The sequence below is a fragment of the Falco biarmicus genome, chromosome Z (assembly GCF_023638135.1).
Source record: "Falco biarmicus isolate bFalBia1 chromosome Z, bFalBia1.pri, whole genome shotgun sequence".
Taxonomy (NCBI): Eukaryota; Metazoa; Chordata; class Aves; order Falconiformes; family Falconidae; genus Falco; species Falco biarmicus.
Window position 1 is genome coordinate 40,609,511 of NC_079311.1, and position 144,179 is coordinate 40,753,689.

Consider the following 144,179-nt stretch of genomic DNA (forward strand, 5'->3'; position numbering starts at 1 on the left):
CTGCTGCAAAAAGGGTATACAGGACTTTGGAACAGTAACTCAGGCCTTCACATAGATGTACCAAGATGCCTGCTATGCTCTGAAGTTACAGAAAAGCACACTTTAAGCACTAAGAATGTATGTACTTAATATCGAACAAAGCCACAACACCCTCTGGAAGCAGTTACTGCTTACAGACCATTATCTCCCCTTTGCAGAAAAGGGTCAACCTTTCTGTTCAGCGTTTTCCTCAGATTTAATACATATATCCCGGAAAAAAAGGTAGGACCAGGGAATGAAGTATGGAATATAACAAGCCCTTGCAGCGAGTACAGAAGCAGACAGCAGAAAAAGCCAAGCAAGATGTGCTGTCTCTCGGGGATTTCAAAGGCATGTTGGGTTTTTTTTGGTTTTGTTTGGGTTCTTGTTTTGTTTTGCTTTGTTTTGTTTCATAATGCAGTTAATGGCTTTCAGTGAGCATGATGGGATTCATGAGAAGAATTGTCAGTGTTTAGGAGCTTTTTAATTACGGATAAATGTTATACATAAAATGCTGTATTCTCTTTTCTGCATTTCTCTCTCTTACTCACACCTCTTGCACATTTTCCTCAGGGCTGAGGCATTTATTGCCAGGATATTCTACCCTTATTTGAGCAGAAGAAACGTATCTTACATCCATTGCCCAGGGAAAGGGAAAACCATGGAAGTGAAAAAAAGTGTTTCCAAAGACCTACAAAGCTTCACTACTTAAATGCCTTGCAAAATAAAAAAGAACTACCTGGCAAGAGGACTGAAGAGCAGACAGTATTGCTTAAAACCCCTAGGTTACTGCTTCAGCTCGTGTATAAATTACCCCTCTAGAGGCCAGCAGAGTATCAAAAAAGTTACCATGAACTAGACCATAATACCACTGTAGACCCAACTCTTAACTAAATTATTAACATTTAAAACTTCTTCCATCTATACAAAGTCTGCTTTTTGCATTGAGACTGAACTGTCCTGCAATTATAGTAGGAACATAAAGAGCATGTTGTAGTACTACCTTTATCCTGGATCTAAATTCTTTACGTGGGGTAACAGATGTTAGCAGTAGAGACTGCTCACCAAAGCAGATATATTGCCTTCATTTATATGGGGAAGGTCTGCTCATTTAAGCAGTGTGTTTGAGATTAGTGTATACTTAGGAGAAACTGTGTGTATTGTGGTCAGAGTCAGGAATGGGACTCTACCATAGTTCAGCACTGATTTGCTGTCTCTGAACTTTGTGTCTTGGTTTTACAATCTGTAAAATAGATACTGTAATACTTACAATGCACAGCTGACCTGGGAGAAACACCTTCTGCCTCACAGGATTGATGGGAACATTAATTACTGTAATCAGTTACATGGAAAAGCCTCAATAAAAAGTCCAATGGGAATGCAAAGCAATAAGAGATTTGGCAACTGAAACAGCTATATGCATGCCTTAGTATTTTTTTCTAATGAGTGTGCTGATCTAACTCTTTCCCTTTGAGTGGGTCTTACTCTACGGCTTGTTCCTGCAGCCCTCACACAGCCACATTCCCACACAGTTTGTTTGAGGAAGGCCTTGAGATTCAGCTTTGTGTATTTTGTCTTGGTGCCAGGAAATACTATCCTTTTAATTAGTAGGTCCATTTCTTTGATAAGTGTTTAAGTGGCTTCACTGCAATTTCATCTCTTCAGTTGTCATCCAGCACCTGGGAGGTAAGGAAAAAGGAAGCAAGCACTGAATTTCTCCCTCATTTCTACAGAGGGATATTTCTGAGACACTGTACTTGTGTGGGTGGGCGGATGGATGGATAGGCAGATGGAAAAGGGAGTTTCCTTTATGGGATTCCAATAATTGGTATGTGGTTTACATTCCATTCATCTGAAGGACTCTTATTTTAATCAGAAACAGGCTTGGGCTACTAAACTACCTCTAGTGTGCAAAACATGTGCCTGCTTTCAGCTGGTGACTTTTCTCACATGCGTCTTGTCTTTGACACCCACAGGCCCCAAAGAGTAATGTGGTCACTTACCACCAAGAACACAGGGTCAGGTCCTGTAACAGGAGTTGGTTCAGAGCCCTTGTCCAGGCAGACGTTCTCTGATTGCTAGCTTCACAAGCAGAAGCACTTTACAGTGTGGTATTTGAAACTGGCATTGATTTCTCAAAGAGGGTTTTGGCTTTGGTGTTTTTTTTTCCTAGGCTCATCCAGCTCTGGGAAAGCCTTGTCTGGACAGTGTCGTGGAGGTCTGGCAGCACAACTTCGTCTCAGTAGCCAGACGTTAATGCAGACAACTGCTGAGAAAAGCCCCATATTCAGCAGCTGGCCTTGCTGCTGTGCATTAAGCACAAACGAATGAGGGGCTAACACCTTGTCCAGAAATAGTCAGGCTAAATAAACAATAACACAAGACAAATTTCAGCTTTGGAGCTGCTGAAAATGTGGACATCAACTGCTGTTACCCAAGGGCAAGGGAAACATATAATGACTTCCGTAGTGCATGGGTATGCTGCTGCTCAGAACTCTCCCTGGACCATTTGTGACAGGACTGTAGTTAATCAAAAAAATTTCTTCACATCTCACACTTCCCCATCAGCTCAGTTGTTTCACTGTCCAGATTTGCTTACTCTTAACTTTTAATTTGCATGGTTCAACACATTTATCTTTTCTGGGCCTATGTTCACTAACCTGTCTAGATTGTAACTGCACATGCTTTGGAGAATTCCATACCATCCATCCCTGACTGCACAACGTGCTTCATGTCACACCCCCATCCAGTGCTCACCGTTTGGGCAGATCTGTCAACCAGCCCAGCAGAAGATCTGCTGCAGGGTGATACACCACCTAAGAAAGGAAGCACAGTTTCTCAGATTAGGTCCACAGCAACCTGGGTCCACCACAGACATTTACCTCCCTTGTGTCTCAGTTTCCCCATGGGGAAAAAGTAACTAGGGACAGATGCAGATCCAACGTCAAAGGGAAGGCTGAGCCTGCCTCCTCCTTCCCATGTGGAAGATGTGATGAGGGAGGTCTTGTGGCACTGGGCTGTGAACACAGACAAGAACTGCACAGTGTCACCTGTTGCTTCCAGCTCCGCGCACCCTGCAAAGACAACATACAACACGACTTTGGCAATTCATCAGTCTTTGGCCTGCACTAAGCAAGTAAGAATTGCTAACATCATGAAGGAAGCAAAAACGTCAAATGCCTCCTCCCTCTTGCTTGTGATTCAACAGCTTCTCGGCAACGTTCATTTCTCCACTCTTTACTCAGAATGTGAGACCCTTGGGACTTAATTAAACACTGGCACTGGCAAGTGAGAAGCATTCAAAGCTGCATTCTGGGTTGCAAAGGTCTCAGCAAAATCCTCCATGTAGAGCCTGATGATTTCCTCTCTCATGCCACAATGAAGCCTGAACCTCTCTCCTTGGGAAAAGGCCTTTAGCTCTGCACTTTGCTAGACCTCTGAGAGGTGTAGGTCCACACTGTGCTACCCAGGGCAAGGAGATCATTGCTTTGTACCTGTCACAGGATGCCTCAACCAAATTACATTACTGTGCTTTACCCTGCCTAGGCTTTCACAGATCCCGATCTCTCAGGCTCCAAGATTTCTGTCTGAGATTCACTTTAAAAGAGTTTCTTACATCTTGATTTATCTCAGAGCAGTAACAAAGTTAATCCTGTAAATACATGGGTCAGACAGTTGGGGTCTTGGCTCCACTGCTAATTTGGAGTAAATCTATCAAGATCAGTGATATTCTGATCACTGAATACTGGACTGAAAATAGAATTTTGAGTACTCAGCCCTATTCTGGCTGAGTAATTTCCAATTAGATGTATAGTAACATTTTGTAAGGCTCCCTGGTGCTGTCCTGTCATTTGAGTTTCACCCATAGTTGCTGGTTTGGTTCATTAGCATCCTGACTGCATTCTGGGAATTTTTTTCCTAGTTTTGGCTTTTTGTTTGTTGTTTGTTTTCCTGCCATAAACTAAACTAATTTATTTCAGATGCTGAGATTTAGCACAGAGTTAGCATTTGCTACAATAATGCTTTGCTGCTGGACATCCACAGGTCGAACCATTTACTTATGTTGGACACCAAAATAGCTTGACACAAGGAGTCTTTGGATTAATCTTTTTGGGGGTGACTATAATGATTTAGCACCACATTTGATTAAAGGAAGGTGAAATGCTGAATAAACTACGACCAACACATCACAGGGGACTCCTAGCAGCACAATCAGTTCATTTAATCATTCCCCAGTGCTCTCCCTGGACTGATCAGACAGCACCTTTACAGACCAAGAGCTATAATTCACAGACAAGAACATTAATGTTAATTAAGGTGTGACTGCTTAAACTTCTGTGGCTTTTTTCCCTGCTCTTCCCTTGGTTGGCCACAACTGTTCAAGTGTTGCTGAAGGTTATTCTGTTTAAGTATTAAAAAATGCTTAGCTAAATAGGTTAGCTTATTTGCTTTTGCTGATAGTAGCAGTCCACCCACAGAGCCCTTTCAAATCTTTTCAGTGTTTTGGAAACTGGATAAGGGACTTATTCAGTGACGTGCAAGTTTTGCCTGAGCCAGGAATGAAACGTGCATTTCATGAAATGAGAAATAACCTCAGACCACACACAGAGTGTAATTTCTGAACTCTGGCTCAGGCTCTCTTCCCCTCGTCCCTGTGCACACATACACACACTCCTGCTAAAAAACAAGATGATGACTGACATCCCTAAATCCTTTAAGCATTCTTCTGCAGCTAAGAGCAGAGGGAGGTTTTCAGAGCTTAGGTGGCTCATTATTAGCAACAACCTGATGAAAAAATGGATTACTACAGTATGTGCATACCACACCAAAGAGAAATAGCAAAAAGTCTATGCCATCTAAACACAGCTTTCAAGAGGAGAAACTGCTGATGCAAACATATTACAGCTATTTTTACTGCATAGAGAGATGACAAAAAGTCCTTCCCACAATTTTCCTAAAGAATATTGTTGGTTCTGTCACTCCTTGTTTAGTTAAGCCAAAATCATTGAGTGTTTAAAATATGATTTTCCATTATAATCCAGAGAAGTAAACCAGACAAGTTTACTGCATACAAAAAACTCACATCCTTTCCTCCCCCAAGCACAGGAACTATGTTGCATGGCTGGTGAGAATGAACTACAGAAAGAACAGGCAAAGGGCAAACTTTTCCGCAGTTGCTACTCCATTGCTTCAGTATCACCTCCAGAGCTTAATTCTCCACAGCCTTACAGCAAGCGAGTGCACTTAAATACTGAGACACTGGCCAAACCCCTGCTCAGCTCTCTTTAAATATTTCCTTTGATCTGGTCTAAAAGAAGCAGCTTCATTGCCTTCAGCAGGTAAGGAGTTCTCCTGTGTTACAGTTGCAGCACCTCTGCTGAACTGCCCCTGCAGAGCTTAAAATTCAAAACCAAATGTGCTTACAGACTGGCTTCTGTACTTCATTCATTGCTTTGTGCCCGATCAGTAATGCTATCATACAAGTAAGCCATTGATACTTACTCTATCATCCTGGGTACTCTGTATCTGCTTATGCATACAAATACATATACATCTGTACATGTATACAAATGCAAGTACGTCTGTACTTGTATTATACACACTGCTCTTACTTCCAGCAATAGCTGAGCTTGCTTAACACTTTCCATTATAGGGCCCTGCTTTCAGTTGTTTATAACTTAGCCAAACTCTAAATGCTCAAGCTGAAATTTTCCATGCTGAGTGTCTGCGTCAGGCTGAATTTTTTCTGGTAAGTTTCAGCTAAAATAGTACAGCTGTTCTGAATGTTGGGTTAAAGGGGTGCAATCTGCCTTCCTCCTTGTTCTTACAGCCATTTCACTGAGAACCTATTTTGTCTGCATGCTTTGGGAGAGATCCTGAGGATGGGAAAAGAAGTTACCTTACTGCAAAGGATCAGACTGTCAGAGTCATGCCCAGTACTAGCCTTCAGAAAACCTTGGCCAAGTTACAAAGTTTTACAAACTGTGTTTTATCCATGCTCCATATACATCTCCTAGAAAGTACCATCATGATTTTCTGAGCACTTCACTGAAACAGAAGATGACCTTGACCTCACACACTTTCTCCATGTCCACCACCAGACTGTGTGTGCATCCTTCCCACAAATGAACTGAGCATCCCAATTACAAAAGGAGCTGTAGGGCAGTTCGGGACTTCTCATGCAATTTCTGGTCCTGACCCCCAGGAGCTGCTGTGGCACCAGAACTGAGAGCTGAGAATTCTGCCCCTTGTACCATCAATAGTCGTTCATGGTGCCCATGCACTACACTTGAGGAAGCTCGTTAGCTTGGAAACAAGCCAAAGAGCTTGGGGTAACAAGAAGAAATGAAAAAGCAGAGCAGACTCCAAGAGACAGACGCAACATAGCCACGGCATAATGATCCATTGTGTTAATTATACTAACACTGTCCCCAGAATGTAGAATAGAACCAAGAATTCACAAATGCCAGCACTCTTGTTTTCAATCAGATTCTGTGACACCTACTAGCAAGTACATCCTTTCTTCCCCTAACTGCCTGGCCCACAGAAGTGATTGTACTGCTTCCTGCTATTAGCCACCCCAATCAGTCAAGTAATAGAAATTGTGGTTCTAAAAGTCCATGATGATCCATGTGGGAATCAATCACTTTGGAGTAACAGAATTCCTTTTGGATTTTGGTTTTATTTAAAAGTTTTCAAAAAGCACATTGTCAAAAGCTGCACTAGAAATATTAGTTATAAAACCACTCAAAAGTTACAAAATTACAGCATTACCAATGCTCCACTGGTGTAAATGCATTATGGTATAGTCTTCAACTGTACGCTCACCAATACCAACTTTTAACCAAGGACATCACCCTTCTTCTCTGCAGAGGACACACCATTTTTGGAAAGATCCCTTTACATCTTTCCCTTTCAGATTTGCAGTTTTTCCCTATGACTGTGCCAGCATAAAGCCGAGAATGAAGAAATTCCAGGTTGCACCCTAGATCAGCTGCAGCCTCTGCAGCTGTGAAGAGGCCACAGCTGCACAGTGGCTACCATCGCAGCTCACCCAAACCAAGCTACTGGGTAGCTGTAATCTTTTCTAGTTAATTCCCAGTTCCCTGCCTGAACAAAAACAAAAGGTAGAGCCAGACACGTATCACAGACTTCATGTCTGTTACCCTGTAATCCTGCAAGGCTAAAAATGGAAGTTCTCCGCTACTGGGAGGAACAGACTCACTGCAGTTTCCCAGTGGTTCTGGATACCCACTGTTTGCCTCTGAAGGAATGAAACAACAAAAGCTAAACTGGTGACATGATTAAACTACAGTAACTCAATTACGGAAGGTTTTATTGCTTGCTCTGAGTCTTAAACATGATGGTTTCTACTAAGGTGAGCCTTGGGATTTCTATGGTAAGGCGAGTAAAATAAAAATATCTCATTCTATTTTTTTTACACTCCCTTAAACTTTCTAAAATTATTTTCTTACCATGATTCCCCACCCCCACCCCCAACACATCACCCTCAAGACTACCAGGAAACAGCTGTCTGTTCTCATGTTAGAGGCTAAGACTTCATGTACAAGATGAAAAACTATCACCACACTGAACCTACCACCATGGTCTAAACACCTAACCATGCAGAGAAAACACTGCAGCACTGCAAAAAGGCCTAAACTTTTACCTTTCTTGAGCTAAGGGTGGCAGAATAGTTTGATGTTCTGGACATCAGGGTCTCCAGGTGCAAACAGATTCCACATCTTTGGCTTTTTCAGTCACTAGATAGAATTTTACTTTTACTGGTGTCCACAAATATTAACATGTAGAGTGCCTGAATCAAAGCATAAAGGAAAAGATTAACAACTTTAAACAGCTTTCCTCATTATTACTGAGGATTTTAACCTTTCCATTACATGAAAAATAGCAAGTCAAACTTCCCCCTTTAAGTGCCTTCCTACTGCTTCTATCTTTTTCAATGAAGTGGCATTTATGAAGAGAATCCTTTCATATGTATCCAGAAATTTTTCAAGAGAAATATTATAGTCTTGGCCAAGCACATTTTCCTACTTAACTTCTTCTTCCTTGTTTGTGTGGGCAACTCACAAAGAATCAGAGGTGAATGCCACTGAATTCAGGTTTTGCTATGGATGCAAGTTATGATTTTTCAGTGTTCTCTTAGCAGCCTAAGGTTTCTGAGTTTGAAACAAGTGCCATCACATGGTGAATTACCCAGTTATAACAATTTGATAGAACATAGAATTCTAAACCAGAAAACTATTCAACGTTCCCAAGGTTTGGTCTGAAATATGCATGTCACACAACCATTTCTCTCCATGTATGTTAGAAGCTGATTATATTGTATAATCTACAATATAACTGTAATTATACTATAGATATATCATATATAGGTAGAGTATATAACATACAGAGCATGTATATATATTTTATATATATCTATAGGCCCGTTTATCCTGGACAAAAGAAGACTTGAGAGGGGATCTTATCAATGTACACAAATATCTTATGGGCAGGTGTCAAGAGGCTGGGGCCAGTCTCTTTTCAATGATGCCCAGCAACAGGACAAGGGGCAACAGGCACAAACTGCAACACAGGCAGTTCCACCCGAATGTGAGGAAAAACTGGTTTACCTTGAGGGTGACAGAGCACTGGGACAGGCTGCCCAGAGAGGCTGTGGAGTCTCCTTCCCTGGAGACATTCAAAACCTGTCTGGATGTGATTCTGTTCAACCTGCTCTAGGTGAACCTGCTTTAGCAGGGGGTTGGAGTAGATGGTCTCCAGAGATCCCTTCTAACCCTTACCATTCTGCAATTCTTTGATTATACATAAGTACATATATCTTAGTGTATATATGTAATGTATTATCTAGCTAATGATTCAGGCATGTAGTGTTATAAAGTAACGATGTCCATTTCAAGGAACTTAGACTCTGGTTTGTCAAACACTGCATAGACTGACACTTCAGAAACAGAACAGAACCTTAACATTTAATTAAAGAGAAGATATTTCTTGATACTCCCTCCAAGTAAAAGACTCTTAAACTAGAAGTAGCATATTGTAATACAGCATTATATATAACCACAAGTACAAAACAGTGGGGGGCAGACCGGGAGGCGAGAGAAGCCTGAATTACTCTAGCTATGCTATTACAGTATCTGCATGTAGAAGGACCAAGCCAAGTTCACATCTGAATCTACTGCAGAGGTGATGAGACCAAAGCAAAAAAGAGAAGTTTTAAGAAAACAGCTTTCTCAAAGGTACTTAAATTACATTCCCAATTAGACCATAGTATGAATTTGTTTTCTTTGCCATAATTATAAACCAGAACAACTAGAAACTGTGCTGGAACTTCCATCATAGCCTGAATCACACAGAGGCCACTGCTGCCGACAGTTGTGAGCGTTTACCTCAAAAAATATAAACAGACATCTGGTATTTGTTTTTAAAGTAACTGGCATAGAATGACTTTCAGGGTGATACAGGAGATCATGTTTACATGAGCGTTCACTTGATGGAAACAATATCAAACCATAGGGGAAGAAAATCCCTTTAGTATAAACAGTTCTGTTGAAGTAAAATACAGATTCATTCTGAGTTGATCTGGGTTCGTTTAGCATTTGAAGTATCCCCACTGTTTTGCCATTGTCTTTAATAGATGCAGCATTAGGGATTGTGAAAGTTGATAACAAATGTTTAGCCGCTGGAACATGCTACAACAGACCAGTGCAAATTGTAAAGTAATTATGCTGCACACGTGCATTTTCAGAAAACAATGCTTTGGCGCAGCAGGCCTGCTCATGATCCAGACTGCGTAAGTTATGTGTGCAATCTCAATTCAGTTATACTGCGTGTAGACATGTAGACACAAGGTCAGGTCCCGACTGCTCCATTCCATCCTCTCAGCTCAAGCGAACTCAAGGAACAATTGAGATAATCTGTCCTCAGTTATCATGCATATACAACATGACTGCATTCTATTACTTCTTTAATTTTAGAGCACAATCTTCACTTGGTCTTTGAAAAAGGGAATTCAACTTTTTGGATGCCAATTAAACAAATGTTGGGATGTCACGCAAACAACTCTGAAGCCCTCCAATTATCTTGTTTAGATGTACTTTTCTCCTCTTTCAGAATCAGCTGGCAGAATCACACACAAGATACAGACTCATTTAGCAAGTAGCCTCCTATGATCCACACATGATCTACAGGAAAAGAGGCATACCTATAAATGCTCTGAACCACTGCCTATATCTCTCTTGTAGATTGCCCATCTAGACAACCATTTTCAATAGCAGGAAGTGAATTTTCCAACTTACCTTAGGCCAGTTATCTACTCTTCAGGTGCCTTAATCAGGAAGGTAGATTCTAGCACAGAGTCTACTTAAGATGGTCATTACTCTTCTTTTATAGGATGCACTGAATCAGATGTACTGCACAGTGGAATATGCAAACACAAGGAGAGAGTATTCATAAGAATATTCTTTTGTTGCATATACTGGAAAGTATGCAGTGAATAAAATATGCAGGGCACTGCAGGAACACAAAAATACATAGCAGCAAAGGCAATTAAATGCTTCCTTGGAAGAACAGAACCCTCTCCTGGTGTTAAAATTCCTACTCAAGTACTTTTAAACCATCTTTTTCATACATAGTAACTGTATTGCTGTCTTTGAAGCATCCAGTGACATTTTGATTATGCTATTACCAAGTTCCCTTCCCTCCTATTAATGCTGCTTTTACTCACTGTGCTGAAGCCATGCACTGGGATTAGTCTGCCTTTCGGTGCTTGAAGTCATAACCTGCTAAATCCGAGCACATACATCCTTTCAAACTGCCTTAATGCGCTCACAAAACATATGTGAACATCCTAACTTTCTCAAACATACACGTTATCTGAAATCATTCATTCTCCCTCCCCCAGATCAAATATGGTATCTATGTACCATATGGCTACTCCCAAATGTAGTTATAAGCACAGGTCCAGTTTGCAAAACATGCTTGAGATCCAGACTACACTGCAAATCAGACCCAGGACACACACGGTGTTTTAACTAGGTCTGGTGACAGTTTTGTAAACAGGTTGCTGACAGAGCTGCATTTGTTCGCATAGGCAGGGTCAGATTTCTTACTAGTTCACTGGCAACCTGGTCTTTCCTTCCAGTCTAAGAATTTCCATTGAAGGCAATGGTAACTATCAGTACCCCGTTAGGTCAGGGACCCAGAGCCAGACCCAAAGAAACACCATTAAGTGAAAGAACAAGGAAACTGCAACAAGGAACAGTAAAAACCTAGTGAGCCATTTCCAGCTGACAGCTATGATGAAAAAGACAACCTTTTCCTCCTGGCTGATTTATATTGAGAGCAGGTGGTGACTACCACAAGGCTACTTCCTTAGGTTAGGAGGCTGTTACAGTTTCCTTGTAGCCCATCTCCCTGTAACTGTAGGGGAACCTGCACACAGAAGCTGTATGAACTCCACTCCACCATAACCCTAAACACAGCATCCCCCCAAAGCCTCCTTCATTTTAAAAGCCAAATGAAATGATAATGGCAGATTTCAAAGATGACAAAAAAAATCTGTTTTTATTATGTGAAGGATATACCTTCAAATACAGGTCAAATAATTCCTTTTTGAGTTTATTCAGATTCTTTTTTTGTAAAGCATACAGACATCTTCTTCATGACAAAAATATTTTATGCTCAGATCCCTAGGGCACTAAATTGCAGTATTTATGGCTTCAGTGATATCCCCTAGTAAAATATATTAAATTTGCACAGGAAGCTACAGAGTGCCATAAATCTTCCTTCAGGAAATCTTCCTGTAGCTCGGTTCAATTGCAGATAACAAATGTATTTCCACAAATCTATCATCAGTACTTGGCATACATGTGAATAAAACATGCAATTCTATGGAGGTTTTGATTTATGTGCATCATCACCTTATAGATGAGAAACGTAATTTCCTGATTACTTCATAAAAATGGTGACAGCTTCATACTTGGGAATCAGCTCTGCAGTTCAGCCTTCTACTTGTACAGTTCCACTGCTCTGAGGTTCTTCCGAAAGAAGTAAAATGAGAAGTCTTACCTAACTCAACCAGATTTTGCCCTCCCTAGGATCTATTGACTCAGACCATGACTGACAAACCAGTGGCGCTCAGGTGAAGCCTCTCTCTAGTGCCCCAATATCAACTGAAACCAACAAGGTTATTTAGCCCCATCCAGCCCTCGGACTCAGAAGTTACCAGTCCCTCCTTCTGGCCTAAAAAAATACTTTATCATGTAGGTTAAATACTGAGCTCCTGGTTCCAGGTAGTTAAGTCAGATTTCCCAATCAGGTTCTTAGATGGATTCCACTTACAATAAGCACATAATGGTTAACACAGAGACAGAGGAAAGCCTACAACAGCTTCCCATGACCTAAAGCAGAAGCTGGTCCAGATCAAATTTAAGCTTATTTTCCAATGGGCAGTCATCCAGACCACAAAAACTACCACCATTCATAGACTGCTGCTGTGCAGCTTCAGTGTCCAAAGTTTTAAAATTTCATAACATTTACCCTTCACATAAAACAATTTATACAGTACATTCAATGTAAAACCCTGTACTAATACACCATTACATCTGAGATTTCAAATCTTACAAAACCCAAAGATTAGGTTAAGGCTTCCACAGCAACATGGAGCCCTGGCCTCTTTAATTTACATGTTATGACAAGGTACTCCTTTCGTGTGAGCCCAAAGCACTTAGAAATGTGACAGACTATGCAGCAAATGAGATAGGACATTGCTTATCTTACAACCACTCCTTCAATCTATGAAGCACAGTTTTCATTTGGAAATTTTATTACAGCCAGCATTTCATGAGTAAGATGGTAACTTGTCAGTATGTAGAAAATCCTTACTCCGTACATATTATACTGCTTATTTACAACAACCTCCTTTCTGAAATACTGGTAGTTTATTAAGTACTGGGATGAAAATGAGATCCAGCAGCTTTTTTGTTTTTTCTCCCTCAGTACACCTTGGAAAGTATTTATTATGTTCTACAGAGATGTATAGATTTATCTAGGTTTTCCATCCAAAATGCGAAATAGAACCCCAAGATCCCGTTTCTCACCATCCTAGGAGGAGGAATTAGTATGTTCTGTTAGAGAACTAGTTGAATGGGGTGCAGCCTGTGTATATTCACAGCGGGGTAAAAAACATTATTATCTATCATTCTATTTGATAATATGTGCATTTGATACTTGCATCACAGAGAGGAGATATGGTTGAATCTGATCCCAGTTTTAAACATCTTTATCCTGAAAGCTTGGGACTGCAACCCTACATAGCACTAGCGAACTGTTGGGAAAAACTAATGTTTAAAAAGCCCAACATAAAAATTATTTGCCCTGAAAGCTATGAGTGCAAAGTAATAGTACACAAATCTGATGTTGTGAGAAGTGCTATGATCATAACTAGGCCCATTCCAGCTCTGGTGTTGAGGATAAAGTCAAATATGGAAAGCACATGTATACATTTGCTCTGGCTGATACACAGCAGCGAGGACAGGCACCCAGCAGCTGTTATGCCAAAGCCAAAGGAACACACAATACCCAGTACTGCAGACAGAAATCTGCCTATGTAGCAGAGGTGGCATAAAGCAGGGACTGGCACCAGTGCTTTCCTCAGGAATATGCTGCTGTATAAAGAGGCTCAATGAGTAATAAATACTCTTCTCTCACGAGACCCCCACGTGGAGTACTGCAGCCAGGTCTGGGGTTCCTAGTACAACACAGACATGGACCTTTTACAGTGCGTCAAGACGAAGGCCACGAAACTGCTCAGAGGGCTGGACTGAGAGAGTGGGGGTTGTTACCTCAAGAAGGGAGGTCTCCAGGGAGACCTCATTGTGGCCTTACAAACCTTCTTTAAATATTGAAAGACAGACACAGGACAAGGGGCAGTAGTTTTACACTGGAAGAGCATAGATTTAGGTTAGATACAAGGAAGAAATTCTTTACTGTGAGAGTGGTGAGGCACTGGCACGGGTTGCCCAGAGAAGCTGTGGCTGCCCCATCCCTGGAAGTGTTCAAGGCCAGGCTGGATGGGCTTTCGGCAACCTGATCTAGTGGAAGATATCCCTACCCACATCATGGGGGTCGGAGAAGTTCTTTAAGGTCCCTTTCAACACAAACCATTCCGTGATTCTATGATCCTATGGTTCTTGAAATTCCCTTGGCAACTAACTGCTGCGTCCAGTCTAACTTGTGCATTTCAAATGCAGTAAGCAAAATCCTTGTTGAGATGTTCCCAAGACACTCATAGGTTATTCCTGCAGCAGAAACAACAGCAGAAGCAATTAAAGCATAATATTGGAGCAAACTGGTATAGTACAGCAAGAATTACAGTTATTGTTATTAAACATAATACGACTGACAAACCTTTTGACTATCAGCAGAAGCTGAATTCAAGCTGTAATACACTTAACAGTAATATTCAGTGTCAGCAGCAGACTAACAGAAGATTAATTTCCTCAAAAAGCCACTTCATTGTAACTTGAGTATGCACATCTGAATTTAAAGAAATGTGGCCACACAAATGCCCACAAAATTGCTTATACTAAATATTCTTGTTTTAAATAACTAAAAATCAATCCACAATCTGCACATGCAATTGCATATTTAAGTACACATGCAACACAATGTGTTTAAATTTTTTCAGAATACAATGCTCATAAAATGGAACTTGTTTCTCTTCTTAAGCAGAGTAAGAAATAACAGTTTTCCCAGTATAAACCATATTTGGTGGTGGTTTTTTTTTCTACCAAATACTCACATAAGTATGTATGTATAAAATACATGAAATCAATGGAGACAACAGTGAGTCTTAATTACTGAATGGCATTAGATTCTTCCTGAAATTCACTAGGAAGCAGTGTGGGTTTTTTAAAATTATTTTAAAAGTCTATTCCCTCTCTTCTTTCCTTGCACAGAAAGATGAACGCCACCAACATAATGTTCAGACCACATAATCTCAAAGACGTAACAGAAGTCTGTACAAAAAAAAAAAGGGGGGGGGGGAAGAGAGGAAATTTGACACCTAGCATGATTTAATGTGCTGTAGGTCCTGCACTGAGAAAAAATGAACAAAAATTGGTGATTCTTCACATCAATCATGCTGAGAAACTCACTGCCATAGGATAGTGAATATAATTAGAAGCTCCACAGCATCAAAGACAGACTCAGCAAAATCACAGGGTGGGAGAAGGGGAGAATCCATCAAAAGCTATTAGACACAAAGGCATCATCCCCATCTCATGAAGTCCCTGTAGCTCAGAAAATATGTGGAATATCATTGTCAAATCCCGGTAATATCACTAGATTCAGCTTTACATGACTGAGGGCTTCCAAGTGTAAGTAAAGGGGAAAAATTACTCAGTACTGCTAATGAGTCAAGGAATATAATCAGAATGCAAGAAAGCAAAGTGTACTCAGAACATTTTAAAAAAGTTTACTTTAAAATTAATATACCATAGCTCACAATATATAGTACATACGCACTACTATGCATACAGGTACTATACATTACATATGCAATTACATATGTAAGAGCATATGTAATGTATTCACATCTGTAAAATGGAAATCCGTATCATGATAAATACAAATTCATGACTTTGCCTTTAATTTCATGGAGGTATCATGTTTTGCTGCACACTGCTAAAGTTGTGGATATTTAAATGTTCAACTAAAATAATTACAGTGCAACTCACATAGAAAAACTTTCATTTTACTACATTACAAGATGTAGCAGTAGACTGTTCATCTGAATCACCTGGACTGTATTTTTTCCACAGAAAATTTTCATTTTTTTTCCAAAGAGAACTTTCACACACTTCTCTCTCTTCTGTCACTGGGGCATGAGGTGCTCTTTCACATAGCTTCTCTATGACTGCTATGTCTGTGAGCTTTTTGAGGCTCTCCTCATTCTGCTCATTCAGCATGTCCCAGAAATCTTTTGGTCTCTCCTTTGATTTTTCTACTTGCCCTGAAGGGAATCTCCTTGGTGATTCTGTAGGCCCATTTCCATCATTTCTGAAGAGGTCATTGAGAACAGAGGTATCTCCAAGTAAGTCCACAAAAGACTTTTTCTTACAAGTCTGAGCTTTTCTCTCCCCATTTTCTGACTGAGACAGGGATCTTTTTCTTGGCAGCTGTGTTCCTTCTGCGTCCTGCTGTCCTTCACAACTTTTTACAGGCAGCACCTCAATTATTTCTGATTTACTGCTTAATGAGCCAGATGCCATAAAATCCTTGAATGCCTGACTGTTTCTCCTTTCGATATGTTGAGTAGCAACAGTGGGTGATTGTTTATATTTTGCATCAACACACACATCTTGCAAGCAGGAGTCATTGTGAAGCTGCTCTACTTCTTTACAGCTCTGCTGGCTCCGAGTTTCTGTAGTTCCATTCAGAAGTAGTCCTTTAGCTGATGAAGATCTAGACTTAGATCTTCCAAAATTAACAATAGATTTTCTTTTTCTAGAATGTGTTACACTCAATTCTCTTTCCTCACAGTTATGTAAAGCTTGTGCTGGTATTTCAGCTAGGAAGAAAAGCTCTATCTCTGGATGCCTGGAAAGGTAGAATTCCTTCAACATCTTCTGCCTTGTTTCTGATGTAGCTTTTGCAATATGTTCTGCAAGTTCTTCCATTGATCCCATATTAAAGTGGGATACCATTTCTTCAAATTGTCTCCTGTAATTATCAATAAAGAAAACCACATTAAACACCTTTAACTAGAAACAAAAGCAGCTTTCAAGCAAGTAATTCAATTTACCTACTTTATATATCCTGGAAAGTAATCACTGAAAGTAACTTCCTTATTAGGAGCACTGTTTGTTTTTATTAGCAAAGAGAAGAAAGAATAATGACCTTAGAAGAACTGAAGTGACTTCTGAATGCCACACTCCAGTGTGGTTCCTCAGTTTACAATCCGAAGACTTAACTTCCAGTGTAGGTAAGATACTGTATCAGAGGACCAGATTTCAGAAGGTATTTAGCCACCAAAAAGATGCAGATGGAGAGATAGCTGGGGGGCTGGGAAAAACAATAGTAGTTGCTCAAACTCCTTTTAAAAAGCTTGCTAAACAAGAGCTGGATAAATACATTCATTCACAGGAGATTGGGACTGTCCCCTCCATCCTATCTAGTGAGCTACGTAATATTTATTTCTGCTAAGAGGCCAAGTTCTAACTGAAGGAGCAAATCCTAATTGAGTTAGCCATAGTCTGGGGTCAGGTAGCCTAACTGGAAGGCTGGAGAGGTAAGTTTATGCTCCCTTCTCAGAGAAAGGATATGAAACGTCTTGCCTGTCCAGTGTGAGGGCTCCAATAGGCAGTGAGATTTAACCCTGTTTGGCCTCAAATACCGCTTGACGGGCTAGCTCCAGCTATACCCTTTATACAGGGTGACTGCAGACAGCTTCCCACTCCACCTTGCTACTGCAACACAAACGGAGGCACCTAATCATCTTCACATTCATTTACAGCACAGCCAGATGTACTACAAAGTCTGAGCCAGGTGCTAACAGATGACTCGCCTCTCATTTAAGAGTCAACATGCTTTAAGCTTTTTGCTAGACATGGCTTTAGGATCTTGGAATAATAATCTTAGTCTCTTCATTGCCTTTGAAAAATTTACCCCAAAAAACTATTGATAACTATGATTACAATTCTGAGTATTTTTAGCATGAAGGGTTCTCCCATATCTGCCTCTCAAATATTTAGAATTTTCAGTATCTATAATAGTAAGCACGTCTGGCATTTCAACAATAACAGTTTGGATAGCTGAGGCCAGCAAGCTAATATGACAGATTCTGAACATTTACAGGTATTACCTAGATACCAACCCTCATGCAGTAACTTAACTGTTTCAAGGCCAGATTGCAAATACATACCAAATCCCAGTTCTATGGGTTTGCCTAGTTAGCTACAGCTTTCTGCTTCCTATTTCCACATACCGTCTGGCTAATGTTATTGAACTTCCATCTCTGTATGAACGGAATTTAAGTATTTATATTAATAATAGCGATAGTCTGGGGAAAAAGGAAAAATGGGAGATAGAAAAAGTATTATCTTTCAAAAAATGAGTGGGGAGACAAAAACATTAAAAAATATTAAAAAATGTTGAGCCCCATGTTAAAAAATAAACATGAAGTCCGATTTTTTTTTTTTTAATAGTCTTTCAATGAAAGTGATGAAATCAGGGCAAAACGAGTATGCAGTCAGAAGCTCACATTATAGAAACAAGAAATTGTACAAAGTTTAAACACTGGTTTGTAGTACTGCATGATGCACACAACATGAACACTTGTGGTGATGATATCTGCACAGCTATGTAATATACATAGACATTAAATCAACACATTAAAGTGATCTGTGTGTTCAATTTGTTTTATTCATCAATTATGGCACACTTTGTATAGTGTGAGTGGAAGATTCCCGTTAGTTCTGCTCTTCCCATAGAAAATAATCAGAATTCCCCAAGTATGGCTGGAACAAAGACAAAAGCAACTTCCCAGAGGGAAGTTCATTTCAACCTTAGAATTTTAACTTCATCTCACCAAAACAGTCTTACCTGCGGATTCCTTTCGGTGTCTTCCCAAGCAAGAAGATGGTTGAACCTACTCTGTGTACTTTTTTGTTTTTCTGGGTAATAGGATGCATAACATACAGGTGATGTGGATTACTGTTTGTCAGCATTTCTTGCCCTCCCTTAACAATGTTATTCTCTGCTGTGTCACCTTCTGAGTCTTCCTCTTTTTTCTAGTAAAATGAGACATAGAAATCATCAAAACAACCATGTTTCTGACTTAATGATAAGTTCTATTGTGCCCAATTCTGCCACTCTTAGCTAGCACTCAATGGTTTGAATGTTAAGACAGATTCAGAGCTGCAGTGTAGACTCCCTGCTCAGTCACAAACTTCCAGGGACACTGAAAGCAAGTCTTGGGTTCTCCAAGAGTAAGGTGGGCTATTTTTCCAAACAGGTTAATTGTGAGCTAAACAAAAAATCTCTTAATTTCTCTAATGTAAAAACAGGGGTCGTACAAATACTTAATCCTGTGCCACAGGACCCAAATATCAGTTACACACTTCAAATATTACTATAAAACAGAATATGTCCAAGTCTTATCTTAACAGATACATAAAAGCTTCCTGGATTCATTTTATCAAGATTAGTGGATTATTTGGAATCACTACTTCCTGCCTGTCAACATATGTTACACAATTTTTGCACAGTATATGTTCAGAACTCTTAGTTAATTCAGCTATTTAACACTTGAAGAAAAATATAAATAATCACATATTGAGAGATAACAAAGTTAAGGTAAAAACATTTTTGTCAGTATCACAATTTCTAACACAGTTATTCAGAATTGTAAAGTATTTTGAAAGAGGTATCACTATATTCGTGTAAAGGAACAAGAAAAAAATTACACGACAGTTTCATTATAATAATGGTAAGATTAAAACATTAACAATCCTGTGACGTTTCTTAAAGTGAGAATGTCAATTTTAAATGTAATAGCTATAAGAAGCTAATGTTTTGATCAGTTCCAGTAAGATTGTGCTACAGATCAACTCATCATGCATTGACAGTCAAAGTCTTGCACAAAAATATAATCCTATCTACACTTTAGTTATTTCTCAGAAATTCTCATAAAAATTTCCCCTTGGCCAAAAGGCAAGCCAAGGAAAATGCAAAGATTGTGTTTGAAGAGCAGGGAAAAAACAGAACACCCCCTCCCAAAATCATATTACCTTCTTTTTTCCCCCCAGATGAGATCAGCAGAAAGAATAAATGCCCAGTCAGTCCCCCTACTAATGTTACTTTAAAGATGAAAACACAAACTGTGTTCACACCTTGTCATCTGTAGTTCAGAATTTGGTTTTGGATCTACAGTGTTTCTTCCCAATGTGTTTCTATTTGATCCATGTCCACTTATTTCCATGGGCTGTTCACAATGTTCTTGAGCTTTAAGATCTCACATCTGTTCTCAATCCATTACTTAGGCAAGTAACCTCAAACTAGTATACAGAGAGAGATGTTAATATTAAGGGACCTAGAGGCATACATTTTCACTCTAAGCTAAATGCACAACTCCAAAGATTAGAATTTCACTGTACTATTAGAAGTTATATTACACAAGCTGAAGCCAAGACCACAATTAAGATAAAAACCCTATCCTCCCAATAATGTTATGATGATAGTAACCAAATAAAGACTGAATTAGCAGATGTATACAGAATTAGCAAGATAACTGAGAATTCTTATGCTGTAGATAACATTTAAGATGTTTACATGTATTTTTTTTTCTAAGATATGCATGGATAATATAGAACTTTACTTGGAAAATCTATTTTTAAAAAGCAAGCAATGCTAGTTTTAACATATATTTATTGTTAAATATGTATTTATTGGGATGGTATTTACATGAAAAATATTCATAGTATTTAGATCTTACTGTAAGACCTAGCATATTTGTCACTCTGTCAGGAAACCAGGATTGTGCAATTTAATTCAAGCCAGCATAATCTGCATAGAATACAAGCCTGACCATGTCAATGCCTGTTTTAAAAGCATTTGAAACCCCCATAAACGTGCATCCATCTACCTCTTATTAAACAAGACCAAAGTATATGAGGCAGCAATACTTTGGTCTACACATCTGTTCAAACATAGAAGACTGAAAAACTCTTTCGGAAAAAAGCCAAATGTTGTAAACACACTGAATGCAGAAAGGACTGCTAATTGCAAATAAACTCACAAATGGCATACTTAGTTCTGGAAGTACAACATTTTCAAGCACAGTGACCCACACTGCCACACCTGAAAGAACAACATCAAAATACCACCATATACACACAAAGAGCTCCTCTTCTACCTAAATTAACTGCTTGAAGTTTTTTCCTTAAGGTAGAAAAAATTACTATAAACAAGTTGCCCCAAGAGCTGCAGGAACTAATGCCAGTGAAACCTCATGGCTACTGTGAGTTAGTCTTGAAAAACTTATCTTGGCTCTCTGGAGCAAAGCCAATTGGTGAAATGGCACCCAGTTAGGCTGAAACACAACTGGCTCTGTTGAAACTGTAAACATTTTAGCAAGTTTGCCAACTTAAATCCAGCTCCCAACTCCCAAATCCAATAATTTCTTTTTAAAAAATAATAAATATTTTGTCAGCAAAATGATAACACTTCAGGTTTTTTTAAGATGTCACCATGTTCACTAAAGGTCAAATCTGCAGTTTGTTACTCTGAGCAATACATGGATGGGGGTCTAGGTAGAGGTAAGCTTTACACACACAGGTGAAAAATACTCCACGGATCTTTTTATTAGCATTACCAAAAAAAAAAAAGAAGACAATTTCAGTCAATGTTCCAGCACTGTCAACTTCCCACTGCTTTCTTCTGAATCTGACTTCATGTGTTACTCCCCTTAATTCTTCTCTTCCATGGCAGACTTCTTTCTGATTCTTTCAATGTTTGCCTTTAACTCACTGATTGAAATCTACTTCACAATGAAAAATTCCCTTTCAAGAGCTTTCTATTTTCTGTTCCTCAAGCACTTCCTCTACGAAACTATTGTGTGTGCCCCCCCATTATTTGCTCCTACATTAAATCCCATGTTGACCTTACAGCACTGGCCTTGTTCACCTGAATTATCATACACCTCATATGCATAAGGCAATCTCACAAAGCAAAACTGAAATGAATACAGTATGATTCAGCTAGGAACCTCTGACTCTTATTCTTACACTATGGGAACTAGGGCATTTAATCAATTATTGAATGTCAGATCCTTTATGAATTAATAAGTGTTATGCATGGAATAGTAAAGGAAACAAAAATCCTTCAACACAAGTATTCTGTACATTTGGAAGTTCAAATTATCTTTAAAGTACTCCATATTAATTAATGTAACTACGTAAGTACAAGGGTTGCTGAACTTGTTGAAAGAACGTTTTAATGATGTAAGATCTGACTACAGCATTTTCAAATCATTACTGGAAAACTGGAAAGACAACAGTGATCAGTCCATAAGCATATCTCAGTACTATAAGGTAACTGTGATTCAACAGAAATAAAGAAGAATTAAGAACAAGCCAATTTTTTTTTTTTTTGTCTAAAAAATCCAGCTCTTTTGCCAAATAGCAAGTCTGGCATTGCTTTATGGTTCAGCCATGTAACTACTGGAAAATGTTAATCAATTTAACATAGGGAGTAGAAAAATAGTCAAAAAGCTAAAATGACATAAATAGTGACTAAAGTTCTTTCTCATGGAATTAAGATTCCATCCAGTACCTAAATAAACAATAGCATGTTTTTCTCTCACACTAAAATGTAAATATGCTTAAAAGTTTCAGCTACATGATTATGGGCAACTTATTCTGAATGACAACACTAAAATCAAAGTACAGAAATCCAAAAGCATTCTTGAAAAACATTATACCATCAAACATATACACATACTGTATGTTAAAACATATTCTTCATGTACTGCATAGCACATCATCTGATTAGCCTTCTGAAATACATGACACAAAGCTAAAGAAATACTTAGTATAGCATACAATATCTGCTGTACGTATTTTAAAAGATTTTTTACAAAAAAAAAGGACAGCAATCATGAAAGCAGTTAGTCTTTACTAAATGTTTAGCTACATTGAAGACTGTAAGTATTTGCAGTGCATGTAATGAAATCTCCACTGTTCAAAGTAGAAAAGTCTCACCTGAACTTGACCACATACTTATTGGTAGTCTAATAAATTAAATGTGCCTATACTAAATTACCTGTACTACCATCATACATTTCTGTATTCTTTACATTTCATCCTTCCTCAAACCAGGACCTTAGCAGGGGGAGAAAAAAGGTGCAGCAGAATAATGCCTTCAACATCAAAAATGAAAGATTTTGATTGAGTTACTGGATGTAACATTTTTACTACTTTATTCAACTTTGTGCACTTCCACTTAGTCAGAAAATCTTACCAGAAATTTCAAAAGAAATAAATTATTTTCAAAGGCATCCCAATTAGACAAAGGCCACAGATGCAAGTTGTTTTGTACACAGCAACATTTTTTTGATTCAAAAATTACATAAGAAAAAGTTACACTACAGAAATAGCCAAGTAAACGGAAAGACAAAGTTAATGAAAATACAGTAGAATGAAATTGTGAAGTGCTATTGTGCAACTAGTGAAAATAATATGCAGAAGTGCAGCTATTTCTTCTTGTTTTATCCTCCTCCTCCCCCTTCATTTACTGCACCTTCTCTGAAGAGGCTTTCCACATAACGTAACAAGAAACAAGATGGGATTATTGTGCAGCTCTGCAGAAAATAGTGTTTGAAGTATTTTAAAAACCCAGGAACTCTTACCATGCATGAAAAAATACTTCAAAGAAAGCATTTATTTTCACGTTTCAGGTTCCATTTAGTCTATGGATTTTTCAACATAAACATATTGTTTCTTTTTTTAACCACAGATCTTTTCCTCCATTCCTTCTTTTGTAATCTATGTCTCTTCTTCTTAAAAGTATGTATCAAGTTTTGGATACCAATGTTTCCCATTTCTTTGAGTTACATATTATATAACGGCTGTAATCAAAAGTCCAGCAAAAATGATAGCATCTGTACATTTAGAGTCCCACAGCAGTTCACATTTAAGGGTAACACTCTTTAAGAAGAACGAAAAAGTGCAGCTGAGCATCAAGCAAAAATTTTAAGTGCCACAATGCAGCAGTCACTTCCACTTAGATATTCCATCTTGAATCTAAACCAACTCCTGGATATGTTAGCTCCGTGTGACAATCTAACTATCTCTTGCTGTGTTTAAAATGGAAGTTCTAAAAATAGTATACACCTACCAAAACCAATTTTTGTCTTTGACAGTACAAAACTTCCGTATCCATTCTTCCTAGAACAAGCATAAAGACTTGGCTCGGCACTCTGCAGAAATGAATGCTAATCCACATATAAGCATCCTCAAACATGACTGAGACAACTGGCCACCTTAGGCCTGTGACTTCCTCTCTTTAGGCCAGGGGTCCTCAAACTGTTTAACCAGGGGGCCGGCGCGCGGATGCAGTGGCAGGCAGCCATCTGCGGCTGCTTGGTTTCCCCCCCAACCCCCGGCGGGAGGGGGGCGGGGGGGGGGGGGGGGGGCAGGGGGGTCTGTAGATACTGGGGTCTGGATTGAGGAGCCTGCGGGGCTGTATCTAGCCCGCGGGCCATAGTTTGACGATCCCTGATTTAGACCCTTCAAGCAAGACAGAAGAGAACAGTATTCATCTTTTTTAAGTCCAGCAAGATCAAAATGCATGGAAGAGCAAGTGAGCAGAGGCTAGGAGTAAGATAAGTAGAGAAAAAATATTCAGGAATACTTGTTTTTTAAGCTGTCTCACCCTTGCGGCAATTCCTCAAGTCACCGGACTTGGAGGATAATGAACTTCCTTCAAAAGCCTGAATTTAAAGTTGAAAACATGTTTGCATAGTTATTCTTCAGCCATAGTTGTACTGCATCCGATTATCTTACTCTTTTACTGCCTGACTACTGAAAGTGTCACTATGGTAAGTGTATTGCTAGATACTGCCTCCCAGTCCACAATAACCCTCCCTGACTTCCCTGCTCACAGCTGAAACAGTGTTAACAGGCTTTTCTCTTCAGTTATGCATGAAACCACTGCTGCCAGATATCCAGGATACTTTCCATTGCAGTTTCATTGTTTGTTTTCGTTTCTAAAACAAACAAGAAAGTTCTTCTCAAATCTGCCTTGCAGTCACCGAAATCATACAAAAGCATGAAACACAATGAATCCAGTATGACTGTCCTCTTAAAACACAGCTTACAAGCAAGTAACAAAACTTCACACCACATTCTACTTCGTGTTTTCCCACCCCACTCAAAACCTCAGGAAACACAAAAGTTTCCAGATACACTGTGAGTTGCAGTGGGTTTTGGACAATTGTTCAGGTGATACTGCATTTCAATGAATTTATCTACCCTAATTACAATTCTAAATTATGTCAGTTGATCTTTTTTCCCCTTTATAGTTTTCCTTGGTTTGTTCCCTGGGAGCTCTTCCCATAATATGTATGAATTACTATGACTTTTCTATATGCTTTTCTTGAACGTATGCTCCTCTTAAACAGTGCTTTTATTTTATCTATGTTTTACCTACTTTCCAGGACATACAGAAATACCCTGAAATGTTTGCTACCTGAATGTTCTTTCTTGGTCTTGTTTGCTTCTCTCTTCTACACATGTCAAAAAAGACTTTCTTCCTAAATTGTTCTGCACGTCAAGGAAGACAAAGTGTAAGTGTCCGCATAAAATTCCATGTAGTTTCTCTAAAATTAGGTCCATATGGTCAAGATAATAAAATAATTTACAATAATGAGACTGTCTCCTAATTTTACCAGATTCTTAAATAAACCAGAACTGCTTTTCTATCCACAGAGGACATGCCACTGAACAAACTATGTACTTCAGAGGGCTATAGTAAGTTACACATTCCATAGTTTGAAATAAGGCTGAATCCTACCATATGTCAGAATGATTTCTGATGTGGACATTAATTTTCCCTCTGAATTCTAATAGTCATTACCTCAATTGTCTTAGAAAATGAAGTTAACCTTAAAATTTTAGAATACTCTAGGACAATCACATTCATACTCAAATTTTCTGAACTAAACAAAGCTACTCAAGATGTTGGCTATGACTACAAATGTATCTAAGATTTGATAGTATCACAGCAGACCAATAGCTGAAATATTCCTCAAGCTATGAAAACTGTTAAGACTTATTCTGGGTCTGAATTTCTCCTTCAAAATATTCTGCCAACAACAAGAGACCAGCGTTTAGCTACACCTGCTAATAAAAGTAAATACATTTTTTCAGAGTAATGTGAAGTTATTTTCCCCTCGTGGTCACATCTAGCTTTTCTGCTTGTATAAACTGCGACCAAGGACATTCCATAAACTCTAATCTTTTGCTTGGTAGTGGAGAATTGACTACTAAGTTGACTGAGGACAGACTATGTTTCTCTATTTCACATTTACTTCTGAGTCTGTTTCTTCTCCGATCAGGTAACAGAGCAAGAATTTCTTACTGGGAGCAGTCACTTTCTTGCACCAAAAATCCAATAGTAAATCAACACTGGTATTACTACTGTTGAGAATGAGACAAGATAATCAGCCTGTCTCAGAATTCAAAGCTAAGGTAATTGCTTTTCCAGCAGAAGTGTGTGGACTTGCATCTATCTTCTTCCACCCTCTCAACCCTTCATCAAACAGCAGAAAAACCAAAAAACATATACATACACCATAATGAAAATGCAACTATATGCTTCACAGAATGCCACATATGAACTCACTGCATTTACAAAAAACCACCAAAACCCACACTGAAATGGTTAATTCCATTGTAAACTTAAACAGTAAACTCAAAGCAGCATTACTGGCCAATCATTTAGGAATAACTATTTTAAAACTGAATAGCTTCCCTATTCTGGAAGAGCAAGGGTAACAGAATGTTACCTCACAAAAACCTACTCTTTGTAAACTCGTTGAATCTGAAAGCTGTGCAAACACAATGCAATCAGAGTTACTGTAACTGATAGGAAGTCTTTGTTTAAATAATCTACAAAATGTCCGTGTAATACAAATAAACAAAGAGTTCTTAATGACACAACTTTTGTATTTACAGTATTCTCAACATCACTTAAATCTTCGTTGGAGATACAAAGGACATGTTTTTTCCAAGGCTGACAGCATGCTTAGTTCTCTCTTTTACACCACATTGCAATAACATAAAGAGGGGTTTACCATTAATCCAGGTTTTACTGCAAAGCATCCCGTTATTTCTCTGTCAAACACTGGCAAGAGTGCCAAATGTCTATCATCCAATTCAGAGGATTAGGCCTTCTTTTATAGTGCAATTCTTGTATGAATTTATAAAAATACAGATATAGTTTCTTAAAGCTGGTCACAGTCTATATTTTGGCCTGAACTCATGCCGCAGAGGTCGAATATGACAGCTGGCAGGAAGCTGAGGGGAGAATACATCCTCCCCCTTTTCAGTCACCACATTTCTGTTGCCATAGTGATTAATCCTCAATTGAATGGCTGTCTTTGTACATTTCTTTTCAGTAAAATTTAAAGTAAACTTAAGTTGAAAACATGCAGTTGACTGAAAAAAAAAAAAGACTCCACATATTCAACAGGTACAGTAGATGTCCTTGTGACTAATACTTTCCACACATTAAAAAGTGCACATTTGCTCTAATGTGGGGCATTACCATTTTTTCAAATTATTTAGTATGTCCTGTTCCCATTTTTTGTCTTTTTGTGAAGCCTTCAACCCTCCTCCAAAGCCTTCCCCATGCTCCAGCTCCCCCACCAAGATTCCTGTTGAAGAAATACTACACAAATTCAGCTTTATAGGAACTAGAGAAAACCTATTCCAGATTATGTACCTATGTTAAATGTTTCACATACTGTTTTTGCCAATTAACACAGAAATTAATTAGGAAATTATTAAAGGAATGCAGTTATTTAATTCAGAATAGACTAGAAACATTAGAAGAAGATATTTAATCTTGCCTCTGTAAAGCTTCTATTTCTTACGGTACTAAGAAGAAGCTTCACAAATAACAGTGCAAGTTATCCAAAACCCAAAGTAAGCAAAAAGCTCCTGCACTGAAAATCAGCCAGGTTGCTTTGGAACATGGAACCTGGAACCCACCAGAAAAAAAGAATTAAAAAAAAACCTCTAAAAATACTTGGTAGATTATTAAGGTCTTAAGAGAAGTTGTCAGCACTTTCATTTCTTCCCAAAACATTATTAATGTCAGGATAATTTTGAAACAAAATATCACAGGAATGACTCAAGACTTTTCTCCCCCCACTGAAGAGAGTAACAGTGGACTATCATGGCCTGAATGAAGCCACGCCACCGTTGAGTGCTGCCATACCAGACATACTAGAACTTCAGTATGAACTGCAATCAAAGGCAGCCAAGGGGCAAGTACACGTGGCTGCAGAGTGCAGGCCACAGTTTGCCTTTACCTGGGGGAGCATGCAATACACCTGGAATCGACTGCCCCAGAGGGTGGAAACACAGCCCTACCATCTGCTGTGGACTGATCCAGGCTGCACTGGAAAAGGATGAAGCTCCAGAGCACCTGCAATACATTGACGACATAGTTGTATGTGGCAGTACAGCAGCAGAAGTTTCTGAGAAAGGTGAGAAGATAATCCAAACCTTTCTGAAAGCTGGTTTTGCCATAAAACAAAGGAAAGTTGAGCAACCTGCATAAGAAATCCATTTTTTGGGAATAAAATGGCGAGATGGATGTTTTGAGATGCCAAAGGATGTGATCAAAATAACAGCTACGTCTGCACCAACAGTAAGAAAGAAACTCAGGCTTTCTTAGGTGTTGTGGACTTTTGGAGAATGCACATTTCAAACTACAGTGTGACTGCAAGCCCTCTTTACCATGTGACCCAAAATAATGATTTTAAATGGGGCCCTGAACAACAACAAACCTTTGAACAAATTAAACGAGAGATAGTTCAAGCAGTAGCCCTTGGACCAGTTCAGACAGGGCAAGATGTAAAGAATGTGCTCTACACTGCAGCTGGGGAGAATGGCCCTACCTGGAGCCTCTGGCAGAAAGCACGAGGGGAAACTCGAGGATGACCTTTGGGCTTTGGGAGTCAGGGATACAGAAGCTCTGAGGCACGCTATATTCCAACTGAAAAAGAGATGCTGGCAGATTATGAAGGGGTTTGAGCTGCTTCGGAAGTGATTGGTACTGAAGAGCAGCTCCTCCTGGCGCCCCGGTTACCAGTGCTGGGCTGGGTGTTTAAAGGGAGGGTTTCCTCTACACATCACACAGCTGGTGCTACATGGAGTAAGTGGGTTGCGCTGATTACACAACAAGGTCAGAGAGGAAATCCCAGTCATCCAGGAATTCTGGAAATTATTATGGACTGGCCAGAACATAAAGATTTTGGGATGTGACCAGAGGAAGAGGTGACACATGCTGAAGAAGCCCTGTTGTACAATGAACTGCCAGAACATTAGAAGCAACATGCCTTGTTTACTGATGGGTCCTGCCACATTGTAGGAATGCACCAGAGGTGGAAGGTGGCTGTACGGAGTCCCCTGTGACAAGTCACAGAAAATGCTAAAGGAGAAAGTGGATCAAGTCAGTTTGCAGAGGTAAAAGCTATCCAGCTGGCTTTAGATGTTACTGAATGAGAAAGGTGGCCGATACTTTACCTCTATCCTGACTCATGGATGCTGCCATATGCCCTGTGGGGCTGGATGCAGGAACAGAGGCAGAGTGATTGTCAACAGAGGTAAATCCATCTGGGCTGCTGCATTATGGCAAGATACTGCTGCTCAGTTGGAGAACCTGGTTGTAAAAGCACGTCATGTAGATGCTCATGTTCCCACAAGTCTGGCCACTGAAGAACATCTAAACAACAAAGCCAAGACCGAAATGGCTCTGGTAGATTTGGACTGGCAACATAAAAGTGAATTATTTATAGCTCGGTGGACCCCTGACACTTCAGGCCATCAAGGAAGAGATTCAACATATAGATGAGCCTGGGGTCAAGGGGTGGACTTAACCACGGACACTATTGCACAGGTAATCCCTGAATGCGAGACATGCACTGTAATTAAGCAAGCCAAGTGTTTAGTCTCCATGCCTCTTTGGTATGGAGGACGATGGCTGAAATATAAATACGGTGAGGCTTAGCAGATTGACTGTATCACACTCCCACAGACCCCCCAAGGCAAGCACTATGTGCTTACAATGGTGGAAGCAACCACTGGATGGCTGGAAACATACCCTGTGCCCCATGCCACAGCCCAAAACACTATCCTGGGCCTTGAAAGACAGATCTTTTGGTGACACGGCACTCCAGCAAGAATTGAATCAGACAACGAACTCATTTCCAAAACAATCTCATATACACTTGGGCCATAGGGCATGGCACTGAGTGGATATATTAATTCCTTTAACATGCACCAACCTCCAGGAAAACTGAATGATGTAACAGACTGTTAAAGACTACACTGAAAGCAATGGGTGGTGGAACTTTCAAACAATGGGATACACATTTAGCAAAGGCCACCTGGTTAGTCAATACCAGAGGATCTGCAGGCTGAGCTGGCCCAGCCCAATCAAAGCTTTTACATACCACAGAAAGGGGATAAAGTTCCTGTAGTGAACCTTAAAAACGTGCTTAGGAAAAGAGTCTGGGTTGTTGCTGCCATGGACAAAAGCAAACCCGTTTGTGCGGTTGCTTTTGCTCAAGGACTTGGGAGCAGGTAATAAGGGAGGATGAAGAAGTTTGATATGTGCCCTCAAGGGGGTTTGATTTTGGGTAAAAATAGCCAGTGAATTTAGTTGTGTGATGTTAATTGTTACATAATATTTATATTGTCACTTCTGCATGCCTATTAGTACCAGGCATCTTGTGATGCCAATCTCTACCACTCTGGATTTGAAGATCTGAGCCTGACTCCTTTTCAACTGCCACACCAATAAAAAATTACTTTGGTGAAACCAGATCAACATGCAACAATCCAAGACCTTGTACCACCTTCCCTGCCCAGAAAGACTGTTACAACAGATAAAGTCCAACATCATGGACTACATGAAACCTAACAGACTTTAGAGGAATGGTCCATAGATGAAGGGAATGACGTTTATGTTAAAGGACAGGAGAGGTGATTATGTATTGGAAAACATATCACGATATAAGTGGTATGGAATAATGGGTGGATACTGTCCTGGGTTTGGCTAGGACAGAATTACGTTCCTTAGTAACTAGTCCAGTGCTGTGTTTTGGCATTGGTGTGAGAACAATGTTGATAACACACTTATGTTTTTAGTTGTTGCTAGGTAATGTTTATATTAAGTCAAGGGCTTTTTAGGTTTTCGTGCCCTGCCAGCAAGAAGGCTGGAGGGGCACAAGAAATTGGGAGGGGACGCAGCCAGGACAGTCGACCTGAACTAGCCAAAGAGGTATTCCATCTATGGGACATCACACTCTGTATATAAACTGGGGGGTTGGCTGGGATAGGCCAATTACTGCTCAGGGACTGGTCAGGCATCAGTCAGTGTGTGGTGAGCCATCATGTTGTGCATCACTTGTTTTCTTTCCTCCCTTGCCTTTGGATTTCATTCCTCTCCCCCTTTCCCTCTTTTTCATTATAACCCTTATTGTTATTATTACTACTGCTCTTTTGGTTTTGTTTTATTTCAATTATTAAATTGTTCTTACATCGACCCTGAAGTTTTACATTCCTTTCTGATTCTCCTCTCCATCCCTCCGGGTGAGGGGGGAGTGAGTGAGTGACTGCGTGGCACTTAATTACCAGCTGGGCTTAAACCATGACAGTCACATACAAACTATCTTCAAATAGTTATCTTTCTTTAATTCAGATGATGGACAGGATTTATTTTGACTAATAATATTCAACCAAAATATGGTTTATTCTCTTGCTTGTACAATTAGTGCATAATTTATAGTGTTACTTTCACTACATTTAGGCTTTACCTCACCTTTCATAGCTGATAAGTTGTGAGAGCACTCTCATGATGTCATATTTTTATTTCTTCACAGCAGACTTCATATTCTGGTTGCTGTTATCTAACTGTATTTTCTAATAGTCATACAGCATTTATGCAAGTACACACTAAAGCATTTAGTACTATAAACTTGAACATGCTAGCTGCACCAGTCAATATCTGCGCAATTCCTTCCAAAACAAACAAAAATGGAGAGTATGGCTGCGCTCCCTACCACCTCTGGAGAAAGAAGAGTCAAAGGCTCTGCAGCAGTCTTGAAACCAAGTACAAGGACTCCTAGGGAATCTGGAGCACAAAGCGAGAACAGAAGAAACAGTAGCAAGGTCTATTTCTCACAAAAAGACCCAAGATTTTGTTCCCTTAAGCCATTAAAAGCACAGAACAATAGCAGGTTAAAATAATATGTTCTATTACTTAGAGAGAAGGTAGATGGGGTATATGAATACTGGCATAGGTAACATTAAGGACAGACTGACTACTTATTACTGGATAAAAAACATGCTTGATTGAAACCTACAGTTTAAAAGGTTGAGAGATTTGACTGAATTACATTGGTACCAACCATCCAGATTTAACACAGACCTTCTGAAGTCAAATTAAGGAAACTATCACCAAGATGAACATCTTTTCTTATCCTAGAGTTCAAATCTTACACTTCTAACTGATTTAAATCCAAGCTTATTTATTCATTACTCAGGTTCTTAAACAAGATGTTCTACATACCTTCAAAGTTCTCTTCTGAGGAACAAAACTCCTTGCCCTCCATCCCTTCTACCTTGGCTCTCAAGGATCTTCCCATGCAACCTCTCTCACTTTGAAGGAAGAGTCTGGGTTTTGCAATCTGCTCCAGTTTTAAGCAGTTTCTACAACTCAAGTGACTACATTAGTGTCCTTGCTTCAACAATAAAAGGACTAAATAATTCATACTGCTTTCAGCTACTGCAGCTAGAAACCTAGGAAGATGGCTTTTTTAAATATTCCTTTCCATCAACTTATTTTTGCTGTTACTCATATTCACCGTATTTCCATAAATTAGCTACTGAAACTACAGAGCTTAACCTAGGATGTGGAAGTTCACATTTCAGCTTCACTAAATTCCCATGATTAGATCACTAGTCAATAGAAAAAAAAAAAGAAAAAAAGAATCAACAAAATGTCAATGTTCTTCCAAGATGTTGTATTAATTGATTAGTTTTGCTTATTATTTATTACATTTTGATTATTTATTATAACATTGTTTATTGTGCCTGTCATTCTAGATTCATATGTAAGCAGAAAGCAAAAATGTTTCACACTCTCTTCAACCAAGATTTGTGGTGTTTGCTGTATTTCCCAACTTACAACTCATCCACTTCAATGGAATACTTGGTTAGTTTTTAAGTATTCTTGCATCCTTTTCCCAGAGACAATAGTTCTTTCTTAATAAAGTTTAAATACATTTTTCAAGTCAGAAATGTATTATTATAGACAGATTGCAGAACGAAATTGCAAAGGAGGAAGACCGATTTGGCATAGGTAAAATTGAACAGCGCAAAGGATATTTTACTTTTGTCCTAAAGAGACCTATCTATGAAATGAAAGGAAGAGATCCTTTTTTGATCACTCCTCCTTAGAAATAAGACAATTTGATTAAGTGTTCTTATAAAGGGACACAAATATTATCATGGCATTATTCAAGAGCCTTCATGATGCTATCAAATAAAGCTTCAATATAAATACATTGTAAAAAAGTTTCTAATTAAGAATGTGATCATCGATACCCAGAGTGAACAGAAACAGCTACACAACAATTTCTGAGAAACAGGCCAATTAAGCTAGAAAGTGACATCAGTGAGAAATTTCAGCTGACAAAAATTTTGGTTTTCTTTCAGAAACTACCAGTTTACAATTAACATTCCAATATTTAATAGTATAATTTTATTTACCTCAAACAACGATGGAAATTTAAACCGTTGAGCTGTATTTTTACTATTACACATAATGCTACTTCAATCTGTTGATAAACTTTTTTATTAAACTCCACTTGAAATAAGCATTCTCTTAAGACAACTAGTTGCTCTGACAGTAAATGTTGCAACTTAAACTGATGGCAAACAAGTGAAAGATGACCAGCAAAGACTGATGGCCAAAGAGCAACAATGACGTAAGTGTTTCACAGAACACCTTCTAAAATAAAAATAAAACCATGAAGAAAGGAAAAAAGTAGCAGTAACATTCTAAGGAGATCGTATTTCAAAGCAGAGCACAAAAAATTCAAAGCTCTGCATTTAAGAATAGGCAGTCATCTAGGGATTATTTCTAGATTAGTGTCTCTATGTAAAAGGACAGGAAGCAAAGGAAGAGGCAGCCTCCTCCATAATTATTAATATTTTGTTCCTAACTTAGGTCTCTAAGAGAACTGATACTACTGTTGCTTCTGAGTGAAAAATCAATACCTTAAAAAAACCTGACTGACAAGTTAATCAAGAAAAGTTCATTTGTAATACTTGCAGTCACACAGACTCTAAACAATGAGATGGTCACATGAACTCCACAAACTAGTTTTGAACATAAGTGGATCAACTGACACTTACTCAAAGTACTCTTCAAAGTTTTCCTTCCTTTATCTTTACTTTTGATAATGTTGTCAGCCATTGCCATTAAATAAGTACCTTTCTACAATATTCTTGAGTATTTTTGACCAACTTCTCTGTTAATAAGGGACATTCTAATGCAAATGTAATAGAATTGAAAAGGCCTCACTTTTACTGGGTCACCCGATTTGATCTTCCCAGTGTAAAAATTCTTTGGCATTCCTGCTAATGGCTTAATTAACAACACTGGAAGAAACTCTTCTAGCCACTGTGGATGTTCAACACCCCAGAACAACACAGTCTTATGTCTACTATTTCTATAGTGATTGCTAACATGTTTGTGAGAACTAAACTGCACATCCACCAATTACTTAATAGATCTATGTGGTTCATCTTAAGAATCAGTCTAGGAAACTGCAAACATTTATTACAAGGCAAACAAAGTGTCTGGATAATCAGGGTAGATAAAAACCACTATGTAATAAGAACAAAAATCTGGAAGCTGTACCTGAATTTCTTCCAGATTTGTATGTATTCCAAATGTAATTTAACAAGATGCATGACCAACAGAAAGCATTAAAGGTATCTGTTGCTGCAAGTGAGCACTCCCAGTAAACTCTACTTTTACTTTTCAGACATTAAAGACAGATAATTGAACTCATTATAGCAATTTCATGTGTCCACCCATCCACCACCACCACCATGTGTCCGCCCCCCCCCCCCCAAAAAAAAAAAAACCAATTTGGAAAGTTATTTCTGTTTGACTTTCTATGCTGCAGAGACTCTAGCATATACCATGGCAACTGCATTTTTTTTAACTGGATCCAGGACAAACTGAAGTTTTTTCAAGTCTCAAATCAGAAAAACATGGCACAAGATTTGATTTCAAACACCCAATCTTTAATCTTACTATTTCTCTCACAGAAAAACACCACAGAGGGTGCTGTGCTGCTTAATTCCCAACTCTTTTGGAGCTGGCCAATGTAAAAACCACCCCAAAAAACAAAACACAAAAGTAATTTATTAGACCTCCACTTGAGCCGCCTCCTCCTCCCATCCTCAGTGGCTTTGATCATTCATGGTGGCCATTAACAGAAAAACAAGTTTGTTAGAGTTTAAGATGAAAAATGAGGATTAAAAAAGGGAGAGCAAAAACATTTCCCAAAAATTTCTCTTTACCTTGGCAGTACAAACTGCTACATTAGCAGGGAGCTGGGAAAACTGCTTCAACTCAAATACATCTCGCACTGCCCACCGGCTCAAGCGATTCTCAGCTTTGCTGGATCCAACCACATTCTGATTTGAATGAATATATGCCACTTCTTGAACACCATCTGATACATTAGGAGAAAGATATAACCAGTGGTGTTGGTTATTCCAAAACTCTGAAGGTACACAGTTGCAAGGAAGAAGGATATAGAAATTACAAAAAAAAAGTTTTACATTATTATTTGATTTTTATGATTTTGCTCAGCACGAAGTTTCTCAGATCTATGAAGTTAACAACAATTATTAGATTTATCCAAAATTTATTGAGACAGTTTAATACTGCTTCCATTTCAGTGTGTTTTTTTTCAGATGGACAAAGTTTCAAAGCATCTGTGATTTAATGGCTGCTGTATTAATGTTTAAAGTTAAGCCTTTAATAGAATCAAAACTTCATGGTATTTCAAACTCCCATATCATGCAATTTTTCTCACGTATGTAAGTTTTTATTTAACAGCCCTGTCAAGACTTTTGTTTCACAGTTCAAATATTTAGATTTGTGAATTCTTACTAAATGTTCAGTCTTAGCACCTTTCAGTAGACAGTAAGCATTTAGCAAAATATTACAAAGCAGCCCATCACACCAGAAGACAGGAAAGTAGAGCTAACAGGTAAAGAGAGATACAGAAAGACATTACTGAATAACCTAACTGATAAATTAAACATATGTTACTATATCAGCTGAAATAAAATAAAAAAAAATTGAAATGACAAGTTACCTAAGTATCTGTCCATTGATTCCACATTTTGGTCCTGATGTTCAAATCCAGTTTTACTTGCAGAAGTTCTACACACAGCATAACTGCTAGACTTCACTTGTGCAGAGGTATCCTGAATAGAAGAAAGCATTTTAGAGTCAAACTGAACTCTGCGTCTCTGGCTTTTATACTTTTGCTTTCTGGCATCAATTTTTTTAACTGGTAAGTTATCTTCAGAGGATGTAAATTCATCTGCATTCTGAGGAGCACTTTCCTTTTCTTTCCTATTGGGCTTCTTCGCTCGTAGCAGAGATTTGGAAATGTTACCTAGTCCATTGTTAAGGGCATGTCTTTCTTTCCATTTCAGAAAACTGGAAGTTCTTAACTTTGATTCAGAATTATGGGAAATTTCAATATCATCAGATTCATCACTTATGTCACTTGCTCCTTTCAATTTTCTTGTGCTGTTCTTGACGTCTTCCAAAGACATGCCTCTGCTGAAATTTGACTCGGTCCCATGGGATCCAAATTTCCTGCTGTCTTCCTTAAATATAAATTCATCTTTTTCTTGTGCTAACTCTTCACAGTTTTCAGATGTTGACTTGTATTTTTCAATGTTTTTAGTAAGCATTGGTTGCTGGCATGCTGGAACTTGGGTAGGAAAGATGAAATCATCAAGCTCTTCAGAACTGCTTTCAGTTTCCATGACTATGTCACTTTGCTTTGAAATGCTTTGATCCTCACTTTCTTCATCCCCTTCCTCCTCAGAGTCTGATACAACAAGCCAGTCTGTACTATGCATATCTTGCTTACCAGTTCCATCTGGTGACCAAGCAGCTTCCCCATGCTCCAAAACAGGCACATGGCTTTGACATTTGTGAAAATCACTCTGCTTGTTATTTACATTTGTTCTTAGAGTATCATCAGAACTTGGATCAGGAGAGTCATAATTATTATCCCTTTCTTTGGTAGTTTCAATTTCTCCCTGTAACAACTCAGAGAATCCACACTGCATTAAGGAAAGCTGTCCCTTCGTTACCATTAAATTACTTGCATTGCAAGGCTTCCTTCTGTCACGTTTTTTCACGGAAGTTTCCTGAATATCATCACCACTAAAGTCATCACATAGATTTGTTTCTTCTCTTGTTACTTGTGCCCGAATGCTGTGGGGATCTCCATCTTCTTTACAGTCTGGTTGTTCATACTAAAAAGAAAAATAAGTTACAGTGAAGGTATTTAAAACATAAGTAGTACATGGAACACAATTCAAAAGCAGTGTAAAAAAAGCAGATTTTCACTATGTTACTCAATCAAAAAATATACCAAACAGTTTTGCAATACACAAATCAAAAGCAAATACAAAACAAATTATAAAGAGAAATTATATCAAAGTCTTTGGCAGAACAACAACAATAATGAAAAATACTATGTATTTGAGACAACATACGCTTCACACTGCTAAAACAACCTATGACTTCATCATCCACACCCATATTTTTCTAGTTCAGAAAATCTGGAAGTTAGTCTTCCAGAGGCAGTTAGAAAAGTGACTTCATGATTCAAACCTTAATACTGTGTAATGACATTCATAAAAAAAAAAGTAATCTCCCAGCAGTGGCCAATCTCCTTGTATATGGAGGCTAACACCTATGAGTACAATAACATTTTGCTTTAGAATTAGTTGAGGCCTACTGTAATCAAATGAAAATTATGCCCAGGCAACCTTAAAATGTTCCGAAGTTACAGAATTCCAGTATACAGCTGCAAAACTGTACTACTGAGACAAAAACTATGACAGTATGTAAATGGAAAGCCAGAAGAATAAATACTAAAATTTTGTACAAGAAGTTTTAAAATTAATATATTAATCCTGATATCAGCCTGCTTATCAAAAAGCATTTAATGTAAGCTAAAAATGTTACTGTTTGTCACTAAGTCGAATGAGAGACCAAGACCATACAGTGATGTATTAGCAATTTGAGGTTATGACTAATGTGAAGTCAACCTGATTTAAATTAATACTGACATTTACCCACAGAAATGTCCAAAAAGCATAAGGGACAGTGGCTAAGTTTTAGTACCATTCTGTGTGATCTAACCTAACAATATTTTCACATTTAGAAGCCATATTATAGACCTAACTGTTTGTTTCCCAAATCACCTGAACACAGTGTTCAGTGAAAAACATGCATAAAAATGATCCTGTTAAACCCAACCTTTTCAGGAAAAAAAAAATAATCCTTTTTCCAGAAGAAAACAGTTATATACATTATTTAAAGAGAAAAGGAAAAAAAAAAAAGCCAGCATTGAACAGATCGCTGATTTGGTGGAAAACATGGATTAGATCAACTAAATAGCCCATGTCTTCCACAGAGGCTCACAACACATGAAGCAAGCTTTTAATCCTATACAACTTCCACAATGCCCTAACCAAAATCTTCTAAACAACATTAGGTGTCAGACTCTCAATTGACTTCTTGATCAGAAAGCTGTCATATTATATCATGTCATGTCATAGGGCTGTCACTCTTAAGACACTACAGAGCAAAGCTTCAGTAAACAATATTGCTCTGTAATAACAGCATGTTAGTAATACCTTAATTCAGACTGAGCATATCCAGGAGTTGTAAAGGTTATAGAATACAATATTACCAATATCCAGAGTATTCAATTTTAAATACAGAAATACAGACAGCATGACATTATCTAATGTTTTACAATATGTAAAACTAGGGGTAAGCAGACAATAAAACACAGTAAGTGCAATGTAGTGTAAAAGCATTAGCAGCCTAACAAGACTGTTCACATTTGTCACAGTAGTATCAGGAACTAGAGGGACTGTCACGCTCTGGTCATAGTCTACAAAGACACCTCACCTTTTCTGAGCTGCATGGAGGAGTCTCTTCCTTTAGCCACGTAGTTGCTGTCATGACTCCTGCTTCTACTCGCCCTTCCCTCTAAAACAATCAAGAACGTACATAATAAAAACTGTATCTGTTCAAGTTAACAAAGACAAGCCCAGAAAAAAGAAAAAATAGTCTTGCTTTCTTTCTAGAGTTGTAAAGCATCAGAATTACAACCAGCAAAGTCCAGACTAAGACTTACACTTTGACAATACACTTACTGCTCTTTGATCTAATACATAACCTGCAGGAGAAGTAACATACTGCATAAATTGGGAGCATATGTCTACACTGTTTCAAAAATCTAAAACTTTTTTCCAAAGCAGAATACCTGCTACAATGTTCATATTACATGCTATGTTTTAATTTAATTTGGAGAAGTTTTGAGCTTAATATCCTCAAAGTACGTGTTCTTATACCACACGACTCTTTTGGCTATGATACCTTTATACCACTGTATCCCATTATCCAGCCTCTTTCCAGCACAGGTAAAATAACAAAATAAAGGGAAGGACGGAAAAAAAGCACTAGAATAAAGCTGCAGTAAATTCCAAGATGCAGGTTAGCTGCAGTAAACATGCTGGATAGAAAAAGATATGATACTGCATATACTTAAAATCAGTTTGCACTATACGTTATGGAATTGGATCAACAGTCTTCCTAGACTTACTATGAAATGAATCAAAATACGAAGCCTCATTTTTTTATTTCCATTCTGTAACATTTTTAAATACAGCATTATAAAACACATTTTATTAAACAGTTTTTGACATCTCAAAATGTACTACAAAAAGGTTACTATGATGATAAAAATATTTTTATGATCAGAATTCTAGCTTAAAAGGTCACTCTGAGCTGTTGATGAATAAAATGTGTCTGTGCACAAAGTTGATAAAACATCACAAAAATAAGTTACAGCATTTTTTATTAGGAAAATAAATATATTAGGAAGCTTTTGAAAATCATAATCCAAAAATTTCCATTTTTCTGTTTGATTTAAGGAAATGTATCTGGTCTAAACCAGAGTGAGAAATTAGCATGGCTATTTCATTTAACACACTGAATAGACAGGTACTGTTAAGTTTCACCATTCTGTTTTATAAAGTGTTTCTATTCAAAATTATGACAAAGTTATCTCACAAGGAAAGGAAAAATGTAAAACTAATATGCAGAAGTAAAAGGGTAGGACTTCACACCTCCAGGATGTCTTTGGTAAGACAGGACCCATGAGTCCTAAGTTTGAAAAGGTTATGGATCCCAAAAAGCTCTCCTTGATGTTCCTTTGATCCTTGCACTGCCTCGAAATACCGCTTGGCATTTTCACTTCCAACGACTGCACAATGAAGTTGCTAAAACAGAACAACAAAAAAGATTTCAGAAGTTTTGCTCCAACAACATGTCAGAATTTCCTGGCACCCACATTATATACACAGCTCTAGCTGGAGCTGGCAGAAGTTCCTAAGGGAGGATATTTTGTTTTGATTTCCCTGGCAGATACTGGTGTAATAGATTGTGGTATAACATGATATAACAAGTATAAAAATGTTTGGATTTACTGAATAAAAAACTAAAAATGTTTCAAGTCTTTCATTTCATTGTTTTCTAATATCAGACAGCTACTATACACAATACTGACACTCCTCTGTATCTTGACAGCTCATCTTCGCTCAATACTAAATTCTTATTATTTTCTCATAGCCCATTTCACTGTATGCTTACTTGATAAGGACTTAACACAGCCACAAGACTACTCTTACCAATCTCTGAATATTTTAATTATCATGCACTCTTGCTAAGTAGACTGAACAGAAGTGACTTAATCCTCCAGGTGAAAAGGAAAGACGAACAAATAGTTTGTCAGGCAGAATTAAAACATTTTTGAAGTCAGGCAGAATTAGCTGCATTCCAATGACTGTAAATTTTCAGTATTTATATAATTGGTCTTTCTTGAAATTATGCATGGTATTTACAGAAGTATACTTCAGGATACATATGTAACTTATTCAGGTTTCTATTATGTTAGATTTCAATTTTATTTACATCAGATTCTTCAGTTGCATATGACTAGGTCAGACAACCAAACACCACTACCAAAAAAAAAAACCAACTAGCAATTTTAAGATCAAATACATCCGTCAGCAAGAATACACTTGCAAACAAAGCTTTTTCACGTAAATTCACTTCATTTAAAGGATGGATGAAAACATTTAGCTCTCTGACAACACCTTTGTATAGTTCATCAAAAGCCACACATCCACACGTACTCATGCCTTTCACGGTGTTATACATGCCTTTTGAAAATCCAAACAGACAATATCCAGGTCTTCTTTATCTATATGATCACTAACTCCAAAGACCACTGTGAAGCATGAATCCCCTTCTTCAGGATTTTAGTGAACACTGTTGTAATCTGTTATTGCTCATTTTGTTAACCTTTCTGAGACGTCCCCTACTGATACTTGCTGTTGAAACAAATCCTCAGGAGTACTTTGCACAAGAGAAATTTTGGAACAGGATGTTCTCTAAGCTTTTCCATGAATGTAGAAATAAAGAATAAATCAAGCAGGTTTTTTTTCAATGACCGTTCCTTTAAACTTTGCTAAAGTAATGCTCACATAGCAGTACAATTCATGCTCCCAATGTGTTCAAAAACTAAATTAGCTTTTATTTTTTTAGACCGTTATACCTCAAAAATCAGTTTTGGACTTACCGTGTTTTATGTTTAACTTCTCTCATTAGTATAGGATTTCAACTATTAATACAATAACTTCTTCGTTCTGAACTTTTAATACAGAGCCTCTGAAAATTGCCCAATTATCTGTGAGCAGTTCAGTCCATCACCTACTTTTTTAATTTCTTCCTAAAAAGTTTCTTCTTTTTTTGTTTAGATCATCTTGTCAAAATTAAACAGAAGTCTAATTGCTTTTTTACTTCTACAAAACATGGAATTTAAGTGAGATAAAGTCACTGTTACACTTTTGAAAGTAGTATTTTAAAGCAAGCCACACATATCACTAAGAGCAGCTCAAGATTTGATCTTCCAGCTGTGGGTTTTCTGACTATCTGCTCTGTGAAATCAGATTATCTTAGAACTTCATTCTTATTTGTCACCTACTTACATATTAAGAGGATAATGACAGTCTGTATACTACTGCACTTCCCACCCAGTCTCTAACCTCCTCCTTGTATATACCCCAGCTACAAGAAGATGCTTGTCACAGAAAACTCATTACCAAATTTTTCCTATTTATAGCCAAAAATTTGCATTCCTCAAGTTTCATAAAGCTTTCTTTAATATAAAGTATCACTTGCCCACTGAGGCCACCTACTTAGTCTTTTCTATGCAATGCATTCTTCAAAACAACTGTGTCTCACCAATTTTCTTCCTTTCTCCAAGTTTATATGCCTGTAGTATCTTAATTTAAAATCAATCATCTTATTTCTTAACTTGCAACTCTTGCTGAGAAAAACATGTCCATATTTAATCTAGTTTCTTATTATTCTGCAGCCTGCTCTCTGTTGTTCATGTTCAAATCTGCATATTTTTTGTTTTAATTCTGATCTCATCAGGAAACAGTTGCCATATTATGTGTTCCTCAAGTCACACACTTAGGTTTACTCACTTAAGATTGGGAAAAACAAACAATGCAAGCAGAAAAATTTAGAGAGGGCAAGCGTTTCAGGTTGAGTATTCTGGCAAGCAACATTACTTCATATCTTTTTAACAGCAGAAACTACAAACTGTTTTCCCCTCCTTTTATAAGGAAGTTTTCACAGGCCAGAGAATTGCAATGCCTTCTTGCTTTTCTATAGCACTAGCAAGACTTTCGCTCTACCTTCTCCCACCTTCCATAAGAAAAAGCTGCCTGAATCAAACTGTTGCAGGTACTAACTACAACTCTCACAGATATATTTTATCTGTGTAAAATATGTAAAAATACAAGTTTTTAAATAAAAGAGTTCTCTTCTCTGTATAACCTTATTAACGTATATTGCATAATTAAACTATCAAAAGTTACAAAAAAACCCCTTAGAATACAAATGTAATTCTGTTTGTTCTTTGACAATTGCTAAATGGTGTATCTCTGCTTATAAAGTTAAGGTAATAGCATATATCATACAATCAAGGTGAACTTTGATTTTGCTATAGGCTACAATAGCTTTCAGTCATTGAAACCACTAAAAAGAACTCTCCATTTAAATAGTTTGTGAGCTTTACCTGTTTATAAACTTGTCGCAAGTACATCATCTCCTCCACAGTTCCCAAGGATATCAGTCTAAACACTTTAACAGGTTTGAACTGGCCAATCCTATAAGCTCTGCAAGGACAGCAATACATTAAAAAATGGTTTTTACCAGTAAAAAAAAGATAAGAGAGTGCTCTTAGAGGTAGTAAAATAAATAAAAGCATTTTGATAAAACAAGAGTACTCTAAATGATTTATGAGTTGGTTGTAGGTTTTTTTTGTGGCAAGGGCTTTTTTGGTTGGTTTGGTTTTTCTTGTTTTTTACTTTTCCAAATTTTCCTCAGTATTTCATTCCCTTTTCCTTTACCCTTAGTTTTCCATGTTTCTTCCCAGGCCTATCCAGTTAAAAAAACCACCTTTCTCCTCAATTTGAATCACAAGGTCTGTCTCCCATCTCTCTTGAAAACATATCTTCCACTACATTTTCTCAGTCGTTTTTTTGTTGGTTTTTTTTTTCCCTGTCTACATCTGCTCTTGCACAAGACATTATCCTATTTGCATTATGTACGAGTTAGATCATGGATTACTTGGGGCAGTCTGTTCTTTATTGACTTTTTAAAGCACTTCACAAGTCACAACATCTTTATAAAAACAGCTAATGAACTTGCAGTTTTTTATCTAAACGGTAAGTGCTTAGAATTTTTCCTTTAAGGATTCTGGAATTCAAAACTTCACTTGAACTAGGGTCAACTACAACCTATTCTGTCCTGACAGACAAAGGAAAAATGCCATGCAGCTAGACACACTGATGTTTCAGAGAACAGAAGTTACAGTAACTATGGCTTTTTTTTTTTTAAATGACCCCACCATAACAGTGCCACAAAAATTGGAAAATAAGTAGTAAAAATCAGGACTAAAAAATAAGAACACCAAAGCTAAAAACCATTTGGCTGGACATTTCTTACTGTCATGTGGACAAGTCAGATTATGTAAAAAATTTCTTAAGCCGAGGGAAATTTTAGTTGGACAACCAGATGACAGAATCCAAGCAAAAGAAGAGTACAACATGGATCAGATTCTGTATTTTGAGAGTGTACCTGTCAATAGCTTGAAGATCATTTGCTGGGTTCCACGTAGGATCAAAAACTATAACAACATTGGCACCAACAAAATTAAGACCCAGTCCACCAGCCCTAAAACATAAAATAAAAAAAAATCAGAACTATTTGACACTAAGAAAGACAGAACAAACTTTTTTTTTCAGTGTATTGGATCCATATTGGCAACATAAAAAAGCACAACAGAAATACTGAAAATGGGGTACACTAACTGTGGTATTAATAACCACCAAGTACTTAAATAAGCACTGTTATAAAATGCAGTCTTCTCCCTTCAGTAGCAAGAAGGTTACAAACTATGACTAGCTGAGTCATAACGAGCTGCTATCACCTTGCTACAGTAAGAGTCCCTGATCGCTACTTCATATCCACTAAGCCCTCCACAGGCCAAGTCCCTCAATGATTATACTGAAATTCATAACCACTTCTATGCCAATTAACATTACAGAAGCAGGAAAACTACAGCTTAAAGAGTCTGTGTAACATTTTACTTCCTTTAATTCCAGTACATAGTTTTGACAATGATGCTATACAGCTTCCAATAAAACGGTCACAGTCTAGGGTAAGTCACATCTATGAGAATTAACAACTGTCACAAGTGTATTTGTAGAGTATATGTCAACTGTTACAAATATAGTTGGCCACACAGCTGCATATAAGCAATACTCGTACTGGTCATTACACGGAAAAAAATCACTGTCAGAAAACTGTCTGCTGAGGGGGTTAGTACTCACAGTGGTACCAGTTACATCATCTTAATACATTCAACAGCTGTAGTGTGCTTTCAGGTAAAGCCTGCACGCCAGTAAAGAATTTGGAGCATATGCCTAACCTAAGGTAGCTAACTAATGTCCTGCTGAATCCAACAAAACTGCTCAGTTACTGGAGTCTGGTATGTGCACAGCTAAATGATTTGATAGGAACAAAAGTGAACAAAATTCCACTTCTCATCCATCTGCAACACAAGCAAATACTGAAAATTCTTTAACTGGCTCAACCAATATTCCATGAAAAAGACAAAAGTTCCTATACAAGCCTATGCTAAATACTTTTATTAATTTAACTATTAAAACAATTCTTCACATTGACATAGGCAGCACTAATTATCAAATGTGTTTTTTTCCTGAATGAAGTACCACAAAATTGAAAAAGTCAATTTCATGTAATTCACCAAGCACCTGGTTTTAACAGATTACTTTATATTACACATGTTTAAAGCAGTGGGAAAGGTAAGAATTTCCAGGTATAAAAATGAACAGACAGAAACCAAAATCTTACAGAGCCCCACCACTTCTCAGTCTTCATGGAATCCCTGTCAATATAAATACAGTTGTGGCCTCTTCCTTCCAGGTGTGGTGTGGTGTTGGGTTAGTTAAATCTGGAAAGGCAGAGGATGTGGGATCCTGCCAATATTAACAGAGGTTTCCGGAGGATGAGTGTTCTCAAAGTTTGAAATGCTGAATAAAAATCTTTGTATTTTTCAGAGTACCTTACTGTATTTTGGAATTCTGGTGTATTTCTTTTTAGTGAGGACAGAATGCAGCCTCTCATCTTACCAAACCAACCCTGCAGTCAGACTGAAACACAAGTCAACATCTTTTTTTCCAAATGCTTTCTCATAAAAAATTGCAATATTTGGAACTGAAATATGAATTAAACCTCAGTGCAAAGCCTTACTGCAAGTAAAACAGACTGACTATAAAAATTAACTAAACAGGATACTTAGCTTTATAAAGATTTTAGCTTTCAATACTTTTTAGGTATGCCACAAAAATTCAGAGACTCCAAAACAGAAAAAGAATGGCTTCTATGTCCTTCATGGACAGAATGACTGCAGTAGTTAGTTTGTGCATTGTAAAAAACATCTTCAATTTTAAATGGCTTTTTAACTAGCTGTTAATCATTACTGCAAGATGGTCCATGCAAGTTACCATAATATGGCTCAAATGAAGAGCCGTGTATGAACGGTCTCATAACTGTTTTCAAAAGAGCATCTTATTTAAAACTGCACACTATGTTAAATAAATGGCTTGGTTTATATCCTGTCACTGACAACTTAATACATCAGTGTTCAGAACTTACAAAACAGTATCACATCAGGAAAGTTTCCATAAAAGCTTTGACTACATAATTCTATTTACCAAGTTAAGTTTTTTACAGTTTGTAAGTTCTCCGTTTCAGTGAGATCTTGTGGCTGAGAGTTCTTTGAATGTGATTACATGCACATTAAAAATTATTTGCAATATAGGTGCAAAAAATTCATGTCAAATGAAGCCCTGTAAGAGTGAAAAGTAATCGACAGCAGCCCAGCAATGGACAGTAACTGAGAATCCTGCAGGTAGAATGGAAGTGCATACTGCAAACTTTCATAATAAAAACTGTCTATACGTTTCTGTAACAATCAACTCTTTATCATCTCCACATAATAAAAAATACTGACAAGCACAAACAGATTTTCATTCGTAATTATTCTGAAGCAATTAATCTAGAGAAAGACTAGCATGGAAAAAACAGAAACAGTGATTTAGTTTTAAGGTGGGAATACTTGCTGCTCTTATTTCTTCCAGAATACCACAATGGGACAGGACTGCATAGACTTCATTACTGTACATATACAGGTCCCCTTCTTCAGGCTAAGTAACATCAATGAAGTTGCAAGCTCTGCCATTCTCCTCTCAAGTTATAGCAACTCCAGCAATTATTTTGTTTCTAAGCATACCCAAAAATCCCCTTTTCTTCCAAATAATCATACATTTTCCCAGCAATACCAGCACAGCATTGAAGCATTCTGAAGCAGATTTTACTTTGTGAGCCTTAGAAGTTCCAGCAGAGGTATATCTGCTTCTCCATAGAGCTGAAGGCTGAAACCCTTAATCTATATCTAATGGTTTGATGGCATTTACAAGCTCCGATGAAATCAATTGTATTTTCTCTGAACACCCATAAAATATATTTATCCATATAGCTATATTAGCCATAGCTATTGATAAAAGCATTATGGACAGCTATACGAGTATGTTTGATACTAGCATTAACTGCAAGACTTGAGGTCAAGCTATATAGACAGATTTTTTTTTTTTTACTTTATTGTTTAAGTCCCTATTTTTCAAAAAAACTCACCAATTAGAAACCAGCATTCCCAAACGTCTACGCGCTATATACATAGGCAATTCCAGGCAGAAACAGCATTTTGCTGATATTAAAGAAAAAAAGAAAAAAGGAATCTAAACCAGGAACATTGTACATTCAACAGTGAAGTCATCACCACTGTCTGCAGTGTAATTTGCTAGTTTATAGATTGGTGCTTCTCATTTAAAGTTGTATGTTAACTTTACTAGTGGAATATAATGGCAGACTCAAGATCACTATGCAGGGAATTCATACTTTGCAGAATGCATTTCTGTGGCCAAAAGACTGCAAGTATTGTCAATGAAAATCAGCATTTGGCTCTCCAAGCAATGGGACCTTCAGAACTCATACAATTTGACTACACAGAACAGTTTGCCAAAGACTTTGCAAGAACGCACAAACAGAAGAGTATGACCCAATTCTGTCAACTTACTATGTGCTGAGAAATAAAGAATAGACTGTAAGTCCTAATACCTGAAATCTGAGTAAGAAGATGAATCTCTTGTAGAGTAGAACTGGGACAAATCACTTGCCAATTTCCAAAGAATTACAAAACTAAAGCTGCTTTCATTACTGTATATCAAGCAACCAAAAAGATCACTTCTTGTTGTCTGTGATAAACTACACAAAGAATTGCACCTCCTGTTCTGCTTCACAAACACTGGTTATGTTGACTGCAATTCCATCATTGTTCCTTCCATCCTCAGTAAGATGAGAAACACTAAAAACAACATAATCAAGACTTTCTCAAGCACCAGCAGCAGGCATGGAAAGCTGATCTGTCTCTCTGTATTCACAAGCTGTCATAACATAGAGGACAAAGCCCATCTCCGTTTACCTTCATTTTTACTTCTACATAAATTAATAGAAGAGAATTGAAAAGGTTGTGATTACACAGCCAGACCAATAGAAGCATAAACAACTAGTCTTTCCTAATGCTACAGGTACAGTAATTCCCTACTGTCTTCAGAAACAAGGAATAGGGACCCACGAAGATCTTAGGGAAGCTGATGGCCAGATTCCACAGTTAGCAGAGATTACAAACAAATATGCAAGACCAACACCACAAACCTCTTCACAACCCTGCCCACATGCACCAGACTATCTGAAGACAGTTCTGACATGCATTTGCCATAGTCTTTAAGATTATGCCTGACTTCTAATTAAAACATAGTAAGGGTCCTCCCATCTAACTACAACATGCACACTTCCAGTAAAGGAGGACTGGAGTGGCTACATAGGCAAGAACAGAATGTTTGCATGTTTCATCAAGTTTCACTGACTTTTCCTCTGGGCGGGAAAATTAAAGTTTCTCTTTGTTCCCTTTCTGCCCTTGCCTAGTAAAAAACTTCATCCAAGATGACACATGGAAATAACCACAACTAAAGAAAAAAATATAATATAAAGAACGGTCATCATAGTTTCATTAATTTTAGTTTACCATATTGTTCTTTTGAAAATGAATTCACTATCCATCATAAACTGGAAAACAGCTCTGATAGGTACATACATTTAAAAGACAGTGAAATACTTCAAGCAATCTTTAAAACAGATGTATGCTAATTAATATGGTAGATAAATTACAGTAACACCAAGAGATAATTTTTCAGCTCAGTACAGCATTTCATGTTTACATTCACTTGCTGTTCTGCTAGCACAGTATGAGAAATTGAGCCTGTCTACAATAAAATGAAAGCTTTCTGTAGATAATAACATAATAATAATAATGATGTTTTAAAACTGTTTCCTCATTTCTACAGCAACTGGAAATTTAAAGCCAGGATTTAGAAGACCCACTTGTTTCAGACCTTAGAAATCCTCATAAAGCAGAGGAGAGGGTAAACATCTCCAGGTGTTTTAAAAAGCTTCAGACCACAGCAGTGAGTCTATGTTTACTAACAGACAAGAGAAAAAGTCACATTCTCAAAAAAAGTAGTCCCTCACAAGGTCATCAAGCAAAAAATCAGAGTAACCTATTTATTAAACACTATGAAAGGCAGAATGAATCACACTACAAGTTAAATTTACTTACATTGTAGATACAAGACATATGTTAATTTCTTGAATGCTGTTGAACTCTCTTACGACTCTGATCCTATCTTCTGATTTTGTATTTCCATCAAGTCGTCGGTAATCTAGCCCAGAAGCCATACAGTATTGTTCTAGCACATCTAGCAACTGGGTAGAAAAATAGTAACAATAAAAAAGATTAAGTGCTTGCTATGATCTTTTTATTTAAAAAAATAAACACAGAGGTCGTGTTTCTCAAATATATTTTCGATAGACCAAGCACTGGAAATGAGAGTAAATAGTCACCATTTTGGTATCAAACATCCTTGATTCTCTTTAACTGTGATTCTACAGCACTCAAGGCGATAATAATGGTCTGCTGTGGTTTCACTCAATCTGTCCCACCTTTACGTGATGCAGAATCAGTTCAACCCAACAAGCAGGCAACAGAAACAGTTTCCTACCATCTTAGCAAGTTACTGGAAATACAGTAAATGAGTACCAGAGCCAGCACAAAGAAACATATTGGTATGCACAGAGCTCGGAGGGATGGAGTGAAAGGGACTGCAGTAACCAGCAATGTGGCCTTGAACACTGTGAAGCACAGCTTAAGGACACATAGCATTTTACTGCTGCATCTAAATATTAAACTTGCAGTCCTCCTTAAAGCCATAAAATCATTAAATATTTAAGACTCCAAACTGTCATTTTCGCTATAATTTTTTAATAGCTTTTAGTGCCATCATATTTAAGTAAAGAAAACCATACTATAGGTTGCACCATATCAGGTAACACATTACTCCCTAACAAGAATATCAAGGTGCAATTCTCCTAAAAGTGAAATGCACATTCATTCACCTCTTGCTCCAATTAAAGACTGGTTAAGTTCAAACTGGATGAATTTTTATCACTGCTGATAGTCAAAAGCCATTAGAACAGAGGAAATTTAACTACTTTCAGTTTCAACACAAAGGTTGTATGACACTTCAGCTGTACTTTGCTGTGACACTGCTCTAACAAGCTGAACTCTGTATGAGTTATCTACATCTGAGGTAATACAACAATTTAAAAAATGCTCAAAGGAAGGCAACAGAGTGTTACATTTGTTTTGCCAACACCATTTTTATCATGAGATAACATAAGGTTTCAATATGCTTCTGGAGTATGGCATCATTATTTCCCATAGTATGGAGAAAAAGGAAGTGTGGTTGACAGCTGTCACCTCAATGCTTTACACTTCAGAACTTACTGCTGCAGCGAAGTGATAAAAATCATATGGAGCTCACCTTTGTAGAAAAGGAAAAAAGAAGAACTTTATCCCTGTGTTTTTGGAAGTGATTTAAAAGCTGCTGAAGGACCTGTGAACCAACCACAGAACAAAAATGAAGAAATTTTATCTACAGGTCATCTCACACACACTTACTTGTGTTTTCAACCTTTAAACAGGCTATACTGTAATTGTTTGCAAGGCCAAACAGAGGCATAACAAAAACCATTACTAACATAAGTGTACCAAAGATAATGAATGAAGATGCTGGAATGCATTTTTCAATGATCTACATCGAAATCCTGCTGTAAGAATGTAATTATACCACTAATAGTTAAACTCAGAAGCTATTTCTGTCAGTGTGTAGACTGCAACAAAATGTTACTTATGCGCTAGCTCAGCTTGTCAGTTTTTGCATTTGAGAAATGCACACAGTTCCCCTGAAAACTGTTTAAGTTTTCTGTGCCACATCTGAGTTTAGAACTTCTTGGAACTTGTCTTCTTAAAATAATCAGTGAGATGTATGCCCCTCCTTGCTCCCACTCTTGTCTGTTGCTCTGTTTACAGTAGGATCCAGCTTCCCAGACTCTGCACAGACCTTAAAATGCCAATAATTCACCTACACACAATGTTCTTCTGGTGGGGAAGCAAATAATCCACAGTCTTGTGCATAACAGTGATACTGTTATTTTCAAAAGAAGCATGTCCACATCTGGCAATGGCAGCTCCAGAGTATCACAGAAGTGATACACAAAAGGGAAAGAGGAAGTTTGTTACATGCTTGTACCTTTCTCCTACTGGGCAATAAATATTTGAAAAACTGTATTTATTCAGTGATAAATACATGAAGCGTTAATCAACACTCATTTCACTAAAAACATAATAAATTTTTGACAACCAAATAGTGATGTATATTTATATTAATTTTACATTTCTAGATAATATCTAGAATAAAAATAGTAATTGCACATCCCTTACAAGCCCTTTTGTATACGTTTGCCAGGCAGTTACAAGTGAAAACAAAGTACAAACAAGATTGTTTTTATACAACAAAACCAGGCAAAAACTTAGAAACCAGGACTTATCTCACTGGGGAAAAAAAAATAAATCACATCAGGTAATTCAACAAGCGCTAGATTACTTACATTTGCATTTTATTTAGCCAAATTAAGAAAAATAAATAGAAGAAAAAACAGTGACATGCTTTTAAAATAGAAGGGATTTTGCTACTGTATTATTGTTTTATTATATTTATTGTATTGTTGAAGTACAGGTCAAATAATGAATTTCCTATAGGAGAATACACAAACAAATCCACCCAGTTTGTTTAAATAACATGGATCACTGTCATGGCCATTGGGATTTTAGGTGTTCTGGAGTAAAGCACAGCTCTGATGAACAGGGAAAAGTAGAATGGTTTTGCACCAAAAAAACCCCCAAAACTCTACGTTTGCATACTAGAATATTATCCTAAGTGCTGTTAATCTGAAAAAGAAATACTTGATCATACTCAAGCAAAAGTAACACACTCTTTGTAAGAGTTCACATGGATTTAAATGCATCTCACCATTTCTACATATTGTGAGTTGCCTGACTGATGAAACTTTACCTCTCACTTTTGAGAATACCTTGTTTGTATACAGATGTCTAAGCTACCCTACAGTGTTTTTAAGCCTTCAAAACCATGCCTGTCTGAGTTAGGGTTATGTTTAATGGCAGATGTTACTATTATTTGCAAGGTGCTCCAACAGACTTCCATTTCCCTACTGAAATACCGATAATATGCCAGGCAAAAATAAATAATTCAATTCAACATAGTTATTCTTAAGAGATTTATATTAAGAACAGAATTCCAAAACTCCACCAGAGGATGTCTGTGGAAACCTAACATGTGTAGTTTAAAAAAAAAAAAAAGTTATTTCAAGTGCCCAGACACTGCCTTTTCACTTATGAAGTCTCTCTGAGCCAGAATTTTAACAGAACTGTAGAAATAATCAGACACAGTAGTAATGAGAATTACTGCAGCCTGTTAAAACTACTCTCATTCATCATACTGCTTTTCCAAGCAGTCCCTGATACTTCTGTGCAGACAATGTGCAATCTTTGTGTTTCAAAAGTAATGGAATCACTTGTCCTTACACTTTGCAGGTCCTCTGTCTTCCTTAATGGTAGAAAAACAGTGGTTTCCAAACAAGGCAGCACACTCCTATTTCAATTTTCACAAATTCAACTATTTCAAGTTAAAATTCTAGGGATGAAATTCACCTTGAAATAGAAAGTATAAGCATAATCTTCTGTAAGCTGTGTGTTATGCAGTATGACTGACAGTGAAGGGTTAACACCACAAAAAAGCTGAGGCTTAGATCACATCACTGTGTATTACCCACCACCCACTGTATTGGAGTCATAGGTATACCATCAATGCTTGTACATGTACATTTGGATTATAAGGACTTCTTTCCAATGCTGTTGTTATAAACCTAAATTCAGAACAGAAAAACTGGGGTGGCACGCTGTAAATGCTACAGCGTGCAAGACAGAGATGACAGCCACCACAGCACAAGGAAGGACAGAAACATTAAATTGCCATTCTCTCACATTTACATTCAAGCAATTCTAGTTTTACTGATGGCAGTAAGCATATTCCATAGTACAAAAAGCTATGTTTTCCCATGTTTTCTCTCCGCTTGGCAAGAGAACAGAAGGTACTTTATGCAGGTATGTTAACCTTTTCGACTCTGCAAAAGTGTTACAACTGCCTGGCTAATCAACTTCATAGGCAAATCACAGCCCTTCTCCCCTGCCCTGAACAAATTTAAATAAATGCCACAAACTTTTCCTTTTAAAATATGCTCATCTACGAAAGAATAATCACCTGCGTCAAAATTTCTGGGTAGCCTATACTAAATTTCAATTTAAACAACTAAATTGTACCTATTCAGTCTATACTACCAGATGAAAGTTACAAAAGTATTTCAAATAGTTTCTAGAATTTATTTATAGAACAGAAGATGTAAAGCATTACAGTGGGACAAGGCCATTAAAAACATTTTACTATCATTTGCCTCATTTATTTCCAGATACACATGTTAAAATATATGAAACAGTTTTCAAGATCTAGTATCTGCTGACAGTAGTAACCTCTGATAACTTTCTGATGGTAAGGGGACCTTCTATATGAAATAGCTTCTGCATGACTTTGTTTACAGAGCATAAAACCCAAAGTCAACCCAAACAGCTTCTCTTTTAAAATTCAGAAGAGAAATTTTCCTCACAAGACAAACCTCCAACAAAAATCAGCAGGGCAGCAGGGGGAAGCCACCACACCACCATACATATATGAACCAATTTCTGGCATCGTAATTATTCTGAAGCCAAAATTAATGGACTTAACCACCTTATTTTTCAGTGATAGCTACTTGGTACACTACGTAAAACTCCTTCCAGACACAGAGATATCACCACACAATTCAGAATATTCTGTTTATACTAAGATGTATTTCACGAACTAACACAAAATTCAAGTTCCCCTAACAGAGAAAACAGACTTCCTCTCAAAGTTAGCAATTCTTTCAGTAATTTTTAGATAAATTCTGTCCAGTTTGTAATGGACTGAAATAGACACCACAGATTTCTAAAACAAAGCATCATATATATACAACCAGAGGTCATCAACAGTGGAAAAATATTCTGTTAAGTCTACTGGGCTGTCATAAATGCAGCATTTGAAAGTGCTTCTATTCTATAATTCATAAAGTAGAACTCCTCATAATAATACAAGATAATCAATTCTTATGTTGGCAGGAAAGAAGTTCCATATTGCTTTGTGTACAGAAGTACACTACTAGTGTAGTGTATAGTCTAATCTTTTTTAAAAGGTCAGAGTAATAGTGTCCTGTGACAGAATTTTTATCTCCATTTTTACTTCTATATAGCAATCTATATTGCACTTATCTCTCAGCTAGCAAATATACTGAATAAATGTTTTGCAATATAATTATTATTTCATAAATACAATACAAAAATACAAAAAAACACTCAAAAAAGTACACTCTGGTTGGTCTGCATAGTTTTTCACCCTCCAGTTACTCTCAGCTCAGAAACACTCCTAAGCCTAGTACTGTTTTCTTTTTAATTAGCTATATTAAACATTTTTCAGTTATTCATCCTGCTCCCCTCTGAAACTACAGAAAGTCAGTTTTTGAGGTAAGAGGTTTCATGGGTTTACACTTGTTTTTTTTGCTTAGCTTAGCATGGCTCCTATTTAGCTTCATTTGAAGGGTCCAAAGGGATAGAAAAGACAGTTAAGAACTCAGCATATCTTCACTAGTTCCACGCTACTCATGATTATAAAGGTCCTTCTCACATTCATCCTGACATTCTTTTCCAAGCTGGAAAGTTCCAGCCTACTTGGCTGCTTTTGTCCCACAGTACATCACCTTTGTGGCCCTTCTCCGACACTTTTTCTAAACCTTTTCAAGGTTCAACACAAACCTTTTGAGAGGAGAGACTGGAACTACCCACAATACTGAAGGTGTGCACAAACCATTAAGTCCATAATATTTTTTGTTTGCTCTGTTTTACTTACCCAAATATCTCTGACTGCCACTGTGTGATGGTTTCATGGAACTATCTGTCATAGTATTAAGGTCATTTAGTCATCACTAAATACGTGAAGCTAACATCTTAGGATATCTTACCATCACACATCACTCTTATCCAGTCTTTGCCCAGAGGCATCCTGATCCATGACAAGAGATACCTGCTGTGGTACCACCATCGTAAACAGAATGATTAAAACCCCACAACTATCAGCTGTACATTTTCTTACGTACATGTACTACAGTAGCAGATCTATTACAAATCTTATTTTTCATCTAAAGAATGGTTTACCTTCATTTTTCCACTGTATTTTGGATCTGAAATAGTTTCAAAGGCTGCATCTTTGCTTAACTGCACAAAATCTGGAAAACTGGAAAATACCTGGCTGCACACTCTTCTGATATGTGCTTCCTGGAAGAAAAGCAGAAAGTTTGAACAGGTGTAAAAAATTAGAGTTATGTTGGATACCAGTAAGCCATACAAGTCAGACAGGTTGAAACAAGCAACTCAGAGCTAGGTGGTTCTATTCAGTTCACTATAAAAGTACTGGATAAAACATCTGTTGTGCATTTTGGTTTGCTTCATTATAAAGGAGAGAGGATCTTGATCTGAAACCATGGATTCTAGTTACTCGAGTAAGAGTTGCCCAGAATTCCTTCTCCCAGGCAGAGACTGCAACAGGACTGACCGGAACTGTCACTCTCAAGAACCCTGTTGGCTTGAGGTCTGCATTATGCAACAGCTGCGTACCAGCATTTCTCTGGACCATCTGGCATGATAAGCCAATAGAGGAATTACATACTGTCCCACCACTATGACAAAAAAAACCCCAAACATTGGGGTGGGGGAGAGTGCAGGGGGAATGCATTTAAACTGTTCAAATGCACTTAAAACTGTTCAAAAGCCAAATAAAGCTCCGTTGCTAGAATCTGGATAGCACTGAACTTTAACATGAACACACACTTTAAGTCTACCTTTGCCAAAGGAGCAGAAAAGATGTCCTCTCACCTAAGAGTAACACATGTCATGGATTTTAGTACTAAAGGCAAGAACTACTATAAAACATCAGTTTCTTCATTAGAATTTGGAGCAATTAATAATTATGTATGCTGCAAAAACCAGTAAGTCTCAAAATACTCATACATTGTTATTTCAGTGGCTATTTAAACTCTTAAATGTTATTCCAACAAAAACTACATACAGAAAAAAAAAAAAGAAAAAAGAAAAAACCACCACCAAACAAAAAAACCAGAAACACACACACACACAAACACACCAGGAAACATTTGGGTATATACTGTGAATAAGGCCCTGGACACTAACAACAACATTTCCTAAAAACCAAAACTGCTTTAATGGAACAAACTTGCCAAAACTAGCAAGGATTTTCTCATTTCTATTCTGTTGTGGCTTTTGAGAAGTGGCAACATCCCTAAATCCTTTTGCTCATTCTTGGATATTAAGGATTACATGGAAGTATTTTTAAAAACTGCTGTTAGTGGGTCTTCTAGGTTACTTGCCACAGTAACAAAATCAACTGATACTGATCTCTCATTGAGAAATGTGCTTTAGTAGAAAATGCTCACTATTTAGAGACTCAGCTCTGAATACAGAGGACTAGAGTAAAAAAACCCTACATTCTTACTGCCTATTTATTTTTTTGCACAATGACATCCCTCTTACTTGTCATAAACAGAGCAGAAATGGCACTATTAGAAATCACTAAAAATTACTCTCACCCTAAACCTCTCCATTGTTTCTATAACCCTTATTTTGGGACATGCACTAAGTAAATGACCATACTGTTGTTCAGCGTCTCTATCTATAAGGGCTACATTCTGAACTACTGAATGGAAAAGGAATTTTGCAAAATATCTTAATTTCAGTTAGTTAAGACTTAAAAAGAAAGCCAATTAATTCATTCAAGTGTTTTAATCCTATTTTCCAGAAGTCCATTTTTTAGATACTTCTAAAACTAACCTGCTGCTTGCTAGCATTGTCTGTCTGCAGCAGTGCAGCATGATTTGCGACCTTTTGTAGGATTGTCAAGTAACTGAAGCGCAGTGACTTAATTGTTTCACCATAAGCATTTACCTGCAAAGAAAAAAGAATGTTTATGCAAACAAATAATCCTGAAAATAAGAAATTATCTAAAATAAAATGCTACTTGTACAAGGTTAATGTATTAGTGATTCTAAATAGTACTATAATTGATCCCAAGGAAATCTATATTGTATTTTTAACAAAAATGCAGAAAGTTTTGTTTTTTCCTCAGCTTTATGATCCTATTAATCAAAAACATCTGAAAAACAGCTATGCTCATTGTTCACTCAACATTTCATACAGCATATCTACAGAAACTACGATAACCAAGATTTCCTCAGTAGACAAAAACCCAATAATTTTACAACTAATTTAAATGTAAATCAAAACAGAGCTTTTTGAACGACTTCTTATGCTACAATTGCTAACTGATCTAAAGCAAAAATGTATAGTTTTATAAACATCTCATGTAACATAATTCGAACAACTTCAAGCATTCTACAATGTAGCAGCAGCAACAGCATCAGCTATTTTTTCTGGTTATGGTTGGCCAATTTAGTTTTCCTTTCCCTTTTCAAGTTACTAAATTTCATGGTTAACTTTGGAATAGGACAGCCCATAACAGCACTTAAGTATCTGCAGGCCTGTCAACTGCCCTTCGTGAATCGTGTTCAACAACATTTTATTTTTTCTATAAAATTACAGGAAACAAAAACCTGCAAAGAACAAATGCTACTATCCACAGAATATTAAACAGGCCAATAGGGGGATTGTTTAAAATAAATATGCAGAATACTGAATAAGCTGTATCATTTGGTAAAAAATAAATAAATAAATAAAATAATCCACTATGCAAGAATTGAAACAGGCCAGAAAGAAAATAGGGAGAAGTAAGTATGAGACATATGCTTCTAAAGGTTTAAAAGACATGCTTAACCTGAGCCTAGTGAGTGATATAGGCAAAACAAATATGAAGCTAGACTAATCTAATGTTAAAGTCATCCAGAGAAGACAGAGGAAATCTGCAAAGCTGTTACTAGTGCAATACTTCTGCTTCTGCTCTATGGCTACTGTCACAGTTCTGCCTTCAATGCAGCAAAGCAAACTGCATGTTTAGTGGCACTGAAAGACACAACCCAACTGCAGTTGTAACACAAGCAAAGCCCAGTGTACTGGTTTCAGCTGGGATAGAGTTAATTTTCTTCTTTGTAGTTTGTGCAGTGCTTTGGTTTGGCCTGGGTCCAGGATGCCTCTGATTTGCAGCTTCTGCACAGACCACTTCAAGCACATGGAAGCAGCATGCCTGACACATACTGAGCATCCCAGCATAATACCTTTGCCAACATCAACTATATCACAGGTGCCCTTTACTTACTAATACAACAGATCCAGAATTTACTGCATAAATAACAACCACCTGCTCAGGGCATGCAAAGCAGCTTTGCTGTAATCCTAAAGTACCTAACACCATCATGCTTGTGATGCAGCCATCCATGTTTTCCAATAGGAATTTCCTGAACAGATGGCCTACGACTACACAGCCATTTCAATCAGCTCTTCAACTGCAGAAAGTCTCTCCAGAAAGCTAGAAAGACTATATTCTAAGATTCAAACAGTGCAAGTTCTTACTTTGTAACAACAGTTCTTCCTTTTACGGCCACTGTTGCAGCTACAGGGCTCTCCTGCTTGTAATATTAAGTTTACATCCTCTGTCTCTAGCACAGCCTGGTAGACTGCTTTCTGGAATTCCGTCAGAGAACAGTACACCATCTGCCAAAGACAGAACCCCAAAATCACAATTAAGTACAGCATACAAAAGAGCACTGCGACAACAAAAAAACCCACATAAAACATGGAACATTGACAATAAAGTAGAAAATAGGAATATATTTGCTCAAATAGTTACAGGAAGTAATTCTAACACCAAATGAAAAAATGTGGATCTTGATACCAAAATAGCATGAAATTGTAGCCAAAAATGTACATATACTGATTTTATCCCCTCCCAAAATCCTACAAAGGAGTATCAATGTTAAGCTAAAAGAACCTGTTAAGTTTCTATAAATCTCACTATGGCTTTTATAGAGGTACAGGAGGAAGAGGAAAAATGAGAGAAATAAACAGGTAATTGTAATTATGGATTCCCCTCTGCCAATGGCTTAATTTGCCCTTTCTTTCCTCTTTTTAGGCACTAGCTGTTGTAGGGCGCTACCACAGGCAGGACAAACAGAATAAGCAATGAGAAGGCAAGGATCTACAGAGTACTATGGCCAAAACTCTTAGCCGTCTTCTTAGAGACCATGGGTGGCATCTCCCTGACATCTTTAGTCTTAGGCAGCAGGAGACAGAAATCCCAAGATCCTTCCTTAACTTAGGCTGCCCACACAGCAGCAGCACCATGCTGAGCTATAATAATACAGCAGTAACTTGAACATATACTCACATTAACAAGAGAATGAAAAGAATAAAACCTGCTAGATTTAGAACAGCGACTGACTGACGTTTGTGTTAATCTTTCCTTCAGAGGACAGTTTAGATGACATTATTATATGTCAAGAATGAAGAATAAATACCAAATTTTGAAAACAAAACTAGCTGCAAACTAACATATTTGTCTACTTAAAAGAAAAGTACAAATATATGTAATAAGAATTTATGATAACTCTTAGCTATAAAGTATTATCACTTTATATAATGTTTACAATAGCATGAGATAAACAGGATTACAGACCTATCAATCTGCTTTAGATTTAGGGGTTTCTTTTATTTAGAGAACGAAAATGAGGCAGTTAAACTAAAAGCATACTGTTCCATGCATGAAACATCAAGCTGCAAATTCAGAAGTGCTACATAGAATTTAAGAGATTTACGTATATTGCATTGGGTTTACACAGATCAGTACAAAAGTGCACATAAAATAGATGTGTAAATCACTAGTCAGAAGTCTAGCTGAGCATTTTCATGCTTGATTAACTCCATTTCAATATGCAATCATAGCAATTATGTGAACAATGCACGCTACTACTGCATGTGCATTTTTTCCAAGGCTCTGGATTCTTCTTCAGTTCGTAAGTCTATGGAAAAACCATGAACCACTACAGGCATGATGAAAGAGAAAACACAACAAAAACAAGAAAGAAGAAATATATTCATTAGCATCGCATTTGAAATGTGTAGGCACTCTTACTCTGTCTTCCTTTTTTGGCAACTGATCACTGATAAGCACTTTGGTACGCCTCAGAAACCAGCCAGACATTTTTCTTGCTAGCTCCACCATGGCCTTACGACCTGTTGCTAGCTCTCTTTTAGTTGCGGTGTGCCTCTGGCCATGCTCCACTGGATCAGAAAATTTCTTCTTGAAATGTACTCTGCTACCCAAAAGCCCTGGTACAGCCCTATTAAAAAACAAAAGGGGTGGGGGGTCTGTGAATGAATAACAGCATTTTCTTTACTCCAAGGCAGTCTATCCTTTTCCATTGATTAAAAGCATACCATACATTGTTTCTGGCTAACAGCAAGAGATCTTAAATTAACAATCACTAAAGAAATGAATAAAAACTGTGTACATAAATAGAAACATATACTACTTCCAGACACACCATTTTTTCATTTACTTTCTGTGACCCTCAGATGTTAAGAGATTCCCCTTAGGAAAAGGGCTGCCATCCCATCTCCAGAAAAATTAAAGCCCAGCAGACCAGTAGATGTCTCAAACACAGAACCTCTAAACTGCAAGGCTGCTACCGTTCAGGGGCCTAAATTGAAAGCTAAACAGTCATGTTTTCAATTTTTACTCTTTTTATTAAAATCAATTTACGCAGATATTACAGTTTACTAAATAAAATCTTAAGAAACCCAACAGCAAAAAGAATTTAGTAATCACCGGCAGCACTACAATTTACAACAATCTATTAATAATATCAGCATAGTTTTAATGAACCAGATGCAACACTAAGCTGTATTTCTTTCCCAGTATTTCAATTCAGTCTGTATATCCTCAATTCAAGGTATGTTTGCTTAGCTCCTCTTCTGTAAAGCACCCCCAGTAAGTCTCCTATGCTTAGAATTATAACTAGCCTTAGTTCTACCTCCTCATTTTAAGTTTTCCTGGACAAGACTGTTGCCTTGCAAATACTTGCACTTGTGCATTTTGAAAAGCAGCAAAATATTATTACTTCAATCTTCCAAACAAGTCAGAATGACCTGCACATACTGGACATAGCATAGGCACAACTTTGGCTGGCAGAAGTTGTGTAATTATTCCTTATCTACTGTGCGGAGAACAGAAGAAGAAAAAAGAAAGCCCTTGGAAAAGAATGGTAAACATGGAGCAGGGGGGAGGGAGAGAAAGTAATCTTAATCGCTTCCCAAATTCCCCGAAGAAGCTAGTCAGGAGGAGCTCCAAATGTATTAAGTAACTGCACAATTCATACCAAGAGCGTACCTCCATAGTTACATTGGAAAAGCATACTTACATTCTCATAAAACATCGGGGTTTTTTGGGGGGGAAGAGTTGTGGTTTGTTGTTTTTTTACACAGATAGGTCCATATCATCCAGCTCTGCACAGTTAATATATAGAGGTGAAAATATATAGAGAAAAAAATATTTCATTTACCAGTCCATAACACACCAAAGTTCCTTCATATTGTTTTGAAGAATGGTTCCAGTAAGACCTATGCGAACGCTGCATTTTAATGATTTCAGGGTTTGAGTTATCTGAGCCTTTGGATTCTTGATTTTATGTGCTTCATCCACTATCACAGCAGACCATTCTACACTGCAGATCAACAAGAAATATTGTATTAACTAAAACTACTTATCCAGTCATCTCACAAACACATAAAAAGATGTCAGCCACACAAGTAGCTGTGGTTATTATGAGACATTATTATTTTTGATTTTCCTGTTTTACATTGTACTACATCACTCCATTTCTTCATATTCTGGTTTTTTTAGTAAACTGAATTGCCATAGCTGAATATAAAGGCTAAACTATATAGCAGTAGTTCATTTATTTGGCTAACTGTATCAAATGCTTTCTGTGAAGAAAGCAGCTTTCAACCTCTGGAGCAATCAATCCAGCACATCTCACCAGCACTAACTCTAAGTAGGACTTAGAAAAGTCAAATAAATCTTTGAAGATAAACTACTGAAACATGCTTAAGACAGGTATACTTCATTTTCCCAACAAAACCTATCCAGTGTAACTAGAAGCAGACTGAAGCATTTCAATCTCTGGTTTCCTACACGAAAGCATCACTCAGCTTCTTTGATATCTATCTACCAATATGGCAGAGGAGTTTCAATATTTTGTGGCTAGGAGGAATGCATTTAGAAGCAGGGATCTAAAGATACTTTGCAGCCAGTTATAACTTGGGAGGGTAGAATGACCCATACACTGTAATACTAATTTAAGTCATCATGTCCCTAGGAAGAGGTTTATTAACTTTAGGAGATTGCTTTATATATGTATGAATGAACAGTTCAAAACAAAATCATATCCACTTTGATGATACTTCAAGCTGCAAAAAGTTGAAACAGACATGTTTAGAAAGAAACCTCTCTCCTGAGAAGGCTGCGTTGTTGTGGCATTTTTGATGCCTGCTAAATACATTCACTTATATCCAAGTTCCTTACACTCCTAAAATCTGCTAATGATGGGAGCTTCTGAATGGATCCTAACAGTTGAGCATATGCTAGCTCCTTCAATTTAATCTCTCATTCTCTCATTATGCTGACTTACATGCATAACTGAGCCTGTGTATTCTTATTAGTGATAATTAACTTTTTAAGACCAGTTTTTAAGGCCAATCCATCATTCTAGCCAAGCAAGCCTCTTCCAGTGTGAAGACCATAGGCCCATCCAGTCACATGCTCTGCAGAAAGAGTTTAGTAAATACGTATGCTGAAGCAATATATTTGCAAGCAGTCACACAAGATCTACTCTGCACATGCACCTACTTCCTGATCATTGCCTATTCTATGACCAAGCCTGTAAAGTTCCTCAGAAAAACAAGAATTACAGTACTGCTAACACAAGTCCTTTAGTCTTCTATCTGCACTTCTTTTTCAGAACTGAGCACATAATAGAGATGGAGAACTGATTGTTTTGGTGATGGCTGCCCAGACCACTTGGATGCTCTCTGGGACCTGGACCTTTCTTGACACCTAAAATGACAAGATCTGCACATCCACTGACAACATCAGCTGCTAAAGGCAGGCTGCCGCTACTAGCTATTCACGCAACTTGTACCCTAATTCCAAGATGATGTAAGGGAAGAGGGCAGCTAGGATCAGATGAGAGGCTAAGTATGCCTGAACACAGCCAAAAGGCAGGCAAAACTCCTAGTTAAAAAATGCTGACAGCTATGGAGCAAATAAAGTAGGATTTCTAATACAATCTGCTGTCAGAAAACCTTGATTCTGCTAAGTCCATGAGGTATTTAAAACTATAGAGGCACACACACCCTTTATATCTCAAAGTTTTTAGGCATCCAGAATTTCATCATGCTGGTGAAAAGTGCAAATAAGAAGGAAAATACCTTCTGAACAGGGTTTTTTTTTCCCCTTACACTGTACTGAAAGATAGAAATATCTTCTGCATGTCTTTCAGCTACCACCAGTTTTCAGACAGGCAATTTCTGCATCTTTTAGAGAACACTTGAATGGGTTAACAGCAAAGACTAGCTTTATGAAACTACGCAACACTTACTTCTCCCAAGCATCCCACTACAAAGATAGTATAGGGTAAACTCAAAGGTAGTTAAATGGGATTTTCTTCTTCAGCACAGTTAAAGTAAATGCATTACACAGAAAGAATAAGTACTTGCAAAGAACAATGCGAAATTAGACAGTTAAAATGTGTGTAGAAAAATGCGTTAATATCATTACCTGTTAAATTCATCCAAATACAGGCGAAGTATCTCATATGTTGTAAGGGCAACTTCACATTTCCCTTGCTTGATGCGACTCAAGTCATCATCCTTTTTACTGCCATGTAAGACAGAGACCTTGAAGTATCCCCATGTGTCTAACTCATCCTTCCAGTTATAGAGCACTGAAAGAGGGGCTACTATGAGGAAAGTCTGAAAACCAACAGATGTTACAGCATTACTAGAAAAACTACAACATAATACTTTTGCAATAAGGAAAGTCAAAGTCTTGAGATTTATTTTACTGTTTTTACTGAACAATTTGAACTGTTCAATTTGTCACTTCAAAGTATAGCATGGAAATAATCTGAAGAGTCAACATAAATAAAAAAATAATCAGTTTACTCAGAGTATGCAAATATTACAGGAAATAATTTAATACTACAAAAAACCCAGATTATGACCTGAGTGAGTAGCACTAACAATTGCAACAAGACATGAGATACTATCATTTTGCTTTGTTACAGTATCTGTATACTATAAAGCATTTTACAAATGGAGAAAACAAAAGGATGAAGAGGATAAGCAGCTTCCCCCAACCCACCAGTCTAGTCATCACATGACTTCAAAACAGAAAGACCTGAAAAAGCTTTAAAACTTTAAGGCAGCTCATGCAACTCATTTAATATCATAGAATAATAAAATCGATAGAGGTGGGAAGGGACCTCAGGCAGATTCTAGTCCAACTTTCTGGTCAAAGCAGAGGAAACACTGAATTCAGACCAGGTCACTTAGGCCTTTCCCAACTCAGGTCAGAAGCATTCTGGCTTTTCCACATCAAGTACTTTCCCTTTACCTCTTACTCTCTGTATTTCCTCAGAAACCTGTACCCATTATTCACAGAGCTATAGCGGTATGACCCATTCTGCCAAACATTACAATTATTCCAATAAAATAAAAACAGCAATGGAAAACAGAAATTGCATGGGTCCTATGATGGGTAAAATTAAAATGATGTTTAGATTTCTTTCATTCACACAAACTTTTACATGTATCTTTATTTGTTGTAACTGCATTTGATTACCTGAATTATGAGTCAGACTTACTGCTAACATTATGACAGTCCTTCACAAAAATATGGGAGGTCACAAGAAAATTAGCAATTAATTTTCTAAATATATGCATTTGCCTTAATTATATAAATATCCTGTTAATATAGACACACATGGTTTTTGTACTTTAGAAACAATCACATGAAACTAATTTTTCTACTCACTGATACAGGTTTTGCAAAGTACTCTAGCCACAAATCTCATCCAGATATTTCCAAATGTTTTGTGTTAGTGCAGTCCAACAGTATTAGCAGATTAGACAATAACAGCTAGATAATGCACTATGACAGTCTGGAAAACTGAAGGCTTCCCTAACAGTACTAGGAAGGCCATGAAACCCCAACCTACCCAACTAGCTGAATTTTAAAAATATATATAAACCTTTAAAGCAAACAAGGAACTAATTCAAGTATTGCCTTTTACCACCAAAATCCATGAACTTGTATCACTAAAAGCTGTACCTTCTTGGGATTACACCTTGATTCTTTTTTCATTGTTCTCAGTAAAAATTCTGGCATATTATTTTCAATATCTTCACGTGTTCCTTTTTTGTGCAACACTGCAGCCAAAAACGAAATTACCTGAAGAAAGAAAACAATTCTCAATGATTATGTAAAAAAAAAAAAAAAAAACAGAACACAAACAAAAGACTGAGTTCCAATAAAAAGAAACACTTAAAACAAAGCCCAAGATGGAATTTAGTAAGGTGGTTTTGGGGAGCAATTGAGTTTTTTTGTTTGGGGTTTTTGTTTGTTTGTTTTAAATTGCCCTGTTTTTAAAATGGGAACCCCTTCCCTTGGAGAATCCTGAATTCACGATAACAGCAATTAATTGTTCTATTTTTCTCTTTCATCCTCTAAATGGAAGAGTGCCCAAAATACAGAAGAGATTATAAGCCAAGAAACACTAGAGATGATGGATGCCTTGCAATTCTCCTCTATTTTCAGGACACCTGAAGTTTACATGAAAAACCAGAAGAAAGAGGTGTGTTGGTAAAAATCTAACCTCTAGGTATACATTTTCTGTACGTTCCTTTCCTTCTAATTCCTGTTAACATCAAAACTAGTTCTTTCTGTTGTGTTTGGGCTATATTCTCATATCTGCCTCAAAGTGATCAAGGTGATTTCCCTCTGATTATGAGGACACACTTAATACACAACAGAAAGGACATACATCCCAGCATCAGCTATTCCAAGCTGCTCCCATAGTAATCCAAAACAGAAAGAAGGCACAGAGATAGCTGGCCAGAATATGCAAAACCATAAAATCCACTTGGGATAAATAGTATCCATGGGGCTAAGCAGCAGCAAGGACCAGATGCATCATCAGAGAGGTGCCCTTCTTTTGAAAACTCAACAGGCCTCCTTTACTCAGAGCAACTAGCTCCAGCTGCTTCCTTTTGTGGCTGCTACACAGCTGCTCATAGCAGCACAGAGATAAAGCTGTCAGCTAAAAATTTCCAAAAAAACCAGGACATTTCCATAGCTTTCTCCCTCTAATGATGGGGAGAAAACAGCCAGCCAAGAGTGCAGAAACCTGAGAAGCCCAAAGGTAGGTAGATGAGCAGAAGAGAGAGGAAAGCCACCACATATGGGGCTGCAAGGTGGGAAAGAGATGTGCAGAAGTAAAGAAACCAAAACATTTTTATACATAGTACTTTATATATACTAAGGCTAAGAGAAACTGCAAGTTCGCACATGCTGTTTGACTTTAATCCTTTTGATAATAAAAATAAAATTCAACTGAACATAAAATCTTCATGTGTCTTCCAGATTCTCCTTTTTTAGGAGGATTACACATCACAAATTAGTAGCAATAGCAAAGGCTGCAAAAGAGCAACTCTGATGAGAAACCTTTGGCTCTTCCAGATAAAGCTGGAAGCAACCAAGAGGCCTTGATAGGAAATGAACTTACTGCAGTCATGTTAAGCAACACTATTTACTTGCCTTCATGTCAACTTCAGCTTGAAATAAGAGCGCCATAGAGTCAGGCCAATTTAAGCAAAAATCAGGACTACAAAGAACATTAAACGCAAACATTTTCTAGAAAAGTCTTCACCTCATAAACCATCCTATAATTCAGAAACAGTAAGGTTCAGGCAACTCACAAGCATAAGACAAGTCTTTTATAGGACTAAATCAGTTACTTGTTGTAGTTTAAATATTCTTTCATACATACTAATATTTTCTAAAGAAGTGAAAACCTCTTTCACTTCATATCCATTGAACTGCCTTACCCATACTGAACTTGAGCATAAATACTGTGTTTTATAAAAACCCCACAAGATATTCCTCAAAACCTCTACCCTTCTGTGAACTTGATGCTGTGATGAAAAGAAATAAACATCAGATGTGAATTCCACACAGGAACACACTGTAACTGTATGACAAACATGACTAGGTCACTAGAATCAACTCTTGAGATTCAAAAGCTACAAGAAATGCAAGCAAGACAGCTCAATTCCACCACCACCACCCCCCAAGTTTACTACTATCTCATACAGATTATTTTTACAATACAAAGTCAGGTTGTTTGCAGTTCTGAGTAGAAACAAACTTCCATAACTACAGTGTTCTTAAACTTCCAGGGCCAAGAAACACAGCCAAGCATAGGCAAAACACTTCAGTTCTAATAAACATCTGTTTACAGATCAGCAGTGGCTATACAATCCATGATATCCTTTAAACCCTCTATCCAGAGAGAGGTTTTGGCAATTTAGTTTACTCATTCCACTTGCCAAGTTTGCTACAGAACAATACTTCTTTGCACTGAAGGGTGTCTGTCAACATTCTCCTAAATGGAAGGGCAATAGATGCTACAGCCAGTATTTTGCAGTGAAGGAATGAGCTTGCATTTGACATGTGAAGGGAGAAAGGAGAGGGGGACAAACACCAGCCACTATAGGATTCAAGCTGCTAACTTGAAATGAGACAGATGGAAGAGCATTTTCAAACATAAAACCACTCTAATTTAGTAAAATAAATACATCATTTGGGCCACACTGATTCAAAGCATAATGGAAAAATCCAGCTATACTTTGTCCTTTCATCAACTCAAGCTGTATTTCCAAAAGAGTGATACAAATAACGTGGAATATCTAAGCACTTTTTCCAGAGAAGGGAGTAAATGTGTCTGCTCCTTCTTCCCAGTACAGTCAATTATTTGTTTTCAGTAAAGAAGAAAGACACTTAAAGAGCTACAGTCGTATAAGGGTTGCAAGTACTTTTAGCATACTCCAATGCAAATTACTTTCATGATGCACAGGTAGCATTTCTCAAAGCAAATTAAACATAAAATGAATACTAACATTTTAACTACTGTAATCACCTATGCTTACACTAAAAGGGGCCACACCTCAGTTTTGTGGCCTGTCAGGAGTGAATCTTAAATCAGCAAGGACTCCTGGCTGTAAGTGCTGTCCTGGATGGCTGCATCCTGCCTCCTCCAGCTCCACAATAGCAAAGGGAGGTTAAGCTCCACAAGGTGGCTTTTCTTAAAAAAGTTACTTTTAATAAAGATTTACAACTTACAGAAAACAAAGTCAAAAAAATTATCTATTGTCTCACTGTAACAATCAAAAAGATACCTGTATTGTCTTTCCAAGACCCATATCATCTCCAAGAATACACCCCCTTTTATTAGCATAGTGTCCATACAGAAATTGGACTCCTTCCCTTTGATAATCACGCAGGTATCTGTTAATTGTATACGGGATAAAATCACCATTGTCAGATAATTTAAAAGTAACTGCAGGAGACAGAAGGTTTCGGTCAGGAAAATAAGGCTTTTCCAGATCTCCATCATCACATATTAAGCTTTTTGAGGGTCCTCTACTGGCTTTGACTCTACAAAGTTTACTTATTAGTATTTTCCTTTCTTCAGACTCCAAGAATGACACGACAGCAAATGATTTTCCATTCTTGTCCTTTTCAATAGAGGATATTGTTCCTTCATGAAGTTTCCCATTTTCAAGATAAGGAGCAAGGCATTTTTCCCCAATCTGCCAATTACCTATTAAAAAAAACAACACAAAAGCACAAACACACAATGATAAACTGGCCAGATGTACAAAGTATTTTATTTTGTCACACTAACAAAAATTGAGTACAAATTTATTTGACAAAATGCATACAATCCAAGATTAAAGATGTTATTTAAGTTAGCACTAGAATCAGGATGCCAGTTACTGTTTAGAACCAAATCCTGAGCTAGACATGAAATTATAGTTTGCTGAAACACTGCTATTCTATAAGTATCTAAAAGTCTATATGAAAAAATGTGATGTAAAAGCCAAATTCTGATACATTGTTACACAGTGGCTTCACACAGGTAAACACTAATATGCTGATGCCTGCAGGTTCAGTGTCCAGTTAACAGACCATGTGACCTCATCAAAAAGGCCTTCTCTATTAGACACACTTCTGATCTACCTGAATTTAGCACCGCAGTGTTTGTAAATTGTTTAACTATAATCACACATGAAAACATCACCTTTCTCCTAACAAAGTCTGGAGCAGGTTAAAAAATAACAACACAACAAAAAACCCAAAACCAAAAAACCTACACCTTGTTTAGAAACAACAAAAGTGTATGTACTTTAGGAACACATAGTAGCGCTATCATTTGCATGTATTGTTCATAAAAGTGGCTTACTACTCAGTAAACTGCTTGCACAAGCTGTCAAGTCTGGAACTTAAAATCCATCCCTCTGTGTGGTCTCACTATGGCCTTAATACAGTATATTGAATATTAACAGAGATGACTGACTGCTTCATTGTCAGCTCATTTTTACATTTCATGCATAAAGATTATTTTCAAATGGTATGAATGCTGCTACAGAGAAAGAGAAACTTAAGAACAGCAGTGTATCAAAGTCCAAAGAATCCACATTGTATTGACAACGAAAAACCCAACAAAATACCTCTATCAAAAAAAGCAAGGCCTTCACCTTCATAGTAAAAAGAGAAAGACCTCATAGGTAACTGCTGCACCAAAGTTTTCCAAATCTGAACTGAGGAAATGTTGTCTTTTTGAGTTTGTGGAAATAATTCCCAACTTTCCCCTGCTAAGCTGTCCCAAAACAAAGAAAGGGACACAAGATTAATTTTGGAACTTTCATTGTTTCTTGTCTATTTGTTGGAGTAAGTTCTGCTACTTCTGAGAAAGTCATTATCGGTAGCAGTGAGAGTCACCTAAGGTTTTTATGGTAAGGAGCAAATCAAAGAGAATCTTGCATCAGAGCAAGTATTCATACTTCATACCTATAATCAGTGGTAGTACACCTTTCAGGGCATATCAATCCAGTTACTTTTCAGAAGTAAGGAAAAAAAGAAAGAAAAAAAATTAAAAAAAGAGGAAGCCCCAAAGGCAAGGAACTCCACCTTCCTCCATTTTTATATCTCAGTGCAAAGAACTCACAGAAAATATCAGTTCTGCTGGCCAACTCCTGAGCTCCTGGAAGCGTATGCTCACAGGATTATTCTCACAATATATTAGTTAGATCAGTGATAATTATACATAATTTAAAAAAAAAAATTATTTATATACACTAGAAGAAAACAAAGACATCCATGCAGCCCACTATTCTACAGCAGCAGTGGCCATAAGATGATAACAAAGGAACAATAAAAATAGCACAAGCACACAGAATACTGCTCTTTTAAGATTTTTCAGCCTTAAAGTATTTTTTAGCTACAGAGATTTCTGGCCCAAGTGTGGTTTGTCCGTTTAGCAAACCCTAGTGGACTCCTCTCTTTCAAGTATCTCCATTCCCTTCAACAACAGAAGCAGATTTCTTCCCATTTGGTGTCTCCTATCAATTTTGCAGGTCTACTCTCTAATACCTACCAACGTTTTGCCTGCTATGAACTTGGTTCCCACAACCAAAGATGATGGTGGATTAATTCTTAAACTAACAAGATCATAAACCACCACCTCTCTGCTAGACTCACAATTTTGCAGATATCTTTCACAATACCTCCCATCATCCTTACTTGGTAAGTTCAGCCCCACACCCTGTGACCTGTACATAAGCTGCTCCATACCTTTGGCCATTCCTGCTCATCTTCTGAGAGAACTGAAGCTCAAAAGTATTTTTCTGAGGAAAAGGGTGAAATACAGATGGTATATTCAACAAACCATACATAACTATCTTTAAGGTATTTGTACCATCTCTCACACATGCTCAAATCGATGCAAAAAAATGTGCACATGAACTTCTCCCAGCAGCACGTAAGTCTTTGAGTGATTTCTCATAAATAAGACTGAAAAAATGAAACCAGCTATATAGAGCACAGTTAAATATGCAAAACAAAGCTTAAAATAAGACAGCATTTCCGTAATTACTTCCTTTTACAGTAATACCTGAAGTGACACGCAACACTAGGTTAAAGACTCTCAAGTTAAAACAATGCTTTAAGAGGACGATGCCTTTGTTTTAAACTAAGCATTTACTTGAAGTTTAGTAAGTTGCATATGACCTGTCAGAATTAGAGTTCCAGGTGCAAAGTGGAAAAAATCACATGGAGTAACAGTTTCAGCATTACCAAACTCCAAACCTGGTGAGAAACAGGGAACAGAATGACAGAAAGGGAACAAAGAGAAATGCAGTGGTATTAAGGACACCATTGCTACAAATCCCTAGAAAATAACATTGCACAAGTCAAAGCAAGAATTGCTACTTTAAGGAGCCTGATTCACTAACTTCTTGGTTGTTGAACCAGAACTATAAATTATGTAGGATACTATCTTCAAAAATTAGAAAGTTATCCAATATGGCTTCCTAGCATGTATATTTGCCACCAGTGAAGCAAGCTGGTATTTAAGATGCCTGCCTGTACTTACCCCTTTTACCACAGTTGAAGAAAGCATGCCATTATATACATGTTGACTGTATTTAATCATGCTGTTAATGACCTAATGTCACACTGTAGCCCCTTTTGACAACTACTGCTGTATAAAAAACACAACCAAAGCAACAAACTATCATGAATGGTTTGTTAACTACTGGGGTTTGACTACTTAATGTTGAGCGCAAAGAATTTTTACACTCCAATAAATGACTGTAAAAGCAAAATTCAAGGGTACTATAAAGTTAAAGCATTGCCCTTCTTAAATTATAAAGCTTAACTACAGTCGGTAAGCAAAAAAGGGCTAAAAAGACCCAAAATGTTCTCTTCCAAAAGACGTCAAAGCAGAATGTTTTGAGTTCACTCAACCACACATTTCCACTTGCCACAAGTTAATAAATTCCAAATGTACGCTTCTGACAAACATGAAGCGATTTAAAAGGAGTCTTCGCTCTTCCTATTTCTAAAGCACGCCCCACTGCACTCCTCGCGTTCAAACGCCTCAGTTGTGCTACCAGGCCAGGCCAAGCCTCGCAGTGCGCCGGCCAGCCGCCCCTACGGGCCTGCCCGCAAGGGGCCGGCCAGCCGCTCCCCGGCCCCGCCACCCCACCCCCCACCTGGGCCGGCCAGCCCCACCCCCACGGGCGCGCTTCGCGTGGCGAAGGTGCGGAAGCGCCCGCCGTGGGTCACCGAGCACCTGTAGTTTCCACACCTGCTCTCACATTCCGCCTGAGCAAACGTGAATATGCGTCTGAACATTGCTCTGGAAAGACACACGGAAGAGCCTTACCTGGGACATCATCACACATTTTAACTCTGTGCAAAGACCAGCAGAGCCCGTGGGGCGGCGGCACCGGGGACAGGTGGGGGCCAGCCGCCAGCTGGGCGGCCGCTCCAGGGGCCTGCCGCCCCGGGAGGGGGCCGCGGGTCGTACTAGCCACCAGGCCCCATGGCTGGACGCCGCACGCTGCCCCCGGGCGAGTCACTGGAGGGCAGGGGCTGAAGTAACCCGGGGGGGCCAAGCAGTCGCCCGGCGGGCACCTCGCAGCGCGGCAGGGAGAGAAAGCGCCGCGCCCCACCACCGGCCCCCACAACGGGCGGGCAACCTCACCGGCCCGGCCCACTCCCGCTCCAACCGTTCCGCGGGTGCGCGCAGAAGCCGCGCCTGGGAACGAGGCGAGCGGCCCCTCCGCTCGTCACCCCGGCCCCGCCGCGGCAGGTCGGGCCACAGCTGGTCGGGGGTGGGGGGGGGAGGGCAGGTATCGCGAGCAGAGCGGCGCGGCGGGACTTCCCTCTTAAAGGAGCCGGCGGCAACACGAAGGCGAGCGGGCCGTACCGCGGGGCTTGCCGGGAGCGGGGCCCAGCGGCGGGTATGTGCCAGGGACGGGGGGGGGCGGGTGTTCTTCGTCTGGCGCCCCGGCAGCCGTGACAGCTTCTCAGCCGGCCGGCGACGGCGGGGTTGCGGCTTGGAGGCCGTGGACGCTGGTGGGGCGAGTCCCCGGGAGAGCCCAGCGCCGGGCCCTGCGCTGGTCGGCCGTCGGCTGCGGGGCCGCATGCGGCGGTGGGGCGCGGTGCGTGGGGGTGCGTGGTGCAGGCCCGCGGCGGTGGGAATGCGGCCTTGCCCCGAGTGTGGCCCCTGAGCGGCTCGTAACAACCGCGGCTGGAGTGACTGGGCGTCTCGACCCATACTACCTGCACTGTAACTGAGTTTCCTCCTAGTGCAGCCCCTGTTTGTAGAAAAATCTGGAAAGGGGAGGGGGTCGGAATCTGTAGTTCTTCTCTACGAAGAAATGGCAGAGGTGCGGCAGCCGGGTGCGGAGGAGCAGCCGGTGCAGGGGAAGGCGGCGTGGGTGTGCTGGCAGAGCACGGTGGGGGGCCGTGGGCCGTGGTAGGGTGGTGGGAGCGTGCAGCAAGACCCAGCCCTTGGAAAGGCTGCAGTGAGAGAGGCCTAGTGTCCACAACGGTTCCACCTCCTTCCGTTTTCAGAAGAGCCTGCCGGGATGCAGTAACACTTTGAAAATGCTCGGTAATGACCATCTTGGTCTTGCTGAAAAAATTCAGCCTCACCAAGGAATCTATCCAGCTGGCCTCATAGCTCAGTGGCAATTTAACAGAGTGTTACACAAAGGGCATGACTTCCCAGATCCGTGCAATTACTTTGACGGAATGCTTTCACATGAATTTAATAGCACAATAATAAGTAGTTTCACTTAAAAAAGTTAAGTGTATGTGTGTACATATTGTGCAAAATTATTTTTAAAGCTACTTTGTTTAATTTTTTTAATGTGGATGGCATCAGTCTGGGATGAATCTGTCATTGTTTCTAATTATCTTGAAACGTGAATCATTTTAACGACATGTTAGGGAGGGATTACGCATTTGAGAAAAGAAAACCAGCATCCTTTTGTCATATGCAGTAAAATTGCATACAATGAAGATGAGTAGTCAGACCAGCTAATGAAAAATCCTACAGTATTTTCAGGGGCAAGGCAATATGTGGGTCTCCATGCTCTTTCTGCATGCAGCTACCTGCCAGATCTAGGAGTAATGAAGAGTTGCGCAACCTGGAGCAGCATTAAGTTGCTTCTTTAAGTTGCCTGTTATTAGCCAGAATTTTGTTCTAACAGAAGTTAATGAAAGATGGATGGTGTTTGATCAGCCAATTACATTAGACTAATGGGAAAATAGCAGGCATGAAAGCACCAGTACGGTTGCTGCAACAACAAACTACATGAATGTCAGGCACCATATATGTTGGAGGAAGTTGTTAAAAAATAAAACATATGCTGTGTTGCATTTCATTCTTACCAAGATATTTGTGCATAATAAGGACTCTTGTGCAGAGTGCAGCTGTTGTTTTACAGTCACAAATACAATGTTATGACTTCACAACAGAAGAAAATAAGAAACAGATTAAACTCTTGCTTAAACACTTTAATTTTTCTAATAAACAGGTAGTAAAATTCTGCCTACACTCCAAGGATCCCATTGTTCTTTTACATCAGTTATAAGACCTCAGTGGCTTAGCTGGAAACAGAACTGCATCTGAAAATCTCAGTGAAATCTCTAGGATGAGTCTCCGTTACAGTTAGGTACAGTCTGGAAACCCTTCCCTTCAAGAGGGAGAACAAAGGGAGGAAGGAACACACTCTTACCAGAAACAGTTGGTTAGCTTTATTTCAATGGGTAGTTTTCCTCTTGCCATTAAAATTCCTTTCACAAATTACAAGCAATTTCTGTATCTTTATTCCACTTTGGAGGGGAAAAAAAAAAAAAAAAAAAAGCTAGAAAACAATCTGGCCCAGTTAGATTAGGACTTCTTTCATGCAGTACCCTTAAAGGACCAAGCCTGTAATTAAAATATTTTCAGAGGCCAGAGAATTGTTTAGCTCTGTTGTGTATCTATAAAAGTTATTGGAACATAAAAGTCCTTTCAGAAATTTTTCTAGCACAAGTTACTTGCTAGAATATCAAAAATGTCTCACGCTGTATTTCTTCAGGGAAATATTTTGAAAAGGATTTAATTCTGAAAAGCTCTTGCCATTACTGGAAAGTGTAATATATCAAAATTCTATATGAAAATTTGAACTCTGCTCGTATTTGACTTGGTTTAGATTTCCTAGGAGAAGTGTTAGGCTCTGGTAACAACCAGGCTAATGGGGATAAGCATTTTTAAAATAGGTGCTGTATGGCTGAAGGTGTTTCACATGTAACATTGTGGCCTTCCTGTTCACTCTTCTTTGACAGAGAGAGGAGATAGGTTAACTGATGTGCATCTAAAAAGAGCAGCTTGGTTATATTTACAGCATCTTCCACGTCAGTGTCTGGAAACAAAGCAAGCTAGTGATTCTCACATGCGCTCAGCATTTGCAAGTCTAACTGAAACCCACAGAAGGCACAGGTTTCTAGAATTTTTGAAAATATGTCAGTCGGTTAATTCCATACTAGAATGAGTAAGAGGTGGTTCAGTTCACTGGTATTCATTAACCAGGGCAGCATTAAAAGTGCTACAAAGAGGAACTTTGTAATGTGATACACACTGAATTAATGTTTTGGAAGGCCTTTCGTCTCTCCAGCAGTTCATTTGCCGTGGTATTTTACACATTACCCATTAATGGTATTCAAGAAGATATCAGTTCTTCATGGAAATGAGCCTGACTCTGTCCCTGAAGTGTCTGTACACTGATGCACACCCACAGGGAACAAAGAAGAGGCATTAGAATGCTTGTGTGCAGCTGCAGGGCTTATAGTCTCTTTGGGATCAAAGAGATTTGGAGGGATAGCTCACATGACTGAGTGCTGCTGTGGGCAGGTACGGGCTGTTTAAGGACAGGCCAGGACAGTGGGGAGCAGAATTGGCCCTTATGTGAGAGAGCAGCAGGGATACAGGGAGCTCTGCCTGGTTTGTAGTGACTGTGAGATGGTGGAGTGCAGGATCTTGAGAGAAGGGAACAAGGCAAAAAGCAGAATTGTAACCCAGGCCTTCAAGAGTTCAGACTCATGCCTGACCAATCCATTAGCCTTCTACAATGAAATGACTGGCTTGTGGACTAGGGGAAAGCAGTGTATGTTGTTTATCTTGACTTTAGCAAGGCTTTTACCACTTTATGCCATAACATCCTCTATATACAGGCTTATGAAGTATGGACTAAATAAATGGGCAGTGAGGTGGACTGAAAACTGGGTGAACTGGTGGGCTTAAAGGATTGTTAGCAGCACAAAGTCCAGCTGCATTCCCATTACTACTGTTATACTCTGTGGTCTGTACTGGCCATTTCATTAATGACTTGGGTGATGGGACAGAGTGCATACTCAGCAAGTTTTCAGATGATACACAATTGGGAGGACTGGTTGACAGAACAGATGCATGTGCTGCCATCCAAGAGGGACTACGACAGGCCGTTAGAAATGCACTGGGAGTGGAATAACACTGGGCAGCAGTATAGGCTGGAGATCAACTAGTTGGAAAGCAACTTTGCACAAAAAGACTTGTGGGTCCTAGTGGACAGCAAGTTGACCATGAGCCAGTGGTGCACCCCTGCAGCACAGAAGGCCAACAGCATCTTGGGCTATGCTGAGAAGAGCACTGCCCAGCAGATTAGGGGAGGAAATCCTTCCCCTCTGCTCAGCCCAGGTGAGACCACATCTGAAGTGCTGTGTCCAGTTCTTGGCTCCCCACAACAAGAAAGACATGAACGTATTGGAGAAAGTCCAAGGCCATGAAGATTAAGAGATTGGAGCATCTGACCATACCAGACAAGGCTAAGAGCTGGGATTGTGTCGCCTCAAGAAGAGAAATCTCAGGGGGTATCTTGTCAGTGTGCACAAATACTTAATGGGAGGGTATGAAGAGGATGGAGAAATACTTTTCTCAATGGTGCCCAAGGCAAGAGGCATTGCGTGCAAATTGCAACAGGAAATTCAATTTAGGGATAAGGAAAAGCTCTTCAGCTGTGAGGGTGGCTGAACACTGCCACAGTTTGCTCAGAGAGGTTATGGAATCCCTATCCTTGGAGAATCTCAAAACTCAGCTGGACGTAGGCCTGAGCAACCTGCTCTAGGTGACCCTACTTTGAGCATGGAAGGTTGGACTAGGTGTTCTTTAGCCTTCCAGTCTCAAGCATTCTTTGACTCTTTGAAGTCTGTAGGATAAACTGAGTTCTGGCTAATTGCTTATGCTGTCTATTAGTTTAAGAGCTGTAGATACCAGGCAGATTGCTTAGGCAGAATCCAGTTTGTACTGTAGCCCAGTGCCAAGAGACGTGGTACCCATTCTTACCTAGCTATATGCATACTTCGAGTTTCATCTCCAGTTATTCTTAATGACTCATAAGATCTTCAAGTCATTCTTTTCTTTTGTATCCTCAATTGTAAAATAAAAGCCTGAAAATGCTAGTTGAGGAAGTCTGGAAATGCTGCAAAACAATTAACATGTGCACAACACATAAAAAATAGATAACACCTTGAGAGTTTAATTCAATAAATCAGGTACCCCTTGTATTGTTAACCCCTTCTCTCTCAAAAAGATCCTGGCCAGTCCTAAATCTTAGTAACTCTTAGAAGCCAGGGTAGTAATAATTCTTATAAGCTGCTGCAAAATTGTCCTTTAAAGGTTGTCTGCTAGATGATGTGTTACTCAGCCTGAATAAACCTGAGACTGATTCCACAAGTGTTATGAAGTATTGATTCATTTCCTTCGAGTGTCTGTTTAAAGGGTGGCTTGAGAAAAATGCAGAGTTTTGTCCTTAAATAAATATTGTATATAAATAGATCATGTCAGCAACACTCAGATTTCATGATTGCTTGGAGTGGGAACTGTATAATGAGACTTGTCAGCTCCACTGGATTTGTAGCAGGTAGTTGTGTAGAGCAGTTTTGAATGTTTCAGGAAAGAATGTGAACATTCAAAAGGCTTGTGGACCAAATCAGCATAATTGTTCTTCAGAGGATCCTTTATTTTGTGTTGCACATTTCACTTTATGAATAAAAATTATTTCAGAAATGGAACAGAGCTAGCTTTCCCTTAGGAGCAGTAGTCATAGAAATGGTTTATGGAGATTACAGCTGAGTTTAGTTCCCGTAATCCCTTTTTTCCTTGAGGAAAAAAATAAAAAGTATTTGCTTCCTCAGGTTTGATTTAACTTATTTCAGTTTTGATTGACAGCAAAGCATGAAGGGAAAGACTTAAAAGTAGTGCACACACAGAGAATGAAAAAGACTAAAATTGAAAGGAGGTTTTTAGGGTTTTTTTTTTTTTGGGGGGGGGGGGGGGAAACATGGCAAGCAGTCCTCAAGAGATAAAAAGGCCATCATTTAAAACCTAAGCAGATGAGATGCAACTGTGGTCTTGTGTGGGAGGCTGGAACATGCAGCTTTCACAACTAAACCCACAAAACCTGGAATACACAACCCATGAAAACAGCCATCTGACTTAGTCATCAAGTCAAACTTAGCCAAAGCATCTCTAATCAAAGGAAACTGTAGGGTCATCTTGGAAGTCTGATGCCAGCTGTGAACTGCTAGGCTGCTATGATGATCCAAAAAGAAAGAAAAATGCTATGTAGTTATCCTTTTAAAGATAAAACTTTTTTTTTCCTTTCTGACCTGTTTTAAGCAATTTACCTCATTAATTGTGTGAGCCAATACCTTTGAGGAAACATGCAGAGGCATACACACATATACGCAAAAGAAAGCACATTAAGAAGGAACTCTGAAGCTCCATTAAAATATATGACTCCTGTTTAAGCAAAAAAATCCTATTCCAATGCTGTGAGTAGAATGCAGCACGTTATACAAGTAATTTCCTGTATTTCTTCTTTGTGCTGTATATACAACACATCTAGCAAAACAGGGTAGTTTGATGAAGTGGCAGTTTTTAGGAGAATATTATAGCTGTGTACAAATATGTTAAAGATGTGAACTGGAGCTACACAAGCTGAACTGGGGGCTTGTCAAACAATTCACCAGTCAGTTTCCCTAAAGCATGTAAGAATGCTGTGTGTTTATATGGAAGGCAGGGGTATTTTTGCTCCTGGGGGTTGTTTCCCTAACTCTGAAGTCAGTTAACCTCTTTTACCAGGATGATCAGACTGCTGTCGATGCCAGAAACCACAAATGTCTGGAACCAGTATGTCAGAGATTATTTCTGCTGAATCAGCTCTCAATGTGACAAATGTATTAAACCAGTAACCCAAGCACAGAGACATTTCATAACACAATGGGAACCACACTGCAAAGTATATCTTTGATTTAGACAAATTCTGAGCCCCTGTCCAATGTTCACTGTTAACATAAAAAAAAAAAATCTGAAACTTTTTGTGACACTGGCAATAGATTATAATACCAGAACTACTGTCAGACTTATTCAAGTCTTTGCTTTTAAATAATATTCAAGATAAAATTAAAATAGGAGAAATACCACAATATGATTTCTAAAGCATCAAAGGAATTATTAAGCCAGTTATATTAACAGTTAATTTAATTTAGAGGAATCATCAGAAGTGCATTATATATTAAGAAGAAAATTGCTGTGCATGCCTTTTATTGGATTAATGTAACTTTAAATTGTTGTCCAGTATCTGATCACTGTAATGGGTAAGATCTCTGTTGGGTTTATTCAAAACGATCTATTGGTTTGTACACATACATGTACCTGCATATGCTGTGACATTGGCCTGCAAACAAATTGAAACTCAGTCCTAGTTTGTAATTAGGGCTGTCCAAATGCACGTATCAACAATTAGAACCTAATAAAACCTCAAAATAGCAAATCTGATTCATATGTCATAATAGCTAAGTCTTACTGTCCAAATCAAACATACATAGCTTCTTCGTCTGTAAGCAAATTCTCAGTTACATCGAACTGCACTGTTCTCTTTTTTTCTGATTCACCTTATCCAGTAAATTCTCAGTTGATACCACATTTTTTTCAAGATGTAGGATATAGAATAAGGTACTTATAAACCACAGAAATAAAGACTATAACTTACAGAAGGTATCACTGTTAAAAACATAACCTGTTTTTACTATTTTAATTCAGCTCAAAGACAGGTAGTAGGCTTCCTTATTAAAAAATCCTTGAAAGCAAAAAAAACCCCCAAATAATCAGTCTTACTCTGGTATAGGATCCCAACCTTAATGTTTTTTTCTTAATTTAAACAGAACAGGTTTCTTTTTTTTCTTTTTTTTTTTTTGGTAATACTTATTGTTAAAATAGTTTTAAAATTCTATTTTTGCTAGTGCTTTTTAAGGAACAGACCAGGGCCAAAGAAGAGCATTTATTGGAGTCTGGAAGAATAAAAATACTTTTGTTTCTGAGGATGACTGCTTGCTGACTTTAAGTAGACTTGTAATCAAATTAGTTGCACTGCCACAGGGCAGCACTGAGAATGGACCAATTTTCTTCAGCACGGTGTTCTTTCATGCTGACTGCTTCACTTTCCCCACTGAAACTTAAGAAGATTCATGCTTGAAGTACAGTAAGTGAATAAAGTGAAAAGAAAAAAAAAAAAGCCAGAGAGAAAGACAAAAATATACAGCATTCAATTGCTTGTGCTTTCTGTACAGGCCTACCACAGTCTTCTGACAACATTCAAGATTACTGGCAGTCCCAGTCCAGAATTTACCAGCCCCTTTCCAAATTCAGCTGTCTCTTCTGGTCAGTCCTAGGGGCTGATTCTCTCCATGTGGGTCTTTGGTTGCAAGTATAAGACACAAGTGACTGACTCCCTAGGCCAATTGTCAAGTGTAGTCCACTGACTTTCACAAAAACAAAACCAAACCAAACCGCCAAACCAGACATACTGAAAATCCAAACATACAGTCATAGGGATAATTAAAAGGTTAAAAATAGCAGGAAAAAAAATGTTCACAAGAGTATTCTTATCACAGCCAGTTGCTCATATTGCATGTCTTTTTTTTTTTTTTATCTTGAAGAGATTAACCCAGCTCTGTATGTGTAGGTAGGAGGGAATAATTCTGTGTTAAGACAGATATGCTGTTATTATGACTTCACTGATGTTTATCATTTAACTACTACAACTACTGGAGCCATAAAAGTAAATGGAGTGGCAGCAACCATGATAGAAAATGAGGCAGATGAGAGATCTTCTAAGCCCAGTTGTTGAGGTTCTGTCTTCTGTGTGGTATGCATAATGCTTGAATTCATCCGCATTCATGTAGTGTTTTCTTGGAATACTTTAGGCAAAATATAGGAAGATTGAAAAATCTAAATTAGTAGGTAGCTGTATTCATTTATACTTGTGTGCGTATATGAAGTTAATATAGCTAGTAGAAAGTAGCACAAGCAAGTCAGTTTTCTACAGAATCTGGGGTGTTCATTTACAACAGAGTATTTGTACAGATATCAGAAGAAAAAAAAAAAGCTTAAACTTTTGCTTAATGCACATTTTCTTACCAGTACCATCCTTTCACAACAGAGAGGGTAAAACAAATTCTTTTAGCTTTAGTGGACTTAAGGTTTAGCTTAAATGATTTTCTAAAACATAGTGAGATTAGTCAGTACTTAATGCTAGGACAAATGAGAGCCTGGGTTATTATGTCATCTCAGAAAGACCACAGAATGCAGAGAGAAAAGCCGCATAATCTAGATTTCTTAAAAAAAACTCCAATCAGTGAAGGCTACTATTAAATCTTGTGAGGTAATAGGTTGTTTTGACAATGCCATTATCCAGATTCATGGATGTATCTTTCAGCTTCAGTCAAGATCTAATTCTTCTCAGTCTCCAGAGGTTCAAGGACTAGTGATTGCTGGAATCCTCCATGGATTATTCCTGATCCTCAAGGACATAGGAGCAATTCCAAATTAACTTCCAAAGACATTTATGTAAACTGTGTATCCCACCTTGAAAAGAGTAATACACTACATTCACATATAAACAGAACCTTTAAATACGCAACAGATGTTCCATTTTTTTAAAAGCTCTTGAATTCATTGACAGGCCTTTGGCTAAACTGATAAATTAATTTGTTCAGGGCAGATTTCATAAATCCTCTAATAATTCTTACCCTTACACATCTTGACTTGATTTCTGAGATCTACAGCATGTGTTTTAAATGTTTTAACCTTTACTACTTTAATCAGGTAACATTTATTTCAGGGCTGGATGATGATCGGTCATAGAAAGATATAGCTGACTGGGAAATAAAATCCAATTTGTCAGTTAAACAAACCTCCACATCTCAAACAAGAAGAAATCAGTCTGTATTACTGGATCCCTGAAATGCTTAGTGGTTTTGATGTCACTCTCCCTTTAAGGAATATATGGTGCTGGACTGCTAAATATTGCTGGATGCACTGCTGCCATGCAGAAACCACAGTTACAATGCTTATGTATAACCAGTTTCTTTGGGTCCTTTGAATGTAAACCTTTACCTCTATATTGAGACTTATTTCTGTCGTTTTAAGCTATTTTTCTTTAATACTTAGAGGCTAGATACCAATTTAAACAGCAATGAAATCAGTCTGAAAAACAAATTTTGTCTAAGCTCTATGCTTTGGAGAAGTCTTCAACTTTGTTATTGCCTCTGATGTAAAGTACTAAATAATATCAAATAATTTAAGGGTTTTTTTATTGACAGATGTGTATGATAGAGTGCAGCAAAATACCCAGGTAAAACTGCATTAGAAAGACTTCTGTCCTCAATTGCTAGACAACTGATATGCCAGCCACTCACTCAATAAACTTTCAGATATTTTCTTACTATAATGGGACATCCAGAAGTCTACAGTCTCTAAGATATGATAAAAATATATTACATTTATAATGTTTTTGTTTCTGATGAAAACCATAAACAAAGCAAACAGCCATTTTTTCCATGACATTTGCTTATAAATCTAGGTTTAGCTAGATGTAGAGGTCTAAGTACATCAGTGCTGACTATATTTTACTAGCTCCCATCTATATGAATCCACAGAATTGTGAGTTTTACAGCCTAATTTGAGACACTGGCATCCATTCTATAGTGCCCGATGCTTTTTTGCTCTAATATGTTTGTAAGTGAACTCTGCTACATCAAGTAGAACGATCAACTTGTGAAAGTATTACAGGATTAGACAGTACATAACAAAACCAGATCTGCCCATCTGAATTCAGCCTTCAAAAATAAACTGAATTCTAGTTAAAATCCATCTAGGTGGATTGCATTTATTTGAATTCAGGTAAGGTTTCTTAATCTGGGCCAGTTATGTATGTATGTTTTTTATATCTCTAATGTTCGTTATGAACATCCATGAAACGAAACTGCATTTCACAAGTGAAAAAATAGTTGAAAAATGAAAATTCTGTCTACCTTCTTTTCTTTATTCATCTTCCAAGCTATTCTGGAAACAGGAGACTTAACAAAGCTTATTTGTTATCCTTTGTATTTTCACCAGGTTCTTTTTTGCCAGTTCCTCAGTAGTCTGTAATAATCTCAGCTATCAGCTGAGTAGCTAACTAGAAGAAGCCAAGTAAAATGTGTATTTGTTGCCTCCCATCTGCCTTGCCTTTGGCAATGCCACTAGAATTGACCTTTCTACCCATATGACAATTTCTATTAAATTTTAGAAATGTAATTATAACAGATTTTTTAGGAGATGGATAAACCGTTTTTAGAGATTTATAAAATCTGTATGGACAAAATGCTGAGCTTCTAACTTGAAATTAGTCTTCTAGCTTGAAATCAGGTTTTATCTTGAAATTCTTCAAGCTTCTAACTTGAAATTCTAACTTGAAATTAGTCCTGCTTTCAGCAAGAAGTTGGTTATATGATCACCCAAACCCTCTTCTGACTAGCTTTGTCAGAGATATGGCTATTGTGTCTCCCTTTAGTTGAAATTGGTCCAAAGATCTGGGGATTACTAGAGGAGACTAGTAGATTATATAATCATCTGTGCTTTGTGAAGTCATGGGGAAGATTACAATACATACGGAGCAATATCCAAGAACAGATCTGTAATGCAGAGTGCACATAGCTGAATATTAGTTCATCCTGTGAATCTCCATGCAGCTGACACTGGAACAACCAGAATTCATTGTTATTAGAAGTCCTTTAAAGGTTATGATCTGGAAAAGTCAGTCAAAATCTTCTAGTGTACAATTTGTTTCATACATCATATTTGGCACTCTGTTCCCACTTCATAAATGTTGAGGAATTATTATTCCTGAGAAATGAGGTACTTTCATCTTACTCACTAGACAGGATTTCCTGCAGGGTAAATCTTAATTACAATATTCTCAGGGATCAGGACTGATGCTAATGTGCTATCGTATTGCAGCAAGAAAGCAAACAGATCTCGTACCTTTGAGTTGCTCACCAGAAACAAACCTAGCCACTGGGGAAAATGCTAGAGGAATTTTCAAATTGTTGTCAGACTTTGTAGCTTACAAATGCCAAACTGCAGTATATTATAGAAACAACTATGTGATTACCTAGTTCTCCACTTTGCTGTATTAACCAAGTCTGGAACATACTAGTGCAAAATAAGTGACAGGATAAATCTGTATCTGGAAAGCAAATATACCACAAACTGCATTAAGCTGCCAGTTAATTTTCTTCAAATATTTTACTTAATAGTAACAGTACCTTCCATCACAGCATCTCTGATACCTAATCAGTAACATATAGCAGCAAATACTGACAGCAACAAAGTGTTTCACAGCTAAGCAATCAAATATGAGGAGGCTGAGTGACAGAGTTGCCCCAGAAAACAAAGAATCCTTACAGTAGCCAGGAATAAAGTGTTGCTTGAATCTCTAGCTTCTCATTTCTAAACTCCAGGTTTGCACTAATAAATTCACATTCTAAGATCAACTTTTACTGATTGTATGGTGTTTTCAACTAAAAAATTGAGTTTCATGCAGAAATCAAAGTACCCTAAACTCAGCTGCAAGCTTAGCTGCAGGGATACAAAATACACAAATCTGCAGTGAAACAGCATTGTTCCTGCCAAGAAAATAATCTTATATAAACACAGAAGTAATTTTCTATATCAACTGTAGAGGGTGCGACCATTTCCTTAAGATGACCTTAAGATTATATTGCTCAGTGCTTGACTTTGCATTCTCTTTTGGAATGTTTGTGCCTCTAACATAAGAAAATGGATTATTGTTTTACTTGATTTACATACTATTTTAGATGAAAATACACAACCAAACTTTGCAGGTGTCATTTGACAAAGGCAGTTTCATTTGGCAAAACCATATAATCTCCATGTATATTGAAAACCTCTCCCAGTATTGTAATATGAATAGTATGAACTCTAACAATATATTGTGACTAAGAAATTACTGAATTACTTTGTTTAGGTAAATAGGATAAGCTATTCCCCAAAATAAAAAGCTCTTTTGCCAGTATGGGTGTTATTTAAATTAGAAAACTCCCCAGGTGTATCTGTAGTCTAGTAATTGTACCAGGAAATGTGTTCTTCAGCTTGCCTGCAATGACCTAGCTTTAAATTAGCTAGTCTGGATATCAAGTAGCAGTTCAGACACATCAGAAAAGAGGTCGGCAAGGGTGGGCTTTATATTTTTTTCCAGTAGACTTTGCAGCCTGTGTTGTGCTCTGTTTTGTAGAAATGGTAATAATAACTTCACCCAAGCAAGCCAGTTTAATGGTAGCTTAGATTATTCAGTATTCAGTCATAGGTGAAATTCTCAGATGAGTATGCCAATACCTACCTAGTTTATTGATACTGCTGTGTATTTACTTTCAGTTGCATCATAGCTGTGGCCTCATAGAGTGAGTGAAGGCCCATGCATTTAGACAAGGAGAAAAGACTTGTTAATGTGGCTGGTTCCTATAGAACTCCTATTTTTCTCTGAGAAAAAACCCAAACGTTTATTTGAATTGAACAATCATAACTGGCTGCCACTTTAAAACATTGCCTTAGCATTGGAGTTGACAAATAATCATAGAATCATAGAATCATTTAGGTTGGAAAAGAGCTTTAAGATCATCAGGTCCAACCATTAATCTATCACTGCTGAGTCCACCACTCAACCGTGCCCCTAAGTGCCACATCTCCAAAAATACCTCCAGGGATGGTCACTCAGCCACTTCCCTGGGCAGCCTGTCCCAGTGTTTGACAACCCTTTTCATGAAGAAATTTCTCCTAATATCCAATCCTAACCTCCCCTGGTGCAACTTGAGGCCATTTCCTCTCATCATATCAGTTGTTATCTAGGAGAAGAGACCGACCCCCACCTCGCTACAGCCTCCTTTCAGGTAGTTGTACGGAGTGATAATATTCCCCCTGAGCCTTCTTTTCTCCAGGCTAAACCACCCCAGTTCCCTCAGCCGCTCCCCATCAGACTTGTGCTCCAGACCCTGCACCAGCCTCGCTGCCCGCTCTGGCCACGCTGCAGCGCCTCAGCGTCCCTCTTGCAGCGAGGGGCCCAAACCTGAACACAGCGTTCGAGGTGCGGCCTCACCAGTGCCCAGGACAGGGGGACCATCGCTGCCCTGGTCCTGCTGGCCACACTGTGTCTGGTACCAGCCAGGGTGCTGCTGGCCGCCTTGGCCACCTGGGCACACTGCTGGCTCACGCTCAGCCGGCTGTGGACCAGCACCCCCAGGCCCTTTCCCACCAGGCCCTTTCCAGCCGCTCTGCCCCAGCCTGTAGCGCTGTGTGGGGCTGCTGTGACACAAGGGCAGGACCTGGCACTGAGCCCTGTTGAACCTCATACAACTGGCCTTGGCCCATCAGTCCAGTCTGTCCAGAACCCTCTGCAAGAGCCTGCCTGCCCTCAGGCAGATCAATATTGCTGCCCAGCTTGGTGTCATCTGCAAACTTGCTGGGCATGCGCTCAATTCCCACATCCAGATCATCAATAAAGATACTAAATGGAACTGGCCCCAATACTGAGCCCTGGGGAACATCACCTGTGACAAGAGGACAGCTGGATGTAGCTCCATTCACCACCACTCTTTGGGCCCAGCTGTACAGCCAGTTTTTTACCCAGCATAGAGCAGACCCACCCAAGCCATGAGCATTCAGTTTCTCCAGGAGAATGCTGTAGGAAACAGTGTCAAAGGATTTACTAAAGTCTAGGTAGACCATAGCCTTTCCTTCATCCACTATGTGGGTCACTTTGTCATAGAAGGAGATCAGGTTAGTGAAGCAGGACCTGCCTTTCATAAACACATGCTGGCTGGGGCTGATCACTTGGTTGTCCTGTATGTACTGTGTGATGGCACTCAAGATGGTCTGCTGCATAACCTTTCCCAGGCACTGAGGTCAGACTGACAGGTCTGTAGTTCCCTGGATCCTCCTTCCTGCCCTTGTAAGTGGGCATTGTATTTACTACCTTCAAAGAAAAATGCTAAAGACAGAGGAACTAAACTTTGTGAAGTGTTCCACTGACATTTCAATCTGGTATTTTATAGAAAAGCTTTTTATAACTTTTGAGTAATGTAAAACAGCTCAGGTAACTGGGATGAAGATGTGGGTTATGATCTCACTTTTCTCTGTTTTTTTTTCTTCACCTTCTCTTTCACCTTTTTCCCTTCTGACTTCAGGAAGGATTCCTAGGACAAGAGTGGAGTTAGAATTAGAGACCTAATTTGTAGACTGCAGGCTTTCAAAAACAGGTACAATAAATCCCAAAGCTGAGATACATAATGTATATGCATATTTGCTGACTCACAAAATTATTTTATGTCCAATCTTCCTACAGATGGAGCTACAGTGCAGTTTGCAGGGGCCTGTTTTCTTTCACAGCAGATAAAAGGATGGCATGTCCACAAGTGAGCTTCTTGTTTAGATGCCTTATGTTGTGTTTCTAATTTACTTGTCTTTTACTGGAGTAAGTATTTTTCAGAAAAATTTAGTACAAAAGGTACAGCTTCTGCTAGTTGAGTTTTATGCAAAAAATGGCTTCTGTGGTTGCTGAGCTTCATTTTCTTCCCATTTAATGCTAGTGTGTTTAGTTTATTGCTTCCTCCAATCATTTCTTCAATATGGCAGTTAATACAGAAGGAGAAGACAAAATGAAGAATATATTTGAAGAAAACAGACAAAGGCACAGACTCAGTGTCATTGCTGTATTATTCTGCTCTTGTTGCATGTCTTCTGCTGTTTTGTCTTTTCTGTTTTCTGTCTATATGGCAGGCTTTGGGGACCAAAGCCTTTTCTCCACATGAGGAATTACAAGAATAGTATTCCAAAACCTTTGTTTTAGTAAAAGGACAAATGGCTGCAGTCTGATTTTTCTTAGCGTCCTCCAGAAGGTTAAAGAGACATCTTAAATTGTGTCTTTCAGAGTCCTCAGTTATTTATCCCTAAGTATTCATACTTTCTGATCTTCTGTTGTGCCACTTACCTAGCAGACAGCAAGTGCCTGGTCTGGCACCATGGACAGAGGCCCCCTGTGAAGTGGCTGGAGTTGTAGACAGTACGTTCCTGACAAATCTTACTCGTGTGTGTGTGTGGCTGGAAGATTTAAGTTATTTAATTAGGTTAACTGAATGAGCTGCATTTATATATTGTGTGGGTGGATAATTCTTCCCTCAAAACTGGAAAAACCCAGTAATTCTTCTTCTATGAAATATCTGTAGTTCAGGGATTTTTGAATTGACAACTGGTAGCTGAAAAATTCTGCAGTCATATTCCCAAACCTGAGAGTAATACTGAACACCATTATGAGTTGAGATTCTAATCTTGAAGCATGACGCTGACAGACTTTGCTTTTTTCGTAGTGGTCTTCTACCCTTCAAAATACATTTTTGGCTCCCTGCATTGTTATCCATTATACATGCAGCTGTAGCCCTAAGAGGATGCGGTCTGGACACACTCCCTGTAGCCTGTCGGGGCTTCCTTTTATTTTCCTTGCAAGAAATGGAATGGAGCTGGAAGACATTTTCTGTCCCCAAAGGGCACTACGAATCACATATGATGTGGAACACAGCTTCTGGAATTTTAGCACTGCATTGTAATTAGCCATTCTCACTGACCTGAAAAAAAGAGAATAAGGGGGTGGGGATGTGTTCTAAAATTATTGTTATCATCCATCTCATGTTTGTTTGTCACAGTGCTATAGCTGCAGACCCCTTGCTGATGCACAGGGACTTCTTAGTCACATACAGCCCTACATCAGCCAGACCTACAAGACTTGCGCAAGTGGGTTCTCAAGATTAGGCAGGGATGAGGTGCTCCTCAGGAGCCCTGAAACAAAGCAGTGCATCCAAACACAGTGCCACTTGTCAAAGCTGTTTGCATATGAAGGTGTGTTCCTCTTACTTAGTGTTGGCTTTCATTAGATTATATTTTGTTCATTACATGCAAAACACAAGCAAAAAATCCTCTGTGAGAGGCCCTAGGAATCCATTTTGGGGGACTACTAATTTTGCCTAAAATATAAGGGTTGAGGAGAGATTCAGGAATGGAGGAGAGATTCTTTCTAGTCAAGAATATAGCATGGGGCCTCCAGAGTAGCAGGGTGTGATGGTTTCACCTTGGCTGAATGTCAGGTGCCCACCAAAGCTGCTCTATCATTCTCCTTCTCAGCTGGACAGAGAGAGAAAATATAACAAAAAGCTCATGGGTTGAGTTAAGGACAGGGAGATCACTCAGCAATTACCATCACAGACAAACAGGCTCAGCTTGGGGTAATTAAGCTGATTTATTACCAAATTATTATCATTTAAATCAGAGTAAGATAATGAGAACTAAACCCAAAACTTAAAAACACCTTTCCCCCACCCCTCCCTTCTTCCTGGGCCCAGCTTCACTCCTGAATCCTCCTCCTGCTGAGCGGCGCAGGAGAATGGAGGTTGTGATTAGTTCATCACACATTGTCTCTGCCACTCCTTTCTCCTCACCCTCTTCCCCTGCTCCAGCGTGGGGTCCCTCCCATAGGAGGCAGTTCTCTGTGAACTTCTCCAGTGTGAGTCCTTCCCACAGGCTACTGTTCTTCACAAACTGCTCCAGCATGGGTCCTTCCATGGGGTAGAGTCCTTAAGGAACAGACTGCTCCAGTGTGGGTCCCTGACAGGGTTACAAGTCCTGCCAGCAAACCTGTTTCAGCATGGACTCCTGCTTCAGCATGGGCTTCCCGCGGTGTCACAGCCTGCTTTGGGCATCTACCTGCACCGGAGTGGGATTCTCCATAGGATGCAGGTGGGTACCTGCTTCACTGTGGACTTCCATGGGCTACAGGAGGACAGCCTGCCTCACCATGGTCTGTAGGGGAGTCTGTGCTCCAATGCCTGGAGCACCTTCTCCCCTCCTTCTTCACTGCGTCGGTGTCTGCAGAGTTATTCCTCTCACATATTCTCACTCCTTTCTTTTGCTGCAATTTCGTTATGCAGGGTTTCTTTTTTCCTGCCCAGAGGCACTACCACTGTCACTGATTGCCTTGGCCAGCAGTGGGTCCATCTTGGAGTCAGTTTGTATTGGTTCCATTGGACACGGGGAAATGTTTTAGCAGCTTCTCACAGAAGCCACCCCTGTAGGCCCCCTGCTACCAAAACCTTGCCACACAAGCCCTCTACACAGAGAGAATAACTTCTAGTGGAATTTGTGATCCATAGTGGTAGCAATGTTAGGCCACAGTCCCTGCATTGTGTTTTATTGTAAGTGCTTCTGTCTTACTGCAGAAGATGATCTATCTGTGGCCAACATCTATTTATCTGGCACTCTCCAAACAATGGAAATGCTCCTTGTGTGGTGAAGTAGGCCTCCAAAGTGCCTCGTGACTAAAAGTAACAAAAATACATCTCAGTGGACCACATATGAACCAGTTGGGTGTATGGGTCTTGTGCTCATGGAGCTAAACAGAATAATGCTCAGAAATATTGAAGATCAGGAATTATTTTCTGTGGAAAACAAACTCTTCAAGATGTGAATCACAAAAGATCTGAATGGCTGAGTCCCAAGTGGTCCTTGATTAGAGATTCAGTATATAATTATAACTTTGTGTAATGATAACTTCGTAAAATTTCAAGTCTTGAGAAGACCAAACCTGTTTCATGTATTCCATCCCATATATTATGAGTTAAGACAGTTCTTCCTTTTGACCATATACTAAAGTTTGCACTTGTCAGCATCAGTGAGCCTTCTCTGACAGATATTGTCAAGAGTATAAACCAAAGATAATTTGATGGTAAAAAATTTATGTATCTTTCTTGTTGAAAAACAGCTTGTGTTGACAACAGGCCCTTTTCTATGTAAATGACACCAAATTTTTATCCTCCAGGGACATGGTCCTAATGTAGAACTGAGGGCACTCTTAAAAAATAAAAATTGATGCTATCTCCTAGCTAAACTGGGAGCTGCCTAGAGAAAAACATTTATGATGCCATTGTGATGTTTGCTTTAGAATTCCTTGGATTTTGTTTAAGGAATACTTTCTTCTGTGTTACAGTAATGCCTGAATATGATGAAGGACATACTCTGCCTTTCCTCCTTGCTGCCCAAGGCACTGTTACTTATAATTTCAGAGTTGTACCTTTCATATTCATAGGAAGGCCACAAACCTTAACCTGGTGAGGGCTAGTGAATCAGACTTTGTGGTAAGACTGTAAGCCCTGTATTGACACTGGACTATGTAGTGGACAGTTTATTTCTGAATACCTGTAGGAAACACATTGAAGATCGTAAGCTCCTACAACAGTAAAGGCAGGCTATACAAAAGGCTATACTAAACTGGGTAATAGAAGAGCTGAGACAGGAGAAGCAGGTTGCGTGCTGCTGCTGTATACTTTGTAGTCTTTTTCTTGTCTTGGTGGGGGAAGAGGGCTGTAGACTTCATCAGGATCCTGAAACTGCTACAGGGTTGTAGCCTTCATCAGGATCCTGAAACTGCTGTGTAAATCTTTTATGGGTACTACTTTTTATATACTGTGTATAAACTAGCTGGAAGGTGGAGTGCAGTGAAATAGTGGACTGCCTCAAAACTAAAGTAGCTGTCAGAAGAGGGAGAAGGACCTGCTGTGCCAGATTTAGCCCCAAGGATTAATTATTTCCTCCCTTGCTGGCCTCTCTAAAACTTAGCACATCCTTGGCACCTGCAATCTACTGAAGAGTTTGTTTGCTCTTTAACTAGATAGAACTAATATGCTATTGCCATTTATCCAATTAACCACAGACTGACTGTTACCTTTTGCATTTCTAACTGCTGTAGTCTTTTGTATCTCAGCTTGTATTTTATTCCCTAAACTATTTTTCTCTAACACCTTATCTCTATGCGTACGGGCCATCATATAGCAAGCCTGGAGCTGCTCTGTGCTATTAAAATATAAAATTAAAAGCAGCCTGAGAAGATCCGACAATTGATAACATTTGGTGTCAGCATTGTTCCGGTTCTTCATTGCTTCCTTAGTAGCTAAGGAGGATTCTTAACTGAAGTTTATTGGAAGTCATAGGGCCAACTCATACTGATTTCAGTTAGGTGCATTTAATTAGAAACCTTATCAGGCCCTGGACCCAAACTTTACACGCAGTTACAATCCCTTAGTTATACAAGTTTATAAAGAGGTATGTTCAAATATTACAGATAAAGATTTGCTTTCAGATTAGAAACTAAAACCATACAGAATATTTCTGCGTCAAATCACTCGTCTTTCATATTGTGTGCCACATAGCCTCCAGAAGAATCCAACTCTGCAGCCAAAAGAAATCAGTCTGCACTTGCTTGATACTTAACACCAACATCTGGGAGGGCAACCTAGGTGTCGAGTGAGAGGAAACGGCAACACCTCATTTAGCTAGAGTGCACTATCCGATCTTATGTCTCTTTTCTGCTTCTTGTCAAGCAAGTTCTCAATTTTGGTTTGAAATGTCTGGTCCTTTTCCTTAATACACAACTACCACTTGGAAGGTGGAGTACTGAAGCACAAGCCTATGATCAAGAAGAAAGCCTTCCTGTCCTCAGTGAGTGAACATGGAGAGCATCCAACTACAGGAAAATAAGGAGAAAAGGCTTGAAAGCAATCCTCCAATGGACCCATGCCACATTAATCCTGTGAAAGATATTAGATGATAAACAAACCATGAAAATAGGTGGAAAGGAAAAGTGGGAGCTAAAACCAAAAACTTTATCTGCACAGAAGGTATGTACAATGGACGATGTAGAGATCGCTCAGACATGAATATTCCTTCAATCTTTCCTTCCAGTGTGATATAGAAATAAAAGGATGTGTGGTTTTTTTTTATAGTAACCATATTTAAAACCAACAACCAAGTAGGAAGAAAAAAAAGATTAATAATTGCATAATTCAAGTCTGTTTTCCCTTTTTCCTTTCTCTAGATAAAACTCCTGCCTTTGGCAGGGTCATAATGTTCATGTCAGTGTATTATTCTGATAATTCTTGTTCCTGCCTGCTTCTTCAGGGGCAACTTGTACTTTTAAAATGTCATACTGTTTCCACAAACTTCAGTGTCTTTCAGAATAAGAACTGAACATACTGTCTGTCTCTGAAATTTAGTCTCTTTTTGTTTGGATATGGGACCATTAATTCTAGGGAAGAACAGAATTTGATTCATTAGGTACATTATATCCAATTGCAGGGTAGTCCTATCACGTATGAGCTGCAAAGATAGTATTGTTAGCCACAGAAAGCATGGAAGGCTGAAGGTAAAATCTGCTTGTAGGAGGGATGTATAACTGAGGAAAGGAAAGCATAAACATGGCTTATTTTCATGTGCCATTTTCCAGGACCTCTCTTCAGAACACAGACTAGAAAGACAAAATCTTCTGGCAAGAAACCCATTCATTGCACTGCATGAACACCAGATCACAGAAAACAAAGCCTTCATATGTATATCTTTTCTTGATACACATATGTGCTTGGAGTGTCCTTGCTGCAACTAAGTATATAGGTCAGGAAGTCCATATTGCAATCAGCTGATTAAATTAAATAAAATATTCAGTAAGTATCAGATAATTAGATGCTCTTGACTGGTTTTTGGTCAGAAAGCTATAGCAGCCATGCCAACTCTTGGAAAAAAAAAAAAAAGGTGATAGGTCCTTTAATTATTGTAACTGGTCATAATGTACTTTTTCAGTCTCATTTGGAAAGCAGCATCTGCAATGGCACAATATTTGCAATATGCACAGGGTGTTTTAAATATGAATTGTAACTGGGCATTGCACTGCAAGTACTGGTGAGCAGCTGCTTTGATCTGTACAACATCATTCTTTGGCTAAGAATACCCCAAACACTTCATTCACTGTAAAAGTTTGGGGTTTTTTTCCATATAGATTCACAGAATGCTTGAAAAGAAGCTGTTCTGTTACTGAGTGACTTTATAATATATTATGATTCACAATTACATCACATATAGGAAGCAGCCAACCAACACTAGAGGGCCATTACTTAAACCTCTGGCTGTGTTCTGTTATTTGAAAGATGTGTGTGTCATGTGTGGAAGTAGGATAGCTTGGCAAAAACATTTAATAGTAATGTTCCTGGCTTCTCAGAACTTGTTCACACAATTGCAATACTTCCTGCTACTGTACCTGTCATTACAGAGTTGCCCACCAATGGGAACAGCATATGAGGCATTCAGTTGCATTTATGAATCAACAGTGACATAATTCTGTGATCTGCAATGGAGCTGCCACAGCCAATATATAGTAAGTCTTTCAGTAAGCAGAAAAATAAACAAGAAGAACTACACAATTTACTTTTTTTTGTAAACATACATATTAAGTTGGATGTGGAACGTATTGACAGCCTGAGTAATCAACACTGATAGTAACACTTGAGCTGTCAGGGCAAATCAGCACAGTGGTTGTATATATCCCAGTATAGGTAGATCTTACTGTGCAGTAGAACTGATATACAGAGTTTTGTGCTGCCAGAGTTTTGACATACAGTTGGAGCTTCCCAGACCACCTTTCTGTGCTAGTTCTGATTTATGGTAGGATTGGAACATCAAGAAACAATCACCATATTAGAAAACCTTACCAGATTGTTGCTTTTGTACACCTACCACATGAGCCCATATTCTTACCTGTTAGAGCTTTCCTGTCTATATCTCGGCTAACAGCAGGATGAATTACTGACATGTGTCTATCTTTCTAATTTCCTTGATACAATGAAGTATTTGGAATGATGATTCCTCAATCCCTTCTTGCACATTTCCCCAGTATGTTTGAATATATGGTGTAGATGCAATCTATACACTTTAAGACACTTCTTGGAAGGATTTGCATCAAAATCTGTGGTGTAAACCATGCATGATGATGTGGCCTTCATTTTCACCTTTGGTAGAAACATATTTTCCTTTTAGAAAAAAAGGCATCTCATCTTTATTTTTCTTGAATTAGACATTCCAAGGTTCAGATAACTCTTGTCACTCTTACATAAGAGATATATGGTAAGACCAAAGAAGTCTCAATTAGCTTTGGAGCAGCTTAGACCAATATTAAGCTACTTGGGGGATTCAAAGGGAGAAGCCTAGCACTATGGGGTTTCTTGCTTCAAGAATGGGAAAAAGAGCTGGTTTTTTAATCTGTTGCCTTGGAAGTAAAAGCACTGGTTGAGTGCCAGGACCTAAGGAAGTTTGCTCCCTGCAGAAAGGTAGAACTTGATAGGAGTTGATTACTTATTTAAATGTCAAAAACCAGCTTGGGCTTGCCTGAACCTGGGCAGGATAGAAGCATTTGTACAGACTATCACCAGTGAAGAGTCTAATGAAAGTCTGGGCTCAAAAGTGATGAAAGAGTTTTGGGGTTTGTGCTTATTTTGGACTCGGGGTATCCAAGAAGGGACAGTTTTATATGACTCTGTAAGAGAGCTGTTCTGGAGGCCAGATGTATAAGCTGAAGGTCAAGAAAAAAGTTCTCACAGTGACCTGCCAAGAATAAGAGTACAGTAAAAATATTTGTACTCTTTTTTCAGTGTCATTTTAGAGTGCTGTGCATACCTATCTCAGCTGTGTGTGAGTGGCATTTAATGAGAAGGATCATCAGGATGATGACTTTTTTTTTTCACTACACAGTCCTGATAAACACAGAAGACATCTAAATCCTTAAGTACAGAAATAAGCCGTGAAGAATTTGTCTGTTGTATATGTTGTGTATGCATTCATATGCTCAAATGCACATTCCCAAATTAATTATTCTTTAAAAACTATTGATTATATACTTATTGATCATCCAACAAGATGGGAAAAATACTCTTCTGTGACTATTCATACTAACATCTTTCCCATCTATGAAGAACCATACTGGGAAATAAAAAGATTGTGTCTCAAAATTTTACGGAAGTATAATTCTCGTTGTTAACTGAATATACAGTGGAAATATTTATGCTTTATATTGACCAAGAATGGTGACTTGTCTTGTGGTTTCAAGTTTAATTTTTTTTAAGTGTTTAAACAATATTAAGCCTAGTGTTTCAGTATTATTCCTAGTGCCTAATGCTGTAATAGATTGTCAACACAGTCCTCATACTCATGTCAGATGTCCTGCCACTTTTAGCAGGAAACTGCTGTGAATTCTGTTTTCACGTATACTGGTGAGAAACGTTGCTGGATTGAATTTACCACCATTACCCTTGTTCTGTCTTTCTCAAACTGTGTTGTCACACAACACCCAAAATTCATTAGAAAGGTTAGATTAGCAATCGTGCAGTTTCCCTGGGATGGGGGAGTGGACAACTGACTCTAATTGCTAGCAATTGTCCAATGCTCCAGGCAGGACATATTGCCTAAAAACCCCTTACCTCTCCACTGTAGAACTAAGGTTTCAGGAGCAAAGACCATTTGAATCAAGGCTGTACTTTCAAAAATTTTAAGATGTTGTTCTGTCAGAGTCGAGAACTGCAATTTGGCTCAGTTTGTGTATAAAAATAGTAGGCAACTTAAGCTTAGTTGTAAGGTTAAAGTTGAAAGTAAAGCCGAAAGCATATCTAATAAATTTAAATGCATGAGTAATGACATCTAAAAATAAGATACACATTGGGTGGTTATTCAGACTTCCACCATGATGCCTGATGATTATTTTTAATGTTTACATAAAAATTACTTGGCCATCCCAAACAAGTTTCAATGTTGTTGGAAACAAGCAATTCCTAAGGAAAAACAAAAAATTATGCACTATAAGAATACTAAAAAGTGGTAAAAACCAAAGCTTATTATCTACTCTATATAAAATCAAGTGTATTATCTAAACACTAATGGAAATATAAGTCTTATTCTTTCTTTAACTAGAGTTAAGACTACATCCTTTTTCTGTGACTGGTATTTACTTTGTTTACTGAGTGGATTTGAAAGACAGAAGAAAGGAATGCTATAGGATTTAGCTATAATGACCATGCATTCATGAAGTATGTGCATTTTAAAAGCTGAACCTTTAAATTTAAGAAGTGTGGTCTTCTAGATTTTTAACAGCTAGAGGGTAAACTGCTTTATATTTTGTTTTTCTGCTCAGTGGTATTGATGGTAGAAAAATGAATATTCCTGTAAGCCCATTGGAGACAATATGAACTATGTAGTACTGCCAGGAGTGTTGTTACTAATGATCTTCTCAACTCCCTGGCTACAAATTCCTGAGAAGGTAACAGGAATAACATGAATGGAGACTAAATTATTGTCCAAGAATCAAGTCATTCCACTAGATACTGATCTAAATATCCATTAACACTCACATGAGGCATGCAGGCATTCTTTTTCATATCAGCGAAGCATTCTTAATACCAAATTAAATGCCCATAACAAAATGATCAGTGAACGTCTCTCAGAAAAGAGCATCTTAACTTCATTCAGTTTATCTGTTTTCAAAGGGAGGCAATTATACTGATATACATTAGCAATGTGAAATTAAATCATTACCAGTTGCACTTTTTGTTCTCCTAAAGTGGTCTGAAGTCTTTTGACATGAGATATTACTACTCTATTAAAACCATGCTTAGTCATCTTCAGTTCATACAACCAAAATTTTAACCTGGAAATCAATACTCTGCTTGCTTTCATTAACATGAAAGGTTTTCACACTTTTCCAAACTACTGGACATGTTTTCCCCTGTTGCTGATGAGGGAGAACTTATCATTGATGACAGTTCAAATTGCAAGGATTTAAATTAAATCTGACATTGCTTTCTGCTACGCTGAGAGCTTTTTGTATCACAGACAATGTAAAGGTCACAGTAGGCTTGCTTTATGAGCGAAATAGCTCCTTTTGTGTTAAACATTGTCCAGAGTCTCCAAAAAGAGGAAGTCAAGGTTAGCCTTAGTTCCATACAAAAGAAACTCTTAGACATGTTTAAAAATCTCTAAGATTGAACATCTAATTTCTATGATTCTATTTTGAAAACATTTTCTACATTACAGAGTTTGATGGGGATAGACCTATTTCATCAAATACTGAAGACATCATTAAAATATTCAAGCACTGGGTGAGAAATGCAAAACTTTGATTAACTGAGACCTGAATAAATATTACAGGATGGGGTCCTATCTATAACGTGGGGGTTTTTTTAATACCTTAATTTCTGAGTGATACAAAAGGGGATTGGAAAGAAGGGTCTGTGGTATGGACCAGGAAAAGATAGAAGGTGACTCAAGAAATATGTTTGAGAACATTCCAATTACAGGTTTAATTGCAGTCTTGCCTTTAGTCCACCTTTTCATTAAGAACTTTTCTTTCCCATCCTCATGTATGCAGATACTTAGTATTAAAATAATAAGTGCATGTGATCTTATATTTATGGCATGAAGTCTTGTTTCTAAGGCTGAGGAATTTTATTCTCCCCACCTTGTGACATGTGACAAAGCTGCAGCTGCAGGCTGCTGGTTCAAAATAAATAGTATCAGTATAGTGTCGTAGGCACTCCAGGCTGCTGAAGGAGCAGCTGAAGGAGTGGGTGGCATTGTCCAGAAGGGGGCATGGCTAGGATGTCTAACAAAGGTGTTAACTTGGAGGCTGCTGCCAGCAGAGCTATCATGAAATAGCAAATACCCCTCCACTGTGATGAATTGCCCCTTCTGGCACAGGAGCATTGGCTATGTTAGGAAGCGCAAATTACATGTCCCTGTGGCAGCTTGTCTAAATGTGAACCTTTAATTGTAATTAAGTGATGAATACATTCACTTCAGTTTTTGTTTTGTTTTGGTGAATTCAGCTCTGATAAAGGTGACAGATTAATTGCGCTGAGGAATGAAGTCATTGAAGCTGGTTGAGAAATGGTTCAAAAAATATTTCATCAACTTTTTTTCTTGAATTATCTTAAAAAATGTTTCATCTAGGTCTAAAAATCACAGTTTAGTAACAGCAGGAGAGTCTTTCCTTTCTACCTGCATCCAGATATCTGTACCACACCTTGAAATGCTACAAGCCACATGTTTTTGTCTGTGCTCTATAAGACAAGCATATTTCAGAACGGCCAGACACACATTCACATGGAAATCTCTCCTCCTGATGATTCACAGGATTTTCCTGTTCTTTAAAAAAAGAAATAAAAATCTCAGAATGTTTAAAAAAATAAATTTAAATGACTAGCAAATACATACCCATGTTTGTGGGGCTTTACTTGAACCAATACTTGTGAGTGGTGTGTGGCAGAAAACTCCTCTCTCCAGTCACTGGTAGCTGCTTTTCCCTGAAAGCTTGAGGAGAGTCTAGAAAAGATCTAGTAGCCTCCTTCAGGGCCCTCTCTGGAATGAGAAGATAGCATGCAGGCAGGGTACTGCTTCCTTTTCCACATCTACCACATGTCATCCCCCTCTTCTTCTGAATGGGGAGGGGAGATTGAGGATTATTAAAAGAAGCTGCCATATCCTAATCACTAGACTTTAACTTATTATTGTGTCTTTTGGGGGCTTCTCTGTTGCACAAACTAAGCAGAGAAGGAGAGTAAGGATGTATAATCAGACAAATCATGATTTAGAAATTGTGGTGGAGTGTCTTTTGGTCTTCTAGTATTAGTCCGCAGGGGTTGCTTTTCATATTGGAACACTCTAACCAGAAGCAACCTATTAGGATAAACAAGGGAACATCTAGCACATTGTATTAGAGCTGATAAATAATGTGATAGTTGTTTTTATGTGTCCATTTTATTCCATGCATGTAACATGAAGAGGCAGCTTTGTGCGATGCAGTGGGGCTGTGCATTGTATATGCTTTGTATAATACAGAATTCTTGTTCAACATATGCAGTTCAGATAAGTGACAAAGCATCAGATCTTTTATGACCAAATATTTCTGCTAATGTGTATTTTCCATCTTATCTACTCCATTTCTGGTTTTTTAAGCAAGTTGTTTTTATTGGACTGTAAGTAGCAAATTCCTACGATTTTATAGCCATGTGACATTGTTGTCATTGCTTTTAGAACAGGAAATGGTACATCTGTTAATAAAGAGACTAAAAGAACTCTCCCATGAGTCACCAAAAAGCATTTGCCAAAACTAATTAAACTAATGCCAAATATGACATGTCAGTTTAAAACCTGTAACAATTTACAGTACACTGACTTTGCGGGAAAGGGGTTGAATATGAGGATGAAGGTAGGGGGAGGTTAGGGTAAGGATCTGAAGTATAATTTCAATGAAGAAGTAAAGCTCAATTGTCTGAATTTTTTTGCTCAATTATTCACCTACCTATGTTGAGCTTGCCCAAGAACCATTTTCAGAGACCTTGTTTTTCAGTTTTACTCAATTGTGATTAGCAAAACTGTTCATTCTGTTTGAACTCACATTTTATATTTCTCCAGGTATGAAATTTTAATTCTTATTCTAAGATAAGAGCTGTTTAAAAATAAAATTTAATTTATCCTTGTATATAGTATTTGCAAGGTGTTTCACTAAATTTCATAGGACTGTCATGAGAATCGGCTAAAGAGATGTTTCGATCTTGATTTTCTTAATTGGAATTCAGAACGAAATACAGAGTTCTTTTAAGTATTAAGCTAAAGAATACACCAAGAAAAGCAATGTAAATTTTGATAATAAAGGCTGAAGAACTATTTTTTTCCCATTATGCCTGCAAAACAAAAATATTACATGTCTAGCTAAGGCCTGCAGTCTGATTTTAACTTCAAAAAAGGATGTAAACAATGCATCAAGAAAGCTGAAATTTCAATAATAATCAACCTGATTTCCACAAGCAGTTATATATAGCACTCAATAAAATTGGCAGTCTACTTATTGTATGCTTACAGTTTCTGAAATGAATTTTTTTTTCCATTTCTATAGCAAATATAATTATTAAAATGCAGCTAGAAGAGTATCGCAGAATTATTTCATCTAGATGAGCCATGAGATTTATATTCTATTATTAAATATGTTATTATATGGTTGTGGGTTTTGGACCATGATGCATTGTGGAAGCAATGAGGGACACAAGGATAGAGATGGGTTATCTAGAGGCAAGACCAAAGGCCCTATCACACTTGACTTTGACAAAATACTCTCCAACAAAACTAGCTTGCATCATCTGCCACCCCAAGTCTTGTATCAAAAGAGTGCAGAGAACTGAGCCCCTGTTTTTGCCTTACCTTACATTTGTCTACAATGTCAGTCTTAACTGCCAAACTTTGTGCAGCCACTGCTATGAACTCTTTCCTTTCTCACTTCTATGCAATAAAAGTATTACTTTAGTGATATCTTTTATTGAGAATTAGCCCATCAGGCTAGCACTAACCATCAGAAATCCCTTTACTAATAAATATCCCACTCCATTCTTGCATAATTCTATTGACACATCAGTGATTTATCACTCTGCATCTTTGATTCAGAATACCTTTGTGTCCTCAGCCTTCCTGTTTAGGTTGCTATATCTGCTAGATTAACGTAAGTGAGTCCAAAGAATTATTCTGAACTAGTTTCTCCCCTCTTTCCAATCTTGTTTAAAACAAGTGTGGCAGTCTTACTTGTTTCAAATCTGGGAATTTGTACTTTTCACTGAAATTAGGGTTTTGTGATAGCCGAAAAAGTTCTTTTCAGAAAAAAAATTTCCAAGCTCTTGTCACTATTGCCATGAGCTGTTGATCAGTCTTCAACAGTAATCATGTCATAAATATCTGGTGCAAGTAGTTGGCATTTGCAGGTGTCTCTCTAGCTCCCGAAAAAATTCTTGCTAATACTGGGTTTTCCATAACTTCTCACCCTGCTGCAGGTCTGTCCTGCACACAGCTTTCCTGTTTATAAAGTGAACATCTTCTGATAATTTAGAATATTTAGTGTTCCTAAATTAATACATAATCCCATTACGCGGGAGGAAGTATGACATACTACTTTCATTAACTAAATTAAAACATCTGTGGCCCAAAGTTCCCTGGCATGGGCTCAGTGATCAAGATCTCCTTAATGTTTTTGGTAGTTCATTATTATTTTGCTGTGATAGGAACTCCTGGTCCTAATGTCTCCTGTTTGGATTAGTACTGTCATCTTAACTAGGACTAAATGATGACATTTGCTTTAAAGATATGGATAGCTCAAAATACAAAAACTTTTCTATGATGTGCAGTCTGCTTTGAAAAGTAATGTTACTGTAGATGAAACTGTTCATGTCCATGTTAAGGTACTGTATGGAGGTTAGAAATTCTGTAATGTCTGAGCATTTCTAAGTTTCTAAAATTGTTCTTTTTTCTAACCCATAACTTGATGATGTGCTTATTCTTCATCCTTTTGTTCACAAAGTTATCCCAAGCCCACTGATTTTAGGTATATGACATACAAATCATACATTCCCTGAATTTCTCCTGAAAGGTGTGATAAATGAGTTTGCAATGGGAGTCCCCATCTTTGGGAAAGGATTATCTTGCCTACTACATTTTATTTTTTAAATAAGAAAAACTATGGGGAAAGAAAATAAGGGAGATAATAAAAAATGTTAAAGCTACAATATGAACCGATTCTCCATCTAATTGTAAAAATAGTATTTTTTGGTTAAGGTCAAAGCCAAAAAACTATTGTAGTAAGAGAGAGAAAATTATTTAAATAAGAAGATGCAATATTTTATGCAAAAATAAAGGCATTTGTACTCTAAATGGAGATAGCGGATAAATGTTGTTCTCCTCTGAAATTGATAACTTCTGATTTATGTTTTTCTTATAAATAGAAGAGGACTGCAAGATTTCTTTAGAATTCTGTGTAAGGTGTGGATAGCATAGCGACTTTAGAATACTGTCTTACCAACCATACCACATTTATAGCTTGTGCAAAGCAAAAAGTCACGGCAGTCAGGCAAAGTCACCAATGACTGGAAAAGTGAAACATCATACCTATTTTTAAAAAGGATAGAAAGGAGGACCCTGGGAACTATCAACCAGTCTTTCTTACCTCTATACCCTGTATCTGTAAGATAATTGAGCAGATCCCTCTGGATAACTGGGAAGTGACTAGAGACAGGCAACATGGCTTCACAAAGGGAAAATCATGCCTGACTGGCCTGGTGGCCTTCTAAGGTAGAGTGGCTGCATTGGTGGATAAGTGAAGAGCAACTGATGTAATCTGTCTTGGGCCTTTGACACAGTCCCATACAACATCCTTAGCAATAAATTGGAGAGATATGGGTTTGATGGGTGGACTATTTGATGGCTAAGGAATTGGCTAGCCACATCCGAAGACCTGCAGCCAATGGCTCAATGTCCAAATGGAGAGCAGTAGCAAGTGGTGTCCCCCAGGGGTCTGTCTGCTTTGGTCTCAATGTCTTTGTTAATGACATAGACAGTGAGACTGAGTGCACCTCAGCAAGTCTGTGGATGACACCAAGCTGAGTGCTGCAGTTGGTATGCTTGTGGGAACAGATGCTCTCCCAAGAGACCTTGACAGTCTTGAGGGGTGGGCTAAAGTAAACATCATGAAGTTCAACAAGGCCAAGTACAAGGTCCTGTACCTGGGTCAGGGCGATCACTAGTGTTGATACAGACTGGGAGACAAGTGGATTGAGAGCAGCCCTGTGCAGTAGGACTTGGGAATGGTGGTAGATGAAAGATTACGTACAAGCTGGGGATGCACTCTTGCAGCCCAGAAAGCCAACCATATCTTGGGCCACATCAAAAGGAACACGGCCAGCAGGTCGAGGGAGGAGATTCTCCCTCTCTGCTCCACTGTGGAGAGACCACACCTGAAGTATTTCAGCCAGTACTGGGGTCTTCAGCCATGGGGTCTCCAGCACAAGAAAGACATGGACCTGTTAGGGTGGGTCCAGAGGAAAACAGTCAGAGGACTGGAATACCTCTCCTATAAAGAAGGGCTGAGAGAGCTGGCATTCAACTTGGAGAAGAGAAGGCTCCAGGGAGACCGTATTGTGGCCTTGTGCTGCATAATAGGGGCTTAAAAGAAAGACTGAGAAAGACTTTTTACCAGGGTCTGTAGTACAGGACAAAGGGAAATGATTTTACACCCAAACAGGGTAGGTTTAGATCAGGGGTCCTCAAACTACAGCCCGCAGGCTGGATACAGCCCCCCAGGCTCCTCAATCCGGGCCCCGGTATTTACAGACCCCCCCGCTGGGGGTTGGGGGGGCAACCAAGCAGCCGCAGATGGCTGCCTGCCACTGCATCCGCGCGCCGGCCCCCTGGTTAAACAGTTTGAGGACCCCTGGTTTAGACTGAATATGAGGAAAACATTTTTTACAATGAGGGTGGTGAGACACTGGCACAGGTTGCCCAGAGAAGCTGTGGCTGCCCCATCCCTGGAAGTGCTCAAGGCCAGGCTGGATGGGGCTTTGAGCAGCCTGGGCTAGTGAAAGATGTCCCTGCCCATGGCAGGATTGTTGGACTGGGCGATCTTTGAAGGTCCCTTCCAGCCCAAACTATTCTGTGATTTTATGATTCTAAATAAAAGCATAGCATAATATAGTAAGCAATTTTATGTGTTAAGCCTTCGGTTAAGAAATTAATGCCTGCTACTAACTTTACACAATATTAGGCAGAAATCAATTAGTTATCCAAAAATTGGAGTAGTATTTGATATATGATGGCTTTTAGAAGTGAGATTTTTGTTGAGGAGGAGAACAGTGCCTTGAGGAATGAAGGACTGCCTAGAAAATTTTGTAAATATATGAAAAGCCTTTTAAATAATTTTGGCAGAATCATAATCCCGTCAAAACACTAAATATAAAATAAGGACTTAGTATAAAATCAGTACTAAAGTTTGAGGGAAAACCAGCATTCCTTTGAAGAGTGAAATGTTTCTATTGTAATTCTTTGTTACTCATAAATTAAGATGTACTGTACTGGTTATATCTAGATAAAGCTGTTTATAGGGTTTATATACATTAATACTTCAAGTGTATACTACTTGTTACAAAACAAACACACATGGGTAAAGCCTAGCCTGTTATACCTGCAAAACCAGAGGAGGTCCACTGACTTCACTAGACTTTCTTGGTAATGTATCTTAGAACAGAAGTAGGATTTGGCTCAATGTATTTTTCAAGGAAAAAAATTAAAATACTGTCATCTGTATTGGAGGCCATATAAGTTTGTGTATCATCCCTTTCTTTTTCTTCCAAATGGAAGCTTAATAAATAAAATGTTATAAAAATGCATAGAATTAAAAGAAAAATCTAAATTCTGATAAAAGGCAGAGAATATTTTTTTACTATCAGCTTTCAATAAAAATCCCCAAAGAGCATGTTAAAGTGCATTAAATATCCAATAAATACTGTTCTTTGTCATAACAAGAAAACAAAAAAAAATTACAAAACACATACCAGCTTTCAAAATAAGGTTATGATTTAGCAGAACAAAACCAAAGCTTTTGGTATTTTGTTTGTATATTTGCTTTGGCACCAGTATAATTTTTTGATTGTGCTTCAAATACTTAGTTTTGCCCATCTATATTTCTTGTTTGTAAAATAAGAAGTGTCTTGAAAACAGGCTTTGGGTAAAGTAGAATAGTAAATATAACGGTCTGTGAAAACCAGGTATCAGACAGACATTGATCTGATCGGCTTGCAGTCCAGCATCATGCTTGAAATACTGAAATATAGAAGTAAAGGGCTTTTTTTACTCCAGTTACTCTGTTTTCTCTATTCCAGCCCCATTTAAAGATTCTGAAGCTCTCTGTTATGAAAGAAACAATACTCAAAAGAAATAGAAAAGGTGTAGGCTTTTACAACTGTGGTATTACTGTGTCCTGAAGAGAGAGGTTGAATTCTACATCTTGTTCCATAAAGATTTTTTTTCGTTCACCAAATGAAAAGGCTGAAGTTCCTGAGCCCCTTGTAAATAGGCCCTTTTGACTGGATAAACTGAAGTTTTCCTTTAACTTTTTTTCAGTTATGGTTAAATGTTAAAGCTCTTCTGCTTTCTTTGGCAGGGATAATGAAAGGTTGTAGATTCATAAATAGAAAAGAGATGCTTGCTGGAGTTTTCTTTGCAGTAGTGTGGGATCAGCTATACATCTAACATGCCTTTTAAATTCTGCATGATGATCATGATGATCATGATGAATCATGATGAATCGTCCTGACAAATCTCTGAAATTCTTAAATTTGACCTTGTCATCGTTGCTATGATTATATAGAGAGAATCTTTCATACTGCAGGAGACATCCAGGCACCCCACCCCCACCTTCTGCACCACCCCCCCCACCCCCAGGAAAAACATTTTCAAAGTACAATCGTGTAGGCTGTGACACCAGCTAGAGAGGAGAAGCAAAAGCCACACACATTTCTTTTAAAAGCTTTTTTTCCCCTCACAGAATCTTTTTGTTTTTAACAATAGTCAAAGAAAATAAAAACTCAATTGAAAACAGAAGTCAGAACCTTCCCTGCTTTGACCATCCAGAGGAGGGAAGGGACAAAAAGACACCCCCTCTCCCAAGCTCCACACGTCTGTTTTCTAATACAAGCACAGCTATAGAAGCGCCAGCCTACAGCTTTTCCATGCAGCTTCTTTTTCTTTGGCATGATGCCGCTTGATCAGCTATGGCATAATTAGAAGAAGATTTGGTGGGTCAGAAACCACCACTTCGGAAGAAGCAGAGATGGGGAACACCTAGACTTGATTGATTTGTGAGGAGCGAGCAGGGCTGGAAGTTTGTGAGTTATTTACTGAAGGAATATTTCATGTTCTGCCTTATTTGGGGACATAATCTTGAGGCAGCCCTTTGTGAGAGTTTTGAAACCCTCCTGTTATACATGGGTCTAGACAGTGCACTACAAGTGCATGCCTGTGTATAAAGGAAGAAAAATCTAACTAATCCCAAAGAAACTGTAGTCCTCAGGCACTAGGAATTTCCCACCAGAGGTGAAAAAGGGGGTTGGATTATCAAAGCCATGCGAAGATGCAGATGTGTTTTAGAAGGCCAGGAAGAGAATAAGTGAAAGCATGCAAAACACTCAGAACAGAGGAAGCATGATGGTTATGCTGAAAGGTACTGGTGTTTCCAAAATGAAATATTTTGCACAGTAACCTGGCCACATACTGCTATAAAGTACCTTGTTAATGTGCTGTTATGTTAGTGTTAGAATTTGCCAAGAAAATCTGTCTGTATGCTTCCTTACTTAGGAACCCAATAGGGTACATTTTCCAAGTGTTTTATTTTAGCAATGTAGTTGTAAAGACTTATCTGATACTGGAAATGTGGCACCTGAAAATATTTTTCATTTTTACTGCAAGCTCATATAAAACATTCAATAAGCACTTCCAGGAGAAAAAAAAAGATACTACTAAGGTCTTTAGTATACTTACTGCAATCTATAATCACTTCTTTCTGTGCATCTATCTGTAAACTTGAGGAGCAATGTATATACTGTGACAAGAACACAGGAGAGCAAAAGCAGTACCGAGATGTGCCATATAGCTGAGATTATTTAAGAAGAGACTGCCAAAGATTTTGAGTTAAGATTTTTTTTAATGCAAGTCTTCTTTAAATCCCAGTGTGCTGAAGAAATATTGAAATAAGACTGAATAATTTAAAATTAGCTTTTAATTTTGCTTTGCCTGTAAGTTGCAGTCAGATGGACGTAGACATCTCGAGCTGAAAACTTTGTTTATGCAAATTCACAGCTTTAATTAGATGATTAGTAGGAAGTATCCTATAATCTTCAGTTCAGAAAAAAATGCTTTGGGGGTGTCTGTGCAAGCAAATCATAATTTGGAATCCTAATATATTCTGTACTCTTATGCTTAAGCGTACTGTCTGAACATATTGTATTAACATCCTAACAGGTAGCATGCAGTAGTTCAAATTCTAAACTTCAACCCATAAACTGAAAGAAATATAGTATTTTAAAGAGCCATTTTCAAAATCATAATATAAGTCCGTGCAGAAATTTTTGGTGAAAACACTCTAGGTTATGAGCCTGCAGACCTTGAAGTTGAGCTGGCATCCTGGAGAAGAACTGAACTATGTAGAACAATTTCACAATTTGCCTTTTTATGGAAAAGCAAAAAAAACCTTCCTGTTCCTGGCACAGCATGTCTTTTGTTGGAATTTTGCACCTCAGATCTGATGCACTTGCAAGCACTCCAGGAAAGAAAATCTTTGAAAACCAAAAGAGTGCAATTTTGAAGGGCAAAGAAAAGAGGATTCATTCACATGATATTGAATGTGCAGAAATGCAACAAAGCTCAAAGCAGAAATCACCAATTAAGATTAAAGAGGGCAATGACAGGCATTTGACATCACAGCCAGTGTCAAATGTATCAGGAAGCCTGCTTTCCATGAAACAGCAATGCCAAGACAACTGATGACAAAAATTATTTTTCTCTTCAAATGATGATGTTGCAAAGTGTTGACCTGAATTGGGGCACTCCTCTTTGTTCTGCACTGGGACGGAAACATTGAAAATGTATTTACAACTGAACTGTGGCTCATTATACAGTGACCTTGTGCAGAGACCTTTTGTTTAGCAGCAGAGACAAAGTGAGCATGCCAGCCAGGGAGTATAACTGCCTGCTTCTTCTGGCTGTGCATGAAAGGCTATTGAGTCTCCTTTGGCTACAGCTGAGATACAGTCACATCTGAAATCCCACACAAGAGTCTGCTAGACTCAGACATGCTATGCTCAGTTTATTCCTGAGGTCGTGCTCACATAAAACTGCTCATGAAATGCTTATTTCAAAATGCCTCTTCCATCTTGTCCTTTCTCTTCTTTTCTCCTCCCCCATCCTGATTTTTTGGCATTGGCTAGTGGGAAGCACAAGGGAGAGAAACTGCAGTGAGTATGGTAACTGGGTTCCATTCACAAACACAGGAACATTTCTTAAAAGATCGGTTATTTTCCACGTCTTACTACAGGATAGATAGCAGATCTTCCTTATGTTCACCTTCCAAAAGGTGACCTTCTGGGAGAAAGGAAATTCTTATTAACTGATGCTAAATGCATGACTTTACATTTTTGTACTGTTGATCTTCCCATGGCTCCCATCCTCAAACTTGCCCAGTTCTTACTTCATGTTCTCCTCTGGATGGTTGGCATTCCCCACCTGGGCAACAGCAAATGCTTTTACCTTTACACCTAGCCATCTTGTCATACATTTTTAAAAATACTGAATTTATCCTTGAAACACATTTCCAGAAAGAATTCCTTTCCACTGAATGGTTTTATTTTAGCCAAGTACTTTCCCTCTCAGTGTAACTCATTATGTTCTACTATTTAGTTAGTGTTTTTCACCACTTGAAATCTGATATACTATCACGTCATCGTACTGAATATGGATGAATCATATTTACCACCTTTCTTACTTCAGAAAAAATGGTTTTCTCATTAAAAGATAAATACTGAGTTAATGTGGCATGGCCTAAAGCCTCCTTAAGTGTAAACTAGTTAAGCTAGTATATGCTAGTTAAGCTAGCAGTTCTAAATGCAAACAACTGGCTCTGTTTTCAAAGTCCCTCATTCATTTAAAACAGCAAGTTTTCAAGTCCCTCATTCTGCAAGTGGTTACATATAGATTTAACTGCAAAAGTGGTCTCACAGATGACAGGATTGCTTATGTGGGAATACTCTTGGTGAAAGTTAGGTAAGTGTGTAAATCCTTGCCAGTGTCAGGACCAACACTGTGTGGTTGAAACTTCAAGATGTAGCCATTGATCCTGACCAAAAAAAAAAAAACACCAAAAAAAAAAAAAAAACCCAAAAAAACCCCGCCTAGAAATGGATCACTGTAGAGTACAAATGAGAAAAGAAGAGGCTTATAAAATAATTCTAAGGCATTAGAACTGAGTTTGGCTCAAACTCTCTAGGCATTTAAAATCCTGATTTTGGTGCATAGTAAGGTGAACAGGATGCTTAGCCCCTCTCCCATCACCTGCCCCTAAAAGCTGAACCAGAATGTTTGCTTTCAATTAGAATTCCTACCTGTTTGATTAACTTAGCTCACCTGTACACATCCTAGGCCCCCACTAGGTTCTGCTTCCATAAATTAACATAACTGAAGTCTGTATAGAGCTAAACTTGCTGTCTGTAAAAGAAAATAATGCTCTTTTCTACTGAAAATCAGGCATTTCTGACATAGCAATATTTCCAGCTTTTCCCTAAAGAAACGTGTTCCAGAAGGATACATGAGTAATTTCCGGTATTAATCAAGTTTAAAATTTTTTTTTGTAGAGTTCTTTGCAATAGAAAACATTTTTGCCTGCCATAAGTTATCTGAAGTATAATGTGCATATAGAACTATTGATAAATGCTGATTTTATTTTCTTTTTTTTACTGACACCATCTATCTAACTGCTAAGGGGTGTCAAACCAGGTCATTAGTACTGGAGCATTGACCTTCTCTATGCAGAAATTACACAAATCACCTAGAGGTGTAAGACGTGCTTCCAGAAAGGGTCTTTTGAAAGGCTGGAAGTTGAAACTGTTTTCTGTTCCCTGGCTGGAGAATTCACTACCTACACATTTAGCCAGCAGTTATGATAAGCCTTCTGAGCACCCTGCTGTACTAAGGAGTCATTTCCCGTGACTGAGTTTTCTTGTCTTTTAGCAACATCTGACATCCATTTAAATAAAATAAGCCCATTTCCTATGTCATTTATGCAGAAATTATAGCAAGAAATATAACCTTTTGCTGAATTTGCTCCTGACTTGTTAGAAATTAACTGCAGTAGAAGTTGGATCTTACTAAATGAGACAATTACTTCATCATTTTTGCCACTAGTGCCGTTAGAAGCATACTTCAACATATTGTGGGCTTTAATAAACTGCTTTATAGGCATAAGATTTATGAAGAAAGGGGAGCATAATTATAAACCATGAATGTCTGTCTGTTCTCAGGGAAGGCAAAGAAGGCTACAAATGAATACAGGTTTTTCTTTCTGAACATGCTGCCCCTGGTATTGGCACTGCCTTTTTACCCTGGGAAGTAAAAATCTTAAGATTTTGATAAGCAATCAGAGGAATCAAATTATCTTTACATATCTGTCTCATTCCACACCTCTCCCTCTTCAGACTCCCAACTGGAATACCAGAAGCAACACAATTTTTTAAGCTTTGTACCATTCATTAATAATTGAGCTACAAGTAATACTTGGCTTCTAAATTACCACACTACCAGTTACTTGGTTTAGTGTTTCTGTTAAAAATGACTTGATATTTTTGAAGTTACAACATCTGTTTGAAATATTTTGCTGAATGCCAGTTTTCTGGTATTAAAACTTGTCACCATTTTTGTTTTCTAAATAATGTGTAATAGTTGTTGACACAGGCTAAAATTTATAAAACATTAGAAATAAGGAATAAAACTCAAAACACTTATTAAAAATTACTTTAAAGTATTGGCGAGTACTTTAATTATCTATAAAAACTACAGATCTTATGCCTTTTCCATGCTTTTATGTGGCCACTTTGAAGAACGCACATCAGATGATCTATGTTTGTGCCCATGCCTGTGGGTAAGTATATAGGGAGAAGAAAAAAGCACTTCTGAGCAGTTCAGTTGAAAATAGAGAAAAAGCTAGAGAAGTATGGAGTATTAGTAGCAATAATAATTAAATGAGCTGATAGAGTCCAAGAGGGAGGGCAACTCTCAGTCACAAATCAGATCTGGTATTAACACCTGGAGTAAAGATCCCTTGGAATCATTCCCCAAAAAGCATGGAGAAAACCACAAAATACATGTATAATGCACTGATTCAAGACAAATTAGCATGGATTTTTGTTATTCAGTGTACTCTAATTTCTGGTATCTGCTAGATTAAATGGCACATGAATTTCTTCTATGAAGTAGGCACAGCTGTGCTTTCAGCAGTGACCAATTCCAGATTCATGAAAATGAGAACCTTCTATTCTAGACCTGTGCTAGCTTGAAGAGTTAAATTGTTCATTTAAATAATTGGATTCTGGGGTGGGTTGACCCCGGCCAGCAGCTAAGCCAAGCTTTGGTTAGTTTGGGTCAGCTATCCAGACTCTGTCCTCTCCCAGCTTCTTGCCCACACCTGGACTATTTGCTGGGAGAGCAGAGAGGGAACAGAGAAGGCCTCGGTGCTGTGCAAGCACTGCTCAGCAACAACTAAAACACTGGTGTCTTATCAACAGTTTTAACCACAAATCCAAACATGGCAGCTATGAAGAAAGTGAAGTCCATCCTGGCCAGACCCAGTACACACTCCTAGCCACAGAAGCTTACCTGTGCTGAATAAGTGCAGTAAAGATAATGATAGGTAGGGAAAGTGACAGCACACAAAGAAGAGTGAGGCTCTAACTTGTATTTAATTTTGTTATGTGCTTGCCTGAACCAGGTCCACATTCCCTTAGCGGGAACTCAGTCATTTCACTAAATCCCTAGCTATAGGCATTGCTGAACATTTCATGCAACTACTTTTCAAGAATTGTGTTGAAGTTCCTTGGCTCCATTTTAAAAAATAAACTCTCCTAGGCTTCCTGCAGTGTGAAATAGTGCATAATTCAGTGTGGATTCCTGAGCTACCTTGGAGCTATCTGGTGGATCAACACAATGCAGCTCAGCACCACGTAGGGAGCTTTGTAGAAGCAAGCTCTTGAAATCGCCAGCTCAAGCTGAAAAAGCAGTACAGTGCAGGTAACATCACACACAATGATCCCATCACAAGCATAACAGTCATAGAAGCAAATAACTTGCTTGCCACTTCTTACAGCAAAAGCCACTGCAGTTGCAACCTCCACATAACAGAGTGCTGCCTGTCAGAAAACAATATTGGATGACATTTATGCCCCGCTTCCTTGTGAATTGTTGTTTTCAGTGAAGAACACATACTGATTTCTTCGTCCTTGCTTGTGCCATATAACTACCATTGGATAAACAATCAATCAAGACTGCTAGCCCAAGAAATGTCTCCTTATATCCATACTGAAAACAAAGTAGACTGAGAGTAGTTTCATAGTTCATATAACCATCCTCGTATTTTTGCCCACATCTGTGGGTTTTGTGCATCTATGAAGGGGAAAAAAGCAAAAGAATGTGAGAATTTGTTTCAATTCATTTTAATAAAAATAAGCCCAAGAACAGCCAGAGGTCTACCACTTAGCACTAGCTAAGGAATTTAGAGCTACTGGTGTGCCTGCTGGGTACCTGGCTCCTGGTGCTACGGTGGTGGTGCAGTGAGAAAGTGGCACTTCCCTCTCAGCTGAAGCAATGTGGATGTATTGAAGGAGCATGACAAGATGAGAGAAGTGAAAAAGCTTAAAGACAAGAATTACGATAGATATGCTTCTGATGTCAGCTCTTGCCTACAAGGTGTGACCCTTTGTACACACTTAATGCTGTTCAAAAAATTCTTAAAGCACATTCCACAGTGAGGGAAAATGGGCAGGTCAGTTCACTCTCCAACAATGAAATACAGGTGTTCATAGGGTGGAGAGAAGCTGCTATTTAACAGTGCATGAAATGCTTCACAACCTTTTGGTCAGGGTGGGAAGAATGCAGTAACAATTTGAAAGCACAGAGGAAATTACAGACTATAACTACTCACTGTAAGCAGTAAAATGGGGCTAGTGCCCCACCTCTTGCACAAAGCAGTAAGGATCCTTAACTAAAGCATTTTATTATTTGTTTTTGTCTTGAGAGTGAAAAGCTGAGCAGTATAACATTGAGGCAGTAGCTCAGTACTTACTCGGTGTTTGCAAATGGAGGAGCAATGAATTGCCTGCCATTTCAGTTCCAGACTGGTGACAGTACAAATGGAGGCTGTACTGTAGGGAGAAATCTGCTGCCCAAGCTACATTGGCAGGTGCAGCATATCACTTCAATTAAATAGCAAAAATGACCCTTTATTATGCTGCATCATTGACAGCTGCAGCTACTACTCATCAGCAGTAGTGGTGTAGTACAACAGATTACAAACCTGTAGCATAAACAGAAGTGGGTGCTAACTGCTCAATCATCAACATCACTTTGGTCCAATATTTTTGACATCGAGGGACAATATAAAACATGTAGCCTTATTCTCCGGAGGGATTGTATTTTGTCGTGAAATACAGCTGCAGGCAAGCTCTGTGTGTGTAAACTAAACTGTGGTGCATGTAACACCAAAATTTTGTCCATGGCTCCTTGTTGTGCTGTTTCCTGTAACCATAAACTATGCCATCATTTATGTCTTATTTTACCTTTGTTGGTCAGGAAGCAAAACTATTTTGCAGGACTAGTACTGTAAATGTAACAAAAATATTTTTAAGAATTTAAATGGGGTGAAAAAAATCTAACATGGGCATTTTAAGGTTCTGATGTCACTGTGAATCAATAGGTTCATATCACATTTACTTACATTAAATATAAAAAGAGTTATTTTGCAACATGGTAGTTAAGCTTGTACATAAGGTTATAATGAAAAAATTTAAAATCTAAAGGAACAAAGCTTTGATGGTACAGTGTCCAGAAAAGGCTATAGGTTACTCTGACAGACTACTCTGTATTTTTATTTCCTTTCCACGAGATTACATTTTTCCATTGAAGTACACAAATGGGGTTCTGAGAGATTTATTTACCTCTGACTGTTAGAAATGCTGAGTTAGTTCTTTGGTGTACTTCCAAATATAAAAGGATTTAGAACTGAAATTAAGTGCAGTCAAGTTTCAGATGATGACCCCACTACATTAGTTTTATGTTTTGTTATTAAATTGTTTACATCAGTGACAGGGAAGTAATTACCAGAGTAGTGCCTGCCTTTCACAATATCCCAAACCACAAGGGATATTTGACTTGCCAAAGGTAAGATAAAAAAATCAGTCCCAGTCTGCTTCTTCATGCATCAGCTCACTTCTCACAGGCATGCTTCCTTGATTCTCTATAGCAAAATTTTCTTCATCTTTGTAAGCAGAAATGTCTGAAATAAAGGTGCTAAGTGTCATCAGTCTGAAGGTACACAGACCACTTTAACTGTAGATGAATAAGTACATCCTGTGTTACAAAAAATTGATAGAAAAGGGGAGGTTTGGGATACATTGAGGTAAATGGTGAAAGGACCTATGTTTCTACCAAGAACATTGATGCAATTTCCCCAGCAGGTATTGTAGTCCACTGCATATCTATATGATATCAGGAAGTGGAAATACTGGTACCAGTTTCCTAGACAACTGTGCATCCTTCATGCTTTCTGCCTCCTTTTTTCCTCGTTCACAAAAGTAAGTGCTGTGTGCAGAGTTTGACACAGTAGTAAAATATGATGAGCACTCGGCTTTGGAAGGAGGAAGAACTTGTGGTTCCTGGCCATGTGGTTTAACATTTCAAAGCAGCTTTGAGGTGGATAACATAAATACATTAAAAGAATCTGAGCACTCTGCCTTCCCAAACTGGAAGCAATATAGGCTAACAGAAAGTCATTAGACCAGCAAGACTCTCAAATCCTTGTGAAAGATATTTATCTTCCCTCTACCACAGTTTCTCTAACAGAAAAATGGGGCTAAAACACTTACCACTTTTTGTGATAATGACATTAAAAGAAATGCACTGTTCAGATACTATGTATTGTGCTCTGGAACAGGAATTGGATTTTTGGACTACTCACAGTAAAGTGGATAACAATGATCTCAGTTTCCAAGATGGAAATTTTTTAGTATACTAACAGTGAAGTGAAAGCACTATTTTTGCCAGTGAATTTTATATGCCAGCAACATTTTGACTAAAATTTTAAAAAATATTCTAAATTCTAAAAGCAGCTATGTGACTATTAGAGTATTGACCCGAGGCTTTACAGTGACATATAAAACCACTCGCACTGATTGTTAAATGAACTCTGTAGATTGCTAGCAGCAAGCATGCATCAGAAAGAAAGAAATTTAACAAATTGCTTCCAAATATTTATAGTAATCATGTCAAGAGGGTGGTTCTGTGAGCTCTTAATTTGTGAGGGTTTTATTTCATGTCTTTCTTATTTGTTTAGGGAAGGGATAGGGAAATACAGTGTTTTTATGGGCCATGAAGCCATGCAGCCTCCAAGGAATGAGGGACTTAAATCAGTGAAAACTGCTGGAAAAGAGTAGCACAAGTGAGGGAGAAGTAGTAAACAGAGCAGCAGCAGAGTGTAGGAGGGAGGAACATGGGTGGAAGAGCAGCTTTGGCGAGCCTTGGTGTAGTGGGGAAGGAGTCTGAAGCAGCTGCTGTATGAGACAAAGAGCAGAGCGTGCTTCCAATGCCTTGTGCTTCTCAGCTCCGCTGTGCCTGTGCGGGAACAAGAGGGGACCTCCAGCTGCTGCTAAGAACATGCAGCAAAACTGCAGAGGAGGTTCACTGGGGGCCACAGTGGGTTGTATTTAAAAGAATGAATGAACAAGTAACTATTTTAATTCTGCTTAGTTTCAGTAGAGAGATGCTTTCTACGCAGGCAGAGAGGGTGGTTTAGAGATCCTTCAGGGTAATGGCGGTGGGTATTCACACAGGCCACACACAGGGATCATGCACACATATGCAAACAAACACTTGCAAAAACAAATCCTTTGATCAGTCTGTCTCAGCAAACATCTTAAAAATCTGTACTTCACCCACAGTGCCAGAGGATGCTTTAGGACCTTTATGATTGTTGTTCAGGCAGCACTGCAGATGTCAAGAAACACAGTATGTAAAACAGAGAAAGAGATCAAACAAAATGTAAAGAACAGATTTTACATTAGAAATAAACACAGAATATGCTTGCTGTGTATGCAAAATGGTCTTCCGTGTACTTCAAGACAACAGGGGATATACCTCTGCCTGTTTCAGTTTTTCCATGCAGATGTAAGTGTGTCATCATGAACTCTACGCTGCAGGCCTTAAGCTAGGCATGCCTCTGTGTGTGCTATAAATAAAAAATTAAGTTAAGCTGAAGCTGAACAGCCCACTGCTATGTCAATTGCATGTGAGGCAAGTAAAACCAACTGCAAGAAGGAAAGTCGCACATTTCAAGGTTTTATGTGAGACCTCAATCACTGTTATTTGTTGGTATTTTCTTTTTGGCTCTTGTGACCAAATGCTTTACCAGTTACCTGAAATGGGAGATACAAGAAAGTATTAGCCTGTATTACTCTTCTCATGCAATCTTGAAATCAGTAACTGTGGGTGAGGTGGAGCACAAGTTTTGTGTGTCTTCTGCATGTACCTCCCTACCTACTGTCCCTCTGCTCTGTCATAGTTTTGAACCTATGGCCGCATGCCCTGTAGTCAGCACTTAGAGAAAAACAGTAAGGAATTTGTCAATAAAATGCATCTTTTTCCTTTCCAGAATGTTCTTCCTGAGAGCCCACACAGGATTTGGTGGCTGAAGCAAAAAGCTCTTTCTGACCCAGAGATGCCCACAGCCTCGCTGAAGACCAGGTGGAAAAGCACTTGGCACAGGAGGATCAGCCAGTTTTTCCATCTCCTAAGTGAGGGGAAAAGCCATTGTTTAGTCAAGGTGGGGCTGTTGCAATTAATAAGGACAGGGTATTAGTAACACAAGGACTTTACTTGTTCCCATACCTCAGTTCAATACCACAGCTTCTGAGGATGAGGTCTTGTGATACTTCTCCCCTTTGCATTATTTAATTTATATCAAACCTATATCACTCTTTAAACAAAATTTGACTGGAAATTTTGCCAAAGTAAGCAATTTAAGGATGTTACCTTTGCCTTGCAATGATTTATTGTTGCTGCTGCTGCAGAATGATTCAAAGACTGTGTGGCAAGGTGGTCTGCAAGTGAGGGCTCACTGCCTGGCTCCCATGCCCCCAGCCAGCTAGGGGTTAGCGCTGTTTCCTGCTCCCAGAGGTTATAGACCTCTCTGATAGCTGAAAGGTGATCAAAAGATTAAAACAGAGCTTAGTAAAGCAGAAAAGTCATTATACTACTGTAACTGTTTGGGAAAATGGTCATATTCTGGAAAAATCTGCAGGTCTGAGTGTCATCTGTTAAAAAAAAAGCAAGGAAGACTGTGGTTTAGGTAGCTGGTTGCAATAAGCAGGTAGGAAACTACTTCTGTACAAGCTAAAGAAAAAAAAAATTGAACAACACGGAACTCTAAAACTCTTCATGATCACTTCACAGCTATCTTGCAGATATCAAAGGCCAGATTTACTTCCTTCTTCACTCTTCTGTAGATAGAGGAAGAATTAGTCTTATAAATAAACATTCATCCTATATTCTCTGTGTAAGGAGATTGTGCCATTGTTCAGTTACTACACATTTAAAAAGGAAAACAAAAAGTACTCAGATTGAAATTCCTGAAAGAGGTGTGAATTTTAGAAGGAAAGATATGCACTCAATGTACATGTGATAGGAGTACTTAATTTTTTTTGCCCCATGATACAAGCAGGCAAACTTTGTTACATTATTGTCAACAGAGGATTAATGTAAGAGGCAAGAAGAGACCATGCAAGAAGGTGTCACTAGCACTCTGGAGTAACTCATAGCAACTGTAGTTATTCCTCCTGTGTAGGGCCTGTTAAACACTTTTACTACAGTGGTTTGCAATGCCTAGTGTGAAAGGTGATAGTAAGCAGTCTGCTGACAGTCCACTCAGCCATGCTGAGTAAAGTACTAGTATAAGTACTAGTAGTTATGTATCAGTTCTGGCTGGCTGTTCAGGTGACCAGAGAGCTTCAACCTTGACATTGCTGGACTGTTCCTAACCACCTGAAGAAAAACAGGAAAACATGCAAACAATTAATTTTCTTTAAAGTTCATGATGTCTGTATTCTTTCCGCAGGTAATTCATGCCCCAAGAGTACATAAGGCACTACTCCATTATTTGATATCCTTTCTGTCTAAATCGAGTGGAGTCTCTCCTTGAATGGAAACCATATAACAATTAAAGATTAGAGTGGGATATAGGTAGGGGTTGGATACACTGCCAATATAACGATATGTTTCTTTTAAACTAGTAAGGGTTGATGTTCCCCTTTTTGTTTAGAAGTGATATAGTACAGGTAACGGCAAAGATAGTCTTTGCACCTAGCTCTCACTTTGCTGAGCTGAATCCTAGGAAGGACTTAAAGAGAAATTAAGTCATAGTATTCCTCCTCCACAATAATGTCCACATAATTTTGGGTAATGAAAAGTTCTCTGTGCCCCTTAACCCATCTTTAACAAACTACAGAGTTGTTTCCATGACATAGTGAGCTTCAGCAACTGCTATCCCGGCCTGGATTCAAGCTGATGGTCTGCATCTGTCTATTCCCAGTTCACAGCTATGAAAGTTTTGTTACCAATTCTTTTTGGCAACTGCATACTCAAGGACACAGACTTGCATCCACGTTTGCATATGAAAAATTCTGGACATCCAAGGGATATTTATTCTGTTTTGGAGTGGGGCTTTGCTTTTCTTGACCTTGCTTTAGCTGTTGTTGCACATGCTAAGAGAAATTGCTTGAGAAGCAAGAATCTGCCTGATCATTTAACAAAGTGCAAAACTTTGCTTGGGTTCCAGAAACTTCAATCAGTTTCCATGCTCCCTACCACCTGACTCTTACCAGGTCATAATGAAATCTGTGTGGATCCAACACTTGCTGCCTGAATGCTTTTGAAGTAAATTCCAGAGCTTCACCAAAGTCACAGAGGATATACTCACCGTAAATGTTTGATAGTGGATATTTGAAGTTATTGCAATAAATCAAGGACAGGAACAAGTAGAAGCTCCTTTGCTAGAGATTGGCAGGCAAACAGATAGCTAGGGTAGCCTGAGGGAAAAAGCCCTTTGTTTAGTAAAAGAAGAAAAAATGTCAAATTTGTTGCTTCTTTACAAATGACATAATGATGCAATGCCTTCTGAAGGATATGAGATTCATACCCAATTAGATTAACACAGTCAGTCACCAGAGAAAGTAGAAGATACCCTGCTTAGTGAAAGTCATGGTGCTGAAGCTAGTGGAAGAAGCAGCAAGAAGGAAGAAGCAGAACATTGCTCAAACTTCAGGTAAGAACCATCTTTAAAAAAAAAAAAAAAACAACAAAAAAGCTTGCCAAACAATTGTTTTTAAAGTTCTCTTTTTAAAGGTTTGAAATTTTCAGGTTGTTTCCTCAAGATATATTACTTGGTACAACTGAATGTGTTCTGTTAGAAATGAAATATTTGCAATAAAAGTAACATTTTTCAGCAATTTTCACACTTCATTTCTAGCCTGTAGGTGAGCTATCTTGCCAAAACATTGTTTTATTTTGTGGATGTTTTACAAAGGGACTTTGCTAATGGAAAAATATCTCCTTTCCAGGAAAACTGAAGTTAATCTTAATAGAAAGTACTGCTGGAATTAGAAAGGCTAGCATAGCACAAGAGCTTTAGACAGGAGAATTAGTAAGAGCCTCCCGTGATCTCTGCAGGCACAACGTTTCAGACTTTCATGCCTCAGCTAATTAGTGCAAAACAGACATTTTCCACACTGAAAAGCAATATTACCACCACTGAAAAACAATTTAACTTACAGAATTGCTGGAATTGATTGGACCCAAATCCATCTAGCCCCCACAGTCTTGAAAAGTGTCTTGTATCTGTGATGAGGATGGTGTGACTGTTGCTACCACACCTTACCCATCCTTCAGTAGCCACTGTTTGAGACATTTGTATCTCAAGCCTCCAAGTTCTGCAGTTTGGAGGTGTGGAGAAAGCCAGTGCTTATTCTGTTAGTATGAAGTCTGTGTATGATAATTTCACTGCATGTCCCTGTTGTTAATTTCTTCAGATCCTTCTTTATGCCTCTTTACTACAACAATATTTTCCTGTGATCTCTTTCCCCGTCCTTTACCCTGCCTCAATCCTCACTTCCCAAACCGAAGAATCATTTTTACTCATCTTTTCCTGTATGACCACTATCTTACACCACTCTTCATTCTTGTTACCTTACGCTGGTGTTTTCTTTTCTGCAATACTCGTTTTGAGATAACAATACCAAAACTACCCAAAATTGTCAAATCTGGATACATAAAGGATTTCTATAGTGAAACACTTCTTATGTCATTTGGATGATGAACAGAGAGTAAACCTTGAGAATTTAATCCCTAATTAAATTCTCAAGCAGTCATCACGAATGCAGTGTTCAATCTCTGTGCAGTGCTCCACCAGTAAGGGGCTGTTTGTTACACAGTAATACCTGTGCTGATGTCCTGCCTAAGGAATGAAAAACAAATTATCATAGCTGATAACATGGAACAGTAAAGAATATTTTGAGTGCTAGCTTGTACTAACCTTGACAGTTTGTCACTGGATATCTCCAGAGTTGTGTAACTACAACTATTGCTTTCGCAAGATTTCCAGGTAAGAATAATTTTATCACATATAGAAAGATGATTTTGGAGGGGCTGAAATTCCAAAACTGATGCAGTAAGCAATTTATGGAAAATTCTTCAACATAATTTTTACCAGTTGTAATTGTCAAGGGTTTATAGTAGATGCCTCTATATCAGAAACAGGCTTTTGACTAGTATATTTATAATATCAGCCTTTCTATATTTTAAAAAATATAATCTTGCTAATAAAAGACTCTTACAGGCAAGAATTCATACTTCTGACAATTTACACCAAAACCAAGAAGAGGCCAGCACATACAAATACAAAATTTCAAGGATAAGTTCACTGAAAACAAAAACTAAAATTCTGTTGAATTTTTCTTGAATGAGATATGCAAAGCTAACAGAGCTAACTGCATGTATGCAACTACTTCACTTTTTCTTCTCTCAGAAATCAATCGGTTCTGATCTTTGGGCTTAAGTAACAAATAGAAAGGGATTTAAGTCAGGGGGAAATAAGGCTGATATCCACAACATATTCAACATATTCCTGATTAACTCCTTATTTACATCACATATCATACCAAGTATTCAGTACCACAAGAGGCTGATCACAAATAATTTTCATTCAGATCAGCAGTGACAGAGGAGTTACTACTAAAATAGGTTCTAAAGTTAATGCCTTTAAGAAATAATGTATGAAATGTATAGATGCAATTGATTCTGGAGACACTTTCCTCTTTTTCACATTCAGCTGAATCACACACAAAAGATGTTTTCCAGTCAGTTTTAGTCAATTTAAAGTTATAGTGTGGGTAAGGTTAGTTTATTGGTTTTTTTTAAGATTTATTTTAGTGACATCACTGGAGATCGAGATACATCAGCATGTCCACACTAAGTGAACATCTCTGAGGACTATGAAATCACTGTATGTGGTAGGCACCCTTAGGGATTTTTTTCTAAACTAAACCAATCTTTTACACATAGGCAGCAGACTGGGGTAAAAATGAAGCAGAAAAAACAAGGAAAAGATAGTATTATCTTTGACATGATCTGTAAAACAAGAAATATCACCTGCCTGCTTCTCCTTTATCCCCCCAATGCACACATCTGCCACCCCAAAAGAGCAACTGTGATATCCTGTAACTGGAAACCAATACTTTAAAGCAGTTTAGTGTCATGTAAATTACAGAGTCTGCTACACAAATAATTTGCACTGAAATGTTTATCAGCTCTCTGACATAGCTGCTTCCATTTATAGCTTATAAACTGTTTTTTACTGGTTCCTTCACATCTGATAACATAGCTCAAGAACAGGTGGTGAAAATATTAGGCAATTATGAGAGCCTCTGTTTGCATGTGTGTGGTCTCTTGGTTTGCAAGGCCACTGACCACATACGAAGGCATTATAAAAGTCTCGAAGTTAAATTATCAGCCTCCGTCATTGAGTATTGCCCTAGCTGCAGCTGGAGTCTTTCTGGACTGTAAACAGCTTTGGTGAAGTGTAAAAAGTTCAGAATTATCAAAACGTACATTTAAGAACAAAATTTACTCAAAGTAAATCACAACATGTTTTTGAATCTTACATGTCTAATAGTGTGGCTGGTTAACTGTCCAGTATTCCAGTGTAAGACTGGTTTCTTAGTAAAGCTCAGAAAGTGGTAAGTCGGCCAGGGCAGTTATTTTTGTCATGTTACCATTGTACCTTTAGAGATTTTGCAGCAAACATTGCTGGGTAGAATAAGTTGGCTGTCCACAGATAAACTAGTAAAAGTCACTTCATTTCTTTGCAAGGACAGATAAAACCTTCCTGCAATTTTATCATGAAAATATCCTCCAGGAGATTTCTTGCAAATTCTTCTTACTCAATTAGAAATATCCACCTTTAGAGGCAAAATGCTGTCTAATTCAGGATTCAGATTTGATTTTAGCAAAACAAAAATAAAAGGTATTGTGAATAGTAATCTCTGATCAAGAAAGGATCATCTTACAAATTATGGTTTACAAGCCTAATGCCTTTTAGCCAGAGTAAAGGCTTTTTGTAATTTGAAAAGCTTTCAGATTTTAATGTCATTATTCCTAAGAACTTGTGTGCCTTGGAAGGTTTACGTGCTGCAGAACTATTTCTTACCAGTGGATATAGTCCAGCTCAGAATATTCTCCACGACTTTCCTGCATTTGGATGTGGCAGGTGTCATTTGCCATTTTACAGAAAGAAAAATAGCTTCAAATATTTGCCCTACAGCCACAATAGATGCACATCTTGGATTTCAGCAGCCATTAAAATAACCTTCGTAGAACTGAAAGGAACAAAGAGGTAATAGAGAGGCTGTTCTACAGATGATGCAGTCTTGCATTACTCCTTCCATCACTCTATTCCCTCCCAACATACCTGTATTCATCCAGGTCCCCTTCCCATTTAGTGTGCAGTTATAATGTCCAGAAAAAGAGTATATGGTCTAGTTCAGGATTTTAAGTACAGAGGAATTCAACAATCGGTCTATCCAGTTTATCCTATCAACATGCTTCCAGTACATGTTTCCAGTGCTATTGACTGAGCTCGGAAAAGCATGGCAGGTCTGTACATGAAAAGTGTGTGCTTTGAAAGAAGCATCTATCAGAAAGGTTAACTGCATGGCCTTCACAGAATTACTTTGGGACTCAGTAAAGTACAATATAACTTGAGATCATTGTGCTCAAGTTCCTAAGGACTAGATCTGCTTTTTCATTTTCCTTTCTTACAATTTTGGTTACAAATAGTCCTGAAAGTTAGTTAGTGTATGACAATAAACATAATTTTGTGTTCCTGTTGATAATATCTAAAATTCCAGGCAATAAGGCGTGCCTGCTGTTCACACTTAAATATTTTAGTATTACTGCAAATACCAGTTTTCAGTTCTTTGGCCATTAGATTATTTTTAACAAGCTTACTCTTTCTGCAGCTCATTTTTTGCCCAGTATCAACTTAGTATGTTCTTCTGTTCATCTGAGTTTATAAAAATGGATGTGTCCATAAACTCCATAAAAAAGAGTGGTTTTGAATGGACTACAACTGTGTACTTGACAAGAATTTTTTTCAATATATATGGGTTTGACATTTTCAGCATGAGCTTATATTAGGGTTTTAGCTGGCCCTTTCAAAATGCAATTTAGAAAAAAGGACTTTTGTTTTCATATTGTTACTGACAGAAGAATGTGTTATATTTTGTTTCATACCCATATCAAACAGTGTCTATCAAAAATATTTCAAGATTGCAAAATCACATATCCAGAAATTTTCAAGTGGCAGAATTAAATTAGTCTGTCAGGTCCAAGTTCTGATCCTTTGGGAATCTTTTGGAAATATTTTAGAAAACAATATTTTTTTTTTTCTGCTAGACCTTCAACTTCAGCAGTTCATACAACAGATATTATTCAGTGAATGCAATACTTGGTGAAAGTTTCAGAATTCCCCAGCACTTAATGCTAACAAAATCCCTTTTCATTTCCATTCTCCATTATTTGCATTCTGAAAGGTTTTTTCAGTAAAGCTTTTCTTAAGAAATTTGAATCTGCGGTGAACACTAAAATGGGAAATTTCAGAGCACTTTGAGCAAAGTTGCAACACTAGCAAAGAAGAAAAAAAGTTATTGAGATCTCTTGCTTGCTTTTTACTTTTCAAGCATTGGGCTAAGTTTTCAAGCTTTCTTTGTAATTATAGGCAATGACCTTTATAAATGAAGCAGAAGATTGTCACATATTTGGAAGCTACTAGGATCTGGGGCAGAAAAAGAGCCATCCAATATCATGAGGCTTGCAGTGCAGTACAAATGTGCTGTTAAGCTCAGCTTTCACCCCTCAGGTTGATTGTAAAAATTGCTTCAAAATCTCCCTGAGTGTGTGCCTGTTTAGGCACAAAGAACTGGCGATGTACATATGGAAAACAGACAAATTGAGATGTACTTGATATGGAACAGATTGTAGAGTTACTAATGAGGGCATTGTAGGTTTAAGTTTCCTAAAGAGAGGCTTCTTTGGGGGCAAAACCAAACCAAACCAACCAACCATCCAAACCCCTCCCTGCAATAAAGAAACCGAGCTCTGTTTTGCTTTTCCACTGGTAGGATCTCACTCATGGGATGAGTAAGTAGGGGGTGTGATGTGTAGCCATAGTGTATAGACAGGTTTGTCATAAAAGCTGCATTGGTATAGGTTGCCCACTGTAGAAAATGATGGTGTGGAACTGGTTTCTATGGAGATCCCTGCTTGCATCAGAAGATCAGAATAAAAATGTTGTATGGTATTCAGAAAATTACAGTGATCTGCAGGAAGGAGGGGGTTGTTGGGTGTTTTGGGTTGGTTTGTTTTTGTTCTTTTTCCTTTCCTTTTCTTTTTAAGCCAGTTCTATCATCTGCTTTGGAACTTCAGCTTGGGAAATGAAGCCTAGCCATAATTCAAATAACTGTATAAATAATGCCAGCTGTAGAAGCATTCACACAACACTGGCAGCAATAGATAAAAATACATAAAGACTCAATTGCTCAAACATTGCCTTTTAAGTACAGTAAATCAATGAGCATAAGTTCTCTGAAACACTGAGTTGAAATATGAATATTTATAAACATGGGGCTCCCAAGCAGATGGGCTAAGGGCTGCTTGGCAATTTGCATGTAAAACCAAAAATTTCCCAAACGGCCATTGTTCTTGATCTCTATATTTAAGCTGCAAGCTGCAAACTGATGATCCCATGATCCAGGTCTGTAGAACTGCTAACCTATCACAGCTTTACATGAGCTTAGTGGGAACTGCAAGGCTTTACCATTCTTGAAAATCAAGGTCAAATGTCACACATTAGTTGACCAGAAACGATTAACTTCTTAATTGATTTTGTCTTTTGGTTTTTTTTTAGAATTATCATTGATAATAAAGTTTGTTAAACTTTGTTTTCTGTTCTATTAAAATTAAGGGATATAAGAGAGCATTCCTTCTGAATTTTCAACTGCTTGTATGTTGACAGCAAGCAATGACTGGAGAACATTTGCCATCTCCCTTATTCATGAGTGGCTTCAGATTGTATGCTATTATGAAAAATTAAATATATAAAACGCTTTTTTGTTGTCTGGTCTTTTTTTCCTCCACACGGTGTCCTGTGATCTGTAAAGACTGTAAGGCATAATGCAGATTACTTCAGAAAGTTAAAGAAGGGACCATATATTCAGCTAGCTGGCAGTCTTGTCTGCTCTGCTGCTTCTTTACAGTCCAGGAACTGAGCTTGCCAGTATGGCCATGGTGTTTCTGTTGCTGTCCACTAAAATACTTTGGAGTCAATCAGCATGATGAAAATAGGAATTAGCCAACAAGCTACATTTAAGGAACTGACATGTGATTGGGCCACAAAATACAGAATTTGCTTTTGTATAGGAGCTTAGGACTCTGTCAGGCTTATGAGAACTGAGTACACAAGTATTACCAGAGAACAGGCAAACACAAAGGATCAAGGTTGCAATGCCTTCTGCTTCCCCACATCATTAAAGAGCAAAAATCAACAACGGAATTGAATTTGCAATTAGGTATACATGAAAATAAATATCTTATGTCAAATTTTGCAACTCATTCCTTCAGCCTTGCCAGGGTCTTCTATTCCTAACATACTGTTCTCACAGAAGGGTAAAATTAAACTAAATTGTTATAGACCTTTAAACCTTTATTTAAGCATTTTTGTTCAAAGAGCAGAGAAAATGACAAGTGGTTAGCAATGGTCAAAGATCTACTCTTCAACTAAGTACCTATCATCGCATAGTTTGTGATACAGGTTAAATATTTGTGTCCTAATTTGGCGTCTTATGAGACTGCTTTTCTCAAGTAATTACCCTTTACTGATAACACTGATAGTTACAAATGGGATGCAGTCATGGAATGCATTGTATCTCAGTGCAGGAGGAGGTTAATGTTTACTTTCTATAGTCTTATGAAATAATGCCTATATTATGTTAGTGCTCTTCCCTGTTCTCTGCCTTATCTCAGCTGTGCGTTCCTGGCCATCTAAATACTCACCAGAAATGTGAGTGGAGCAGATCTTGTTTCCAATGAATGACATTTTTATTTGTATGAATTTGGAGGGGGTTTATGTTTAGCCTGCTAATGGATAGAATTATGGAGGGTTTTTCAATGCTTGGCCAAGCCAAAAGATTACATATAGAGACAAAGGAAGCAGATCTTTCTGTTTTATGCTATCAATCTTATATGCTTCATACCTGTAGAAGATTCAGTTTGTGGCTTTTTTCCATTTTTTCGTTTAGGGCTATTTATGAAACATGTAGTTCACAACTTTATTGAAACAGAGCAGAATTGTTGAGAGTTTTGAATAAAGAGACTCTACAGAAGTCTGTTCGTTTCCCAATGCATAGGAATGTACCATCGTCATCTTGCCCAGTGTTCAGTTTTACAGTTCAATATACTGAAAGAAGGTAAGAAAGGACTATTTTGCTCACTTAGTCTCACTTTGCAGCTGTTACAGGCCAGAGCACTTTTTTCATATTTTATCAAGACCCAGATCCGCACCTTCTTCTTTACATAACAGGAGCTAAGCAATCTGAAAAAACTTGTGGGAAACCTGTAGATTTTATTGGAAATTAGTTTTGCCTATAACAGGATGTGCTATTGACAGTAGATTTGATCTGCTACACTGAACTTGAATTTCAAGAACAGGACACCATGCAAAAAAGCCAAGACCGAAAGGTTTCCATTAGGGAATAATAATGAAATGCAAAACTTATCACAGTTCAATTCTGGTTGCATGGAGAGTGACTGAAAATTTCTATCACCAGCCGTACAAGCAGAGAATTGGCAGATTCTGAAAGAGAAGCTGCAAAAAAACCCCTAAGTAGCAACTTCACCAAGTTGCACTAGTGTAGTTACCAGATGTCTGGGAAAATAGTTCCTCAGTTTTTAAATCATCTACACACACACCAAAAAAAAAAAAAAAAAAGGATTTAAGTGTTTTGGCTGGACAGTTTGACTTGACTTTTCATTTGCTCTGGAGCCAAGCAAGATTTCATCACATATAAGATACTCAGTTTCTCACACCTTTGGGATCAAATTTATATAAAAAGTTAAAATGAAAAAAAAATATTAAAACCAGTCCCTTACTGAAGTTTGTATTCACAAAACAAACAAAAAACCTGCAAAAAATAACAAACCAAAGCCTTGTATTTTCTTCATTGTTGGGAAGGTCTTTCATTCCCCAGTTTTTACGTTTTGGATCTCAGGAGTTTACAAGAAACAGAATGCTAAGTCGGCAATGCACAACAAAGCAAGTAGTTCAGCACAGGATAATATCAGAGCCAGACAAAAAGCTGTGTTCTCTCTTTTTCAAAATATAAAAAAAAAAAGAAAAATTTTCATCTTGTAGTAGGACAAACAAAGATTATGCATGGTTTTGCAGGAACTTTAAGCATTTTGCATGAAAATGGAATGAAAAAACTTGAAGTTTTTTACACCAGAACAGTTGCTTAGCTCAGGAGATTTGGAGCCAAGGTTCAAGTCCTCCATCTGAACCAGGCAGAACAGACTGGTCTCTCATATTGTAGGTAGGTTTCCTGAACATTTTGCTACAGTAGTGCATTTCTGTGTGACTTGAAATTGCTTCTTTTTTTTGCCAAAACTGGCACACAGTTAAAAGTTTCATGCCTTTTATTTTTAAGACGAAACACCTCACCTGAAAAACATCTGACTAGTTCTAATGAATGTATGTTTTCTCTAAAGTTTTCAATCTATTGATAGATGCCTGTTAAGTCTTAGTATTCTTAATGTCCTTTCATTAGGTGTCCTGCTCAAGTTCAAGGATACCATAGATTAGTTACAAAACTTGTACCCCAGTGTTCCAGTCATTTCAACTGGCTTTTAGTCAAATGAAAACAGTTTTAGCCAGTATTAAAATTGGTATAAAATTTGGCTTAAGGTTGTATGTGAACAAGTCCTCTTATAATAAGCAGAAAAGTGCTATTTCACCAACCTTCTAATTTATCCTGAAATCTAACATAAATTTTAATGCACTTTGTTTTCAGAACTGTGCAAGTACTATAGAGTCATTAGGCATTTGAATTAAGGCAGACTATGGAAAGGCCTTATCATTCAATGCATTAACTTCAGGAGAGGGAGGCTGTATCTTCTGTTTATATTCAAGGAAATGAATGTCAAAGATTACCATGTGTGTGGTGTAAATAAGAAAGGCCACCAGTGAAGAGCTTCCATTTTTGTGATGAGAACATAAAAGTCAGTTGCTTCTGTTCCAGAGGTGATATTTTACTTAGATGTCTGCTGTTTGCAAAAAGAAGGCAAAATGTCTTTTGTTATTGATTTGCAGACTAAGAAGGTTTGGATGTCAATTATGTTTAAGCCTTTTGAAAGGTCTTCTGTAAACCTGCATGTTTTAATGATAGACTGAACAGTTCTTTATAAAAATACAATTTAGACGAGAAACAGAGCGAATAAATCAAATAGAGGTTATGGGTTATCATGAGAATAATTACACTACGTCCCTGGAGCATTTTGTTGCCTGTCATTAATTTTCCTAGACAGTAATTCTGCTATAAACATTTTGCCATGGGGAATTATATTATGCCATTCTAAAGTCTTAACCATAGAAGAATGCAATTTTTGTGTATATGTATTGAGGGGAAAAAAGATGATGAATCTGGCCACTTAGAGTGGCCAAAGGTGACAGGATTTTAAAGTAATTAAAAGGATTTTGCATGGTCCATTTTTCTTGACGTCTTCAAGACAAGTTCCTTATTCTTGGAATAACTTTTGGATGAATAAAAGCAAAGCCAGGGCTGAATATTATGATTTTTATTACAATTATGTCATCCAGTAAAAAGCAGTGTATCCAGTTATTATATTATAGAGAAAAGAATCTTTCTGTAGAATAAGTTTTAATCTCTGAACTCATGTTTAATGGCTAAATTGTCATGATTTGCAAGGAAGTGGTAGATGCTGGTCTGTGTTTGAATACAGGCTTTTCTCTAGTCTAAGAATGAGCGGTCATCCAACACATGTAAGCAATAGTTAATAATAATACTTGAATTTCGACTCTTTTCTGCATCAGTCATAATAAGAACAAAAGCATCAGTTCAGATTTTTTTCTATGCTGTGAGAATACTCTCTGCAGGCATACTTAACTCTGCTGTCAGTTTCAGGACTACAACTTTAATAGCAGTTGTGTAGCCACTATGTTCTCCATGACCCTGTTACTAATACCTTCAGCAACAGTGAGATCAGCCTGGTTCTTGCATTCCTTGAATTTCTTGAACCTTTAAACAATGAGTGTAAGATACTATGAAAATAAATGGTTTTATTCTAGTATCATCATTGCAATTGATAAGGTGCAACATAATCTAGACTCAAGCTCTTTAAAATTTCCCTCTTTGCATTTGATACAATTCTTTATGTTGTTATGATACACAAGGAAACCCATTACACTATAGAGAATGTTGGTAGATGAAACTATTTGAAAAAATATTAATTAATTTCCCATTATTTTATTTCGCCCGTATTTCCTAATGTAAATGGTTGAGCTGAGTTAGGAAACACAAAATACAGATGGAAAGCCCCTTAAAAAATACATGGTAAAACATTTGATGTTGTAAAAGGGGAATGTGCTAGAATTAAAAAATAAAATGGAGACCTTGGGATAATGACTGCTGATGCCTTTACTGCTTCCATTTTCTGATTTTGTCTGTATAAGCACAAGGTGTAGCCCACTTGGTATTTTTGATGCAACTCAATAAAAAGTTGAAATTTGTATACTTCCATGATGTGATGAATCTAGAGCAATGTAATTCTTATAGGTAATTAGTAATACATTCTGCTAAACTATCTGGCCTAAACAAAGACACCTACATCAATAGATGGGCTACTGCAGTAAACTCACAACTATGTGTTTAAAGGAGACAATGTTTGACATCTTTAAAGGTGGTATTACTTAACAAAACCAAAAAAAGCTCAGAATGTCATGCTTAACAAGCATATAGAAAACACTTGCATCTTCTTTTTGAGGTGTTTTGTAAATGTTCTTCAAAAAAGAGGCAGAAAAATATTTCAACTTGGTGTCTTCACAGAAGAAAATTGATCTTGTTTTCTGTTGGGACTAGAGTGCTCTCACTAACTCTCTGTACACAAACCACACATAAAATCCTTTACTTCACCGTTACTGTGAACCAGATTTTTCCTTCAATTGCAAGTCTTATTGTCAATTCAGAAAGTAAATAATACTTTCCATCAATATGCATCTGACCCTCAAATTTTGGGAAGATCCTAGAGTTATACTTAGGTACTTTATCTTGGCAGGATTCCAGTGGCTAAAATGATTGATAAGCAAAATGGTTATAAATGATTCCCATTATAATACCAAATAAACATCATTGGCTTTGCCATTCATCGTCTTGTATGGGCTTTTTATAACCTTGGAAAGTCACTTCTTAGAGCAGTGAATACATCAGTGTACAATAACACACTTTAAGTATGTCATTGAAGTTAAACCCCCTTAATTTTATTATAAAGTTCAACAACCGAGAAACACATCTTGCCTTCCTGGATATGTGACTGCCAGATATGCAAAATAATAAATAAATATAACATGGATTAAATTAATATCTTTCTGTCCATAAAACTACCATACAGACTTCCCTTTAGGAAGCTCTCCATAAAAAAAATGAAGCCACCTGAATTTTGTCTGCAAAATGGCAAGCAAACAGAAGTGTTTGCACTGCATATAAAATAGATGGTAAATGTAAGTGGATTTTCTGAATTTCCCGGGATTTTTACCATTGACTAAACTGGTACTGGCTCTACAGTGCTAGACACCAAGGTGGATAGGTAACCCTTTGCCTTATGCAACAATAACATGTTACTGAGGTCTAACTGTGGAGTATATTATTATAAATGACACTGCAGGTGGCAGAAGGTTCTACTGTGAAGTTGTCATTTTGCAATGTGGAAAGTCAGGATAAACATTTTAATTTGCAATCTAAGTTTGACTTTTAAATAACTGAGAATGAATTGGCAAAGAATGCTTTAATACACCAGTCATTCTGCATATTTTCCTATTTTCTCCTTTTCCACTCAGTGATGCAGTTGAAAACGCTTAACTGAGTTTGGCTTTTAAATGTCAAATTAGAAGATTGTGCAATGCATGGGCTGTTCATGAACTGGTTTTGTAAAGCTTTAACATCAACTCTTATTTTTCTGATCCAAACCAAAAGAGATTATAGGTGGTGATTCTATTTCCAGCCTCTTAAGTGGGTTGGGGGCCTCCTTTGGAGCCATTTCTAGTTGCTGTCTGTTATTACTGCAATGTGAATACTGCTGGGGACTGGGTTCAACTGGCATTCATGTTCACAGTCCACATTGTGGTTGCTTGAAACTCTTTCCTTCAAGGATTATTTTTATTTAATTCCTGGAAGACCAAAAACTAATCATTTCAAAGGAAGAGATCTTTCTGATATGGAACAGGAATTTCACCCATAAAAATGTGTATTGGGTCTGGCTGACGTGGAATTGACTTTCCCCATAGCAGCCCTCACACTGCTGTGCTTTGTCTTAGTAGCTAGAAACGTGTCAGTAACACCCAGCGTTCTGGCTACTGCTGAGCAGCGCTCCCACAGCATTAAGGCTGTCCCTCCAACCTTCCCCCTTCACCAGCAGGCTGGCAGTGGGGAAGATCTTGGGAGCAGACATAGCCAGGACATCTGACACAAGCTGACTGAAGGGATATTCCATACCGTATGACATCTGCTCAACAATAAAAGCTAAGAGAAAGGAGGAGGAAGAAGGAGGCATTCGTTATGGTGTGGGAGCTGTAAGAGACTCCGGAGCACAGGTTGTTTTTCCTCAGTGCTCCCAGTCAAATGGAAGGTGCTTGAAAGGAGCAGCCAAACCTGGCAAATCAACAGCTGATTGCGGGACTGGTGCCACAGCCAGGGGTTTGGCTACTTACACCATGGGACTCTCTCTGAGAACCCTGGTCTGCTGGGGGTGATGGGGTCCACCCGACAGAGAAGGGGAAAAGCACCTTTGGTCACTTGCCAAGCTGGTGAAGAGGGCTTTAAACTAGAGGTGCTGTGGGAGGGAAACCTCAGTCCATCCCACTCCGACCAGTTTGGTACCAGTGCCAGCATCAGATGCCCAGAGCCCGGAGAGGGATCACAGGGCAGCAGCAGAGCACCTGAAGAGCAGCACAAGGGGATTCCAGGCACTCCAGGCAGTTGAGACAGGTTCATTGGGGGCCCAACTTAAATGCCTCTGTGCAAACACATGTAGCTTGGGGAATAAACAGGAGTTAGAGATGTGCACACACCTGCAGGGGAATGGTCTTACTGGCATCACAGAGACATGGTGGGATGACTCTTATCACTGGAGTCTTGGGATGGAAGGACACAAGCTCTTTGGGAAGGACAGGCAGGGGAAAAGAGGAGGGGGTATCACTCTCTATGTCAGCAACCAGCTGGAGTGCATGGAGCTCCATCTGGGGATGATGAGGAGCTGACCAAGAATTTATGGGTGGATTAAAGGGAGGGCAGGGACATGTGACATTATAGTGAGGGTCTGCTACAGGCCACCTAACCAGAAAGAGTGAGTGGATGAAGCCCTCTATAGACACATAAGACCCTCCTCAACGTCACAAGCCCTGGTCCTCATGGGGGACTTCAACCAACCTGACATCTATTGGAGGGATAACACACCAGGGCCTAGGCAATCCAGAAGGTTCTTGGAATGTGTTGATGGTAACTTATTTCTCCAACTTCTAGAGGAGCCAACAAGGAGAATTGTCGTGCTGGACCTTGTTGTCACCAACAAAGAGAGGCTGGTGTGGAAAGTGAAGCCTAAGGGCAGCCTTGGCTAGACTGACCGTGAAATGGTGGCATTCAGATCCTTAGGGCAGCAAGGAGGGCGCACAGCAAGATCACTAACCTGAACTTCAGGAGAGCTGACGTTGACCTCTTCAGGGAGCTGAGTGGTAGAGTACTTTGGAAGAGAGCCTGGGAAGGAAGAGGTGCCCAAGACAGCTGGTTGATCTTCAAGGATCACCTCTTCCAAGCACAGCAGTGATGTGTCCCAACAAAGACAAAGCTGGGCAAAAAAGCCAGGAGGCCTGCATAGATGAATGAGGAGCTCATCGACAAATTCAGAAATAAAAAGGAAACATACAGAGGGTGAAAGCAAGGACAGGTAGCCTGGGAAGAATACAGAGAAACTGTCCAAGCAGCAAGGTTAGGAAAGCCAGAGACCTGATAGCATTAAATCTGGCCAGGGACATAAAGGACGACAAGAAACCACTTTTTAGGTATGTCAGTGATAAAAGGAAGACTGGGGAAAACATGGGCCCTCTCCCATGGAGAAGGAAACAGGAGACCTGACTACCCAGGACATAGAGAAGGCTGAGGTACTCAATGACTTTTTCACTTTGGTCTTCACCGGCAAGTGCTCCAGCCCCATGGCCCAATCACAGAAGGCAAAGGCAGTGACTGGGAGAAAAAAGGACTGCCTGTAGGGGGAGATCAGGTTTGAGACCATCTGAGGAACCTGAAGGCACACAAGTCTATGGAACCTGATAAAATGCACCTGCATGTCCTGAGGGAACTGGCACATGAGGTGGCTAAGCCACATCTGTCATATTTGAGAAGTCATGGCAGTCAGGTGAAGTATCCACAGACTGGAAAACGGGAAAAATACCCCCCATTTTTAAAAAGGGAAGTAAGGAAGTCCCAGGGAACTACAAGCTACTAAGTCTCACCTCGGTGCCCAGCAAGATCACGGAGCAGATCCTCCTGGGAACTGTGCTAAGGCACACAGAAAATAAGGTGGTGACAGACAATGTCTTCACAAAGGGAAAGTAGTACTTGACAAATTTGGTGGCCTTCTGTGATGAGGTTACAGCATTGACAGATGAGGGAAGAGTGACCGACATCATCTACCTGGATTTTTGCAAAGCTTTTGACAGTGTCCGCATTATATCTTTGTCTCTAAACTGGAGAGACATGGATTTGACAGATAGACCACTGAGTGGATAAGGAATCGGCTGGATGGTCTCACTCAAAGAGTTGTGGTCAACAGCTCAACGTCCAAGTAGAGGTGATGAGTGATATTCCTCAGGGGTCCGTACTGCAACCAGAGCTGTTCAACATCTTCGTGGACAACATGGACAGTGGGATCAAACAAACCTTCAGCAGGTTTGCCAACAACACCAAGCTGTGTGGTGCGGTCAACGCACTGGATGGAAGGATTGCCGTACAGAGGAACCTTGACAGGCTTGAGAAGTGGGCCCATGTGAACCCCATGATGCCCCATGAGGTTCAACAATGCCAAGTGCAAGGTTCTGCACCTGGGTTTGGGCAACCCCCAGAATCAATACAGGCTGGACAGAGAATGGATTGGGAGCAGCCCTGAGGAGAAGGACCTGGGGGTGCTGGTGGATGAAAAGCTCAACACAGCCCAACAATGTGCACTTGCAGCCCAGAAAGCCAACCGTATCCTGGGCTGCTTCAAAAGAAGCGTGGCCAGCAGGTCAAGGGAGGTGATTCTCCCCTTCTACTCTGCACTGGTGAGAACCCACCTGTAGTACTGTGTTCAGCTCTGGGCCCCCAACATAAGAAGGACATGGACCTGTTGGAACGGGTCCAGAAGAGGGCCATGAAGATGACCATAGGGTTGGAGCACCTCTCCTATGAAGGCAGGTTGAAAGAGCTGGGGTCATCTAGCCTCTGGGGAGACCTTATAGCAGCCTTCCAGTACCAAAAGAAAGCTAGGGAGGGACTTTTTACAGGGGCATGTAGTGATAGGAAAGGAAGTAATTGTTTTAAACTAAAAGAGGGTAGATTTAGATTAGATATTAGGAAGAAATTCTTTCTGTGAGGGTGGTGAGACACCGGAACAGGTTCCCCGGAGAAGCTGTGGATGCCCCATCCCTGGAAGTGTTCAAGGCCAGGCTGGACGGGGCTTTGAGCAGCCTGGTCTAGTGGAAGGTGTCCCTGTCCATGGCAGGGGGGTTGGAACTACGTGAACCTTAAGTCCCTTGCAACACAAAACATTCTATGACTACGGCATTTGTCTTCCCATGAGGGTTTTTTCATCTTGTTTTCTCCATCCCATCCAACTGAGGAGGGGGAGTAATAGAGCTGCTTGGTGGACATGTGGCATCCAGACAAGGTAAAACCACCACAAAATGTAATAAAAACAGCTTCATGTCCAGAAGAACCTGAGAACAGTTCAGGATGAAAGTAACTTGCAGGCTTCACACTGCAGTATTTTGCTTTCTTCATTCAAAGGAAAAGGAAAAGGCACCATGGAGAAGAATCGCACAGAGTTGCACCGTGTCTCTGCCCACTTACAAAGCGCAGGGCAAGACAATTACCTAGAAAGGTCCAGAAGTGTCTAGAAAAAAAGCATGACAGATCCTGGACATACCTAATATAATACAACTGTGGTTTATGTTTTACTCATGAACGAGCAGTGTCATACTCAGTCACCTAGAGATAATTAAATGGTTAGTACTTGGTGGGAAAAAAAGCATTAAAGACTGTCTTGCTGGCTCATCAGTGTCTAAAGAGCAGGACCACTCAGCCCCATTCTGATCATTCTGAATCCAACAACAAACTGCCCTGTTACCGGCAAGTAAAGATTGGTTCACTGTGAACACAAGGACCAGCATTCTATCAGCTGGGAAATCACTGACTGTTTTTGTGTTGAAAAGGTTTTGGGATTTTTTCAAAAAAATGTCAGTCCTGCCTTTCAACTCCAGCTCAGGGAGTCTAGTGGCACACTCTACTTTACTATGCAGAAGCATCCATGGAATAAGATCAGAGAGTCATTTGTTTACATACATGGGCTAAAATAAATATAACTGTCACACTGGAAGTTTTCAGTTAAATTTAGGTGAATATAGTTATTATGATCATTATTTGAAAAAAAATGTCCAGAAACTGTCACATATGGAAAGTTGATTCTGATGTTTGTGTTTACAAAGGGAAAAGTTTGTATGTGCATTCCCTAAAAAATCAGTTATAGATCATTGTAGCTCTCATCAGGCAGCATTCTTCTCTTTTGAAACTTGCAAGTGAGACCACCATTTTTGTAGTCCTCAGTATGACAAACGTGTTTAGTCAGGCAGAGCATTTTAAGCACTCAGTTTCACAAACCATCTATGAAATGTAATGAAGAAGAGAAGAAAATTAAAAACAGAAGTTGCAAGTTAGAAGTTGCCATCCATAATCATTGTGAATGTACATTGATCTAAATTACTGATGTCTAAGATGTCTCTTTCATGTCTAATGCAGAAACTAAGGGTTCATAGCAAAAATGTAAAACAGTTCTCACTGAACAGGGGTGCCTGCATCTAATGCCATGGAGGCAGGACATAAATGTTGTCTATATTGAAATAATTATGAATGAAAAATGTGTATCATTATAGTTGGCCTGAAATGCAGCGATTCTAGCCTGAGCGTGCTTTACTTCTGCAAGGTGCTGTAGTTGGAGCCTTTCCACTAGCTAATCTCCCAGCAGTTCATATGGCTACTGTTTTACTTTCCTTGGCTCAAAAGAAAAGGAGAAAAGCTGCGTGGAAAAATCATGGGTCATAGCAGGAGTTGCAGTGCCTCTGCAAACTCATGAAGTACAGGGCCAGGCAATTACCTAGAGAGGCTGAGAAACATCTACCAATAAAGATGCATGCCCCGTGTAGGAGCTATGTGGTATGTGCAGGCAAGCAATGTAGTAAATGACTGTCAACTTGAGAGAATAGGACACTTAGTTTCACGTCCATGGTGGTGGTACAAGGGCCTCTGATTGCTGGTGGTTTCCAGCAGCAATGTCACAAAGAAGTCAAAAGAGAAGACAGTGTTAACCATATTGGAAGCAGAGTCATCACTGTGTGTGCAGTAGTCCACAACATAGTGCCGGGGATACCACAGGCAGAGTTTTAGTGAGATACTGTAGCTGTTGGATGCAGTCTAGCTCCAGTTTGCATCGTCTGTGTCACCTGGTTCTCAAGACTTTGTTAATGTCTTTTCTTGATGTTGTAAGGACTCACTCTGTTAAAATACTACCTATGGCCTAGGCTTAGACTCTGCTCTCTTGTAGATTTTCAGCTTAGCAGAATACTTCATCCTGCTGCTTCTGATCTCCAGCCTAGGTACTTGGTAATGAACAAGTACCCTCCATGACAATGGACATCTGTTGCATAGGAATTAAATGCTCTATCAAGTAATATTTTTTTTTGTCCCATTTGTCTCATAAGCACCTTAAAATCACCAGTGTCAAAGGTCAAGGAAATACAGTAATTTGAGCAGAGATGCTTTTCTTCCCCCAAAACAGAAGGATTTTCTGTCAGCTCAGTTTGTTCTTTGTCTGGTCTGAAGCCTAACAAATGTAACCAGTATGGTACCATCCTAATCATTCCTTACAAAGGAATTCAAGCAAAAAAGGGAGCTTTCCATAGAATAGAAGCTGTGAATTTCACTGGTGGTACGTGCAAGCTTTTCCAGGCATTTCAGATCTATTGGATAACATACATCTCAGAGTATGTGTGTGACTTTGTATGGGTTGGAGTGTGTACAGTTTAATTGTTTTCAGATCAGAAGAGCTCTCATGTAGCTAAATGTCACAAAGTGGAAGTGTTCTTCTTATGAGACTGAAAGAGGGAAAAACACCCCCACAAAATTATGGGTATACTTTTGAAACTGAAGTTTCAAACAAGTTTAATTGCTATGGTCACATTTGTATCAGACTTTCAGACCATGCTTTTTATAATTCCTGTTGAGAGAAACACCCTTACCTCATATTCAGGATGAATTACTTTTGTCCTTCATATTTGTTTCATAGGCAAGTTATTAAAATGACAATAGTCAGCTGAATTTCAATAGCTTCCGTTTGAATGGATATGCATGGATAGATTTCTTTTATGTGATGCCAAAAGTTTGAGGAGCCAGTTTGCTGTAATCTGTAACTACAGTTAAGTATTTTAGGTTGGACTTAGTTAAAGGATAATTTCAGTGAGGATTCAGGAGGTGTGTGGCCAGATATTACAGACATGTTCATGCACCTCATATGCATACAAGGTGCCTGCAATGCCAAGATACCTAATTCAGATTTCAAGGTAAGATCAGATTTCCGTATAAATATGGGAGTAGATTAAAGAATATAAAAGAGAGATACTTTCCCCCAGATGCCTCTCAGTAAACCTTTACTGAGAATGCCACATGCATTATATATAGTTCAAGTGGATGGTATTTGGTTTTAGTGCAACATGGTGGAAATGTGTCTCATTCTTTATTGGATGAGAGAGATGATTCCATGAAAAGTGCAATTATCAACTGTCACTCTTTGGTGAAAATTCAGATATCACCTGCCAGCATAGATCAACTTACTTCCCAAAAACGTCAGCAGAAGAAGAGAGATTTCTTCTCCAAGTTATTATCATGTAACAGGTGCTGGCCTGAGCAGCTTCCTAAAAAAGGGAAGTGCTCATTGGTCACCAGCTGATAAAAGTAGTCAAGAGCTGATAAACATGGTTTTACCATATCTAGAAAGTATTATCAGCAAAAACCTATACTGCTGATGGTCTTTCAAGCTGGAAGAAAACTACTAGAGAAAGATTATGCATTTACAAGATGCTGTCCTGTATCAAAAGAAAGAGAATTTCTCTTAACTCTCTTCTTGTTCCTTGCCTAGATTTTTCTTCTACAGAGATCTGATTAGGTGGTATGTTTTCTTTTGTGTTTTTCCTTTTTGCTTGTACTGAATTTCAAAGACTATGAAATGTACTACTTATGTATATCCAGACCCTCAAAAAAGAAAAGCAATAATTTTCACAACAAAAGCTTTTATGGAGAACACCAATAAAGCCCACTTTTTTCCCCCTTCAAAATGTTTGCATGAAAAAACAAAGCAGAACCCACAAAAGGCTCAGCACTCTTACAAAACTTCTTAGTCAAGCAAAGACCCAATGGGATGTTGTTATGTGGTTTGCTATAAGCTAAACTAAAAGGGATAGTGCAGGGGAATCATAACTAAAGTGGATTTCCAGAGGACATGGTGCCTGATGAAGTCCAAATTCAGCAGAGCTGTGCATGCAACAAAACACGCAACAGTTTTACCAGACTGTGGAAAAAAGAGTAAATACCCTCTCACACTGAGGTTTCTAGCAGTGTTAGAGACTTAGGTCCACAGCATGTTGATAGTTTTGGTGCCTAATGTTTAAGCACCTTGCCAGCTCTTGGAACTTGTTGTCCTGGGTTTGGTTGCCTTGGTTTCCTAAAGCAATGTCCCAAAGAGAGAAAGATGCCTAAGCACAGGACCTGCAATAGACACCATGCTGTAAAGAGAATGGGACTTTCCATTGTTTCTACTAAAGATGCTGCAGTGTTAGGTAGAATAAGCAAGACTTGAAGCTGGAGTAAGAACAAACAGCATCTTTCTCTCTTCTTATAGCATAGGACACATTGTTGTGCCATACCAAACTGCATAGTTTCTCTAAGCCAGGACTGAGGATGCTGATGGTGTGTTCAGGAAACCAACAAGAGGTGTCAGAAAAAGCACCTTGTGAAAGGTGTAGTACACAAGCTCTTCACTTCAAATTAGTCTTGATGGGAATGAAGATGTCACATGACCTGAAGAGAAAGTTGTAAGTGAAATAGCTATGTAAAGTAATAGAAGATATCCATGACTTCATACAACATAACAATTACTTTTCCCCTAAATTTTTAGAATCTTAATTGAAAGGAGACGGTTGTGAAATTTATACAGATGCTGAAGGAGAACTGAATGTACTAGCCTTCCCATTTTCCAAAAAGTCAATGAGAACTTTATTGGAGAATAGCAACCTGCTTACTGGTGGAAAGCCGTCTCAAAAAGATTAAATTCTGGGCTTACTAATGCTGATTACTGCAGTGATATCTGATCCTATATGAAGAGCAAGGATTTGACACTACTACCTTTTGGGTTAAGGTGGGAGGGAGTTCTCCTTAGGACTCAAGAATACCATGACACCTGCCTCACATGTATCCAGAACCTGCAACAGAGATTTGCCCCTCTTCAGGAGCAAAACTCTGAGCATCTTAGGTAGTTTTTGGTGTAAGGGAATTCATGCCTCAGAAAGCTCAGGCATAACCAGTGAGAAGTTAAAAATCCAATGCAATTGGATAGGATTTGCATAAAAATTTAAGTAATGGGTAGGATTTGTGTACAGCTAGTGAAGTAGTGAAGTAAAATTAGTTTGTGGTTGACAGCAGCTGCTGAATTCTGCTGTCACTGATCAAGGCTTTCAACTCTAAGTAGGGTGTGTTGCAATACCTCATTTAGCTCTCCTACTAGCAGACATTTATGAGCCTCAGTCATTACAGTACTTGAAAACAGAAGCAATTATTTCCCTTTTTTCTTTCTTTCAGGCAGTTAGTAGAAAGGCTTTGTTCATTTGCTGGTTCCTTGCTTTTGTATTGGCTAGCTTGCTTCTGTGATATCCGTGCATGCAGGGAACAAGTGGTGCGCTCTGCACTGTATGATGCCAAAAAAACATACAGTATACATTCAAAGACAACGATCAGCATTTCCAAAATCTGCATATTTTTGCAGCAGAAAATTTGTTTTCTTAAGATTACCAAAATAAAACACCCCAGATTTTCTTCTTTCAGATCCTCAGCACAGGATCTATTATTTAAAGACATCACCTTGTTACTGTCACTCATCTAGTAGAACCAGGTTTGATAGACACTCAAGGCATGCAGTTGGTTTCTCTGAATTGAGACCTTGGAACCTGAAAAAAAAAACCTGATTAAAGAAGACTTGCATTTGGGTTGAAGGATTTGCTGAGCTAAATAGGCTGGAAGAGAATCTTGTTTTCAGTGGTGATATTTAGAATATTGTTAATGACATAATGCAATGGCTTATCAGTAAAACAGTTTGTCACATATATTTGGATTACACTACTATATACCTGAGCACATACAAGTCACTCATATTCAGATGAAAAATTCTGAGGAAATTGTTAGGATCCGGTTGTATGTAAGTCATTTGTTGTATAACTCAGTTATTTGTTCATTCTTGGAAGTTTCCATGTTTTTTCATCATTATCTCTTGAATACAGAAAACTGTTATGTTCATGCAAAATAAATTGATTTTCCAAGCTGTTGTTTCACCCACCTCTTAAGTAATCACTTGCTTACAAAGTCAGAGCCTTGAAAAAATTTAAAGAACAGCTCCAGAAGTGGTGGTTTAAACCAATCAGGAAAGAGCAGAGCCAGCAGCTGGTTTTCACTGCCTCATGACTCATGGTGCCTATCTTGGTGTGCATTTTATCCAGCTGTAAAGGGACATGCCATCTTTTTCCCATAATACTGCTTGCTGCCCAGTGCCTCCTATGCCTTCTACTGGAGAAGTTGTTTGAATATGTTTTGTGATTATAGTTTCTGTACTGAAAAAAATCACATTTTTGCATCACCTACAAGTAGTTTCCAAAGACTGTGACAAGTTCATTCACACTGGTGTATTTCAATGGAGGTTGAACATTTGTTAATATACTATGTTTGTGTAGAATTTTAATGGTTGTCAGATGTTTTTCCTGTACTAACAATACTAAAAGCTCTGTTGCTGTATTCATAAATATAAAGAGGGGGAGAAGAGTGCTTTACCATTACTGATTTCAGCTTTTCTTTCTTAGTCTGTATTGTCCATTCTCTGCTACCAAATTCATGTCGTCTATTATATATCTTGCCCGCATTGTTCAACCAGTTTTTAACAAGGCTGTGTCAAGAACTATAAAATGGTACTTTACCATATAAAAGAAAAGCCAAATACTTCCTTCTTCTTTTATTTCTTTTCTTTTTTTCTTTTTTTCTTTTTTAATTCTATTCCCT

At 38.4% G+C, this 144,179-nt stretch overlaps 1 protein-coding gene and 2 long non-coding RNA genes across 11 annotated transcripts; 1 reads left to right on the top strand and 2 right to left on the bottom strand.

Annotated features, from left to right (window-relative positions):
- Window positions 1-400: 400 nt before the first annotated feature.
- On the bottom strand, window positions 401-7,826 carry LOC130143134 (uncharacterized). The gene is made up of 2 exons (XR_008819653.1): window positions 7,688-7,826; window positions 401-3,092 (listed from the first exon to the last, which is right to left on the bottom strand). It is a non-coding gene; the product is annotated as an uncharacterized LOC130143134 (long non-coding RNA).
- Window positions 7,827-15,494: 7,668 nt separating this feature from the next.
- Window positions 15,495-73,566, bottom strand: ERCC6L2 (ERCC excision repair 6 like 2). 9 transcript variants are annotated; one of them, XM_056323934.1, is made up of 20 exons: window positions 73,102-73,557; window positions 71,508-71,560; window positions 69,050-69,474; window positions 65,925-66,044; window positions 64,371-64,564; window positions 62,095-62,256; window positions 60,666-60,873; window positions 59,108-59,248; window positions 57,416-57,529; window positions 55,727-55,846; window positions 50,853-50,924; window positions 49,589-49,734; window positions 44,407-44,502; window positions 43,343-43,442; window positions 40,320-40,472; window positions 39,097-39,177; window positions 36,242-37,424; window positions 35,436-35,590; window positions 18,646-18,833; window positions 15,495-16,764 (listed from the first exon to the last, which is right to left on the bottom strand). In XM_056323934.1, the coding sequence occupies exons 2-20, from the start codon at window positions 71,515-71,517 to the stop codon at window positions 15,792-15,794; spliced, it is 4,641 nt and encodes a 1,546-aa protein (XP_056179909.1). In that variant the 5' UTR covers window positions 71,518-71,560; window positions 73,102-73,557; the 3' UTR covers window positions 15,495-15,791. The 9 variants fall into 9 exon arrangements, 8 of the variants coding, with proteins under 8 accessions (XP_056179909.1, XP_056179907.1, XP_056179908.1 ...); XR_008819347.1 differs by lacking the exon at window positions 71,508-71,560 and adding an exon at window positions 17,379-17,510 and having other exon boundaries at window positions 16,629-16,764; window positions 73,102-73,562; XM_056323932.1 differs by lacking the exon at window positions 71,508-71,560.
- Window positions 73,567-95,039: 21,473 nt separating this feature from the next.
- LOC130142301 (uncharacterized) lies at window positions 95,040-127,386 on the top strand. Its single transcript, XR_008819348.1, has 4 exons — window positions 95,040-95,389; window positions 99,091-99,155; window positions 118,325-118,495; window positions 119,786-127,386. It is a non-coding gene; the product is annotated as an uncharacterized LOC130142301 (long non-coding RNA).
- The last annotated feature ends 16,793 nt before the right edge of the window (window positions 127,387-144,179 follow it).

Bases quoted from the DNA above. Each gene is read 5' to 3' on its own strand.
- ERCC6L2 (XM_056323932.1), bottom strand. The intron at 64,565-65,924 runs GTACAGCTTTTA...GTTGGTTTTCAG, and splicing joins CAAGGTGTAATCCCAAGAAG to ACTTTCCTCATAGTAGCCCC. The intron at 35,591-36,241 runs GTAACTTGTCAT...CTAATGTATCAG, and splicing joins ATCAATGGACAGATACTTAG to ATGGTGTTCAAGAAGTGGCA.